The sequence below is a fragment of the Uloborus diversus genome, chromosome 4 (genome assembly GCF_026930045.1).
Source record: "Uloborus diversus isolate 005 chromosome 4, Udiv.v.3.1, whole genome shotgun sequence".
NCBI lineage: Eukaryota > Metazoa > Arthropoda > Arachnida > Araneae > Uloboridae > Uloborus > Uloborus diversus.
The window spans coordinates 109,630,235-109,751,035 of NC_072734.1; the positions used below are offsets into that span (position 1 = coordinate 109,630,235).

The window sequence follows — 120,801 nt, forward strand, 5'->3', positions numbered from 1 at the left end:
TTTTTTTATTGCTAAAATTGATGTCGCCAATGTTTGTTCTTTTGATACTTTGATGGAATTTTTATTGTTCTTTAATTAATTAATACATTTATCTGGCGAATTATTTTACACTTTAATTGATCCTTGGCTGAATACAGTAACATGGTTGCTTCCTAATACTGTTTAGTTTTGATTTGGCGGATTACGAAATAATTTAATTTAATTTTCCATTTTTTTTTCATTTTAATGTAATTTTTTATGCTACTTAATGGTTTTTTTTTAAATTTGATATTTAACAAATAATTTAAAAATTTGTGGAACTTTTCATGTTTTTTTGTGCAATAATGTATTTATGTGGCGAAGTTTCTCCCATTTAAATTTCCTCACAATGCGTAAACATTGGAATACCGTTTACCTTTTTAACAGGCTTGTTTTTATATTTTTAACTGTTATTATTATTTTTATTTATCTAATTTTTCAACAAGCAAAAGTTTTTTTCAAGAAAAAAAAAGAAGGAGTTTTTTTCTTATTTTTTTAAAGGCTGGAATGTATAGGTTTATGAAAATCTTTGAATGAAAAGCTGCCATGTTTTCCTTTTTTGAAATTTTTATTGGTATGTTTTTCCGGGTGAATTCATTATTGTTTCTATGCACTTTTAAATGATTTAAATTTCTTGTTTTTTTAACATACAACCGTACTCCTTTATGATATAAATTGAAATTTATAATAATCGATACTAACGATCAGTTTTATGGCAAAATTTTTATTTGATATGTTTTCTACTTACTTTTCTTTAGAAAAATCGTATCTCTATGCATTTTTTGTGTATTTTAATAGTTCTTATTGCAAAAAAACTGAAGATATCAAATTGAACTATTAACCATTTTCAGAATATGTTTTTGAAAAATAACTAATTTTGAATTAAACTTTAAAGTATAAGAAAAAAAAATACTGAAAGCTCTTTGAATGTTTCCATAAATATATTTATCAACTAACAAAAATATCCGGCGTTGCCTGGGTTAGTAATAATTATGAGTAATAATCGCTACTTTCATTTGTTTTATGTTTTAACTGATAAATATATTTATCGGTTGTGCTTGATGAAGTATATGTAATTAATTTTTGCATAATAAAACCAAAAAAATACTTTTTCTTGATACAAATTGTTAAGTATTGTTCATACGTTTAATAGACAGTATGGTTTCGTCCATAAGATGTAATGTTTAATTATATAATACTAGAAAAAATACCCGGCGTTGCCTGGGTCAGTAATAATTATGAGAAACAATCGTTACTTGCTCTTGTTTTCTGTTTTAAGCGAAATAATTTAAAACAAACCTTTTTGACGTGATTAAAAATCGAGCTTCTTCCTTACTCATTAAACTAAAATAGCAATAAGTATAAAGAACAAAATAGACAAAATATTAGAAACGAAAGCACGACATTTAAGCATATACAAATTAGAAGAATTTCCGAAATATGAAATTAAACTTTACATGTTTAAAAAGATTTATCTGTTAGTACTTTTTTTTTAAATCTAAAACCTTCTCTGTACGGCTATTGATGCACGAACTGTTTTAAAAAATGTAGCCGCCCGTGTTCCCCTTACACTTGCTTTAGTTATTTTGGGAAATTTCAATTTTTGTGGGCATTTGGTGCGGTTTAAAATCTTACCAAATTTGCGAGAATCATTTTGGAACACTTTCGATAATACTCCCTCTCCTTACTAATTTTTATTATAGAATATTGTTGCCAGATGCTGAGATATTTTTGGTCAAAATAAAATGGCGCTAAACGGTTTCATCCGAAATGTTTTCAAAAAAGTAGTAAAATTTGGCGATTGTTTGAAATCGTGCAAAAAGAAAAATTAATGAAAGTTTTTGTGCGGTTTATGGATTTGCCTAATTTAGTTGTTGAATTATTTTACACAGTATTTTTTTTTTTTTTTTAAGTATCTTTGATTGGCGATATTTTGTTTATATGGTGAAAGCTGAGAAACATTATTACGTAGTCTTTGGGCTCAAAAACAGCGACAGTGGAAAAAACTGCCAAATGCATCAGCTACTGAAATCTTTCTGAAAAAATTCTGGCGATATTTCTGCTGGTTGGTTGGATATAGTGAGCAAGTGTCCAATCAGCATAAATAATAATAATAAACCATTAATTGCATAAGTTCCGTTTAAAAGTAAAATGATCAGCCAAATTCATTTATTTTTAGCCAATCTTATGGAAAAACGTTACTTTAAGATTTGACTTGAGAAAAGCCTCAAAAAGTCAGACGAAACGCAAAAATATTCATCAATACAACAATTCTTGGGAGTTGAGATGACACACTAAATAATGACTTGGGTTGATGAAAGCCTTCGAACAGGGAACAAAAAAGCTCATAACTCGTTTTTTATACAATTTAGAAACTTCGAACAGATGCTATCTTCAGCAGAAAAATTGGCGCTTTCGATGGACATATAATGTTAATATGTGCACGTTTTTTTCCACCCCTATATTGGGGCATTTATGCGAAAATTGGGACTAAAATTGGAATAAAAAGGGAACTGTCGATCGGATTTTTTCGAACTGGTCTATAAACCTTCCCAGTACCAAACTGAACAAACGGTGAAAATTTCAGCCAAATCTGCCGGGTAGTTTCTGAGATCTTAGGGAACAAATTTACCAAACTCCATTTTTATATAATACTAGCAAAAATACCCGGCGTTGCCCGGGTCAGTAATAGTAATGAGAAACAATCGTGACTTACCCTTGTTTTCTGTTTAAAGCGAAAGAATTCGAAACAAACCTTTTTGACGTGATTAAAAATCGAGCTTCTTCCTTACTCATAAAACTAAAATAGCAATAAGTATAAAGAACAAAATAGTATTCATTTAGAAACGAAAGCACGACATCTAAGCGTATACAAATTTGAAGAATTTCCGAAATATGAAATTAAACTTTACATGTTTAAAAAGTCATCTGTTAGTACTTTTTTTTTAACATCTAAAACCTTCTCTGTATGGCTATTGATGTACGAACTGTTTTAAAAAATGTAGCCGCCCGTGTTCCCTTTACACTTTCTTTAGTGGGAAATTTCAATTATTGTGGGCACTTAGTGCGGTTTATAATGTTACCGAATTTGCGAGAATCATTTTGGGACACCTTCTATAATACTCCCCCCTCTTACTAATTTTTATTATAGAAATATTGTCGCCAGATGCTGAGTTGCTCAAAATAAAATGGCACTAAATGGTTTCATCCGAAATGTTTCCAAAATAAGTAGTAAAATTTGGCGATTGTTTGAAATTGTGCAAAAAATAAAAATTTATGGAAGTGTTTTTGCTCTTTATGGATTTGCCTTATTTAGTTGCTGGATTATTTTACACAGTAAAAAAAGTTTTTTTTAAAGATTCTTTGATTGGCGATATTTTGTTTACATGGTGTAAGCTGAGAAACATCATTACGTAGTCTTTGGCTTTAAAAACAGCGACAGTTGAAAAAACTACCAAATGCATCAGCTACTGAATTTTTCTGCAAAAATTTTGGCGATATTTCTGCTGATTGATTGGATAGTGAGTAAGTGTCCAATCCGCATAAATAATAATAATAAAAAAAAAATTGTTAATTACATTTAAGTTCCGTTTAAATGGAAAATGATCAGCCAAATCCATTTATTTTTAGCCAATCTTGGGGGAAAAAACGTTACTTTAAGATTTGCCTTGAGAAAAGCCTCCAACAGTCAGACGAAACACAAAAACATTCAACAATTCTAACTATGAACTGGGAGTTGAGTTGATACACTAAATAATGAATTGGGTTGAGGAAAGCCTTCGAACATGGAACGAAAAAAGCCCATAGCTCGTTTTTCATACAACTTACTTTTTAACAGATGCCATCTTCAGCAGAAAAATAAGCGCTTTCGATGTACACATAGTTTTAATATGTACACGTATTTTTTAACCTTCATATTGGGGCATTTATGCGAAAATTTGGACAAATTAGAATAAAAAAGTAACTATCAATCGGATTTTTATCGAACTGGTCTACAAACCTCCCCATTACCAAAAAGAACAAACGGTGAAAGTTTCAGCCAAATCTGCCGGGTAGTTTCTGAGATCTTAGGGAACAAATTTACCAAAGTCCATTTTTATATATATAGATATAGACTAGCAAAAATACCCGGCGTTGCCTGGGTTAGCAATATTTATGAGAAACAATCGTTGCTTGCATTTGTTTTCTGTTTTAAGTGAAAGAACTTAAAACACACCTTTTTGACGTGATTTAAAATCTAGCTTCTTCCTTACTCATAAAACTAAAGTAGCAGAAGGAAAAAGAGCAAAATAGTATTCATTTAGAAACGAAAACACAAAATTTAAGCCTATACAAATTTGAAAAATTTCCGAAATATGAAATTAAACTTCACATGTTTAAAAAGATTTATCAGTTAATATATTTTTTTTACATATAGTCTTACCTTCTCTGTATGTCTATTGAAGAACGAACTGTTTAAAAAAATGTAGCCGCGCGCCCGTGATCCCCTTAAACTTGCTTTAGTTATTTTGGAAAATTTCAATTATTGTGGGTTCTTGGTGCGATTTAAAATGTTACCGAATTTGCGGGAATCGTTTTGGGATACCTTGAATAATGCTCCCCCTCCTTACTTTGTAAAACGGTATGTTACTAATTTTTGTTAAAGCGATATTGCTAAGATCTCTTATCCATATGCTAAGATACTTTTGGTCACCATAAAATGGCGCTAAACAATTTCATCCGAAATGTTTCCAAAATAAGTAGTAAAATTTGGAGTTGGTTTGAATTTGTTCACAAAGTCACATTAATGGAAGTTTTTGTGCTGTTTATGGATTTGCCTAATTTAGTTGCTGGATTATTTTACCTATCAAAAAAAGTTTTTAAAGATTCTTTGATTGACGATATTTTTTTACATGGTGAAAGCTGACAAACATTATTACGTAGTCTTAGACTTCAAAAACCGCGACAGTTGAAAAAACTGCCAAATGCATCCGCTACTGAAATCTTTCTGCATAAATTTTGGCGAGGTTTCTGCTGTTAGATTGGATAATGATTAAAAAGTCCAATCAGCACAAATAATAATAAAAAAAAACATTAATTACATTTAAGTTCCGTTTAAATGGAAAATAATCAACCAAATCTAGTTATTATTAGCCAATCTTGGAGAAAAAACGTTACTTTAAGATTTGACTTGAGAAAAGCCTCAAACAGTCAGACGAAACACAAAAACATTCAACAATTCTAAAGCGCTTATCACACGATGCAACTTTTCACCCTATTCCATCCAATACCGGACTAGTCCAATATACCTCAGGTGCTTCGGCCAAGATCGACGTCATCATTTCTATTGTTCCCCCGTACGCGAGTTTAGTCCAAGATTATAGCTTCCGAGCAATAAAGTTGGGTAGAGTTGGTTTTTCGACCAATAGGAAAGCATCTGAGTGCACGGGCAAATCCAACATGGCTGACTGCTTGAATCCGAAGTAGAAGACTAAGAAATTTATTAAATAATGGACTTTATTAGCGAGAAAAAATGTCTATGAGATGTTAAAAGTCCCTTGTACTGCATGAAGATTTATAGGATATGGTTAATGAGGGAGTATTTTCAAGGAATTGATTAATCAGCGATTGCCGAAAGCATGCATACTCTTTACATACGGTAAAGATATCCTTTTCGATGTTTATTTATTTGCTTGATATAGTCCGTGAAAGAAAAATCTTAAATGCTGTGATACCTTTAGTTTTATTGTTGTTCGTGCTGAAATTTCGCCTGTAAATTTGGCTAATTCTTGTATTAATTCGTAGTTTTGGTTAAAGGTACATTGGCGACAATACCGGTACATATCGACGCCAAATGATTGTTTACATTTTACTGAATCCTTGTCAAATTACTGGAAAAAATAACAATCTTAATTTGATTATTTGCCGTATTATTTCTCATAGTGCGTATGTGCGAAATGTTAAACTGTTTACATAAAACAGTATCATATAAAAAGTAGGCTGATACTTGATACATAATTTTTATATTAAATGTTTGTAAAATAGTTTTTGAGGTGTTCTAGAATAGTGAGAAATTCTTAATTTCATAAGATTCAAAAACAACTTTTCATTTTGCAGTGCTAATAAATCAGTATTAATACTGCTTGCAAATGATTATCATTTTGTCTTGCTTTTAGTGTTAAAAAAAATTAAAATTAAACTATGTTATTGCTTTATCATGATTTAAAAGTGAGTTTCTGAATCATTTTGTAAGAGAGCTGTACATAACTTTTGCTTCTCAGTTACAAGGATCCCTTTCAGCCATTCATCTGTGCAAATGAATGAAGAAGGATATGAGAAAGACCTTTTAGTGAAATCTTACCATTAAACGCTAGCTGGTTTGTCGATATTGACAGGTTAAATAAATTAAATTATCTGTCATATTGGTTAACTTGCTGGTTAATCTTTTCATCCTTTGAGTTCCTCCGGTGCCAAAGTAATTGAAGAAAACCACAAGTCACTGAGGCATTTACAATTGTAATAGTTCAGTTGGTGATGGCTATGTTTTAATTCAAGAAAAAAAAAACCAAGTTTTTCCCATTTGAAGAGAATTCATTGCATTTAACCAAGAAGAAATGAAGATTTGAACCCAAGCATCATTACTTTGAAAAACCTAGAAATGTATTCCCTCTACCAATTTTTATTACAATTTCATAGTATTTTTTTATTGTTCTTTTATTATAGTTTATGCTATTTTTTTAACGAATAGTTCTTTACCTGAGTAAAGCATGATTGGAACATTTGCTATAGTTTTTATATTTAAAATAAACATTGTTATTCAATTTGGTGTACTTGCTGTTCATGTCATTACTTTGCGAATATGTTAACAATGTTGCACCAATTATTTGGGAACTATTCGATTTCCGGCTATTTTTTTTTAACAATCCGGTATCTGATCCAGCCAGCCCACACCGTACGGGATATCTGACAGATTTTTGCAGGATATCCAGTAGTTAATCTGATATTGATATGGGGGTTATCCGGTATATATGTGGGGATTATCCGGTATGAAGTGGGGTTTGATGGAAAATTTTCAATTAAATGGGATGATGTAATAACTTTTCATGTTTCCTTCATCAAGTTTTGCCTTTAGTAGTTAAGATAATAATTTGCATTTTTTAAGACTCTACCTGAATTTTTTGAACACAGTAAGATTTCTTAAAGTTGATTTTTTAATTATGAGTTTATTAATTTCTTTTTTAAAAAATAAACATTTTTAGCACAACTCTTAATGATGTATTTTAGATGTTAATTTGCATTTTTTATGACTATGTAGGGGAAAAAAGGGCACATTTGAACATGGGTCACATGTGTACATGGCATGTTTTACTAAGATAACCTCAAGCAAAAAATATTTTAAATTCTCAAAATATGACAGTACCAGTCCTACCTCTTGGTGATATAATCTTTGTTTTAGCGGGTGTTGTATATAATTTTACCAATATGTCCTTTCCTTGTAAAAACATATTTTAAACTAATTATGGAGCTAAACTTAGCTGTTGCAAACCATTATATGAACATGCAAGTGAATTTATGACATAACTTTTTAAATTGAATCAACTTCTTTTGAAAGTCAGCTGTAAGGTAGATAAGATGGGGTTACTTGTGAATATAACATCTTCCTGCATATGTGAACACTTTCCATACCTCTTCCATAATACCTGTACCTCAGAGCCAGACTGATGTAAGTCCAAAAATTGTGATTTTCAATTCGTTCATTATTATATTGTACGTAGAATCCTATTCATTCCGCATCGAGCCATGTGAATGCAATTCTAAAAAAAAAATTATATTAATTTGAATTTTTGACATCTTGAATTCAAATTATGTTTTTCGCAATCACGAGCGTGTGTGTGTATGAATGCGCGTGTGTGTTTGTGTAGGCGCATGTATGTGGGTGCGTGTATATGTATGTATGCATGTGTGTGCATGTTGTGGATGCAGTGCTGTGTGTGTAGGAGTTCATGTGTGTGTATGTAGGCATTTGTGTCTGTGTTGAGCGCATGTTCAATCTTTTGCATGCGACAGACAAAAGTTTTTCCTCTCGCCTCTAAAGTTACAATTATATGACTTACGTTGTTCTGACCTGAGGTACAGATATTAATATTAGGGTAGTATTAGGGTTGAAAACACTACGTACTGGTGTCGGAGTACAACTAGTTTTGGGATACAGGAGTCGGAGGACCAAAAATGTTTTCAAAAAATTCTGTGTACAAGCATGGAGAAAGAAAATCATTGAATTAGTAATTTAAACTTTTTCATTTTGTAAAATTTTTGACCTGAATAGGGAAAAAATAATCTTTTACTAATAATAAAGATGAAAGTCTGTGTCTGTCTCTGGATCTCTGTACGTCTGTTACGCGCATAGCGCCTAGACCGCTCGACTGATTTTTATGAAATTTGGTGCTGAATTAGTTTGTAGCATAGGGGTGAGCACCTCGGAAGAAATTTTTCGAAAATTCCATTTTGTTCTTTTACTATTCCAATGTTAAGAATATTTTACCAAGGAAATTATCATAACCTGGACAAATAAATTTCCAATTTATCATAACATGGAACCGTAACATTTGAGAGCAAATGAACACAGCAAATTGGCAAGAAATTCATCATCCATTATTTGTAAATATACAGGCAAACCAAACCACCTTTTATTTTTCTACTACTGGCAATGCTGTGCCAGTACCGGTACTCAATAAAGTAAGACAAAAGGGATGAAAATAAGGAATTTCTGCCGAAGCTGCAGAGTGGGAGTACGACTAATTTTGGGGGTGCAGGAGTCGGAGTTGGAGGCCCTAAAATTTTCTCTAGCATTTCTTTGTACATGCATAGAGAAAGAAAATCATAGAACTAAATTATTCAAACAATTTTTCATAATGTACATTTTTAATCTGAATAGGGAAAATATAATAAATTAACTTATGAAGTAAAACAAAGAAAAAAAAAAGATGGAAGTAATGAATTTTTGCCACAGCTGGGGAGTCGGATTACGACTAATTGTATGGTACAGGAGTCAGAATTGGTAGCTAGGCATTTCCCTTCAATTCCGCAGCATTAGTAAAACCATTTGCATTTCATATGCCTTTTATTTTGGTTCAGTCATGTTTATCTCTTGTGTCAATATTCAGGTCTACGAGATATGGCATTTCAATTTTAGTGATAGCTTTTTTATCTATTCCTTGATACCAAAAATTGAGAATGTATTCAAACTCTGCACAAATCCCCCCCCCCCCTTAATTTTTTTTAGGTGATAAAAAATAATGTTTTCTGTCATTCTGAATGTTAAAAAATTTTCAGTTGTTCAAAAAATACTTTTAAAATAGTTAAATTGACAAATACCTTTTCTATATACATGTTCATCACCAAGAACTTTTTCCAACTGTTTGTTTGAAGCAAATTCACCTTTAAGTTAGGGATTTATCTTTGCCTTAAATTTTCCCTTAGAGGCTAATGTTAACATTCCTTTGATGCGTAAAAAATGGAACAAAATATATTTCAAATCAAAAAGTAAAATCTGGAAATGAGGTGTGCTCGCTGAAATTTTTCAAACAGAAAGTTTGTTCAAATCTGACTATTCACTCAAAAGTTATGTGTGTGTGGGGGGGAGGGGGGCAGCAGATTTCTAAATGTATTCTGTGGGAAAAAAAGCCTTTTTGTTATTATAAAATTGATATAAAATTAATTTACTTCAGCTGTTAGTCTTTAGTTAATTAAACCTACATTAATAGCACTTTTTTAGGAAAATTTTAAATTCAATAAATTTCTTCTGCATTTCTGCGCACAAACGAGATGAAAAAAAAAATCATGGAACTAAATTATAAAAGCCATTTTTCATAAGGCATTATTTTGAATCTGCATAGGGAAAAATTAATAACCAAACAAATGAAGACAAAAAAGACAATTTTTATGCAGTTAAAATTTAGCACCTTTTTTTACTTGAAAGTGAACAATGACAAGATTTTTATTGAAAAAAGGAAGGAAGTAAAAAAATAGCATACGGAACAAAAAAAATGTATCAAAATAAAGTCCTTTTTTCAAACATTATTTACTAAAACTATCGGCGATGAAACAAGTAAAAAAAAGCCCGCATGAAGAGATAAAAACTTATTTTAGCAAACCAAGTATTTGTTTTGAGAGCAGACGATCCGAACTTTTACGGCAACCCACAATAGTAACGATGACGTCATGGTTTAGAAACAAGTCTGAGCTCTGCCAGTGTTGGCTGGTATAGAGGATAGCTCGAACTTCAGCGTTGCTTGGACTTGTCTCATGTTGGATCGTGTGATAAGCGCTTAACTATGAACTGGGAGTTGAGATGATACACTAAATAATGAATTGGATTGAGGAAAGCCTTCGAACATGGAACAAAAAAAGCTCATAACTCGTTTTTCATACAACTTAGAACTTTCTAACAGATGCCATCTTCAGCAGAAAAATAAGCGCTTTCGATGGACACATAATTTTAATATGTGCACGTATTTTGTCACCGTCATATTGGGGCATTTATGCGAAAATTTGGACAAATTAGAATAAAAAAGGAACTATCAATCGGATTTTTACCGAACTGGTCTACAAACCTCCCCAGTACCAAAAAGAACAAACGGTGAAAGTTTCAGCCAAATCTGCCGGATAGTTTCTGAGATCTTAGGGAACAAATTTACCAAAGTCCATTTTTATATATATAGATTACGCATTATTTCATTCAGAGCCAAATTTCCAATGTTTTTTATTAATTGGAAGCAGAAATCACCCCCCGCCCCCCCCCTCCCCCAAAAAAGAAAAGGGGACATTTCGATAATTGGGAATCTGGCGATTTTTCTTCATTGGCGTCACTTTTTGGCTCAAGCGCCTGCGCGAGAGGTATTTTTCTTTGCAAATCAAAACAAAGAGATCGGAAACATCTATTCACATAGGGTTACTATAAATCAGCAGGGTTACCAAAATAAAATTATTTACGCGAAAAATGAGACGACCGCGCCAGATTCCCAATTATCGAAATATCCCCAAAGAAAAAATAACAGTTTTTCCAAAACATTTATTCACATACGTTTTCGAACAGAAAACTTCTTTTTAAGCTCGTTTCAAATTGTTATTCAATGTATAAATTGCAATAAATGCTCACTCCTATTTATATTTATTGAAGGTTTGCAGTTGCATTACTCAAATAATTTTGAAAATGCTTATTGTGAAAAGTTGGAATAATTAATCACAACATTTTTTCATACACGGAATTTACGTTGATTCGTCTTCCTCAGCTTATATTCATCTGATTTTGTTTCCAAACTTAATTTTTCTTGAAAACAAAGTTTCATATTTTTTCACTTTTTGCCTAAAATATCTTTTCAAACACTTTTCTTCAGGAAGAAAAAAACCTCTTTTAAATTAACTCAAATACTTTTGAACTCAATTTTGAATAACTATTTTCTTTAAGAATAATCTTATCTGTTGTTTATATAGTTAAATGTTGCCACAAAAAACACCAGATGTCACTGGAGTCTGACCAGGTTTTTTGTTTGATTGATTGGTTTCATACTACAACTTTTATTGAAATGACTGAGCCTGATAAGGCGCGTATCAAGTGAAGCCTTGGTTTAACATCCAATGAAAGGTTTTTATTGAGACAGGGCTGAACTCGATCCGGTATGTATGTATGTATCTTGTAACGGAATCTTGCAGCTCAAATTTCGCCTACTTCCTACGATCGAAGTCTTTTAAAATTTGGCACGTGACCTCAGACCCGATGACAATGCAGTGTTCTATAATCAACTAAATTATTTAACAGTTAATTGTTTTTTTATTTTAATTTTAATCAATATTTTGGTCTAATTTCCAACAATAAAAAAGAAAAATTTAAAAAAAAAAAACATTAAAAAATGCTCGCAAAAAAAAGTTAAAAATATCTATAAAAACCTTTGATTTTTCTGCATCAGACAAAATTTGTTCTATTGTTCCAAGGTAATTAGAACATGAGTTATTATTGTTTTTTATTTATTTCATGCCAAAATTTTGGTGAGACTTCAATTGGCAATTCATTGCTGATCAGGCCATTGTTGAACAATACTTTTATTAAAATGTATCTCAAATTTTCAAAGTAATGTAAATATGATTTCCGCACACATACATCGATGACTGAGATGGATTAGACAATTACTCGACAGGCAATTTATCAGCGCAGTTGAATGTTTTTAGAGCTCGGTTATCACACTTTAAGGGGTATAGTTATTCGTTTTGGAGTTCGAAAGACCGCGTTTCGAATGCAGCCCGAGACCTTTAGTCGCTTTTTTTGGGCAATTTTTATGAATATAAAAGATTTTGACTTATGTTGAAATGAATGTTTTTTCGCAAAACAAGTTAAACTAAAAACAAGAAAATAAAATAATAGTTTAAAAAACTTAAAAAAAACACGCTTTTGTAGCAAAAGGAACTAAAAAATAATCTTTGAATGTAATACAAAAAAGCATGGGGGGCTTCTTATCAGTTGTCTTGAATTTCTTCTTGTTGTCCATACCTAAAAGGTAAATAGACAACACCCCACGGTTTTTTTATTGCATTAAAATTAAGTGTTTGATCAATTACTATCATCCAGAGATTATTTTTTACCTTTTACTTCATTTTTCTACAAAAGCGTGTTTTTTTAGTTTTTAAACTATTATTTTATTAGTATTTAACTCGATTGAAATGTTTTACGCCCTGATTTAAAGTACACAGTGCGTCCAATAGAAAAGGTGACTGATTTAATATTTGCGGCACTAGTGCTTTCCATGAAAGAATGATTGCATTAAATGTACGCACATTTCAATTCTTTTCTGGATTAATTTCAAAGCGTTGGCAACATCGTATGAAACGTGAACGCTAATTCTAGAAGAAGTTGCTTGGCCCCGGTCGAAAAAGAAAAAGAAAAAATAATTAATTTGAACTTTGACATCTTGAATCAAATTATGTTTTTTACAATCACGAGTTGCAACAGGGCCCCACTCGTTGGGGGCTATTGTTTCTAGAAACAGCTCCTGTCCCCCCAAACTTACCCCTCCTCCTGGGCGGTTACGTGTGTATAGTTGTGTGTGTGTGTGCAGGCGTGTGTGTATGTGTAAGCACGCGTGCGTGCATGTGTAGGCTTGTATGTGTGCGTAGACCTGTGTGTATTCACGTAAGAGTGTGTGTATGTGTGTAAAGGCTTGTGTCTACGAGCGTGTGTGTGTGTGTGTGGTGTGAGAGAGAGAGAGAGAGAGAGAGAGAGAGAGAGAGAGAGCGTTTGTGTGTAGGACATGGACGCCATCGACCAGGAGAAACGGATTCCAATAGGCAGCGCTCGGAGACGTTCCTGCAGAGGCCGGTGGCCCTGGTCCAAGCTGAAAAAGGAACCACAACATCAAGGACGGTGAAATGAAAGCAATAAGCAATCGTGATTGCTCAAAAAAATGGAGCAGCGCGCTAACATTAAATTTTGTTTTAAATTGGATAAAAGTGCCAAAGAAACATCAAAGAAACATTTGAATTGATGAAAACTGTTTATGGTAGTGAAGTACTGAGTCGGAAGAAGGTTTTTAAGTGGTATGCAAGATTTCGTAATGGTAGAGACAGCTTAGAAGATGATCCACGACCAGGTCATTCAGTAGCAGTTCAAAATGATGAGAACATTGAAAAAGTGGCTGAAATCCTACGAAATAATCGTAGTAAGCAAAATATCTTGCCTCAGTATTGCATAAAGGTTGACATGCAAGAAAAATCATCTTGCATTAATGCTGCCTCAATGTTGTTATGTTACTCCATTTATGCTGTCAGCAGGCTGCCACAATATTGACTGACAAGGTGTATGCAGCATAATATCAGGAAAATATCAAGGTAGGCTGCTTTTGTAATATTGCATACGTATTGATATGACAGGATAATATCAAGATGTTGTCATGACAGCATGAAATCAAGGTCTAGGCAAGATGATCTTGCTTTTGTAATCTTGCATACGTATTGATATGACAGGATAATATCAAGATGTTGTCATGACAGCATGAAATCAAGGTCTAGGCAAGATGATCTTGCTTTTGTAATATTGCATACGTATTGATATGACAGGAAAATGTCAGGATACATTGACATGACAGTATGAAACCAGCACGTTTGCAAGGTGTTTTATCCATTTATTTATTTGTATAATTTTCACTTCAAACTCGAGAATTAAGTTTCATTCTTTAATTATTTCTGTTATTCTTCAAGATAGTTTTTTAACCTGAGAATATTTTCTTAAAGCTGACATCTGATCGGAAATTCATATAAAGATATTAATAGTATTCGCAATTTAATTTAAAAAAATGAAAGTTTCTTCGTTTTGCGTAATACTTGACTTATTTTTTAAATTCATGCCTCTAATTGTATTATAAAGACATAAAATGCCTAGTTAGGAATAATTGCGGAAGTTTTTATAGCACATTTAAGAGTAAAGGTAGCAAAATAGTAAATAAATAAATAAATACAATAAAGTACATTTTCAAATGGATGTCAGCATTGAAAATATCCCATGGACAAAACATATGAATTTATCTTAAAGAATAACATAAATACCATTGAATAAAATTAATCTTACTCATGAGATTGAAGTGATAATACGAAATTCTGGGCTTCATGTCCTTTGTTTCAAAGTCTAGGGACGAAAAAAGGTATTTTCGGCCATTTCTAACATTGATCGCACATCGTCTACGACTTGTTTAGTACTATATTAATAAACAAATGCAGCTATCAGTCATTCATAAGTGTTTCCTAAAACAATACTATTCCACACTAATAACTAAGCAACCAACTTAACGAAACCTAAAAGAATATGCAACGCCACGTGTCCGGTCTAGGAAGATTGAGAGCCGCATATTGGGCGCCGGGAACATTGGGCGCCGGGAACTTTGGGCACCGGGAACTTAGGGCGCCGAGCATTTTGGGCGCCGAGAACTTTGGGTGCCGAGCATTTTCTGCGCCGGGAACTTTGGGCGCCGAGCATTTTGGGCGCCGGGAACTTTGGGCGCCGAGCATTTTGGGCGCCGAGCATATTGTTCCCAGTATTCCCGGGGCCTAAACTGCTCGGCGCCCAATGTTTCCGGCGTCCAAAATGCTTGGCGCCCAATGTTCCTGGCGGCGAATTTCGAAACGCTTTCAATGCTTACGTTACGGTAGCTACCGGTTAGTTAATCACGTGACAGCTAATGATCACGTGCTCTAATCAACTGCTTAGAATGTTTACCGATTGATCATAGAACGCTGCGGTTAGTAACCGGTAGACCGGTGAGGTTTGTCGAACGCAAAGAATGCTTGCGTTCGACTAGAGTCCCTATATGAAAACGTAGTTTTCAGAGTTGCGACAACAGCTACGCTCGGAAAGCGCAACCGGTTACAGGAGAAAGATAGGGTTGCCGCCGAGGTGCAAGATTGGTTCCTTGTTCGCTTTCGGGTTTTATTACAAAAAAATAGTCACAAGCGGGAGCGGGAAGAGTGGCTGAAACGGGTTCTGAAGTATGTAAGCACGCGGATTCGAAAATGCATGCTGTCAATAAATGAAACGCTCGATTTTGATTCAAACATTAGAAAAAGACAAAATGGCCCTGTGTTAGCAGAATTAAAAGCAGATTTTTTTTCTTAAACCTTATTCTCTTCAATACGATAATTTTAAATTAATCAAAAGATTCCGAGACAACGAAAATTATAATTTTAATTGATTCAAAATGAATGAAAGAATAAAACTGATTAAGAAAATGAAAATAAATAAATAAGCAACAAATAACGAACATAAAAAATTGCTTGTTTTTGCTACATTAAATTAAGCTTTATAAAGATTTTTGAACATAGAAATATTTCTTGTATTGATATCAAAAGCATTACTTATTTATTTTTTTTCTATAAAAGGAAAAATATACAATTTTCTGATTTAAATGGAACAAAGTTTAGCATTAGCTTAAAAATTCCGAAAGGAAATATATGCCTGGGATGCCCACATACGGGGGGGGGGAGTACTGTTAGGGGTGTGGCACCCATGTATATGCAAAGGAAAGTTTGAAAGAGTAATACTAGAAATATGTAGAAGCTTAAAACAAGGTATCCTATCCAGGCCCAGATCTATACTTTTTGGGCCTCCCTGCAACAAAATCTATATAGCCCCTTCCCAGAGGCCATCAGTGTATATTTGTAACGTTAAATAAGTCTTAATGTTAGGTTTTTTTCAATTTTTTTCTTCAATTTCATAGGCCATTGGACCCCTTAAGACATGGGGCACCCCATACTGCGGGGATCCTATCTCACTCCCCCCTCCAAAACAAAAAGAGATTAAGAACCTCTGAATATTTTAATGGTTTAGTGGGTACACCTAGTTAATAGATTAATTTGTATGAAGTTGAAAACTGAAATTATATTAATCAGAGGTCATTTAAGGGGGGGGGGCGTGTATTTTGACACATTATATTTTTTCAACAATCGTATATGCATAAGAAACAGAAGTCTCCATTGCTTTATATTTATTTCTTGAAAGTACACTTTCTATTCTTTAAAATTTTCAACATTTTTATACCAAAACAATACTAGAATGAAAAGTAGTAAGGTAGTAGACATTTTTTTAATGAAACAAAATTAAAACAATTCAGAGCACCAAAAAAGGACTTGTACTTATTTTGAATTTTTATGAGAAAGCAAAATAAAAATTAAAAACAATTTAGCATGAGGAAAACTCATTTATTTCATGCTAAGTTTTCAGATCAATAGCAAGATCTTATTGTTGTTGTAAACAACACAGATCTCTATTGTTCAATTTATTTTTTGGTGTTATTGTATCTATAAACTTTATTTAAAACACAAAATTTCCAGCATTTTCACCCGAAAAAGAAAACATTAGTTTAATTAAAAACTTCACTCACTAATGGGCTAATCTTCAGAAAATGCAACTTTGCTGTTACATGCCTTTTACAGTTAAAACTAAGGAATAATTTATTATTTTTTAATTTCAGCAAAAATATATCCATTTAAATTTGCTGACAGTTTTTTTTTTTTTTTTTTTGCAATAGTTTTTATTTTATTTATTTATTTATTTTTGGTTAATAGCATGTAAATTCTCACCTCCATGTATTGAACTTAATTGATTCAAAATAAATGAAGAGATAAAAAAAGGTAAGAAAATGAAAATAAATAACGACAGATAAATGCACATTAGAAATTGCTTGTTTTTGCTTTGGAAAGGCAAGCGTTATCAAGAGTTTTAAATCTAAAAATATTCCCTGTAACCATCTGAAAAGCAATATTACTAATTAAAATGGTTTGCTATTAAAAATAATTGCATGTTTAAGTTTACCCTGTACAATTTTCTGATTTAAATGTGATTAAGTTAAACATTAAATTAAAAATTTGAAAGATAAATATGCAAAGGAAAATTTGAAAGCTTAATACTAGAAATAGGTAGATGGTTAAAACGAGGTAACCCCCTCACCCCCCCCCCAAAAAAAAAGAAAGAAAAGATACCAAGAATATTTTAGTGGTTCAGTAGGCACTCTGGTTAAAATATTAATTTGAATAAAGTTGAAAATTATTACTTTAATTTGATGTAGATAGAAATATTCAGAAATAAATTGAAGAGTTGGGGGGGGGGGTGTAATTTGAAACATTACTTATTTTCAACTCATATGAATAAGAAACAAATGTATCTATTGTTATTTATTTATTTCTCTGCATCATACATCTATTACTTAAATTTTGAACAATATTTTCACATCAAAACAATATTATAAAGAAAAGAAAGTAAACACTTTCTTAATGAAACAAAGAAAAATCATTCACAGCACCAGTAAAGAATTTGTACTTATTTTCAATGTTCGTGGGAAAACAATGTTTACATTTAGTTTTGACAGAGATTTTAAATACATTAGCAGGAAGAAAACTCATTCATTCCATACTTACAGTCTTCAGGTCATTACCTCATAAAGATTACAACAAAAGTCTCTAATGTTCAATTTATTGTTTGGTGTTGTTACATCTGTAAACTTTATTTCAAACATAGAACTTCCAACATTTTTACACGAAAAAAAAGAGGAAATGAAGACATTTTTCTCAATGAGGCAATTAAAATCAAATTCAGGGTACCGGAACAGGATCTTTAGTTTTTATAAAGTTTGGGGCAAACTATTATTGTCAAACGCTGCTTAAGTAACAAAATAAGCAAAGATTACTTTGTGTTTTCTGAAATGCAACGTAACTTCAAAATATTCATATGTTCAAAATGTGGTTATTATTACCAAATTTTTAAAAATTCTTTACTCCAAAATATCATTTCCTAAAACTAATAACTATGGACAAAACATAAGTTTAATGAAAAATTTCAGTCCCTTATAAGCATAAAGAAAATTAATTTTGTTATAGGCTTTACTCCCATCTACTCAATCAGGGAGTTTCAATTAGACAGGGCAAAATATACTGATGCTTGTAATTTATTTTCTTTTATACTATTTGTGAAGTGAATTTTTGTGCAAAAAAACCCTTGATTGAAATAAATTGAATTTTTTGTTCAGATTTTTTCATATAGATTGTAATTCCATTCATTACCCTGTATCATGGATGGATGAACACGACCTATGTTCCAACATCCTGAAAAATACTTCCAGAACTCAGTCAGAAACAGAACAGGTGCATTGACAGTCGGAAGTGAACTAAGATAACAGTTGCTACCTATCCCTTCCAAAATTGGAGTTATTTGCAGTTATTCAAATTCAAATCCTGTCCTGTAGTTTAAGTGGGGAGAAAAATCTCTTCTTGAGAGGGAGGGGGGGGATTTCTGGATAACTACAGGAAGAGAATAAGCATCAATGAACTGTTCATTTAATCATGAAATAAACAAACCTAAATACATCTTTCATAATTTTATGTATACCTAAATTTTTTAGCCTTGCATTGAATACCAAAAAAAATTTATTTAAAATCTAAATTGAAAACAATATTTTTACATGACAAACAAGCATAAACCTTAAGAAAGCATTTGTTTTACAAAACAAATTCAAAACTCTAAATTTAGAGAAGCAAAACAGAATTCCAGCTATTTCTCAATTTCTGCTGCAAGATTATTGTTTGTTTTACCTCTTTACATTTCAATATTATTATACAAATGAATGATAATAAATTTGATAATAAGCGTGAGCATTGTTTGTATGAAGATCAAAATTTCATTTAATTACACTATTTAGCATTTAAACACAAAATTTTTGTTGGTTTGTATATCGTGGTTGAAAGTCCAAAGACCATTTTGGCAACAAATTTCCCGAAGTCATCAGAATAAAATAAACCATAACAAACATAAATGGCATATTATGTATGGAAGTATATTATTTTTTTTAACAACTTCATTAAAATTAGTTTTGATAAAGCTGTCAAGCTAAGTAAACTTGGAACATGATTTCTGGACATCCTTGTAAACTTAATATTGGAGATCATTCTATTATACATTTTTTTAAGCGAACAGTACAAGATTATCATGAGTTTTCTAGAAGATTTCCATCAGGGTTATAATCTAACTAGCAGTTGAGCTTTCTTCAAGTTGCCGAATATCTGGAAGAAATTTAAAAAACATTAAGGGCAAATAAATTTAAAAGCAGAAGAAAAACTCTTCAAACGTGCTAAATCATCAATACAGCTGAACACAATTGGCAGGAATGTTTTTAAAAGTAGTTCATAAAATTATAAATGGAAAATAAATAAACACACTTCAATTGAAATAGAGCTGTATTTTTCAACTACTTTGCATTAAGTGTGTTGTCAAGTTTAACTTCAAATAACAGGGTGTGTTCTAAAAACACATGAAAAAGTAAAACACATATTACAGGGGAATATTTTAATTCATCAATCTCTTTTGACTAGCATAGACTGTGTTTTTCATTCATTTATCTACATAAAATTATGTACATATTTGTTACTGTGCATCATCTTTGCTCTTAAGAAGAGAAATCATCAGTTTATGATGACTAAAATAAGTAATGAACGTTCGTGATTCTAAATATTTTAGGAACCGTGAGAAAACTTGCTTTTTTTTCTGCACCTCACTTAGGAATATCCACAACAAAATTGTAGGGGGAGGTGGGATACGTTGGACAGTTAGGCACGTCGTACCGGTTCCAATGATTTTAATAATATTAATATTTTTTATTTTATTTCTGACCAATGGTCCTACAAATCCTATAATGAAATCACATGGCACAGTTATATTGAAAATTTTATTCCAGAAAGTGTTATTTCAGTAGTCTTGAGTAATTTTTAGAAAACTATAAATTAATTTTCTCAATGGTTTTAGTCAAGATTGCGGAAAAAGAATTGAACTCCTGTCTTAAACTTTTACGTGAATGCTATTACCTCATCAAAGCGTTTACTTGTGTTTGCGATTGAAAAAATGTGAGTGCATACTCTAGAAACTATAATTATAAACTATTTTTGTTTGTTTTTACCTATAAATTTAAGTGAAGTAAAAATATAGAGAATGCAATATACAGACGCTTAAACTTAAATTCTTTAAAATAAAGCCACATTTTTCAGTAAATTTATTTATCTATACCAGATATTTCAGCTGGCCACATGAATCAGTTTTGAGAGCCGTATGTTGGGTACCACTGTTTTAGAGCATTTAAATTCCCCTTTATTTCAATGTTCTATTTCCTGACAAAAGTATTGATTTTCTAAAGCCTTCAACAAATTAAGATAAGCTCTGGATAAATTGAATATTTATTTATTTATATATTTATCTTTATGAGTGGTTGAAATGAACTCAGATGCAATTGAATTACTTTTTGAGTGGGCGAGGCAAAATCACAAACATGTAATAAATGAATATAAATAATGAAATAAACATGACTTTTAAAGTTGATGCATTATAATAATAATATAAGAAAATAAATAACTTTGATTTAAGGAAGCAGTTACTAAAGACTTTATTTTGCATTGGTTGAAAACATCGGATAAATATCAAAATATCCAATATATATCAAAATATCGGATATTTTTGAACCATGAACTTTACAGATAATCTCAAAAACCCACGATGACAGCCTTTATTTTAAAATGCAATTCCACACTAGTTAAAATTTAACTCCACTTTAATCAAGATAGGATTATTTCAAAATCATTTTCCCACAAAATATCAAAATTTTTACGAACTTGATGTGGGGTGAGAGCTTCATGTACTTTTTTTTTCTGCTGATCCAGAAGAGTAGAATTCTTCTAAAGTTTGATTCCAAGAAACGGGTTGTGTCATAATGACACACGATAGAGGTGAAACATTTTAATTATTCATCAAACACTTTTGAATAGATTGTGTTTCTTATTCATATTTTTACATAAAATTGTATACATGTGTCCACTGATAATGATCGTCTTCTTCCTTCTTAAGAAGAGAAATGATCTGTTTACGATAACTTAAGTAAGTAATTACAAATGTACATACTGATCTCCGTGCTGCCTGAACGCAGTATACGCAACCATACAAAATGAGAAAGGAAGCGAGAAGAGTGTAATGTCTCACTTTTCTCCAATACCTGAAGGCAAGCAAGCTACTGCTTTCCTTTTAACCGACATTGCTTATCCCCACCACTTTTCGTCACACAAAAAGGTTGGATCATAACTTCAAAGCCCTTGCATAAAAAGTTTCACTTAAAAAATCTTTCATTCAGCATTTTATGATGAAAGTATTGATATTTCAACCCGCAAAACTTTAAATGTACCTAATTTCTGACAAACAAGAGCTTTATAGCTGGCAGGACTTTTACAATTTAAAAAACCCATGATAACGGTCCTGATCTCAAAGGTAATTCAACACTTGTTAAAACTTAATTATGTATCAATCATGGCATAATTATTTAAAAATCATTTTCTCAATAAAAATAAAACATTTTACGAACCTGAAGCAGGGTGATAGCATGCATTTTATTCTTCAGGTGATAAAGAAAGAGTAGCATGTAAAGGAAATAACTAGGCAACCTAAAAATTAATAAACCATAATTAGAGCATAATAAAAAGTACCAACACACTACTTGAACCGAACTTAGAACACTTCAATTTTCTATTTATGATGGAACACACAGCGTCTGACATGCTTGTTGAATAAAAAAAACCAAAATTACCAAAATAACCAACAATTCATTAAATTTTTAATAAAATAGTACATTTTAAATTGGCTCGATCAACAAAAAAAATTGATAAAAACTGTGCCGTGTGTCAAGCAAGTGTTGCACTTCATATCCACCTCAAACGCTTTGGCAAATTCATGTGGTTACATTAATTTCATAATCAAATTGACATTTTTTACAAATTTCAACTAATAAATATTTGGCAGAAAATCTTAACAAATCGTCTTTCTTTAATTCTAAATGTTATTAAAATATACTGCCAGCAAGCATTGAAAGTTCTATAATTTATAAGCATTTTATTTCCTCTGCATCTCCTTTCAAAAAACAAAAATTTGACACTGTAAATACTTACGTTGCATAAAGAGAAGATGTAACTTGGAGTTTTATAGCTTGAAGGAATATTAAAAACGATACATCAGTCAATTTTTGTCAATGATCAGGAAAAATAAAAACCCTAACATTAAAACATAAGTTAAAATGGGTTTTAATATCAAGTCACATTTATTTTTAAAAAAAATTTCTGCAACATACAGCATTTATAATACAAATCACAAGTTAATACATCCTCACGTACATCACAAGTGTATGTTTTGTTTACTTCCACTCGTCGCCAAGCACGAAATTGATCGCGCCAAACCGAATACAGAGATCTATCGTTAAAAAAATTTAATTTACACAATTTAAACTTTTGCCTTGTCTTAAAGTGTTGTTTTTCAATAACGTTGTGATTGGAATAATCGATTTAACAGGAAAACTAACTATAAAAGACCCAAATAAAGTGTCAGAAGGGAATTTTAGCACACCGGAACACATGTTCTTGATATAATTACGCGATAGTTAAAGAAATAGGAATGGACTCACTCAAGTAAAGCTACACACGTATAATTTGAACATTGTAGAACAGTAATATGAGCATTAAAATCTTGGACTCACCTTTAATTTTCCAGATTCTGGGTTTTTCCACAGCACTGTCATACGCTCCATGTTAATCCTACGGGAGAAGAAGAAACACTGCCTCAGGCGGTCTTCGACCAATAGGAAAATGATACCGCGTTGTCGCAACTCTGAAAACTACGTTTTCAGACTCTATTTCCAACCATTGCGCTGAATCCGGCAAGGCAACACAAGAAAGATTTTTAGCACAAAGAAAGGCAAAGGGAATCAACTCCTATTATGCACGACCCAAAAAGGCCTCCTAAAAGGCCTCCGTAAACTCTCTTCTCATTTACATCGGAGAGGAGATACCTAGAGTCCATTTCTCTCATTTTCTTTTCATGTTTCACGCATTTCATGGCGAAAGCGACGGCAGCGAATTTAAAATAAGTACAGGTTCCGGCTATTGTAATTGCGATTGAAAGCAGAAATGATATTGTTCGTTAACTCTAATTTTTTCGTATAAAATGCAACCAACTAATTCGGCTTCAGATGAAAAACCAAGCTTGTTTGCTAGTTTTATTAGTCGAATACATGAAGACTGGTTAACTGAAAAAAGATGCAAACTGGAAATCAAGGTGAGTTTTCTTACTTTTTAAAAATGAAAAAAAATTAATAATTGAATTCGTAATTTTCAAATGCTCAGTTATTGGTGAGTGCACATTTACAAAATTAATTCTTCAGTTGAAGTTACGAAGAACTAAGATGAAATCTTTTGGGAAATAAATAATAAACTAAGTAACTGTTATTGATGTTCTTGTGCCTCAGTAGCGCAGTTGGCAGCGCGGCAGTCGCATAATCCATTATTAGAGAGAGCAATCTGATGTTCTTGAGAAATAGGATTATTATCGAATCTGATTCAAATATGAATAAATTGGACAACGTGGAAGGGACAAAGAGTTAATGTTTGCAATCACCTTTAATTCCAAAACATATTTGTTGAGAATTCAGGAAAATCAGTTTCTTATGGGTAAACAAGAAAATTAAAGGTTATTTTTTACAGCTTTTGTTTGAAACATCATTAAGTATTTCCATCTCTAAGTATAAGATGATCATTTGTTTAATAATTTCAATCCTGCATTAAGCTTAAATTTTGCATTTTTGTTCTCAATGTTTGTAAAAGCTGTTGTCTCAAATTTTTAAAATTCATTCAATTAAACTTTATATTTTCTTATTTGTTACTGGGATCTTCTGGAACCAGGTATTAAAAGACGACAATACATAAACTATGCAAATATTATGATTTAACCAAGAACACAAAGAAATCACCCTTGTTGGATAAAAAGTAGGGTGCTTTAAAGTGCTTCATTTTGATTTCCATTTTGGAGTGGAAACTCTGCTTTTTGGTTTCCCCTCATTTTCAACTTAAAGAATGCAATAAACTAATAAGGCCCTAGTGACATTATAAAACGTGTGCATCAATATCCCATCACTATTTTCCCTTTTCCGCTGCTAGATTCATTCAAATGGACAGGGTTCACAAGGTTTTTACAGTAAAAACAAAGGTTTTTCCGTGGTTTTTACTGTCCTGTCTAAAGTTGAAAACTGTCCAAAAGTTTCCAAAACTATATTTTTAGAGAACCTATTTTGTGAGAAGCTATCAAAAACAGAACAGAATGTGTCAAAGTTATGTTTTAAATTTATTCAATGGTGAACACTCAAGTACTAATGTAACTTACAGCCGATTCTAATCCAATTACATGGTGAAAGTTGAATTATTCATTAAAAATTTCCATTTGTATGCATGAGATTTTTCAACATTTAGACGTGTGATCAAATGAAAGTGTTCAAAATATAGTGCAGTAATTTACTTAAATGCAATAAATGACAATTTTTTTAAATGAAGGAAAAAAATGTATATGTTTGATAGTATTTTAATACTTTATAAAGACTTTCTTCTCTTGACTAGGGTGCCATTTCATGATCTTAAACTAAATTACCACGAAAATACCTTAGGAAAATGCCAATTTGTTTCTATGAATTGTCAAGTTACTATAGTTTTTGTTTATTGTAGTTACAGAAATGTATTATATTAAAAATAAGAATTAAAAAAATAAATGGCACAAGTTTTAAAATATTCATGTATATATTTAGTCTTCAATTTATTCTTCTTTAATCTGTGTTTTAAAAAATAATTTCCGTCAAAATATCATGTAAAACTTATATGCAAAAACAAATAAAAAATAAGGCTTTGTTTTGCACTCAAATATTACACATTCAATAACATTCCTTTGAGTTATAAATGGAACTGAAATTAGTTGTCTTGGTAGTGTTGTGAATTTCCTTTCATAACTCTACTTTTTAATAGAGTTAAACTATACTAAGGAAGTTTTTATGTAACAGTTATTGAAAATTTTGCTTAAATAGGTATAATGTAATGCTTAAATGAACATTTTGGAGAAAACTATTATCAAGTACTCATTAATTAAAACTTATTAATGTTTCACAAATATTGCAGTAAATACGAACTGATTAGGTTACACTCAAGGTTGGGTTTTGGACTGTCCAAAACTGGTTTAGGACAGGACAGGTGATTTTTACCATTCAAAAGTGTCAGAAACTGTCTGAAACTATGCTGAAGCCCAAGAGATGTAATCTAATCAATTTGTATTTAACTCTAATAGTTGTAAAGCATAAATATAGATATTAATGAGTATTTGGTAATATTTTTGTAAAAAATGGTCATTTGAAAAACATTTTTCTTTAAAAAATTGCCAATAACTATTACATAAAAACTTCCTTATGTAACAATTGGTAGAGTTATGAAAGGAAATTCACAACACTACCGAGACAACTGATTTCAGTTCCACTTATAACTCAAAGGAATGTTATTAAATGTACAGTATTTAAGTGAAAAAAAAAAAAAAAAGGCTTAATCTTTTAAATGATTTTTGCAAATAAGTTTTACACAATGTTTTAACAAAAATTATTTTTTTAATTATAGATTAAAGAACAAGAAATTGATGATTAAACACTTATATTTTAAAACTTATGTTTTTCTTTTTTTAGTTTATTTTTAATATAATACATTCTGTAACTAAACTAAAAAAAATTGTAATTTATTGCATTTAAGTCAATTATTGCACTGTGTTTTGAACACTTTCTTTTGCACACATGCATAAATGTCAAAAAATTTGGTCAATAATAATAATAATAATAAAAAAAAACTCTTGCATACAAATTGAAATTTTTAATGAAGGATTTAATTTCTATGTAACTAATTAAAATCAGTTGCATAAATTATTTACATATATATTTATAATTGAATGTTCACGTTGAATAAATATATTAAATCGTAAAAAAAAGGACACAATTTGTTCTGTTTTTGATATTTTCTCACAAAATATAGTTTCTCAAAAAATAGTTTTAGACCCTTTCAGGCTCAGGAGTTTTGAACAGGGTGGTAAAAACCTTGCCAACCCTGCTCTCATTTGCAAACATGCATAAACATAGAAAAATTTGGTTAAAATTATCAAAAAATAAAAAATAAAATAAACTCATGCAAATTGAAACTTTAATCAAGAATTCAACTTCTATGTAACTAAATTAAAATCAGCTGCATAAATGAGTTGAATTTTCTCATTGAATAAATGTTCAATATAAAACATTACTTTGACACATTTTATTCTGTTTTTAATGTTTTCTCACAAAATACAATTTTTTCTGGATGGTAAAAACTAGGATTTTTACCGTAGTGTCCCAAACTTTGCCAACCTTGGTTACACTCCTTTGACTTTAGCATACTTTTGGACAGTTTAAGATACTTTTGGAGAGTTTTCATAGTAAAAACCACCTGCCTTGTCCTAAACCAGTTTCGGACAGTCCAAAACCCAACCTTGCAATTGGAATCATCTTAATTTGGCAGATTGCCCATTCGATATATTTGGTGTTCAGACTGTATCAAATTAAAGGGAGAAAAAAAACTTTTGAAAGTCTGGTTTGATTCTAAAAGCCTATTTTGTAATCTGAATTGTTGCTTTAAGTGTTTTTTTTTAATGATTCAAAAAAGAAAACCACTTTTTTATTTGATCTCATTAACCAACCTTTAGGAACTTTATTAATTTACTAAAAAAATCTTAATTCCATAAAGTTATGGTTTATTTTCTGCTTTTTTAGTCAAAGGACATTTTCTCAGATGACTTTGATACTACATTTTCAAATGAGATTCGGGCTCTAATGTAAGTTATTCTTTTGTCACTGTTTATTTTTGTTCATTATGTAACTATTATTTCTTATTATGATGTCAATCCATAAATAGTCATTTTCTACATCAGGGTTCCCACTACAGTCGCATTTCTCTCAAAATGATAAAAAAGTAACTAAAATACGAAAATAAAGCAAGTCATTTTCGAATTTTTCTCAAGTAAAAAACTAAGTGAATGCCTAATGATGCACGATCTGAAGCTAGCATGGGGATGCTTAATCTTATTAAAAGTCTTAGCTAGCATGTTAAAATTACTGTTAGGTTCAACAACACATAGTCTTGATGAGCATTATGTCCCCCCCCCCACTGCATGTATTTGGGGAGGGGGGAGTATACTTTTAAAAGTAAAACTTGTGTTTTCTTAATAATAAATGCATTCCTAATTTTGTTATTTCACATTAAAAATAAATATAGGTACTGCACATTCATTTCTTTAAAGATGTCACGGTTGAACTTTGAATTTAGCTTTTAACTGCTGAAAAGATGAAACAAATCGAGGCATTTAGAATTATATGTGAACCTTCCACGTTTTAGCGTTTTACTAAAGCTCTAATTTCAAATTTAGCTTTTCTGCTAAAGGTCTTTTGAACTCAGCCCCAACCCTTTTCTACTTATCTACCACCTGGTAGGACAAAGACATACCAGAGCTAAAAAAACATTCACATTTAAAAGGTCATAAACCTCCATCGACGAGAAGTAGATGTCATCTCTGCATAGTCTGACACGGTCTAGGAGGTGCTCTGGAAAGACTTGATATTTAAGGCATTTTGGGCAAATAGGGAAGGTCTTGGTGCCATCTGAAAACTAAAGGCACTTAATGTGACCTCTAGCCAGTCGTGAAAGGCAAGCATGAAGTACAAACATGTGTGAAATTCAGGTATGCATAACTACAGTTACCGCCACTTATAAAATCACTGGGTTGTAAAATTAGCCACTTTCTAAAAGCAAATCTGGGAGAGCAGAATCACTACAATATCAAAACATGTTAAAGTCATCCTTTAATACAATCATTATCGCCGCCGTTTTATAAAACAATTTTGTAACGGCTTGCCTTTAGTAGAAAATGGGTACGCCTGGTTCACTGTATATTTACAAATAATGATGATGATCTTCTACTTAATTGTTAAGAAAAGTGGCTATTTGTTTCCCATGTTATGAACTCCACATTATGATAAACTCAGTAATTTACTCATCCATGTTGTGATAATTTGCTCGTAAATGTCCAGTAGTTCGAGTTATAAGAGCCTTGATTGAAAAACTTTGTATTCAGTATCGCATTGTTTTACTAGCAAAAATGTTTATAAAATCACGATGTTAACTCATTACCCATGGACAAATTTTTTAGTTCCTTTCACAGAAGTTAGAAACATCCAAGGTTTCTTCTAAATGTAATTGACAAAAGGAGACAAAGTAATAAGGATCAACTGTTTATCTACACCATGGATTGATTTCCAGCCAAAGCATTAAAAACAGATGCTATGTCGATGCTCACAGTATATGGAGGCACGTCTTTTTTTCTTTAAAAAAAATGATTTAAACCAAACACAATTTAAGCATGCACTAAAGATTAAAATGATAAAGACAAATAAGTGCAAAAATTACTAAAACAATCACAATTTAAACATATACTAAAATACTAAAATATTCAAGAAAAATAAATGTCAAAAGTTTTTTTTTTTTTTTTTAAACATAGTCCTGGAACCTGAGGGGTCTTCTTATTATGCGTTTTTCTCGTTTGGGGGTTGAGACATTATCAGGTAGAGTCTCAGTTGGATTTTCAGATGAATCCTCCCTTACTATTTGGGTGGATGGTGATTTTAATTTTTCCTTATCTACATCCAACTCCATGTTTTCTTTACTCTCATCTGGTCTAAGGTGAATTCTATTTCTTTTAAGTTCACTTCCTGCCGCTGTTTTCACTAAGTAAGATCTGGGTGTATTTATCTTTTCTATAACTGTCCCTGGGGCCCAATCTCGGTGCCCTAGCTGTACGAAAACTGGTTGATTTTTCTTTAGAGTTGACAGTTTTACAGCTGATCTGTCATAATATTCTTTCTGTTTATTTTGCTGCTTTTTTAAAATCTTTATTGTTTCATCTGTTGGGAACTTTGGTGTGAGAAGAGATGTTTTCTGTGGCATTACAGTTCTAAGTCTTCGTCCCATAAGCATTTCTGACGGTGATAACAAACTGGATTTTGGAGTGCTGTTGTATTCCAGTACTGCTAGGTTGGGATCTCCTTTGCTTCTAATAACTTTTAGTAAAATTGATTTCATCGTTCCAATAGCTTTCTCTACCATTCCATTTGATTTTGGATACTTAGGTGTCGATGTTACAGGCTCTATGTCATACGACTTAGTAAAATTTTGGAAAAGTTTACTATCGAACGGTGGACCATTATCAGAATGCAACCTGCGTGGTATACCATGTGTCCTAAAAATTTGTTTCAGTGCATTGATAACTGGCTCTGCTGTTTTCTTTGTCAATTTCTTAATTTCTATGAATTTGGAATGGTAATCAACACATAAAAGATAGTCTGTTTTTGTAGATACATGAAATCAATAGCTACCTCCTCCCATGGCAGTGTTGGTATACTGTATGGTAGTCAAGTTTCTTTTACATTAGCACGTTGATGTTGTTGACAAATTGTGCATGCATTAATGAATTTTTTTATATCTTCACAAAAATTTGGCCAATATACGTTTTTTGAAGCTTTGTTTATGCAAGATGTTATCCCTTGATGGGCTGAATGTAGGTTCTGCAAAATTTCAGCTTTCATCTTTGTGGGAATTACTAATCTATTTCCCAGAAATATTAAATCGTTGTAACAGTGAAGTTCTGCTTTCTTGTCCCAATAGCTTCTAGTTTTCTCAGGTATCTGTTTAAAACTTTGCGGCCAACCTTCTTCAATGTATTTTTTTATTAAAATTAGCTCCGGATCATCTCTAGTAGCAATCTTTAGAACTTCGGTCTTCTCATCAGTAGCTGATAGGACTGTATGAACAACTGCTGCTCCTGCCTCTAAAAAACTAGTATCTTCACTACCTTTCAACGGTGTCCTAGACAATGCATCTGCGATATATAATTTTTTACCTGGTACATGTTTTAGTTCGAAATCATATTTAAATAATTCTAAAACCATACGCTGTAGTCTTGGGGACAACTTATCTATAGGCTTTTTCAATAGGTCTATTAGAGGCTTATGATCAGTTTCAACCAAAAATTTAGTTCCAAAGATAAAATAATGAAACTTTTTACAACCAATTAAAATTGCCAACAGTTCTTTCTCTATTTGACTGTAACGTTGTTGTGTCTCTGTCAATGAGGATGACGCGTATGCAATTGGGTGACCCTCTTGTATCAAAACAGCACCCAGTCCAAATTGACTTGCATCTACAGACACTGTGGAGAGTTTATCTTTGTTGTAGAAAGACAAAACAGGAGAGTTTGTAACACATTTTTTTAAGTCTTCAAAGGCCCTTTGTTCATTTGAACTCCATACAAATTCTACATTCTTTCCAAGTAACTTCCTTAATATACCTGTTCTGTCGGATAAATTTGGTATAAATTTTCCTAGAAATGTAATGATACCTAAAAATCTTTGAAGTTCTGCTTTATTCTTTGGCGTGCCGTATTCTACTATAGCTTTAATTTTGTTTTCATTTATAGACTGTCCATTCTTCGATAAATCAAAACCCAAATATTTAACAGAATCCATTCCAATTTTACTCTTCTCTTTAGATAATTTCAAACCATGCTCTCGAGCTCTATCTAGAACAGCTTTTAACTTGGCATCATGTTCTTTTTGAGTTTTCCCAAACACAAGTATATCATCAATGTATATTAAAATACCATTTATATCAATAAATATATTTTCTATAGTTTTCTGGTACACCTCAGGTGAACCGCTTAATCCATACGGTAATCTACAAAACTTATAGCGTCCAAAAGGTGTGGCAATGGTACACAATTTAGAACTTTTTTCTGTTAGAGGAATTTGTAAAAATGCACTTGAGGCATCCAAGACACTGAAAAATTTAGCTCCCTCCAATTCCGAAAAAAGACTTTGCTGGGTTGGTATTGGGTAATGCTCTCTTTTAATATACTTATTTAAGCCTCTGGGATCCATACAAATTCTTATTTCTTTGTTTGGTTTCTGTACTACAACAATAGGGTTAACCCAGTCTGTTGGTTCAGTAACTTTTTCAAGTACCCCTTTTGACACCATGTTATCAATCTCTGCCTTAACTTTTCCCTTTAAAGACGCTGGTATAACTCTAGGTGCAGAAATTTTTGGAACTGCATTTTTGTCTAATTTTATGTCATACGTATACAAAAGTTTACCCAAACTGCCAGTGAAAACATCATTGTACATTTTGAACAAATCAACATTTTCAACAACGGAAATTATTTGATTTCTTTTAATAAATCCTAACTTTTCAGAAGAACTCAAGCCAATTAAAATACTCGAATTTTGCTTAACAACATAAAATTCCAAGACTTCAGCTTTATCGCCATATTTACACAAAAATTCACAAGTTCCTATGACATTTAAAGAATGTCCTGTATACGATCTCAAAATTTTACTAGTCTTCTTAATATTTTCAGTTCTTTTAATTACTTTAAAGTATGATAGTGGAAGAATATTGACCTCCGCACCCGTGTCAATTTTACAAGATACCTTAGTGGTGTTAATATGTATTTTTTCTTTCCACTCGGAATTGATTCCGTCAACAACCGATGCTACACTAATTTCATTACTATCGGTTTCATATTCATCAGAGTCATCTGTATTATCCACTAAATTTATCTTTTTATTCTTGCAAACAGTAGCGAAATGGTTTTCTTTACCGCATTTGTAGCACCGCTTTCCGAAAGCGAAGCATTTCCCGTAGCGATGATAAGAATCACATTTTGAACATTTCTTTTTTACTTCCGCCTTTCTTTCACTCTCGGAATGATCCACGATGTTTTTCTTTTTCGATGACGCACGCTTGTTAATAGCTAAAGAAGCGCTTGAATTCTTTTTCTCTTTTACTGCAAGGACCGAAGACGCATGACTCATTAGTTGAATTTGCTTGGTGCTCGATTCTTTAGCACGGCAATATTTCACGGCCTGCTCTAAATTTAGATCCGATTCTATCAAAAGTTTTTCTTTGACCGCCACATCATTTATGCCAATAATTAAAAGATCTCGAATTAAATTTTCTTCCTGCGTTTCGAAATCGCAATCTTTAGCCAAAACCTTTAAATTCGTCACGAAAGAATCAACACTTTCGTTTTCCCCCTGAACGCAATTGAAAAATTTGTATCTGGCTATAACTGTATTTTTCTTCGGTGCGAAATAATTATCAAAACTGTTTAGTACAGTGTCGTATTTCTCAGAGTCCGCGGAGCTTAATCCAAAGCTATTAAAAATATCTAAACAGTCTTCGCCCATACATGTTAGCAACAATGCTACTTTTAATTTATCCGCCTTATTTGTTTTTTCTGTTGCCTCTAGATCAGAGGTCTCAATTGAAGTTCATAATCAGGGGTTCATGAGTAGTAGCTGGGCCCCAAGGAAAATTTCGGCGCAATACATTTTTCCTGCCTAAAAATTGCAAACATTCCACCTAAATAGTTGCCAAATTTTTTTTTTTAATTTGAAAACGCGCCATACTCTTGTATTAAGCTCAAAAAAAAAAAAAAAAAAAATCTTTCAGCGGTTTTATAATCTTGGTTAAAAAGAAATTTTCTCATTTTTTTTTTTTTTTGATAGACAAAAAAAAGAGATATCCTTCCTTCTTTATTGCGAGGCGCCATGCAGAAACGTTGTATTAAGCTGTGGCGGGGATCACGATGACCTTAAAAAGGCGCCATCGCGTGGAGTCAATCAAACAATATACATAATATACATATGTCGAAAAAAATAAAGAATTCTAAAACAATGCATCACACGGGTTATTATTTCTAATCTGGTTGAAATATAACTCGGGAATTTCCGTCGAATTCAGTCATCGAATAGCAGACATGACAGCAAAAGGCTCCAAACTTAAAATTCATTACTGGATTTTACCCATCTGTTCGTTTTCAAAAATATATAACATCAGCATGCTCATAGTTCTGGGGAAATAGTTGTTAACAGATGTATTTAGAGATACTTTAGAGATGCTTGAAAACAAGTGATTTTGTTTGCAATTGGTTTTGCTACGTGAACTTGCTACTCTGTTTGTGAAGTTATAATCGTGTTGGTAATTTTTATGATTTAATAACTTTCTACTGTTATGGATCGATGGTTGAAAACTGGTAGTTTGGTTGAGCGACAAATGGACAAGCAGTCAATCGATCAACCCTCAACATCAGCAGTAACTTTCGAATCAACACAGGATATTGAAATAGATAGCTGCAATGAACTGCCGCCTCCCCCGACTAAACAGAAAAGTGAACTAGGGGAGAAAAAAGCGAAAATATGACAGTGACTATTTACAAATGGGCTTTTATTTTATTGGAGAAGAGTCTGAACCTAGACCGCTTTGTCTTCTCTGCAACGAAGTTCTAGCGAACAGCAGTTTGAAACCGTCACTTCTGAGAAGATACCTCGAAACAAAGCATCCGACACACAAGGACAAACCTATCGAATATTTTAAAAGAAAATTGGAATATAATAAAAAGTGTAGCGTCTCTACGTTCCTGTTAGAATCCAACGAAGATAGTAAAATGGCCCTTGAAGCTTCATATCGAGTCAGTTATAGAAGTGCAAGATCTGGACAGCCACATACAATTGCAGAAAATTTAATTGGACCGTGTGCTAAAGATATTGCTAAGTGTATGCTGGGAGAAAAGTCAGCAAAAAAAATTGACCTGGTTCCGCTATCAAACAACACAGTATCACGCAGAATTACTGATTTGGCAAGTATGGAGAAAGAACAGAGAACAATTTGCATTTATGAATGATGTGGCAAATGTATTATAATTATGTTAGGTATATTTTTTAATGATAAATGAAGAAGATAATATTCAAACTTTGAAAACCAATAATTATATAATTAACTATTTATTGTTACTAATAAAATGGATTGGTCTTTTAGTAGGGTAAAATACGTAAAAATCATCAGAAAATTGTATATTGTAGGAAAGTAGGAAGAGATCAACGAGAAATGAATGACCCATTAATAAAATTATAGACAAGTAATAGCAAGTTATTCTCAGAATTTATCCACATTGAATAGATGTAAAATTAAATTATAAAATTACGTACAAAACGTCTTATTTACTAGAGTGGAAATTTGTGCCTTCTGTTACTTCTTCACACAGAAGTTAGATGGCTTTCCCGTGGCAAAATTTTGACACGCTTATTTGAATTGAAGTCAGAAGTCCAAGCATTTTTTGTTGATCATCCATTTCACTTGTCCACTTGCATATTCGATCCTCTTTGGATGCAAAGGCTTGCATATTTAGCTGACACCTTTTCAAAATTAAATAAATTAAATCTATCCTTGCAAGGTGCAGTTGTTAATATTTTCGTTGTATATGATAAAATTGAAGCTATGGTAAAAAAAATTGAATTTCTGGATCCAATGCCTGGAAATGGGTGAGTTTTCTTGTTTCACTTCTCTTAGTAGTTTTTTATCAGAAAACTCAATGAAACTTGATGAAAGCGTTAAAAGAAATGTATGTGAACATCTGCAACATCTTGAACTAACTTTTGACGAGTATTTTCCTAATAGGCGTAACGTCCCTCTCTCAAACAACTGGATACGCAATCCTTTTGAAGGAAATCCATGCTTAGAGAACACCCTGACATTACCTGAAAAGGAAATGCTCATCGAGTTATCCTGTGATAATTCATTGAAAACTACCTTTAAAGAGCTCTCGTTAATTGACTTCTGGCTCAGTGTAAGAAATGACTATACCGTTTTGTCCAAAAAATTATTACCAAAATTATTACCCGAATTTTATTACCATTTTGTACAACATATCTGTGCGAGAAAGGATTTTCCTCCTATACTTATTTCAAAGATAAATACCGAAGCAGATTGAATGCAGAGCCTGATTTAAGACTCAAACTGTCAGACATTGAACCAAACTTTCAGTTTCTTTGTTCCGTCAAACAGCCACAAATATCGCATTAAGGATTTTTTCCCCAATTTAAAGTATGCTTAAAAAAATAGTTGGTTTATAAAACTTCTTGTTTATAATTTTTCTTGTAGATGTAGTTTTAACTTTTTATTAATGTTTGCACTTAATGATATTTTACAATTATATTTTTGTTTATTGCAATCAAATGCTGCAAAAAATGGAAAGCAAACATGCTGTTTTTTTATTGTTTCTTACATGTTACTAATTTCAACATCAGGGGGTTCGCGAACTTTTTTGCCTGTTCCAAGGGGTTCGCAAAGAGAAAAAGGTTGGGAACCGCTGCTCTAGATAAAAATTAAATCTCTGTTTGAACTTTTTCCAATTTTCTGGAACGTTACCTTCCAAGCATAATGCTGTAGGCGATTTGGCTTCCATCTCGAAATAAGAAAATTCTACTTACAGTTTTGCAAGGTCCAAATCAAGATTTGTTGAGCGCACTTAACAGGTTGTTATCAATTTCCACTTTGTTGTTCCGTGAGCTGCCACCATGTTATATAGTTAGAAAACATCCAGGGTTGGGTTCTTCAACGTGTGTGGAATGATAATACCAAAATAAGGAGGACAAAGTAATATGAACGTCTAACTGTTTTATTCACACTCCATGGACTGACTTTCCCAGCCAAAGCATTGGCAACCGCGCATGCGCTACAAGTCGATGCTCATTAGTATACAATATGTTACATTTTCCATTCTAAAAATTAACCAGGGCCCCCGTTAAAATGTTGGGAGGATCCTAAGTCAAACACTTTTTGTATCCCCCCCCCTCTTGTAGTCAAACCAAACAATTTTAGCCACCTGGGGCGCCTAAAAAGCAGGAGGACCTTCCTAGGCCATGCCTTATTCACTAATTAGGCCGTGCAATTACTGTTAGATGAACCTACAAGCGTTGACATATATAATTCTCAAGTTAATCAACCGACCATGTGTTTTACTTACCTTGGGAAGAGGAAATGAGCATAACCAGTTTTCATAATCAAATCACTCGATTTTTGCAGATCATTCGAGCACTCGATTATGAATTCCTAAGCAATGAACTTCTCAAGTACCACATCTCATGTTCTCGTTTATCACTTATCCGAGTTTTTGGCAATCGACTTCGCAATTCTCTATACGTCAACCGATCAAGGATGTTGTTTCTTGATCAATTTCAGAACTGAATGGACCTCTCAAATGGTTGACTTTTTAAGAAATTCAGTTGCAGGGGTGCCCATAGGGGGTCATGATGCAGACTGCGCTGTTGAAATTTATTAGTGGTGTTAGTCCTTATAACAAGAATCTTATTGGGGACACAGATCAATAGTTTTTTAAGGGGTGCTCAGTCATTCTTAAAATAATGGACACCATGTGATCTGAATGGTCTTATAATCAAATGATTGCTTCTTCAATTTTTAGTTGTATAGTTTTGTAGTAGAATATATGCTGTTAAGTGCTTGGTTATCAAGCAATTCTTTTGGATGATTTGGTAGTCAAATGATATCAGTGATGTTCTCGTCAATTTTTCGTAATCCACTAAGTACAATATGTGTATGTGATCATATACATAGTATGTTATAATATGAAAATTTATTACGCTTGAGGGTATACGCTGTATGTCTAAAAAATATTTGAGAGCATATGGCTTATATGGAGAACACCACTGAACGGTATATTTTTTCGTGAAAGGTGTTCAAGAATTATCATATCACATACCTAGTACAACACTGCCACATCTTCAAAATCTACTTTTTGAGAAAAATCAATTTAAATGTAATACGCCTTAGCTTAAATTCTTATAGTAACACACTGACATAATCTCAAAAATAGGGTTTTTTTTTTTCATTTGTAGTTGGTCTTGCATTTTAATGGAACTAATAAAAATCCGGGACGTCTGTATTACTCAAAATCAACAATTTTTGACTTGCCGCGGTGTTGTATTATAGGTGTGCAAATGGGTGGATTTACAAGAGACAATTGTTAAGGGTCCTAGTGCTATAATTCTTAGTAGCAAAGTTACAAGTTGGGGGGGGGGGGCTCGTTGTCTATCACAAAACTATGTAAAGCATTTATCATGTACATTGTTCCGTGGGGACTCCTAACAATTGCGACATGGCTAATCTGCCATTAGTAGTTCTTGAAGTAAAAATAGGAGGATGCTAACAGGTGACCACAATATCAGTCTTGTGCAAAAAATTTTCCCTATTTTCTCCTATGCATTTTTGGTTAATCTTGCTTGATCAGTTTCAGTTACATCTGTACTATTTGCTCGGTAACTCATTCGCAATAATGAGCGACATACATTTTTTACATACTCTGTTATCGTTTCAGCCATAGTATAAATTATACAAGCGCTATTAATATTCTTAAGCTACTGCATGCATTAGCATCGTTTTAACCCTTTTTTGCAGATTTTCCACGAATTCGCATATCCGCAGTTACCTTGCCACCCTATTCCGCGGATAATCAAGAGGGGGATCTTGACTCTTTTTAATACAATTGATCTCTGGGAAAGTGTCGCAGAGGGGTGCTCTATTGCTCACGAGGAGACTAAGCACCAGTCACCAAATATGATATATAATCGAATAATTGTTTTCAAGTGTTTTATTTGAATAGGGTTATAAGTAGTGTCTATCTCCCCCCCCCCCCCAAAGGCAATGAAACACATCCCTCATATGTTACAAAAGACCCCTAAAATCAGACCAAAAGCCTTCTCGAAATCAATTATTTGTTTTCAAATCTTTGGTTATTGAGTGATTGTCTTGGTGAATTTGAAAATTGAATAATCAGCTTTCAAGAAAAACTTATTAATGAATAATCATATTAGCAGGTTTATGGGGGCATAGTTTCTGTCCCAGCAAGGGTCCCCATATGCAAAATTGTAAGGGGGGGGGCTCAAATATTTTCCCCATGAGTTAGGAGGGTATTTTCTGCATGCAACCCGATTTTAGGACAGATTGGAGTCATTAAAATATTTCATTTTTAATAACTTATTCATTAATGGCTGGAGAATAAATGTTTTTTCATTTTTGCAAAGAAAAAAGTACCAAAAGCAAGGAAGTTCTAATTTCAAAGGGGGGGGGGCTCGAGCCCCACCCTTGCCCCCCTATATGGGCGCCCTTGTGTCCTAGTGACATCACTTTGGAAGGAAAGAAGTCTCGTATTTGGGTTAAGATCAGAAAATAAATCAATTAAAAATGTTTGGGGAATCTTCATTTAAAATAATAAAAGTAAGAGTTTCGATGCATGATCCTCATGGGGTGTCCCTACATTCATTATTAGATGACTTGAAATGAAAAAGAAATACAGTACAGTCTCAAAAATCCAAGTTAATTAGGGCTCATGTCACCTCCGATTACTGATAACTCGGATTATCCAGAAAATTCTTCAAGATTGAAAATTGACACTATTCGAAGGGACACATTTTACTTCCTTGTATAAAGAAAAAGTATATTTTCACGAACAATTTATTGCTCAAATTTCAACATAATTTTTCGCTTTAATTGCGTCTAAACAAATTATGACTTTATTTTTTCACGATATCACTGCATATTTATGTGCGCAGTTTTAAACAACCAAAACACGTATTTTGACTGCACTCGATACCATTTCAACAAGTTTCCTCTATCTATCAGAGTGTATACCTACGAGATGTATCTTGCATAACACAAAAACGGTTAGTTGTGAAAGGTTTAAATTTCGTTTTGGTGTCGAAGGTGGTGTGTGTTTTTTTTCGTCATGTGGCGTCGAGTTGTGCACCTACTTTTTACTGCAATCAGATTCTCCAAAAGGGATGTTAACATGTTCTTTGTCGAAAATTTCAATGTCAATTTTGAGTATCAAGGTATTATCTCCATACATATCTTGGAGTCGTAATACATATCTTTTAGTTAATAAATATTTCGTGCCTCTTTGGCAGTTGTTGAAACAACCTTCTCAATGTCTTTTCCTTATTTCCTGTTGGAAGTTAATTAGTTTTACAGAAGCAAAATTTCTACTTTCAGATTTTAATGAAAATATGTTTTAAGTAGAGACGTGCCGAGCACTCGGTAACTATTCGGTACTCGGCCAATTTACCGAGTACTCGGTACTCGGCAAAATTTTGATCAGATACTCGGCCAATACCGAGTAGTTGAAAAAATAGAATTTTGTCCAAGACAGATATTAAAATTTATAAAAAGTGCAAGCATATATAACATTCTGCAATCATTTACAAGTTGAATTTAAATTTTGAGAATAATGAAGTTTATGTCCCCAAAGTTAATAAAACTTATTTATTAAAAATTGTGTAAAAAAGGTAAGTATAGAAAATATGGAGTTTTTATATTAGAAATGGATTTTTGCAACAAACAAAAATTAGTTATAAGAAATAGAAAAATAGCTTTGCTTAAAGAGTAAAAGGAAATAAAACAACGTGTTTTGGCATTACAAGGAGTTTCTTTTTCAATGCACAAAATGTGAGCTCGTGGATTTAAAGGCATCCGACAAAAGTCTGATTTTTTTGTCGAATGTCTTTACATTCTTTAGCTCACATTTTATGCACTGAAAAGACATTCCTTGTAACGCAGAAACAGGTGTCTACAGTGTTCCTGCACATTTGTTTTATTTGCTTTAAAAAATTATTTATGTTTGGCGGTCTAGAACTATAATAAGATTGGTATAATTTGTTTTAATTCCAACTTGATTAATCATACCTTTTATTTATTTATTTTTAATTTTAAAAATATTTTTTTTTGTAAAATATTTGACATAAAACAAAATTTTTTAAATAATGCATAATTAAATTTTAGCAAGAATTTAGTTTTAAAAACTATTATGTGGACAAGGAGGCCAACACTACTAGTCTAATAGGTTCAAAATTCATCACATGTTTGTCGGTGGTTCTTCTTAAAACATAATTGGTACTTGGTAACTCAGCCGAATAGTGAAAGGCCGAGTACTCGGTACTCGGCCAAGTGCTACTCGGTATGTCTCTAGTTTTGAGCGACTAAAAAACTAAATTTAAAATGTAAATGTTGTACCTCGGATTAAACAGAACCTCGAACTTTCAAGTCAACTGTAATCTTATTTATTACTGATCTCTAAATTTTAAAAACTTCCTCCCCTGTCAGGGCTTCAGTTCAAACAAGGTGCCTGCTTGGTAAGGCATTTGACTCATTGACTGTAGAGCTGCAAAGGCAGTTAAAGAACGGTTAACCTTATTTCATTTTAAAATTCAAATAAAACCATTGCAGCAATGAAATTGACGGAAATTTGGAATCATCAATATTCTCAGACTACATTACCATAATTTTCATGATATTAAAATCAAATTGAGAACTTTAAATGGCTGTATTTCAATAAAACTAATGACTTCTATATACCTGAAGTTATAAGAAGCTAATCAGTTTGCATACAAGCATTCAAATTATAGATAAAACATTAGACAGTCAAAACAAGAGATAGAAGTTGTTAGCATATACGTATTTACATTTTGAATGGATTACTTTCGAATTAAGTAGAATTTTAAAAACCAGAGTTATCGAGTGTTATACACATTTACTCAAGTAAAGTACGAGGGAAAAAAATGTATGGTTGCTTTTTGTAAACAATTAAATCTATCGGCTTGAATGAGCAAAAAATATATCTTCAAACAAAGTAATTTAACTTCTTAATGAAGTTTTTTGCCAAAATAACAAATACCAAGATATTCTTATTATTACAATATGCTAGCTAAAAGTACGACTCATGTTTAGAATAGCAGAGCATTAAAATAACATAAATACCTTGGACAAGGGCAACTCTTACGAACTTATTTTCCGTGGCATTTGAAATTATGCTGAATTGAACAAAAAAGGTCAGCAATAGAGTATGTAGACTTTAAAAGTATACTAGCATACTCTTTTGCAGCTCATTTTGTTTGGACATACCAGACATTTAGAATTAGCAACTTGTCGAGAACTGTTTCCTGCTCTTGCTGTTTCCTTTAGAAATTGTCAACTGATAGCAGCATTTCTCATTTGAATTGAATCGTTTTTATCGTTCAATTTCAAACTCCGACACCTTAAAATTACAACGAGCAACTACACAACATCCGCTAACCGCCATTATTGACGCTCGCAAGTTTATTTGTGGCGGGATTCTCCCTCTCACAAAGTTTAGTTGTAATTTGCCGCGTCGCTCGCAGATTTGTTACAACTTGCATTGCACAAATCGCAGATGACGTAAAATACGAGCGAGCGACCTGTGATCGTTTCACTTGCATCCGGCCCTAAGTCTGTTATCATAATCTAAATCTGAAAGTCCTCTTACTAGTCTACCAACCCTTCATTGAACCCTTTCCAATACAGAAATATCTTTCCTGAGATAAAAAGACCAAAACTGAACAGCATACTCCAAATGAGGTCTTACTAAACTCCTATATAACGGCAGAAGAACCTTCTTCCATTTGTTTAAGACAGATCTATTGATAAACCCAAGCATCCTGTTGGCTTTGTTACCTGCAATGCTGCACTGTTGACTAAACTTGAAATCCTGATTTATTAAGATATCCAGATCAATAATGTTTTCTGCCTGACTAATGACCGAACCCTGTAAATAATAACTTGCACGCTTATTTCCATGACCTAAGTGTAGCGTTTGACATTTCCCTACATTAACTGCCATACCCCACTTAGTAATATGATCTAAATACTCTTGAAGCTGTTTTACTTGTTCCTCTTTCCCTACAATCCTCATAACTTTTACATCATCAGCAAAACAATTAATGTTTCCAGAAATTTTTTCATCAATGTCAATAAAAGTAATAAACTGAAGAGGCCCTAAAACTGATCCTTGAGGAACCCCGCTTAAAACATCACTCCATTTAGAATGATTTCCTCTCACAACTACTCTTTGTTTCCTTCCAGTCAGCCAATTCCCAACCCAAAGTAAGGTTTTTCCTCCTATTCCTATATTAACTAGTTTGCTGAGAAGAGCAACATGCGGTACCTTATCAAAAGCTTTTTGAAAATCAATATAAACAACATCCACACACTTTTTGTTATCTAAAGCCAAGGTAACCTTGTCATAGAAATGCAATAAATTAGTAACACACGATTTACCTTTCCTGAAACCATACTGCAAACTAGTCAACAGACTATTAGTCCTCTAAGAAATTCCTATCTTAATTTTGATCAAAGTTTCAAAAATCTTACAAACCACTGAAGTCAGACTTAGCGGTCTGTAATTCCCCGCTTTAACTTTAGACCCTTTCTTGAAGAGCGCCGTAATATTAGCCAGCTTTCAATCTTCTGGCATTGTCCCGGAGTTATAAGAAGCATTGAAAATGTTTAAAATAACATCCACTAATTCCTCTGCCCATTCAACTAAAATTTTTGGATAAATATTATCTGGTCCCGGAGCTTTAGTTGCTTTAATTTTTTCAAATGAAATAGAACCTCCTCCCTGGAAAATAAAAAATCCGCTAGCTATATAATAGCTTGTGTCTTGTTAGTGTCTACTGTTGAGATACAGTTATCGTTAAACACACTGGAAAAAAAGTTATTAAAGAACATTTGTAATATATCTATTGTTTTGAATTAAATTTCCATGCTCACCAACTGATGGCCCAATTTGACTATTTTGAGCTTTCCCAGAACTAGCGTAAGCGAAAAACCTTTTAGGATTTCTGTGAATGTTATCCGCTAGTCTTTGCTCCAATTCCTTTTTCTGAATCTGTACCAAATACTTAAAATTTTGTCTTTCCTTACAATACTGGAGCTTATCTGCACTCTGACCAGTTTCCTTAAATTGACGAACAGCCGCTTGCTTATAATTTAGAGCTTCTTTAATCTTCCTGGAGAACGACATGGGCCAATATTTAATACTAACTCTTTTTTCCTAAATGGACCATAATCCCCAGTCGCTTTTGAAACAGTTAAAATGTGAATAAAGTAATTCATTTCTTTTTTTTTTCTTTTTTCTTTCTCTCTCTTTTTTTTTGAGCATTGAGACATTGGCACCACTTACTTTTTAAAGTGTAGGTATGTCGGTTTACAAAATCAGGCACTTTATAAAATCAAGTGTCTTCAGAATGAATGATTTCTTCCAATTTTAAAGTAAATATTTGATCATAATGAAAAAATATATCTGAAAGAAGCTTAAATATATTTTGATCCTTAAACTAAACTATTTTTTAAATTTCTGTGATAAGAGTTTGTTTAAATAATGAAAAAAAAAAAAAAAAGATATAGTATGACAGTTGCTTGGTTGCATCAAACTAAAAAAAAAGAAAAGAAAATAGAGTGTTGTATGGAGTTTTTTTTTCAATAAATTTTATTTTATAAAAAGCAATTAACTTCAAAATTGCAACTGAAAATTGTTGCTGGAAAAAAAATAATTGAATTTGGCACAAAAACAATAAATGAAATCACATATTTCATTTATATTTTTCAACAAAACCACTCAAAATTAAGGACGACATATTTGTGCCATTACAAAATACTTTGTAAACTGTAGAAGAAAGTAAAAGTTCTTTTTCTTTAAATTGAAGACATGAATGAAACATAATTTTTTTTAGCCCCTCCCCCCCTTCTCTAAAACTACACATGTGGGTGCCTATATTCCACCTGTCAAAGAAATTCAAGAAACTCTGCTATAGAGAATATGAGTTACATGTTTTAAAAGTTAAAACCCAATAAAATCACAGCCAGTAATATCTACATGTCATCATATATGTTTGAAAAATACCTATAATTTTCTTACTTTTTAAAAGTTGTGGAAAAAAAGGTAAAAATTAATGCAAAGGAAATTTTTAATGCTTTGTTACAAATATTTTAATTTTGAAATAGGTATGAAGATAGATTTCAAGTTTTATGTTTGTTGAATCATGTTTTTTTTCTCTCTTAGGTATGCCTATGGTGATGTGAGAGATCCAAACTGGATTTCGGTTCTGACAATGACAAAACATTTGCGGAATTATATCAATACTCTTGTGAGTTATAGTCCCTCTCATTTTATGTTACTCTCAAACCGAGTGACATTCCCTCTCATTTTAAGTTGCTCTCCAACTGAATGATATTCCCTCCCATTACATTACTCTTGAACTTAATAAGTAAAAATTATTGATAATGGTTGTGATACGGATTTAAAGAGCAAAATTAAAGAAATTCATTTATCGCAGTAGCCTGTAGTAACAATTTCATTTATAGGCTTTTTTTTTTGAAATAGTGGCCACTTCTTTAGAGGCAAGGGGGTATCAGCACTAAAAGTAGCAGTAAAAATGCTGCTCCAAACATTGTCTTTAATTTACACAAGGTAATAAACATAAATACATTAATTAATGTAAGTAATATATCATTAATGAAATAGTTCGAAAAGCAGGGTTGGGTTTTGGATTGTCCGAAACTGGTTTAGGACAGGACAGGTGGTTTTTACCATCCAAAACTGTCCAAAAGTGTCCGAAACTGTCTTAAACTGTCCAAAACTATGCTAAAGTTAAAGGGGTGTAATCTAATCAAGTCATATTGACTGCTATATTTGTAATGCATAAATATAGACATAACCAAGGTTTAATTAATGAGTTTTTTATAATATTTTTTTCTAAAATGTTATTTTAAAAAGTATTATACTAAAAGAAATTGGCAATAACTACTACATAAAAACTTCCTTATGTAACAGTTGGCAGAGTTACGAGAGGAAATTCACAACACTACCAAGACAACTAATTTCAGTTCCATTTATAATTGAAAGGAATGTTATTAAATGTGCAAAATTTAGGTGAAAAAAAAAGCTTAATTTTTTAAATGATTTTTGAAAATAAATTTTACATGATGTTTTAACGAAAATAATTTTTTAAATCATAGATTAAAGAACAAGAAATTGATGATTATAAAACTAGTGTTGTTCTTTTTTTAGTTCATATTTTTTAATTCATTCTGAAATGACAAAAAATTGTAACTTATTGCATTTAAGTCAATTATTGAACTGTATTTTGAACACTTTCTTTTGCACACATGCATAAATGTCGAAAAATTTGGTTTATGGAAAAGAAAAAAAAAAACCTCCTGCATACAAATTGAAATTTTTAATGAAGAATTAAATTTCTACATAATTAGATTAAAATCAGCTGCATAAATAAACTACATATATATTTATACTTGAATGTTCACACTGAATAAATATATTCAATAGTCAAAAAAATAATTTTGACACATTTTGTTCTGTTTTTGATACTTTCTCACAAAATATAGTTTCTCAAGAAATATTTTTCGACACTTTTGGACACAAGGGCTTTGAGCAGGATGATAAAAAACTTTCTAACCCTGCTTTCATTTGCACACATGCACAAACATAGGGAAATTTGGTTGCTATTATCAAAAAAAAAAAAAAAAACTAATGCAAAGAAATTGAAATTTTGATCAAGAATTCAACTTCTATGTAACTAAATTAAGATCAGCTGCATAAATAAGTTGAATGTTCTCCATTGAATAAATTTTCAATATAAAAAAATACTTCCATACATTTTATTCTGTTTTTGATGCTTTCTCACAGAATGCAATTTTTCTAAAAATATAGTTTTGGACACTTTCAGACGGTTTTGGGCACAAGGGTTTTGGACAGGACGGTAAAAACCAGGGTTTTTACCCTGGTTTTTACCGTAGTGTCTAAAACCTTGCCAACCCTGTCGAAAAGGCTACTTCTTGATTTTGATTTTTATCAACTACTTAATGCCATTTGTACACTTTGAAGGTCATTATTATTTTTTTTTCAGGCTATGATTGGGTGGTGACTAACCAATAACTATTTTTAATCGCCATTTTTTCCATTTAATCGCCTTGCGACCCATAGCAACCGCTAATTTTGCCCTTTATAATATCCTATGCCTCTAATTTTCCCTCTTACTATAAATAAACATCTTCTGATATTAGAAGCAATGTCGGCAAGGTTTTGGACACTATGGTAAAAACCACAGTAAAAATCTGGTTTTTACTGTCCCGTCCAAAACTATATTTTTAGAGAAATTATATTTTGTGAGAAAACATCAAAAATATAATAAAATGTATCAAAGTAAGGTTTTGTATTAAACATTTATTCAATGTGAATATTCAACTTATTTATGCACCTGATTTTAATCTAGTTACATAGAAGTTGAATTCTTGATTAAAATTTCACCTTGCATGAGTTTATTTTATTTTTTGATAATAGTAACCTAATTTCCCTATGTTTATGCATGTGTGCAAGGTTGGCAAGGTTATTACTGTCTTGTTCAAAACCCTTGTGTCCAAAACTGTAGGAAAGTGGCCAAAACTATTTTTTGAGAAACTATATTTGGTGAGAAAATATCAAAAATAGAACAAAATATGTCAAAATTTTTTTTTCTTATTATTTAATGCTATTATTCAATGTGAACATTCAAGTATGAATTTTTGTAACTTATTTATGCAGCTGATTTTAATCTAGTTACATAAAAATTAAATTCTTCATTAAAAATTTCAATTTGCGTGGTTTTTTTTTCCACAAACCAAAATTTTCAACATTTATGCATGTGATGTGTGAAAAGAAAGTGCTCAAAATATAGTGCAATAATTGATTTAAATGCAATAAATTACAATTTTTCGTAGTTACAAAATGTATATTATATTAAAAATATAAACTAAAAAAAGAATAGCATAAAGTGTTTAATCATCAATTTCTGGTTCTTTAATCTATGATTTAAAAAATAATTTTTGTGCACATTTAATAACATTCCTTTGAAATAGAAATGGAACTGAAATTAGTTGTCTTAGTAGTGTTGTGAATTTCCTTTCATAACTCTATCAACTGTTACACAAGGAAGTTTTCATATAAGAGATTTATTGGCAATTTTAAAAAAAAAATATTTTTTAAATTAACATTTTGGAGAAACATGTTATCAAATATTCATTAATTAAACGTCATTAATAACTATATTTAAGAATTACGAACAAGGAAGTTTTTATATAAGAGATTTATTGGCAATTTTTAAAAAAAATATTTTTTAAATTAACATTTTGGAGAAACATGTTATCAAATATTCATTAATTAAACGTCATTAATAACTATATTTAAGAATTACAAACATTGCAGTAAATACAAATTGATTAGATTACACCACCTTAGCTTTATCATACTTTTGGACAGTTTCGGACCTTTTTGGACAGTTTTAGATGGTAAAAACCACTTGTCCTGTCCTAAACCAGTTTCGGACAGTCCTAAACCCAACCCTGATTAGAAGGATTGTTCTTATCATATTTCTAAATTAATTTTTGAAGCTTTAACAAGCAATGAAACTACGTTATTACTCATGTTCGTTGCATACAGGCTCTTGTACACTCCTTTTTGTTTTTGAGAGTTTGTGAGAAGTTTTGGATCTGTTAATGTTCGAAAATGAGTGTGCTGTGTGTTAGGGGCGCCAACTTGCAAAAATTATTTAGGGGTCCCGGTAGGGGGAGGGAGTCTAGGGAGCATTAAATTTTCTCTGGTGAAAGGGGGCCGGAGGAACCCCCCAGAAAATATTCCTGTTTCATGTCCCTTCTCTTAAGGGACTTTTTTACTGTTATATAGTAGACCCTTGTTTTACACGGGGGTTATGTTCGACGGAAATACCGGGTAAATTAAGACTTAATAGTAGTGTTAAAATAGGGTTAGATTTTATAGCTTAAAAAAGTCCTTCATTCTAGTGATAACAAATTACATAATAAGTTTAATATGAACTTATTTTGCACAATATTCTTATGCCCAGTATGCATAAAGAACACATAAATTAATTTAGTGTTTATAAAGAAGCTGGCTTAATAGTTTTTCGGCAGTCATTAAGAAATTTTCTCTTTAGTTCTTTGTCGAACATTAGAGTAAAATGCTTTTGAAGCATGCTTACTAGGGCGTGATAAGATGTTCAAAACCATCAATGAGTTAATAACCACTGACATATTCCCGAAAATTTGGAGTAAGAAAAAAAAGGAAGGTGGGGAGATGTAGCATAATGGACAATACCAGATTCTCAGTATTAGAACAGGACAAAAAACAGGAATTCCAGTTTGTAACCGGCATACAAGCACCCTTGTTAGCATCAAAAGTTCAAAATGAATATAATTTTCTTCTCAAGATAAAGTTAAAACATCACACCATAAAGGTGCAAAAATTTCCAAGCTGGTAAAATGTTAGGAATATTTTCCAATTAAGTCCCTGTAAAAGGTTTAAGGCTAAATATTATTTAGCGTTAATGTTAATTTTATAGCTGATAACCCTATCTGAAGCGATCACATTTCTTCCCCACCCTATCAGAGCCTGATTACCGCTGGAGCACACAGGGCATAGGCCCCTCCTCTAAGATTTCAGGGGGGGCCCAAAATTCCCTTAATTTATCATGCTAATTAAAAATAAATAATGATTTCACTTAGAATTTAGAGCACGATATCATTGATATTTTTGCAAATGCCAGTGGGACAAGGAGTAAATCTCTTATTTGTTGATAAAAATTTCCCTTAAAAATTTAATCTCTTTGCAAATCCCAAAACCACTCCAAGTTTAGTCTGTATTTACTATTAAAAATTACATCATAGATAATTTTGATATTTACGGTTTATTTCAAAGGGCAAAGTTTAACCACATCTTATATAATTATCGTGTACTAAATCTCTTCTACTTTTTAAACATATATACTATATTGAGATGTGAGGTACCATCAAATTTAGCATGGCTGCGTTAAGGGTGCTCTTCACTGAGAGTCTGAAAGATTCGGATCTAATGTTAACCTATGGGGAAAGTTGGAGCTTGTTTTACAAATTCCTGTAAAGTTTTCGGATCCGGTTTTTTTTCTGAGTATTTTTCAAGACCATGTCTGTTTCTTTTAGTTTTTACTTTTTTGATGTGTCCATTCTCCGATTTTTTAAAATTCGAGAAAAAATGAATTTCTTCGAAAACGAGGTACTGTTGGACATTTCGCTCTGTAAAACATCTGCAACTCGTGCTATCGAAATTTTAAGAACGCCCTGACACGCAAAATATTTCCAGCTCTCTTTTGAGATCTTGTTTGAAATAATGCGACCATTTTTTAAACAAATATCATGTTCTAACTATTGAAAAAAATTTCAAAATACGTTCACTTTTTGCATTTGCCCCGCCCTAGAATAGTAACCTCCCCTTTTTGAGGGGTAAACGCTAATGGGGTGTAAGATTTATTACCCTCTCATTAGTTCCCCTCAATGACCTTCGCTGGACGTCCTTTCTTCTTTCCTCTTTTCCTAAGGCTTTCGTGAAGAATCAAGTGCTTTTGAAAGTGAATCCATGTAGATGCCTGCTATTAGCTGTTAAATTAGCAACATTTGCTTTTTTTCAAATTTGTGGTTTGAAAAGAAATAGATTTGAAAGGAATATTTCTGAGTCAAATTGTTTATTTACAATATAATGAACATTGTTACAATGCTGTCGAATGCGAAAAGTTGACATTTTTCCCTTCCAGTAGAAAAATATTTTTATATATAGATTAAATCGTATTCCAGATACTAGGTATTTTGCATCGTTTTTACATGTGTTTTATGTTACTACAAATGGTACACACATAAAGTGCTTTCCACAGCTCAAAAAACGTTTTTGAAAATTATTTGTGTCTTTAAAAGCCAGACTCGTCAAATTTCTTTAGAAGGTAGATACACATTGAACATGTAATTCATAATATACAGTAAAATCCATCGAATTTCGGAATCGGGATTGGAAATTTATTTGGTTGAAACAAGTATTTCGTTGCATTAGTATGCGTTGTAATAGGATTTTACTGTATTTCTCTTTAGAAAATTCCTAAGGAGGAAAACGATGCATAATTTGACCCCAAATAGAATCGTGAAACGTTTCTTATGGGGTCGCAATATTACTCCTTCTTTTAAGACATGTACGATATTATACCGTTTTTAAAACATTACGTGAGAAACAAAATAGGATAATTTTTATTTTCCAGCGCAGCAATGCGAACCGTGGTTAATTTTATTTTTATTAAAGACTATTTCCTAGCTTACATTTTGTGTCATAATTCCTGCGTTTTACCCCAAGTTTTTATTTATTGCCAGAAACAATGAAAAAAAAAAGTTAAAACACTTATTTTTAATTAGCTGTTTTGGAAATAGCTTAAATATATGGATATTGTGATTAACTGCAGGTTTTGAATGTTTTAATCAAGCAATCATGTACTTGTGTTATTCCATACTTTTCAGAGCGAATCAAGCTTGTACAAATAGTATTTACAATTTAAAAACATGTTATATATTTTTTGAAGTACGTTGCTTAAATATTATTTCTCCAACAGTGCTATCATTTTTGGAAAACTACTAAAATTCAGGACAATATTTATTCTTCCAGAAAAAAATAAGTTTTTTTTTCTTTCTTTCTTTTTTTTTTGAGCAATTGCGAATGCTTATTATCCTTACTTGAACAAAGCTGATGTTGCTCTGATTTTTCAGATTGTCATGATGACAAGAATAACTCTAGCTCGTTGTTTTAATATTTACTAAGAAGTCAAATTTTCGTCGCCATGGTTACTAATCGTTTGTGTTCATTCAATGTTTAACTTAAGTAGATTTTACTTTTAAAAGGGGGGGGGGTGTAAAATTACATTTCAGGAAAAAAACATCAATGTGGATGAAATTAAAAAGCAAAATTTCATCCAAATACAAAATTTCCAGATTACTAATACCGACATTTAAGACTGACAAGAAAACAAAAATACAGAAGGCTTTCTGATGTCTTCAGAAAGTTTTCACAATAGAAATAGTTTTTTTTTTTTTTAAATCTTTATAAGAATTTGGAAGCTGTATTTTTGGAGAATAAAAATACTTTTCAAAAACATTTATTCAGTTGCGGAAAACATTCCGTACACCAACATACTCATTAAATACATAGAAAATCATGAAAAACATATTAGCAATTTAATATGATTCGGTTAATATAAAAAACACACCGTGGTAGAATTACTAAGCATTGTATGTATTAGTTTTAATGACGTTTTCAGCCTTATGTTGCTGACAAAGCTAACTAAGATGTGAACAATATAGAATGAAGGTTACAAGTTTTCACTGTTTTCTATTTTCATTCTCAGAAGCTAGATCAGCATTTTAATACAATGTAGAAAAAATTAATTACAGGCATAAAGGTTTTCAGGTCACATAAGCACCCCCCCCCTCCCTTCAAAAAACATCATTAAAGATCGTCTTAAATTTCGTTTTTATGGCTTTAATTTCAAAAAATTTCGGGAAGGGAGTTTCTGAAAAGTCCTTCTTTGACCATAAAAAAAAAAGTCGTCTAAAATTGCATTTTTGGAACTTTGATTTCAAAAACCTGAATGTCCCCAACGTTACTAAAAATGGCCTACAATCATGTTTATAACACTTTGAAAATTTTGCCTCCCCCCAACATCACACTAAGACTGCGTTTTTAGACTATTTCGAAAAATTCCGGGGAAAGCTTCCGAACTCCCCGTTTCCTAACATAATTGAAGAACCTGAAATTGTGTTTTTGGCGTTTCAAGTTCAAAAATTTGCTGGTGGAAGATCACAGGACCTCTTACTTACTTCCAAATACTACCAGAGTTCGTCTAAAAGTGCATCTTGAAAATTTTATTTTCGTGAAAATTAAAAGGCATAGCCCCCAAACAGAGTGCTTGGGAAAATAGGGAGTATTTCTGAGTAAATAGTATGCTTACGATGAAGATCATGTTAATTAAATATAGAAATCGTTCCCTCTCCTAAACAAGAAGCTAAATCCTTTCTCTCGCTGTATTTACATATTATTAGGAATTAGGAGTCAATAGAATAGAAAATGTGGGATCTCAAAAAAGATTTTTGTTCCACACGAATGAAAATTACTTGATAATCATTTGATTAGAACATTCATTTTATTCTGTGACTGAAGACACGATACGATAATTTTTCGGCACAGAAGTGCGTAACACAGAACTTAAAAAGAAAAAGTTTGTCTTGATTTTTTTTTCTTTTTAAATTGTGAACCCTTACTTGTACTTATAATTGCTTTCCTAAATGTAAGCTGTTCATTTTCATTTTTGTTTTAACTTTATGTATTTCCTGCAAATCTGTTTCTTGCCCTTTTTTTATTTTTTATTATTGATTCATTAAATGCAAGATGCATGAAAACGAGGCAGAGCGATAAAAACTTTAAAATCTGGCAGAGCGAGGCGTTGAGATTTTTTTTCACCTAAGTATTTCGAGGTTTTTTTTTTTTTCAGGCAGATATACATGTAGGTAATATTTTCGTGCCTCCTGAGAAAAAGGACAACCCTTAATATTTATTATGACAACTAACGAGGATCAGACACTCACAAGACTTATTAGGAAATTTTAATAAAAACTCAATGTGTTGAAGTAGAAGCACTATATACACTATATGACCAAAAGCATTGGGACACTTTCAAAAATTCACATTTTTAGGGATTTCTCGAGAAATAATAGACCAATTGCTCTATAATTTGTTTCGCATAAAATGTATACTCTAGTTGTCATTTTCCAATAAAAATTAAGTCTGCTATTCATTTAGGGGACCGACAACAAATTGAGGAAAAAAGTTTTTTGATCATTTTTCATTGCAAATTGCTGGGAATAAGCTATAATTTTCAGAAATGAGTTAAAAATCTATCAAAAACTTATTTTTATATTTTTGTGAAAATATCTCTTATACCCATGGAAATATAAGCATTTCTTCCGAAAATGCAAAAAATTTTGACGGTTTTCGCCTCATATTACGCAGAGTATTTCGTCAAACGTTACTAAACTTTTAGAATATTTGACAGCATTTTAGAGAAACATAATAATAAAATTTGAAGTTAAAATATTGAAAATTTGATGAAATATGAACAATTAAAGCTATTAATTTTTCACTGCGCATGCACGAAAGATAGCAATTTATAACGTTCATAATTCAAAGCTCAGATACATCCTACAATCCATGAAAAAAATTCCACCGCAATTTCTTTAAATTTTAAAAAGTTATCAGCGATCTAATGAGCCGAATTTCTATAATTCTAGGATAGGCGACGAATGGTAAGGGATTGTTAGCAAACTGGCAACACTTTCCTGCCATCGTTACAGAGTGATTCATGATAAGAACGGATTATTTGTTGCTGGTCCCCTAAATGAATAGCAGACTTAATTGTTATTGGATTTGACGTCTGGAGTATACTTTTCATGAGAAAAAAAATTACAGAGCAGAGAGCAATTGGTCTTTTATTTCTCGAGAAATCCGTAAAATTGTGAATTTTTGAAAGTGTCCCAATACTTTTGGTCATATAGTGTATGTAATACCTCATGTATTTTGCCGAATTTAGTAACTGGGAATCTGAAACTCTAAAAGTGCTAGGTTTAGTTTTATTCCAAAATTTCAACGCAAGATAGTTTACAAACATTGAGAGTGGGAGAAGGAGTGATTTTTGCCTTTGAGCTTGGAGCAGGGTGAGCACCCCTGCATACAAACAAAGATCACAGAAAAATCTTTAATTTTTCAAATTCAGGAAATCCTTATCCGTAGCCGTCCGCGACTTTGCCGTTGTTATGCTCAATTTGAAAGAACTTTCACCATAACAACCCCTTGAGAAATGCTATCGTAGCCTTCTCATCTACATATAAAATTAGATAAATAAATAAATATTTTTTCAAAAAGAAAAGGATTCAAAGATAAAGATTAGGGGAATTTTCTGGTCACCAGTGGTGAGAAAAGGCAATTATAGTAGCCACATTTTTTTCTATTCGCCACTGCATTTGTAAAACAGGTAACTAACCAACAAAGTAGTATTTAATTTAGCACTAAAATATAAATATTATCAGTTCAAATAAAGGTTAGTGTAACTAATTAGTGGCATTAATGTTTATTGTACAATCAAGTATTAACTATGCAAAGAGGATCTAGTTTCATTTTTAAGAAGAATGTTTTCTGGCAACTCGGATGGGGTTGGGGAGAGTGGCAAACAGGCAGAGGAAGCGAAAAAATTTCGCCAACCGATAACTAGTTAGTCCCCAGTTTTATTCGGCACTCGATTTTTCAAATATATTAAGTAGGATCATCCATTTTTAAAGAATATTTTTTGGTTAGAATTTGGAGTTCATTTCGTTAAAATTCAGTGTGGTCATGCAGGCTATCTTTTTTTTCCTTCCTTTTTTGAAATCATCAATTTTCAATAACGAACATTTTTCTAAAAATAAAACGAATTTATGAATTTATTTATTGCAAATATTCATTCATTCGTTAATTTTTCCTAGATGAGATCTGAAACTGTATTAATGGGGGAAAAAATCTTTGTTTCAAAATTAATTTTAGCGCGAATACAAATAAATTAATATCACAAGTAGGATTGCAAAATGCGCGGCAATGTAAAATTTCGCGCCTTTTACATTGAGTTATTTTTCTTTTACTTATGTAGTCAAGACTCAAGAGGGAAAGAACTAGAATTTCCTTGGAAGGGTCTGTAAAAAGCTGCGGTTTCATTTCGCCGACAGCTATACCTCCCTTGACTTGCACAGCAGGGGGAGCGTCCGGTCTGTCCCCCTGCAAAATGTGACAGGTCACATGATCCACACTTTCATCGGTCACCGTTCGTTCTATTGGCTGTTGAAGTATCAATCATTTCACTGATGTACACTGCTTTCGTTTAAAGAAAAGGCCCATTTTCTAGCGAGATCGTTTTTCTTCCCCACTGAAGAGCAGCCTTAATACGCAAGTATCGAAATATTTTATTGCTTCATTATATAGAATAAGCGGGTACAGGGGGGGGGGGGGCAAAATGAATTTTGTGCCCAGTGTCTTTAAAAATCTTAGTTGAGCTGTAGGGGAACCCTGAAATAGAAATGTGCTGCATGTCTAATATCTGATTGGGCTCTGCACCCTATAGCTATTCATTAGCAGTACAAAGTTCAATTCTCTGTTTATGTTATTATTGTTTAGATTGTGAGCAGGGAGAAAGGGATTGAGGCAGCAATATCAAGCTGCGGGTCATACCATTTTCAGAGAAATCTATAACAAGAGCATCGTTGCTGGCTATTTTGATTCTGCTGTGAAAAAGAAAAAAGTCAAGTTATAAAAATAACTACCTTAAGTTCATTAATTCTTTTAAGGAAACAACAATAAGTGCCATATTTGGTAGCATTAGTGATTTATTGTTTGCTTGCACAATGCCTAAGCATCACATCACATAAATAAATATGCCCAGGACGTTTCTTTTGAAAAATTGGCATTATTTTGATTTCAGATTTGCTTTTACATTAAATAATTTGTGAAAGATCCCGTTTGGTTGATTCGAGTTTTGTGAAGGGTCGGTCTGCTTTGGTTGATCAGAATTTTGTGATGTGTCCGTTTTGATCGATTATATTTTTATGAAGGGTCCGTTAATGGACCCAAAATTTCTCTGGCCAGACACCTGATTGCTGTATCCGCGTAAAACCAAAACTAATCCATGTCCTCTTTATGTATAATTTCATCAATTGAGTCCCGATCTGATTAAAATTTTCATGTACTGCACAAAAAAAAAAAAAAATCACACAAAAGAGACCACACAAAAACAGATTTAAGTGTACAGTCAACCCACTACAACGCGATCCGACTTACACGGAAAGGCTATAACGCGAGTTTTTCACGAGTAATGAATTTTAGAGCTAACGCAAATTCTTTGTCGCCAACACGATTTCTTTTTTTTTGGAAGGTAGTATCGGCTTCATTTTTGGCTACTAAATATTGATTTCGTGAATGTTATTACATCCGTTTAGCATCACTGACAACAGGGAAAGTTCTCAATACCAAACTAGTCTACACGCATCGCATTCTTAGTGCATCAAATAACCATTCAGCATCTTTCTTTTTTTTTTCATTCTGATTATTAAAGTTGATGAAATAGAATGATGCCTTCGTAAGCTGTTTCATCCAAAGTTTGAAGATGGTAAGAAAAAGAAAGTTTTCCTGCCAAAAAAAAAAAAAAAAAAAAAAAGAAGAAGAAAAGGTTAAGATTCTTGATATGCTTGAACAAGTACAAAACGTCGAAGGTAGCATGAAAATAAGTATGAGTGAATCTTTCATACATACATTTAAAAGTCAAAATAACAGAACTTAGAACTTAGACTACAGAACTTAGTTTCAATATGGAATAACAAAGTAGTGTCTAAGCAAAGTAAATTTGTATTATGAAAATGGAAGCTACTCTTGTACTGTGGATTTAAAGAGTTCAGGAAGAGAGGCTGTTGCCATAAATGGAAACGTTATAAAAGACAAGGTAAAGAAATCGTATTTAAAAATGTATTAAAATAGAAAGGATCATAAATCATCACCATCTTGAATTTTCAACACATGAATATTATTACTGTATCTACTGTGCAGTACCATCCTAGTGCAACATTTTATTATTACTACATACTGTGCATGCCATGGTGTTTTATTTTATGTCTTTCCCTCCCATGAATCATTCATTTTGTGCAACAAAGTATTTTATGTTGAAAAAAACAAACTTTTTTTGTTTTTTAAAAACAGTAAAAGTTCAGTTCTTTATGTAAGAAACTGTAATGTATAGTTGAGGAATACTTTAAAGCAGTTTAATGGGTGTTTAACAGTGTCTAAAAGAATTTGGTATTTTTTTAAAAAATTGTATACGTACATTTCTCACAACGCAAAATTTCGATTTACGTGTGGAGTCTTGGAACGCATCCCTCGCATAAGTCGGGACTCGACTGTGTACTTACTTTTCGAAAAAATTTTTCAGCTCTTAATATTAACTAATTATTCTTTTTCTCTGCAGCTTATTGATGCGAATAAGATAGCAAATATGCGGGGTGACAAGCTTCTAGAGCACCAAAGCATACTTTTTCTGTTCCGAAAAAATAAGGTAAGTGTGAAAATTGCATTTTGCTTTTATTCCATTGTAAAACTTTTTAGACGTGATCATGTGTAGTCATTAGGCTGCTAGATTTTTTTCTTCATAGAGTAACATTAAAAAAAAAAAAAAAGTAAAATTCTTTGTTTAAATTTAGGCTGTAGACAATTAGTTCACTTGTGATATTTCAAAAACAAATTTGAAAGGCTGACTTCACAATATTTTGTATGGAATGAAGGTGAAATTTCGTGAAATTATACACATTTATCCGGCACTGATTTAGATGGTGTTGAAAAGTGAAAACTTGGAATAGGAATTACTTGTTATGACATATTTTCATTTGTATTTTAGAACTTTTTAAAATATTACAGTAGAGTCTCGAAAGTTCGTGATTCCGCTTAATCCGAGGTACTTCATTTATATTTTAATTTAAATTCTTTAGCAGTTAAAAAATGATTTCTATTAAAATCTGAAAATAGAATTCTTTTGCTACTGTAAAAATTATTAACTTTGCACAGTAAATAATAAAAATACATTGAGAGGTTGGTTTCAACAACACTCCCTTAGTGGTACAAAATATTCATTGACTACAAGTTATGAATTAAGTGATGACTTAAAGATAATAACTTAAAACATAAAATTGGCAAAAAATCAAGAAAAGAGGTGCCCAACTTGGCGCCACATGGGTTGCATATATACAATCTAAACCTTCCAACAACTAACCATTTTTGTGTAATCCAAGATACATATTACATATGCACGCACACACAATGATACGGACATCATGACAAAACACCCCGAAATGGGTTGGAAAAACCAATATGCATGTTTTGCTTGCCTTGCGCTTTTAATATTGTACGAATATCAAGAAAAACTAAAGTCAAAATTTATTTAGGTGCAATTAAATGGGAAATTTATGTTGAAATATGCGTGATACTTTTTTGTGAAAACAATAGATCCTTTTCTTTATACAAGGATGTAATAGGTACTACTTCTTATGGTGTCTGAATAGTGTAAATTTTTGTTCTGGAAGAATTTTCTGGATACGAGTTTTCAGTAATCCGAGGTGAGGTGAGCTGCAATTAACTCAGATTTTTGACTGTACTGTATTGCAATAAAATTAATTGGCCATAAAGAGGAATATTGCTCCCTTCCCTTTTTTGCAACTGACAGTTAAGATTTTTTCTTACATAGCACATGATTTGCAAGCAGTTGACAAGTTGCAATTTGTTTTTAATAAATATTTCTACAAGGGCGGTTAAAAAGTCCATGACTTTTAAATGAAAAAAATCAAAATAAATTCCAAAATGCAGTTTAATTATGTATTATAGTTACATTTGGCAATACCCATGAAATTTCAGACGCTATTTAAATTATGTTGTGTTTTATTGGCATCAGAAGAAAACAGCAGACAATTTGGTTTTCGTTATGGAGAAAAAAGAATTTCGCGTGGTCGATAAAGCATTACTTTTTGCTTTTAAAAGACAATTTCAGAAACGGAAGAAAAGGTGAAAAAAAATTATTGTGAGTCTGCTCCATTACATGGTATGATTCACAAAAGTGGTTTACAGAATTTCACTGTGACCATACGAGCCCTACAGACGCAGAACATTCTGGACGTCCAATTGAAGTCACGAACAAAGAAATGATTAACAAAATCCATGATATTTTGCTAGAAGATCACTGTGTGAAAGTGCATGAGATAGTTAATATGGTAAACATATCATCTGAACGTGTATGCAACATTTTGCATGAACATTTATGTATGAAAAAGTTATCAGCAAGAGGAGTGCCGCGTTTGCTGACAGTGGATCAAGAACAATGGATGTAACAATGTCAAAGCGGTGTTTAGACAAATTCCAGTGTAATCCAAGTGAATTTTGCGACGTTATGTGACAGTGGATTGAGCTTGGATACATTTCTACACACCTGAAATGGTAGAACAATCAAAACTGTGGACTTCTTCTACGGAAACTGCTCCGGAAAAGGCAAAAACAGTTCCATCAGTTGGAAAGTTTATGACCTCAGTTTTCTGGAATTCAAAGGGCATAATCCACATTGACTATCTTAAAAATAGAAACCAATGCCACAAATGAGTATTTTGATGACCTTCAAATATCTGATTTTTTGGAAGGGTTAGAAAAGTTGGAACATAGTTGGAAAAAGTGTATAGTTGTGAAAGGAGATTATGTTGAAAAATAAACTGCATTTTGGTATTCATTTTGATTTTTTTATCTGAAAGTCACAGACTTATCAAACTGCCCTCATATGTCCAAAAAAATTCTCTTTATAATAAGTGATAGCATTAAAGATTTTAGCATTTAAAAATAAGATATGCAAGTAAACAGATAATTAATGTGCTTTGTTTCTAACTTTCAAACTTATAACTAATTTTCAAATGCACAGAAGTTACAAAAGTAACTACAAAGTGGTTAAAAGTAGTAAAATGAATTTTTGATGTGATTTATGATCACAATCCTGTGAAATCATGCAATTCAAATTTCATGTTTTCTATAGGGTCACCCAGGGTAAAATGGGTATAAAAAACAGCTTTTTTTAATTTCAACCATCCATAGCAGAAACATCATGAAATGTAATCATGTTTTTGTTCAATATTCTATACATTGAACATCTTAGGTCTAATTTGAACATAGTCTGCTTTTACTCTTTGCTTTAATTTTTGTGTAAAGAGCTATACCTTTTTTACCCTGGTGTATACCCATTTTACCCCATGCTTGGGGGAAAATAGGTATATGTTGTTTAAAGTTGAACTACATTGTAACTAATGGGAGGGGGGGGGGAATTGAGTTCCATTGCATTGGAGAATCAAAACTTTGACCCAAAATAATCACATTATAATATTTAGTGAACCAAACTTATGAACAAAAGGTGTATTGGCAAAAACTGTTACGGCTTTGTTCAAGTGTTATTTTTACTACCTGCACATCAGCAATGTCATCTTTCTCGGGGAACACATAGGATAATTCAGCAGATGATTTTGTAGCATCTTCTCAGCATATTACCTTCAGCTGAGATTTCAAATAATAATTAAACATATGAATTGTGATTCGACTTCGTCCACAATTTTAACAACGGCCCAGTCACCAACGACTGGATTTAACAATTACCGTGTTACCCTGCATTAGCCGGCATGCCGCAAAATTCGGGGGTCACCAGCTTTTCAATATCACTTGGCTAGTCTTTTCCGGCATGCTGGAAAAATAGAGGTTAGGGGAAAAAAATTAATACTATAAAAAATATATGATCAGCTTAAAAAATATAAGTTCTATACATATCTTTTTAGTATTAATAAACAGTTTCATTTTGTAAAAATATTAACTTACAATGTCATTTGTTATTTTAACAAGAAAAAATTATTAAATAATAAATAATTTTACAAAAATTAAATTAAAACTAAGCAAACATTTAAGCAGTAAGTTATCATCCCTAAGCCAGTGCTATTCAATAAATAAAAAATAAATTCGCCTTGCTAAAAGGAACCTAAAATAATTTATTTAAAAAAGATTATGAACAAATCGCAGTAACAATGATTGCTTCTGAATTGATTACTTTATTGGCATATAATTAAATCCGTTAATTATGACCTACCATAAATAACAAGCATATATTATATGCAATACACCATTGGAACTGAATGGGGAGATTTGCTTTTGTTTTGTTGCTAAATAAACCTCAAATTATCCAGCTTGCCGAAAAATTTGAATTTCCTAGCATACTGGTCAACCTTGCTTTTTCCTACCTGCCGGGTAGTACGGTTGGAGCATCGCTAGTTTTCACTCCTCATCCATTGGTTATTTTATCAGTTTGTTTAATGTCTGTCTTTTTTTTTCTTTCCCATTTTCGTGTTTTTTGCCTGTTTCTCTCTGTATATTCTTGCAGCCACCTGCTCTAGTTAAAGCTTCTCCCACTTTTACTTGCACTCTCTTATGCTTTTGCAAGTTTTTCATAGTCTCACCAGTGCTAGAAAATGGCTGTTGGGGAACTGTATTTATGATTGCTTGTCTTAGCCTTGTCTTCAAAGAGTGACTAGTGCTTGTCTTCAGCAGGAAAATTAATTGTTTCAGTGCAACTTTGCGATGAGGCATTAGGATTCTGTTGTGATTGTAAGTGAGGCTGTACTTATCTTCTGGGTATAATTGGTTTTAAAATGAAATAGAAAAGACAGCATATTATCTCTCAATACCTAATATTTCATATGATACTAGCTGACACAACAAACGTTGTTCTGCCATATAAATATTTTCTAGTGAATATTTTGGTTGTTAATTAAAAATTGACGAATGTGTTGCAACTTTGTGGGGGTGAGATTTGACAGAACGATGAATGGAGCGCTGTAAACTATGATCACCGATAAAAGCCGAAAAACACCCACCATTGAAAAAGAAATTGGTATTCTGAAAAAGAAATTGGTTGCTAAGCCTGGTAAGTGAGTTGCTAGATTTTTTTAACCAAGTTAAAATGTTGACTGATATGTAAATATTATCAGCATAATTTTTCCTTTTCAAATAGTGTTGCCAAGTAGGGGGGAAAACAAGAAAAAAGCAACGATTTTTCCCCAGGCACCCCTATGCTTTTTACTTAGAAACTGAAAACATAAATAAAAGTCGAAAACAATAAATACCCTTAATGCCCCATTTCACACTTGATAAAAAGGTTTTTTTTTTCAGTTTTAAATATAAAAGCTTGCTTTAAATGTAATCTCTTTTAATTAACAAAAATTACTGTCTTGTAAAGTGTTTTATGTTTTTAACCTGTTTGGTACACAGAAATTATCTAATGGTTAAGGTTATACATGTGCTCTTCTCATTTCTATTTCATCTTTTCAGGAAAAGTTACAAAGACTTTTAACTTACATGAAAATTAAAGATTATAAAAGCACTTTGGTGAAAAAATCCTTTGAATATAACCCAGGTGAGTGTTTACTTATATCTTTTACTTGCAATAAGTTAGTTACTACCGTATATACTCGCGTATAAGTCGAGAAATTTATTATAAAAAATGATATCAGGGGGTCAACTTATATACAAACAGAATTTTCGAAAAATTCCCCCGATTTTTTTCTTAGAAAAAAACACTGGAAAACGTTAACATTTTCCTGATTTTAGTCCATCCTTTTTAAGCAGATGCTAAAGAAGTAAATACTGAAACTTCTGCTATGGTTTTATATGGTCTGACTGTGAAGTAAAGAATAAATAATTAACAGTAAACGGCTGACTAGGAGAAAAGTGTAGGAAGCGCCGTATTTGCGAATTTTCCCGATTGTCACATATTATTGCTCATTTTTTAAAAATAAATATGATATGGCTGCAGCATAAAATTTTGTTGATATAAAATCAAAATAAAAGCAACCACTAAAAAAATTCATAACAGCGAAGTTGAATTCTTTACAAAAATTGCAATCGCAAAAGTGAGCCCTTTTGGTGTGAAAGAATGAAAATCAGACGTTTTTCACATAATAATGTTCATTATATTTCATTTTCCTCTTTTTTATAGCGTTTAAATTCAACATTAGCGGCAAAACGTTCCCGTATTTTCAAAAAGTAGGGACTCGATTTATACGGGGGTTTTTGATTTTTTCTCGATTTTTCTCCTAAAAGTAGGACTTACACCCGAATATATATGGTATTTCTCTGACAAATGCTAATGCTGGCCATATGCTAAAGCTCTAGATTAGCAGTCACCAACTGGTGACCATTTCATTGAAAATGGCTTAGTCACCAAAGTGACAACCATATGTTTCTTTATTTGTTATAAATCATATCGTACATCGTGCTACAACAATATGCTTCCAATCCTGAGATGTTCAGTGCATCAGTCAACTCCACTTTAGCAGCGTAATTCAGAGTAAACTTCCTTAAGATTATTTATTTTTTATACTCAAGATGTTTTTAAAAAAAATGGCTGTCAAAAGTGTCTACCATTTTTTGTGATTCTGGTAGCCAGTGTGCACTATTCAGTCAGGGCTGATCCTAGTAGGTGTGCACCGCACGCGGCGGCCGCAGGCCACATTAGTTCTTTTAATCACGCAAAATGTTTCATAATCTAAGTCGAATAAATAAGCTGAAGTTTGAATGTTTATCAAAAAATCAAAGTATGTCCCGATTTCCCTATAGAAAAATAGAATGTGTTAGTGCACAGTGTGCTAGTCCATTGTCCTTTACACTTATGTTTCATTTGATTGCAAAATTTATGGCAGAGCCAGCAGTCAGGTATGAATACAGACAAGACATAATGGCCGCCTTCTGACGCATTAAAAAGTGCTTTCTAAAAGGAGCCCAAGGGGGGCCATTATTTTTCCCCCCAAGCTTTTATAGACTCATAATATTGATGACTATTTTTAGGGGGAAAAACTATACTAACATTCACAAGCACTTGAAACAACAAATTCTGTGGTTCAAATCGCGCAGATACAGGGGGAGACAATATATAATTGCTACTCCCTAAATAGAGTATACATATGAACAACAAACTGAAATTTTCGCTGTTTCCCTGCATGCTCATTGTCCTATCGTTATTAAACAATGCTAAATTTTGATTTTGGGGCTCCAATTTCTAAACATTTCTGGAGGAAAACCGCCTGGCATATGTAACTTTTTGCGATGTTAGGACAGCCTCCTAACATCACCAAAGATAGTCTATAATTGGATTTTCCAGATATTAATGTCAAAAATGTCCAGAAAGATTAACCAATGCTTCCCAGTGTCCTTAACGTCACAAAAGAAAGTACTGAAAATTGTGCTTTTAGAAATATCCGCCAGGGAGCCTTCAAAACCTTCCTTCCCAAAGATAGCCTAAAATTGATTTCAGTTCGAAAAAATATTTCGGTTAAGAATTTCCTCATGTTTCCTCTATCATTACCAAGTATAGCCAAAAATGTGCTTCTAAAATTAGTGGCGAGGAATTTCTTGGGAAAAGTGTTGGATGGGAAGGTATGATTAAAACTAACTCTTGCCCAAACAACGTAATACATTTAGCAGAGTGAAATTCGAGTTCGTGAATCAGTATAATTGATGACAAATAGCTCATTAAACATCAATTAATTTATTAAAAGATAAAAACAGTATATGGCTTTAACAAAAAAGTAAATAAGAATAAGTATACCATTATTGCAAATACCCCTTTGACCTAGACTAATAAGTAATTATCAGTTGACCTGACTATCGTTCATGAGGAACGAAGTCTTCAATGGACAAACGTCATACTACTTCAATTAAACAAAAAAGGCTATCAGCCCAAGCCTGCTGAACAAACAGCAAGTTGGCTTGCCTGACATGAGCCAACGCGTATAGGCTGTGCAAGAAGTGAGAGAGACATCAACTGATAACAGCTTTGCTTATATTCAGAATCTCATTAGCATATCTTCACTTCAATGCTACCTGATCATGATCTTCAGTGGCCAAGCCCGAAACGTGTGCACGTGACGTCACTTGTTCTAGAAGGATCGACGTCAAAGTAGTCACGTCATGGGCAACGCCCACTACACATGCCGTTCTCTATTCCAAGACTAGTTACGTCACGGATTCTAGCGTTCGTTAAAGAACAATGATATGAAACATGCAAATATCTAAATGTTATCTAACATGATGAATAATGATAATAAACCTTCACTTAGATTGACATACTATGTCTATCAAGGCCTCCCCATTATCATTTTGCTAATCTAAAAAAATTTGAAAACTGTATAATATTAAACAATGTAAAAATTTAGCCATATCCTTTTACAAAAAACACAATAACAATGTTAATAGAACAACAACAATTAGTTGAACACTTAATTCAACATTGACAAAAGGAATTCCGGAGATCCGTAACGTCTGAAACACAACATCAGAAAACAGTTCATCTTCGAGGAAAGTTCATCTTCAAGGAAAGTTCATCTTGTCAAATCAATTTAAATTACTTCTCGATTGAAAGTTCCTTATACACATTTGCCTGAAAAACATGAAAAAAATACAGAAGTAACTGTTCAAATCAGCATACATAAATACATTGTAAAAAGAAAAACTCTAGGATTTCTAATATTGATCAATGATAAAATTCAATTTTTGAAAAAAAAAATTGATATACTATGTTTGAGTTCTATTTTAAACTTCTCATAAAGCATTCTGCATCGCTAAGAGAAACTCAAACAAGTTTTTTTTTTTTTTTCAATTTATCATAAACTTTTGGTCCTTTAAAAATTTGGCCCTTAAAGTTGTGACCATTTAAAATTCCAGTTTTAATGTTTTATACTTCTTGTTAGGTAAAAAAAAATTAAAAGTTCATAAATATTTCGAAAAAGTAATTTTTAACAATTTTACAATTTTTCCGTTCAAAAATTAATTAACCCTAATCCTATTCACTTCATCAATTACCACACTGAAAAACGATCTAGTGGCTTTTACTTGACTTTTAACGAAGACAACAATCAAATTGTTCACCTTGTAAGAGATTTAACATGAAAAATACCATATGATGTAAATGCAAATACAAATACTCAAGAGAGTTACAAAAAACATTTTCAAAATTTGGAAAAAAAATTCTTGAAAACAATGTTATTTTTGTTCACAATAAATATTTTCAATAAATGTTTGCAATTCAAAACGGGTTTGAGATTTCGTGAAAATATCTGCCAAATTTTCCTTACTTTGAATATATTTAATGTCAAAAACATTTTTACAAACCAGATCTCTTATAAAAAATAGTTTCACATCTATGTGTTTGCTTCTATGATTTTCAATAGGTGAATTTACAAAATCAATTGATGCTTGATTGTCAACAAAAAGAATAGATTTAAATTTAGATCTTTTGATTACTTTATTTTCGATGCATTCATCTAATACCCTATCAAACCACATCAGTTCCTTAGCGGATTCTGTCATTGCAACAAATTCAGCCTCCATAGTGGATAAGCTTACTTTTTCTGTTTAAATGTACGCCATTCAATCGGCGATTTGTCTAGAAAAACAATTTGTCTGCCTAAGGATGTGCGATCGTCTCGATTTGATGCGAAGTCAGAATCCGAGAAAGTAATCAATTGAATTTTTCTGCATTGTAACTTTAGTTTTAAATCTCTCGTTTTCCAAACATATCCGAGTAATTTGACAAGGCCATTCCAATGAATTATACCAGGATTTGATTGGAATTGACTAAAAATATTTACTGCATATGCGATGTCTGAACGAGTTTTATTTGCTACAAATGCTAAGCAACCTACTAAATTTCTATACGGATATTTTGTCATTTCTTTTACTTCATCATCAATTTTAGGAGAATCAACATTTGAATAAATGACTCCTTTGCTAATGGGTAAAGATGCTACAGGAATGTTATTTTCGAAACATTCATAAATTTCCTGAATATATTCCGATTGGCTTAAACACAAATCATTTTCTTCGTTTAAGAAATCTACCCCTAGCAATTTGCATGTTTTTCCTAATACTTTTAGATCGAAGTATTCATTCAACATGTTGATTGCGCTATTTATATAACATTCATTTTTACCAAATAAAACAATGTCGTCGACATAAAGAAGTAAAATTACATATTCATTGAAATAAACATAATTACAACTTGAAAATTTTGGGAAACCAATTTTATACAAAACTTTTTCCATTTCATAATACCATAAACGGCCACTTTGATGTAAGCCGTATATAGCTCTTTTGAGTTTACAGTATAAATGTTCTTTACCTTTAATTTCAAAACCTGGAGGTTGTGTCATAAATATGGTTTCCTCTAAAGGTGCATACAAATACGCGCATTTAATATCAACATTGAATATGCATCAGACTTAAATCAGATAAATTTGCGCTTCAGACTTTAATTTTTAAAACTTTCGATAGGAGAGGACCGAATCTGCCTCCCTCCAATTTTGCAACAAAGATAACCCAAAATTGCGTGTTTAAATCTTCAGTTTCGGAACATTTTCAGGAAGAGCAGTGATCCTTTATAGCTAAGGTCCAGAAAATATCTTCAAATCCACTTCAATTTTGAAAGAATTCCAGGAAGAACCCCAACAATACTTTCCCCTTAAGTTTCGTTCCTAAAGCGGTGATTTTTGACATCAAGTTTGAAAATTTCTCCATGGATCTTGAATATCCCCTACTCTGTTCACCTTGCACCATAACGCAACCAAAGATTAATAAAAATTATTTTTCATACGTCAATTTCTAATGTTTTCTGGGGGACTCCCTCCACCCGCCGTTCCCTACACCTCCATCCTTCCTCTGATGTCACCGAAGATAAAACTTGTTTTTATACTACTAGCGATGTTTGGTATCTATTATTTTCTTCAAGGATGTACCTTCAGAGTTTCTTAGTATAAAACTTTTTTCACTTTTTATAAATTCATCCTTCCTCTGTTTTTTTTTAGAACTTCATACAGAAATTTGAAGGTACATGAATAAGGAAGTTAGGTTTTAGTCAAAATATGCAAATTATTTATGAGGGTCGGCACAGTAGGTTTTTGCACGCGGGGATCAACCCTGTATTCAGTATTCCGCCTAGACCATTACCATATGCCATCAGTTCCCAACCGGTGGTTGGCGAAAACCTGGTGGTTTGTCAGATGTATAAAGAGGGTTCCTAAAAATAATATTGTAGTTATACGGAATTTTAACATGCTTGCTGAACATTTTTTGTTCATCATTTACTCATTTGTTTCTTATTCCATCCAGCCCTCTACAAAAGGCTTTAATTCATCAAAGATCACCAGAAGAGGACAAATTGTAATAATCCATCATAGATATTTTTGCTTTCAACATACACTTGCATGTACGAATAGACTTGTCAGAAAAAGACTTTTTAAATTTTATTACCATTTTGTACATTGTTTCCATGTGAAAAGAATAAATGCAAAACCAAATTAAATGCTGAACTTAATGTAAAAATAACAGATATTTAAGCCAAACTTTGAGCTTCTTTATTACACAACTATCCCATTAAGGGGGGAACCAGTTTAGATGGGTCAAAATACCCACTTTTTTTATATCATAAAATGTTAATACAAGTAACTAAAATTAAAAATTTAAAAAAACCTCGACTGAGTCGCAAATGTGGAATCAAGAGGGAAAATTGGAAATCATTTTAAAAGCCTTATACTATCAAAAATATATTACAAGTATTTTCTTTGTTAACAAATAGAAACTTTTAACAGATAAAAATTTGAAATCATTGCTTTTAATTTCCTCGTTGGCCAACAATGAATTCGGTTACCAATCGATTGAATAAAGGCTTAACCATATTTAAAATCTGCTTTAAAAAAGCTTTATTCAAATTCTATATAACATGGAAGTTCCAAACACATTCAATCAGACGCTGAAAAAAAAAAAAACTCTTTATTTTGGTACTAAACAGGGCTGTATACAAAAGGGGGATTCTTATTGTTCAAATCCCCCCGCCCACCAGAAAGGTTCAGTTTGACATTTAAATGTTTGTTTATGTTTAAAAGTTTTGAAAAAATATTGTTCCAAAACTCAAATGTCTTTTATATGTATATTAATTACATAAAGCACTTTCATAATAGATAACCCAACGGCTTGAACATTAGCACAAATACACAAAGCTTCGCATGAAAGTTTGAAAACCCTCCCCAAAATTATTTTCTAGTTACGACCCTGGTATTAAATTTTAAATTTTAAAAATATGTTTTCACTGCAAAAATGTCAAAAAACCTTTTAGAGGATTTTAGTTAATATCTTCGTTAATTAATGTCATTCAAAGATGCAACCTAGCTAAGAACACACTTGAGCAACTCTCCTTTCAAACAAGATTTTTTTTTTTCAAAATTGGTTCATTCGTTTAGGCTCTTGAGGGCCACAGACTGATACACAGACACATCAAACTTATAACCCCCTTTCTTTGTGTGTCGGGGGTTAAAAACTATTCAAGAATATTTTGCCGAAATTTCAGTGAAAAATTCTGATTAGCTCCGATGCTATGAGCACTTAAGTGACTGTGGAGATTCAAAAACGTTCGCAGCAGTTTTTTTTCAACTGGTGGGCGTTCTAGCTTAAAGATTTATTGTCTGATTCTGAAAATTTGTGTGAATATCCTTGATTCAATTATACTCTATATAAACCTAAATCTGGGTGATATTATTAATGAAAATATTTCTTTTAATTCAAGAATTGTGAAAAATGGTAGAAAAACAGGACATTGTAATCAAACACATCTATAACATGCAGTTTTCAACTTTTTTGATCACAATTAGGTTCACATTCTAAAGAAATTTGTTGTTTATCAGAAAGAGAAATTGTAATGATCACAGACAAAAATTGTGGCTTTGGTAATGCCCACCAGCAACAAGCTCTGGTGGCATCTGCCCATGCACAGCAGCTTCTAACTCCACTAACTCTTGTGGAAATGACTTCAAAAACTTTGAAGTTGTGCTTCAAAAGATGAACAAAATATCCTCCAAGTTTAAACAAATTCTGATTATTTCTTTCCTGTTAAAAAAAAACTCCAAAAAAACTAAAATTTCGGCCTCATAAACTTAGTAAACCCCTCTTAAGATTTTTTTTCAAAGTTGACTGAATCTCAACAAAGAATAATTACTAGGTTTGCTGTTTATTGAACTTGTATTGAATTCATTTTCTAGCTATTATTTTTGTTTGTAGAAGCATTTGTCCTTTTGTATCTTGTAATAATGTTTTTGTTCTTGTTATAAACAATTGAGCAATACAGTCAAACCTTGATATCTGGAACCTCTTTATCTTAAAACCCTTGATGTCTCGAAAAAAAAAAAAAAAATCCCCTGCATTTTCCATAAAAACTCCTATGTATTTTCCATAGTTATCTCAAAATTTATTTTTCGAAACTCTTGATATGTCGAAATTTATGCACAGAAATTTCAAATGCAGTTTTTCTTTGGCATTTTTTGTAGTAAAAACCAGTTCCATAGACAATTGCTTGAATTTTTTCATCCCTTCTCTTGGAAATTTTGAGAATATGGAGTGCTATACTTCTCTTTATCTCAGTGTTTTCCCCAAAGTTTAGAATTTTTGTGCATTTCTTTCGAATGTGCTGTCCACTTATATCACAGGTTTCAATTTTTCGTTTGTTTTCAAGCGAAAAAAAATGTGTTCCTCATTTTCATTATTCTGCTTTTTTTAGGTAGTACAAAATGGCTGCCGAAAAAGTTTTTGAATGTGGGTGGGTGACTACTGGTTTAAAATAAAATTTGAATTTTTAAATTTTTAGATAAATAAAACAAAGTTGAAATTGTTGTTTGTTTCAAAATCTCATTCTGTACACTTTTCACAATTATAAAATTACTAACTTATTAATTGTAATTCAAAGTGGTCGCATAGTTCATATATAAATGTATGTAGCATATGTGTGTGTAATCCTGAGAGTTACTAGTGTAATATTTTCAAAACCTTGATAACTCGATGTCTCGATTTCCCCCCCCCCCATCCTGTGAGATTCCAGATAACGAGGTTGTATGTAATACTGAAAAAAATGTCTAAAATTTTGTTGTGTGTGCGATTCTTTTTTTTTTGCTTGTTACCTATTACTTAATTCGCAAGGGGTCGGCTAACTTCTTTTGGATTTTGCAAGGGACAAAGGTTGGGAACTGCTGCTATATACTTTTAGGAAACTCCGACAGTCTGATACAAAACGTTAAAAATAAACAAAATTATAATTTTATACTTTACTTATAAAAAAAATAGTTGCAAAATTGTTTTTTTTTTTCTTTTTTTTTTGTGACACATCATTTCTTTCCTTCTGTTTTTGAGTATAGCCTTCTGAAGTTCTTGGTGGTTTTAAAAAATTTCATCCCAAAATACTTGGAATGCTATTAAAAACCATATCTATGAAATATGGTGTTTATTGCCATTTGATGTAGATTTTGCACAACATATTGCTAATGCCAAATATCCCAAAACTAACCTTGAATTTAGTTTGTGCTCTTTTTGCGGTTACCAAACTTAACATTCATTTTCATATCCGCTTTTTCAGGTTAAGTATGATTTTATTTGAAATCTTTTTTTTTCTCTCCTATTGGACATAAAATTAAGATTCTGTTACAAGTTGGAAATCCTGAACATACACAGGATGCTTTTGTAATATGCGTAAAATGCATGTGTGGTGTCAAAAACTTTAAAAACTCCTCAGTTTTAATAAAAGCACCTTCATTTTATTTTTCCGTAGAGCTCTAATTTTGGTAGTTGCTCCTTTAAAATGTTTTGACAAAACCAACTAGTGCCGATAAGTGCTGAAATTTGAGTTTCAAGAATCAAATATTGAAATACCACTCTTCTACTTTTTCAAAAAGTAAGATCTTGTTTTGATTAATTTTTTGTCATCCAGAAATCTCAGAAGAAGGTCCCCGGGTTAAAGATTGTGCACAGTTTTTGGGGGAGATTTTACCTCCCGAAGAAGTAAATGAAATCCGGGATCAGAAAGTGATTAATCTAGGCAGCCAGAGAAGACTCCAGGTTAGTTTGTTATGAGTTTCATGAAAATTTAAAGTAAATGACAATCCTCAAATGTAGACAACTTAAGCACCATTCACACATTGTCAGTACGTTTTGTCAGCAGTGATTTTTTCTCCCAATACCAGTTTTGGGTTGGCGTTGCCATGACAGCAGGCCGTATTGTATGGAACCCGTCAACGTGGCGAGAAGCTAGATGTTTGAGGTCTGTCCAGTCGGGAGTCACATTTCATTGGTCTCCACAAGAAGAGTGCACTCTCTATTGCGTGAGAGTACTGTCATGTGCTTTGCATGTATCCGCAATATATGAATGCTTCTCTGTTTTCGGAAGACGTACGTCTGTCCGCTTAACGTAGAGAATGAGAGATGTGTGGACAATGTATGAATTGCGCTTAAATTGTAGAAACTGTAACTTTAAAAGATTGGTGCAGTCACTTAATTTAAACGCCATTAAAACAGAAAATTATTTCTGTTAGGTTATAAAGAAATACATTTTTCAATGAAGTAAAATAGTTTCTCACAGAAGTTTTTCACTCTTCATGAGCTGTTAAGGATTAAAAGACTTATTGTTTATTAACCTTTTTCATGCTGTCTCATTTATGTATGTATTTTCATCTAGATATTTACATGTAAAATGATTCTTCAATAACTGTACTCTTTTAAAGTAATAACTTCTATTTACAGGGTTGGCCGGATTGGACCCAATTGGGTCGGACCCAATGGGTTTTTTTGAAAAAACCCATTTAAAAAAACCCATTATTTAGCCCACTTTTGGGTTTTTTAAATTTTTTGGGAAGTTTTTAAAAAAATTAATTTAAATACTTTCACAATTTAAACTTCTTTTTCATTTCTTCTTCACCACAGACATTGGACATAAAAAATAAATTTTTTGAAATAGTATTTCTCAACTCTTAACAGCATTAAAAAAATGTTTCAAAGATTTTAAATAAATATATTTAACTTTTTTCTTTAACTGATAAATAAATGGACTCAAATTATTTTGACTAAGTCCTGTCACGTCTGATTTTCCCAATATTTGCAGATTGTACAGAGGAAACTACTCTAGCTAAAAGGCTTTCATGTGAATTATTTCCTGCAAACAAACACTTCGCAAATCTCGAATAAACACAAGGTATATTTTTTAGAAATTAACAGGTTTTTCAAACGGTCGGGCAGAAAACAGAACAGGATGTACAGTATTTTCATTATCTTACGAAAAAGTTTAATATTTCTTAGTTTGTACACAGAAATAGAAAAACTGGCAACATAAAATTGAAAGAAATATTTTGATTAAGCTGGAATTCAGTAAAAAGGGAGTAAAAACTACTTGAGGTTCTACAGTAGTTTTGCATAACAAAATAAAATACAGGAAAGTAAAATGCAAAAAAAAAAAAAAAAAGTAGTAGCAATTAAAAACGAACAACAGATTTTCTCACTCGAGAAGTAACTTTGCATTAACTGTTGGTAATCATGAAAACTAAAAAATCTGAAACTTCACCATTCTTGGGTTTTGTCGTCTTTTATACTTTTCTTCAGAAAACGCTGAATTTGAACTAGTTTTCCAGTTTTTTTTACCCCAAGACAATTTTTGTGCTTTGTCCATATACTTACGCTACAATGTGCTACAAGTACCCCACATTTTCCTTAAAAAAAGAAAAAAAAAAGAAAAAACCCACATTTCTTTTAAAAAACCCAGCTTTAGTTGGGTTTTTTTGGGTTTTATTTAAAAAAACCCAAAAAACCCTGGGTCCATGGGCTTTTTAAAAAAAACCCGGGTTTTTGCCAACCCTGTCTATTTAGCCTGCTTTTGCATAAAATTTTCCATTTTCTTGGGATTCAGGAGCAAATATGCCAAAGTGAATCAAAGCTGTAAAAATTTTAAATATTTTTAAGGCAAGGTTACAAGTAGTTTATTTTCAATACAAGTGATTATTAAACTGCAAATACAGTTGAACTCTCTTAATATGATCATTCTTAAAACAAAATTACAGCTAAAACAACCATGTTGTTCCTTAAGTTTGGTTTGCTATCTAACTACATTAAAAATTTCATGTATAATACAGTGAAACCTGTCTATAACAATACTGTCTATTACAATATTTTCCTTGGTCCTAGCAAAAAGGGCAGCATAAATAATCAAACTGTCTATATTGATAACTGGTCTATAAAAATATTTTTTTAGGTTCCAACAGTATTGTTGTGGACAGGTTTTACTGTACATACATTAAATTGAAAATCTCGACTAAGACAAACAAAAATTTATGCCCTCTTTACTTAAAATTTTCGTGGTTGAATACTGTAATTTTCTTTTTTAGAAATTATTCATCATTTTGTTAGGTAGTAGAAGTTTCATTGTGTATAGAGAAGAAAATATTAAATATTTGACATAGAAAATAAAGCCCATTCATTTTTTTACCTATGGACATGTCAATTTACTTGACGATAAAACTATTCATCTTCCAATGTGGATTACAACCTATTCCGCCATTGTCAACTATCATTTTCCTCTTTCAATATTTTCCAAAATATTTATTTGTATGAAATAAGTGATATTTTTTTTTTTTTTTTTGAATATACTAATAGTGAGATTCTAAAGTGTATTAGTAGTAAAGTTTTTTAAATATTGGTAAGCATTTCTTTGTTTTTTTCAAAGTATCGATCATTCACGCTACGAATAGTGGTTAATATGAACAAATTTGTGGATTAAAGTAAGAAAAACGGCGTTAAAAATAGCACAAATTTGCCAATTACAACAGACACATGTTTCGGCGTTACAGGGAACGCCTTTTTCAATGCAAAAAGTAATGAGCTTATGGATGAAAAGACATCCGACAAAAGCCATGCTGTAATTGGCAAATTTGTGCTATTTTTAATGTTGTTTTTCTTACTTTACTGTTCAGCACAAAGGTATTATTTATCAAATTTGTGGATTTTTGACTTTTCGTATTAATTGAGTTCAACTGTATTGAAACTTTAGTTTTAGGCTTTTAATGTAATTTATTTATTATCTTACTACAGCATAAAAATTATAGTGACATATATGGGTGAGGAAAGATGAAACCTTATTATAATAACAGCTTGTTTGTTATATCCGCATAGGAACATTAATAAAATGCACGCAGAACATGCACGTGAGTTTCAACCTTGCAAACTAAACACTGAATCAATTCACTTCTCTTCTGAAGTGCAATCTGATGTTGCCAGATTCCACAGAAAGTGTCACAGGAACCAATAAAATTATTGAAACTTGATGACGTAGAAAAGTCAAGCTGAATTTCATTCAAAGGCTAAAATTAGATCAAATGCTATAGTTTCCAGTAGATTGGGAAAATATTGGAGTAGTACTGTAACTCAAATTTCTTGAATAATAGCTTTTCATATATGAAACAAAATTATTTTAAGTTGACATTAAGGCGGTCAATGGTGGGGAATATTTTGATACTTGAGGTTTTGGCACAATCGTCATATTTTGAGCAGTTACCATTTGATTCTGGGAAGATTGTCAAGGCTGTAAAAATGAAGTAGGAAAAATAATATGTTTCTATTATGAGCATACTATTGAACCAGCACCTGTTTAACTGTAATGTTGTAGTTAGGGATGTGTTGAACGAGAGCGGGGAGTTTGGTTTGGGAAGCTACCCGAATGGCTTGGAGTTCCAGGGGGCTAGTGAGTGACAACAAGCTGGGGGCGGTAGCGTTTCAATTTTAAATAATTATTCAAAGGAATCAAAACACATGTTCAAAGAAAACAATTTTAAGTTTCAACAAGTTCTATTTTGTTTTTACCGCTTTTAATATTGGCAGTGAGAATCAACAGAGTGATACTCTTATAGAATTTTTTTAAATTGTCCCTCTCAAATTTGTGTATGATACATCAAATATTTAACAGTTTAAAACCTGAAAGATGCAAAATAGGTTTTTGTCATTCTGTACTGTTTTCAATGGCTCATTTTTTTCACACTTGTTGTACTGGATCTCTTTTCAAAGATTCAATCTGTTTTTCTTATTATTTTTCAAATTTCAGATAACATGTTAGGAGTATTAATGCTCTTTAAAAGGCTGTCTGTTAGATCATATTCACTTTTTCCAATCTCTTCCCTACTGTTGAAATTTTTCTAGACAGCTAGCCATTTTTTCATTCCCACTCTTTTTATCATACCATTTTTACAAAAAAAAAAAGTTGCTTTTCGATACTGTATGGTACATGTACAAGCCAGATATAAAGGAACTGCTTTGTATTTCAAAATCAATGGCCATTGCAGACTTGTAATGTAGGTCAAACTTTTGTAATGAGCTCTCTACATTCACCCAATAGGAAAATTAAGAACTGGAAATATTGCTCCGTATACTTACAATATCCACCATATATTTAACTTTGATGCTCTGGAATACTAATACTCTTTTAATCCTACTTTTTGCCTCTCATATTTCCAAGAATCTGCTCAATTTAGTAAATGATTCCAAGGACAAGAAGCATCCATGCCACCCCTGTCGGGAACTTGGGACTGTCCTCGGGATCCGAGGGGAAGCAGGAGTGGGCCCAGAGGGTAATCATGCCCCCGTTAAGCGACCAAATAAGCTGAAAACTGCATTTTGGGGATTTATATTTCAAAAAATCCATCCCAGACTCATATTTGCACCCCAGTATTGTACTTTGACCCCTTTTTCTTATAATGACCCCCTCCAAAACCAGAAGCTGGGTCTACCTTTAGGATGAAGAGGATCCAACAAGAAAACTGACTAGGAGCCACCTAAGCTGTCGGTGTACCTGGATGTCTTGTGTGTAAAATTCAGCTTCTATTCCATTTCTCAAGTTTGGCCTTCATTTTTGCCATTATTATTTTTTTTTTAAATATTTTTGCTAATTTTTAATCTTGGTAACATTTTTTTTTTTATTTTTTGAAACTTTTCATCTTTTTTTTTGAATGTGTTGTATTAGCACTCGATTTCCATGTATCTTTGTCCAGCAATTTTGCAACATTTGTCTTATAGCTCTCTTCAGAATGAAACTTCAGTCTGATATCAGATCCATCATTTCGAATTTTTCTTTGAGAGGGGGGGGGGGGATATTTTGCAAATTTTATCTGAAAACAGCAAAAAACACATCTATTTATCTGTATTAACATTGATTTTGCAAAGCTAGAGGGGTCAGTAGAGACTCCTGTCCTTCTTAAACAGTAGGCCTGACTGACACCACCAGGCATGTCAGATAATGCCCTCACGTCTTATTTTCTGATAGGTTGTTGAAATGTAGGGATTAGTTAAGGACTTAATATTATGTTTTCGTACCATTGATCACATCAGATATGAGGTAATGAGATGTAAAAGGATGTAAGAGTTGACTTTTTGTAAAAAAAATTTTGAGTAAAAGATTTGTGCAAATGTTTAAACCTAGGTAGGCTTTCATTTGAACATTTTTTAAAAACATGCTATCTATAACAGCATTTATTATAGTTACTAATATCTTCTCTTGCCACAAAATGCACAAGAGTTTTTTACCATTTGTACTAGTCACTGTCAGCCCCACTTTTTCATGTTAGGGATAACCAAATACCCCACTTGTAAGAATAAAACCTCCCTGGTCCAAATATTTCCCCTTTGACACAATATTAAAGATCCAAATTTAATCAAATAATTTTCCTGGATAATCTAATAAGACTTGTCCGCATTCGTAAATGTTGTTCCTAAGAAAATTTTTGAGGAAATTTAAAAAACAAAATTAAACATCATGAAAAGACAAAAGAGAAACCCTTTTTAAAAATGTACTTATTTATTTACTTTTTATTTTTATCGACATTGTTTGAAGCTCAAAAGAGAGGCGGATTTCCATAAGCTTTCAGATGGTAAGGTGGTACTTTGCCCAGCAAGCAGAAAAGTCAAAGTGCAACCCATTGATCAGTGAATAAGAGGCACCTTGAATATTTAATTGGGAATTATTATAAGATTTTTTATAGTTCGAAAAATATACACAAGAGGGTTTGTTCCCAAAGAATTTAAGCAAGTAATTCCCTATTATGGACTGAAACAGTAATGCAGGGAAAGTAGTGCCAGAGCAAAGATTTTGTAATTAAAGTTCTAAGTTACTTTCATTTTTAAATTTTTCGTTTGTATGTGTAACATAAACATTCAATCATATTATTTTGTTGTTAATTGAGCTTATTTCAAAAACTTTTTACTAGAGACGTACCGAGTACTCGGTAACTACTCGGTACTCGGCCTACTCGGCCAATTTGCCGAGTACTCGGTACTCGGCCAAATTCTGATCAGATACTCGGCCAATACCGAGTAGTTGCAAAAAGTTGAATGATGTCCAAGACAGATACTAAAATTTATAAAAAAAAGAGCAAGCATTATATTCTGCAATCATTTACAATTAAAATTTATAAGTCAAATTTAAATTTTGAGATAAATGAAGTTTGTAATGCTTCAATGGAATAAATCTTTATTTTAATGTCCCCAAAGTTAATAAAACTTATTTATTAAAAATTATGCAAAAAAGGTAAGTATAGAAAATATGGAATTTTTATATTAAGAATGAATTTTTGCTACAAACAAAAATTATTTATAAAAAATATAAAAATACCTTTGCTTAAAAAATAAAAGGAAATAAAACAACGTTAAAAGCACACTGCAGGAACACTGCAGACACGTATTTGGTGTTACAAGGAATTTCTTTTTCAATGCACAAAATTGGAGCTCGTGGATTTAAAGACAAAACTCGGATTTTTTTGTCGTATGTCTTTACATTCTTTAGCTCACATGTTATGCACTGAAAAAGACGTTCCTTGTAATGGGGGGTCAGAAACACGTGTCTGCAGTGTTCCTGCATATTTGTTTTATCTGTTTTTAAAAATTATTTATGTTGACTAGAACTGTAATTGATTGGTATACAGTGAAACCCCTCCTAACGGACATCCCTCTTATGCGGACAATTTTTAATTCCCCAGTTCCAATGCGAATAACATTATTAACCCCTCTCCTGCGGACACCTCTCTATTGCGGACAAAAAAAAAATTGTCCTGTTAGTGTCTGCATTAGAGGGATTTCACTGTAATTTGTTTTAACTCCAACTTGATAAATCATACTTTTTATTTATTTTTAATTTTAAAAATATTTTTTTTTTGTAAAATTTTTGACACAAACAAAATTGTTTATATAATGCGTAATTAAATTTCAGCAGGAATTTAGTTTTAAAAACTATTATATGGACAAGGAGGTCTATACTACTATTCCAATAAGTTCAAAATTCATCACATGTGTGTCGGTGGTTCTTCTTAAAACATAATTGGTACTTGGTAACTCGGCCAAGTAGTGAAAAGCCGAGTACTCGGTAACTCGGTACTCGGCCGAGTAGTGAAAGGCCGAGTACTCGGTACTCGGCTACTCGGCCAAAGTGCTACTCGGTACGTCTTTACTTTTTACCACTACATTCCTTATTTCTTTTATAAAGCTTCTGAATCATTATTACTAGCTTTTGCTAGTGCTATCAGTTTGATAAGAGAAATAATCTTTTCCCATATTATCAAATGCCTATTGTAATATTATCTACTGCATACATTTAAATTGTGCATACTACCTTTTTTTGGGCGGGGGTGGAGATCTGTACTCTTAAGATTTTTTAAAGATATCAATCATATTGAAATCAAAAACTTTTTCATATCTTAGTAGTATAAGGTCTAACTTCCTTTGAGTATGTGTCTTATTTCAGACTAATTTTTTTTTTTTCATCTCTATCAAAACCATCATAAGATTTTATTGGAGTTGCTTTTAGTATTGATGATATGCACTTTTTCTTCCAGAGAAATGATTATAGGACACAGAATATGTCAAATGAAGAGTACATGGAATTTGTAGAAAGACAGCAATGCTCTTTTTGTAAGTTTGTAAATTATATTTCAATATCAAGAAAAAGAAAAAAAAAAGACTTAAATCTCTCATTTAAATTCTAATTAAACATGCTTTCACTTCATGAAAATTGGCCTATACGAACTGTTACATTTGCTATTAATGAGTTTGATAAAACTGCAAAGATTTTTATGGCTAATTATTCCTTTTTCATTTATCCTTGGGTTAATGCATGTACTATTTTCATGGAATATGTGTGCTGTTCGGTCATTTTTTGATAGCTTATATTCTACTGGAATAGTGTAGTTACTTCGATGAATAAGGTCCAACATTAAAATAAGAAAAACAACGTTAAAAAAAGCACAAATTTGCCCAGCTCAAAGGTATTTATTTATCTTAAGGTCCAACATTTTCAATAAGATTTTTTTAACATATTAGTAAAATTATTGTGTGATTATTGTGCATATTAATGAAGTGATATCTTAAAACGTTCTCTAAGTTTCCGAAAAAACAAAATCTATTAGGGATGGATGGATGTAATAGTTTGAAACTTACATTAAACAGTGATATATACGAAATGTGCATAAAATGTAGCCAACCCTGAGCACAGCCAACCAATAAAAATATCACAAAAGTAGCTAAACTAACCTATAAAAAAGCACCTGGAAAATTTTTGTTTGGTATGGAAAACCTGGAAAAGTCAGGGAAGTTGAAAAAAAATTTTGAGTGGACACCCTGATAAAAAGCTCAAAAGCTTGAAGGATGATGGGTGGAGGCGGCAGTTTCTAGATTTTCTCCAGCTCGAGAAAATCGTAGATCCGGCAGTGGGTGTACATAAGGTTGGTAGAGTATTTTGAGGCATTATATGGATGCCTCACTTGCCAAATCGATTAACTACATAAAACAAAGAGTCGAGAAAAGTGATGAAAAAGATAGTGTTCTTCATAGGAGAGAATAGGACCTTGTGTTACATTTTCTGCCATCACATGGTCAGAAATGTACTGAACAAAAACTTTAATATAAATTCACAAGCTAAACATTGATGAAGTACTATCAAAGCATGAGGTTTTTTTAACAAGTGAAGTTAATCGATTCGGCAACTGTAGCATCTGTATATCTTTTTAAAAGGCCTTCTTCAGAACGATGTAAAAAGGAAGGGCTTTCTAGTGGTCCCTATATTGATTTAGTTGTTTAAGGGCTTTTAAAAAGTTTTTATTAAGTGCTGGAATTTAAGAGTTTTCACAGATTTAAAATTTACTGAAATGCTACAGAATTACCTTTTTTCAAGTATAATAAAACAATAAAGTAATGTATTCTTTATGTTGCATATTTTAAATGTGTTATGTCTAAATTGACATTTTATATTTATCTCTATTTTGTTTTAACAAGTAGATTAATAAATATAAATTATTACAATTTAAAACAATATCTGTGTATTTTTGAGAAAGTTGGCTTTTTTCATTGCTTTGCCACATGCTGAATTAATTTAATTTGTAATGTAAGCATTTTTAATTATGAAGCAGCAAAAACATCTTCAAGTTGCCTGTGAGCTGAATAGCATCTGAATTCATGTCAAGTATTATAAAAGTTTTTAAAGCTTATAAGTCATTAATTCAGTTACTGCTAAAAGTACATACATGTTCATTTTGATTGATATAAAAATACTTTTATTCAGTTTTTTCAATATTTTTTGAATAAAAAACGTATTTTTAGGTCATTTTTATTTTTTAAAGTTTTTCTTTTGTAGTGAAAAATGGACTTGCCTCTTTTGGAAATTGGCTCATGCAAGACTATGTGACATCGTTGGAACCAACAACACTAAGCCTTGAAATCATGAATTTTTTAGTGAGGGACTATATTGCAGAGGTTAAGATTTCCTTAAAGAGTTGCTTAATTTGTTGGGGGAAACAAAACTTTAAAAACTATTTAAGAAAGTTGTATCATTCTTATTTGATTTAAATTATGGTAAAACCTCATTTATTGGGCCCTCATTGACCAAGAACAAGCTTGTAGATTTAAAAAAAAAATTATATTCACATAATAATGTAAAATTATGGCAGTGAGAGTGTCACTATTAGAAATTAAAACATACACTTTTTATTTTGATTAAATGTTAAGTTTTTGCTTAGATTGTGCAATAAATTATACTAACATACTGTACTTGGAGTGTCAAAGTGACCCCAATGTATATTCATTTTACAGATTTTTTTGAATCAAATCTTATTGGTTGTTTACTATATATTCTTCTCTGTTCCTAAATTGTCAGATTCATCACATCTCCCATATAAGAAGCAAAATTAACACAGTTAATGCTTTATATTGTCAAACCATTCAGTGGTTCTTCAGGTGCTGTCCAAAGTATTGTTGCAGTTAATAAAGATACGGCAATACTTCAAAGAAATTTTATCAAAAAGAAAAACTGAACACATTCATTAGGACTAAAGTTAACCGTTTACCCGCCAATGTTCCAAAAATGGAACATCATATTTAACTGAAAATTTTCCCAAGAAATAAGGTTAAAATAAACAAGTTTTTTTTTAACACAGTTTAGTCTTATTTCAAAGTATTTTTTGATTTTAAGCTTGATTGTTTATATATTTTCAATTATTTATTGCGATTTTTCAAAGATGCGTGTTTTTTAGCTTTTTGTAACTTTTTCTTATAAAATTTACCAAAAATTGGCTTTTTCAGAAAACTTGATGATATTTATTATAGTTGTGAAAAATACTTCAATGTATGATTTTAAAATGCTTGTAGAAATGTACAATGATATTTCCAAAAGGTGTACCCCTTCAAAATAGCATGTTCCAATTTTGGAACATTGGCGCTTTTAGGGAGTCAAATTTCCAAGAAGTTAATCGTTCGACTTCAAAGGGGAAATTTCATTTTTCGTTATATATGTTTCTTTTTTCTTCTCATTTTGAATGTACTCTGATGTAGATGTTGGCAAAACCAAGTAAGTTTATATTTTGAAAGGATATGACGTTTCGTTAGCAAAGAAAATAATAACAGTCTACTGTTTGACGGACAATATGGCTCCGAATCCACACCTGCTCGGACAGCTGCATTGTGACGTGATAATAAAAAATAATATTGGTGAGCGTTTTATTCTTCATTTTAAATGCAGTTCAATAATTCGCTAGCTTTGTTTTCGAGCGAAACGAAATTCTGTTTGACGTATACCAACTGTTCATAAATGTTAAAAAATGTCTACAAGATTTCTTACTGTAGAACAAGCTGTGGCTTATTTAGAGACATTGTCAGATTCGGATTTGTCAGATGTAGATATATGCCAATTACCCCCTGATGAACCAGGCAATATCACTGAGGAAGAAGACATTCTAGAAGACGAGTTACAACCTATTACACCAATTGATGTATGTAGACAGGTGGACATTTTTTCCGCCAACTCTCGTGAAAATTTAACAAAAAAATCGAAGGAAGAACAAAGTCTGAAATCATTAGATAATAAAAGTAAAAAGCGAATGAAAATGGAAAAAAAGAAAAAGTTGGAATTATCAGGAAATAAAAGTAGAAAAAAAATGAAAATGGATTTAACATGGGAGAAGAAAGCTAATTTTCAGAAACTGATTTCGTCAGAAAGTATTGAACCGCTTCGACACACATTTCCGAATATAGTGGATTTATCTCCAATTGATTTATTTTTTAAAATTTTACCTTTGCAGTATGTTGAACACTTAGCAAATATGACAAACTTGTATGCATTGCAAAAAGGAGAATCAATAGATGTTGACAGAGATGAAATCCTACAATTTTTTGGTTTGCTGCTATTGAGTGGGTACCATTCCGTTCCTTCTGAAGATATGTATTGGAGCAGTGCAGAAGATACATAGTGCCAATTGTACCAACAGTTATGCCTCGAAATCGTTTTCGAAAAATAAAAAACAACTTTCATTTGATGGACAACCATGAATTAAAACAAAATGACAAACTTGCAAAAGTATACCCTATTTACAAAGAATTGTGTAAAACCTTCAATAATTTGGTGTATTTCATGAAAAATTGAGCATAGATGAATCTATGGTTCCCTACTATACGGTCAGCATTCATGTAAAATGTTTATTAGAGGAAAACCAATAAGATTCGGCTTCAAAATTTGGATGCTGTGCTCTTCAAGTGGATACCCATATTCCATGGAGATTTATTCAGGCAAAAACGAAGGATCCCCTGATGTGCAATTAGGATCCAGGTTGTAAGTGATCTATTATCAGTTTTGACTGACACGTCTAAGCATGAAGTATAGTTAAATAACTTTTTTATATCATATGACTTAATTTCTCAGCTATCAAAAAAAGGTGTACGAGCAACAGGAACAATTCGTGAGAACAGAACTGGCCATTGTCCACTGAAATCCAAAAACGCCCTTTCTAAAGAAGATCGAGGAAATTTTGACTATCGATCTGATGGATCAGTGTACATGTGCAGCTGGAATGATAATGCAGTGGTTACAGTAGCATCTAATTGTTATACACATGAGCCACTTGCATCTGTAAAACGTTACTCAAATGAGCAGAAATGCAAGATAGATGTGCCACAACCTCATCTTATCAAGAGATACAATGAAAGAATGGAGGGTGTGGACGTCTTGGATAAACTTTTAGAAACTACAGACCTCATTTGAGGAGTAAAAATTGGTGGTGGAATCTTTTTAGTAATGCTCTGAATATTTCAGTTGTAGCTAGTTGGTTACTTCATTGTGAGTTACACGAAGTCAAGATGAAGCATTTAGAGTTCCGAAGAAAAATATCAACTCACCTCCTAAGAAGAAAAGTACGAGTGGAAAGTCATCCAGGGCCTCGTTGTCATTTACATAAACAATCAAGAATGTCTGACTGACATTATATTGTATCTGCATCTCAAGGACGTTGTGCGGTGTGCAAAAAAAATACGACTAAGAAATGTTTCCATTGCGACAAACGACTTCACCAGCAATGCTTCCTTTCATATCATGGGCATTAGATATTTCTGTATTGGATTTTCTGAATTCTGGTATGTACATAAATGCAATTTAAAATATTATTTTTTCCGTAATATAGTATGCTAAGATAAAAACCGAATTCAAAAACCTCTTAGTTTAAAAAAATTCTCTGAAAAAAAAAAAAAAAAACTTCATGCAAAACGCCAATGTTCCAAAAATGGAACACACTGAAAAACATAGTAAAAATTTTTTTTCTGGAAATTTTATTTTATTTCTATATTTACTAGACATAAATAGACATAATTTCAAAAAATTACTCAAATTTGATCTTCCGTCAATAGTTTGGCGGTTAAGCGGTTAATGGAAGTAAACTTCATTTCATCACTCATCTTTATATTAGTTTCTTTTTGTCAATGAGAGGGGTTTTAACACCCGAGACCCTCCCCTTGAGCCCGACCCTGGTTTGTAGTTCAAAATATGGTGGTCTAGATATACTAGATATATATGAATCAAGGGCGGATCCAGGCTCCGGTTAAGGGGGGGGGGTCACCAAACGTGTACCCACAAACAACGGTATCTTGGTGGGGGAGGGGGGGGGTTACGACATGCTCGTCAAAAAAAGGGGGTTTCTTCGGTCTAAATCGTAGTTTTACCATATTTCGTTATGTATGAAGAATCTGAAAACGTTGATATTGAAATCTTGTGCTTGTTTCTTGAAAGCTTGTGCTTGTTACTTTCTAGTTGTTGTACAAATCGTTGTTGCATTTTTAGCATATATAAAACAAAAAATACAGTATGCTTCTAAGAAAACTAAGTATATTCTAAGTGTTACAATTTTTAAACTTTGTGGAGGCCTGATTTTTCTAATTTGAACTAGGAGCTGCAGCAGTCATTTATGTTGGTCAACGCACTAGATTATACTAAGATGAAAATTAAAAATTTATAAAACGGACAAGAATTTCTAATTGTACCAATACCATACTGAATAGTCAGTAGCAGATTTTAAGGGAAGTCTAGGGGAGTCTAAGGGAAGTCTTTGGCTCCTCCCAAAGGAATAAAGTAATGCAACTATTTCATTTAATTTTTAATTGACTTCTCTTTTACATAAATAAAAAACTTTCAGTCATGAAAAAGAACACAAAACACACAAAGCATATTTAATTAAAAGTATTTTGTTTGCTAAGGAAGTACAATATACTCTTTCTATTCTGAACACTCATTGGACAGAACGAAAGTCTTCAGTTTAAGAGGGTGTTCAGTATAGGGGGAGACGGAAGTAATGCATACGTGATTCCTGGGACCATCAAAATCTGTTCAGAATATCTGGGTGTTCAGGTAAAAGAGTCAACTGTACTTCAGGAGTCAGAGGACAGAGTGGCAGAATACATTTAATTCATTGAAGAACCTAATACCGCATTTCGTCTGTTAATTCCTCTTTGAGGGAATCAACTATTAACATTTTAAAATAATGTGTAGCCTAGAAGAGTCATTTCTATCCAAGAAGCTATTTTGGAAACAATAGATTTATTTTTTAGCTTATAAAAAATGTAGAATGAGAAAAATCGCATGGTAGTTTCTTGGCTAAGCCATATAATATTAATAGAAACAGCATTTAGTATCAAGATGGTATGTCATCTGTATCAGGGCATTAAGAACAAATCGACAACTACTTTCAAAGAAATAATTTCTTACATGAAATAAAATATAATACAATACTACTAATGTAAATATACTATAAACTAAATACAATAAAACTTACACGTTATGAAGGTATGATTTTCTTAGTTACATAATATTTTATAGTTAACATAAATTAATTTATAAAAACTCAAACGAAGTATGGGTATAATTAAAAACCTTAGCCTCGTGTTATAATCATTATGACAACTAGGGGGCTATCGCCCCCTGCTCGCTATCGCTCGCCAACCCCCGAAACTGCTTACGCAGTTCCCTGTGGATCGCTTCGCGATCCATGCTCGCTTCGCTCGCTCGCTGTATGCCAATACATTAGCCTAGCTAAAATTTTCCGTAAAAATTAAAGTTGGTAATTGCATTTAGGTCACCATCCATTTAACCAATATGAAAATTACGTTCATAATGTTAATTTGTCTGCTTTAGCCAGATTTTCGACAGTTTAACTTTGCTGTATGTAAGATGACTGCCTTGGCAATGTGCACAACTTTACCATTATAGATACAAAAGTGTCTGTCATTGCTTTGGAGAGATTGCACTTCTACCTGTTGGTCCGCGGAAGGTATTTTATTTCCCTTCTACCACCCATTGGAAAACCAATGAAGGCATTCCCCTATCCGCCACCTGGGGACGCGCCCTCTAGGGGTTACAGGCTCCCCCGAGGGATGTATTTACATTATTTACACTCTTATATATATTTACATATTTACACTCTTATATATTCTAATCTGAGAAAACTTCCTCATATACACAATTAAAAATGTCCCGTTTGGGAGCCACAACTGACACTGCTTCAAAAGATCTTGTTCTTGATAATGCCACATAGAGCTGGCCATGACTAAAAACAGGCTCAGAGAGCACCAAACATATTTTCTCAAACGTTTGTCCTTCTTGTTGTTATTCTGAATCCTTGCCACGTCACGAACAAAAAATGGTTTAACTAAAAACGCGAAAACTCGCCAAGGCTACTTTGCTTGCACAATACTAAAACTACTATAACCCTAAACAAATTTGGCGAAACCTTTCAGCTGAGAATAAAAGGAATAAAGTAAATTCTTTCTCGGTTATTCATTTTGAACTGAACTGTCGTACTGAAGCAGAGAATAGACGACGCTCAAAGCGCCTACGCGTTCAAAACAACATTGCCGATGAACATGATTGTGGAGCAATGTGTGAAGAATGCGAATTTTGTGGTGCTCTTTATTGGCAGAAAGAGCGTAATACTGCAAATAAATATACTAAATGTTGCCATGACGGAAAGGTGCGGTTACCGGCATTGTGTGACGCACCTGATCTGTTGAAGGAACTGCTGACTGAAAATTCCCCAGCCGCTAAAAATTATCGGCAGCGAATCAGAGAATACAACTCTGGAAATGGCTCGTCTTAAATTGGATTCAAGAACGGTTTCCTGCCTTCTTTGAGCTTTTCTTTGCTGATTAAGGTTGAAATGGGCCACAGCCCGACTCAAACTCATCTCAAAAAAAAAAAAAGTTCGTTGAGTATTCTGTGATTCAAGATTTCAAAACAACGTAGAAGTTTGTTTATATGATTTATCGGCGAAGTGTTGCCAACAGAGGTTTAGAAATTCACCCCTTCATTTGCCGGCACGTAAGAGAATTATATATATAGATGTTTCTAATTGAAAACGCTTATTTTATAACACCTCGGTGAAATTATACAGGGTTTTTAGTAGGGGAATGTGGGGCAAAGTGAAATAGTTAACATGACAGAGCTTTTTCAAAATGAACAAATTGGAAATCTGTTTTGAAAATTATAGTACATATAGAAAAAACATTGTATTTTATAACAAAACTTGCATTGAAACCTTATTTTTGAGTTTTGGCAGTAAAATTGTTTCTTCAAATAAAAAGGTGGAAAATGTTCACTTTTTTTCCCATGGGGCAAAGAGAAAATTGAAATATTTTTCGAATGAAATAGGTTCTATTCCATTGTGAAAAATATTTTTGATCAAATTACTAAGTAAATAAAACGCGGGTGATTTATTAGATGATTGAATGAGTGGCTTTGACTAATTGTGAGAAATATTAAAAACACAAGTAAACTAAATATTAACTAAATAAATACTGCACCGAATATTAGAAGGTCCCAATTCATCATTCGATAATATCAAAATAATTATTGAGTTACAACAAAATATTACAATTTGAGTATCATTTTTTAAAAAATTGCTTGTATTATCATACGATTAGATTTTCGGAGGTAATTTTTTCTTGACTGGAATAGACTACACTTGACACATCTTACTACATAATTAAAATATTACTAGTTAAGTAGTGCTAAAAATGGAGTAGATATTTCACCATTTCTCTTTGCCCTACTATTTCACTTCGCCCCACATTCCCCTACTAAATTGGCTTGAAATGTTAAACATATATAACTCCACATCAAAAGTGTGTTAGTCTGTAATATTTATGCATTAAAAAGTAGTTCAATTAACCTTAAGGGATCCTAAAAAACATTTGAAAATAGATTCATGAAAACTTTGTTATGAAAAATAACATTGGTGAAGGTGAGCGCTTTTCAATTTCCGGGGTCCCCTCTAAACATTATTTTAGTATTTCTGAACGGTTTTCTTCCATACATTTTCTCACAAGACAAAGTTTAACTTCCTTTTCGACTTCTTTGCGAATCTAGTGATTATGTGGTCAATGTTTACATCAATGTCTCTGTGGATATTCAAGAGAGAAAGTCCCACAAGGCGTTTCTCACACATTGAGGCTCTTAATTAGGTTTTTAAACGCCGCAACGTCGAGAAGGTTTGCTCACTTGTGGCAATACTAACTGGCAATGTAGCTACGAGTCGAAGAAGGCAATTTATTCCAGGATATATGTCCTTGTCACATTCTTCAATAAGTTTTATCGCATGGGCGGATTTATGGGGGGTCAGAGGGGGGCAATGCCCCCCCCAGTTTTGGGAGGACTTTATGTAGTAACAACACATCTTCCAAAAATTAAAAAAAAAAAAAAAAAAATCATTATTTTTTCGTTTTTGAACAGTACAGAAGAGCATGGGTGGATTTATAGGGGGGAGGGGGCAAAGGGGACAACGCTCCCCAGTTTTGGGAGGAGTTTATATAGTAACAACTTATCTTCCAAAATCTTATAACAAAAAAAAAAAGACATGATTTTTCCTTTTTTGAATAAGAAATTAAAGTTTATTTTTTTCTTTTAAACTTAAAATAGCCGTTTCTTACAAAGTTTGAACAATACTGTACAAGTGTATAATCTACTACTCAATTTCAGAGGCTGGAAAGTGCAAATTATTGATAGGTTCTAAAATCCCTGAAAAGAATTGGCGCAGTATAGCCTACAAGGGCTCTTGAACCAAAAACCCAATCTAACCAACCAAACCTTGAAAATAATTAGACAAGTCTTTGAAACTCCTAAGCAAAGTGTGCTTCAATTTTATTTCTTATCAAGTGTATAAATTAAGAATTGTTCATATGGGTAGTATGTTACTCTCTTGATACCTATTCTCTAAATCTGTGCACCATTTCTTTTAAAGTATTAACTTGTATCACAAAGCACTTGTAAAGCGTAAAACTTAAAAAAAAAAAATTATTTGCCTATTATTTCCAATTAACCCTTATAAGACTTCAAAATGCAGAATTTTATATCTATTTTAGATAATTGCCTCCGGGGGGAGTAACCCCCGGGTCCCCTAAAACTGGAGATATTCTATATCCCACTTAAAAGGGAGCACTGCGTTACTCTTTTAATACCAGCCCCCTCTCTTTTAAGGTCAATTTAAAAATGACAGCATGATTACACACAGTAATGAAAACGACACATAAAAAAGTAAAGAATGGCCTTACGCATCACAGAAAACAGACAAAAACATGGGAGGGGGAAGGCAATTAAAAATGTTTCTTCAAAAAAAAAATCCTGCCCCCCCCCCAGGAACTCAGTCCTAAATCCGCCTATGGTTTTATGATACATGGAGGGAAATCATTAACTGGATTTTGATTCTTTTCCCAGGTCCATTTCGCGACCCACAGTTGGTATTCAACTTGCAGCGATGATGTATTAACTGGCAAAAGTCCTTTATAAAAATCCCCCACTTTGTGTAAAACTTCGTTATTAGTACCTGCTAGCAGAGTTTGCGGCAAAAATGCTTTAAGATTGAAAACTAACCACATTTCGCCAAAATTGTCGCCGAGTGTCCGTTTTAATGAGAGTAAAAATCCTTTTTACAAGAAAAGTTTTATCCGTGACCAAGTTTGAGAGTCTCCACTTTAATAAAGGGAAATTTAATGTTTTAATTCTAGAAAATGAAGGAAATAAAAAAAAAACTGTCCGAAATGAGGGGTGTACGTTAAGCGAGGTTTCACTGTTTTACGCACACTTAAAGAAATTTATTTTCCGCAAAACAACTCTTTTGTGAATATTAATTGTTTATGTGCAAATATAGATGTAACCGCAATAGAGGTTTAGCAATGATCTGTTCAAACAATATATTCCTCTTTAAAAAAAAATAATTAAAAAAAAATCCAATAAGTAATTCCAGGTTTTTAAAGAAAAACCTATTTGCCAGAATTTGTTTATAAATATCCAACAAAAATTACTTTAACCCCTGCCCCACCCCCCTCTTTACTTTTTTTTTAAAGCAAAGCCTCTACATTGTCTCGTTTTTTAGAGGTACCAGGTATTTCGGGTTGAGATATGCATTGCAGTCTATATATAACTGCAATATGCTGCTTCAAACTGCTTAAAGCCAGAGCTCTCAGTATGAAAATCATTCTAATTTAAATACAAAAACGCTTCCCCCACCCCCTATTTTTGCGCTTGGATATAATTTAAATTTGTACACAAATTGGGTGATCCTCAATTTCTCCTTCGAAAAAAATCTGTAACTGGAAGATTAAAAAGGATCTGGTAGGTAATGTTTGGTTTGGTTAAGGGGGGTGGGGTCATGAACCTCATGATACCCCCCCCCCTGGACCCAGGCTTTTCCCCTCCGTAAATTTTGCGCTTGGATATAATTAAATTTTTTATACAAACTGGGTGATCCTCAATTTCTCCTTCGAAAAAATCTGTAACTGGAAGAATAAAAAGTATCTAATGGGTAATGTTTGGTCTGGTTAAGGGGAGTAGGCTCATGATCTCCATGACCCCCCCTTGGATCCACACTTGCCCCTCCCCCCCCCCCCCCTTAATTTTGCACTTGGATATAATTTAAATTTGTTCATAAAGTGGGTGATCTTCAATTTCTCTTTCGAAAAAATCTGTAACTGGAAGATTAAAAAGGCTCTGTTAGGTTATGTTTGGTGTAGCTATGGGGGGGGGGGTCATGACCCCATGCCCTCCCCCTTGACCCACACTTACTCCTCTCCATAATTTTGTGCTTGGATATAATTTAAATGTGTTCACAAACTGGGTGGTCCTCAATTTCTCCTTCGAAAAATTCAGTAACAGGAAGATTATAAAGGCCCTGTTGTGTAATGTTTGGTCTGGTTAAGGGGGGGTCATGACCCCCATGCCCCCCCCCCCCCATTGGATCCGCGCTTGATATGAATCCTGATCATGACCAAGATCTCGTCCGCACCATGCTAAACTAACGAATGTGAAAAATCACAAATCACGTTTTTCAAATTTGATGGTTTACCATAGTACTCAAAAGGGCTATAAATACTAGTTATAAATAGTTCAAACGATAGTTTCACACTTAAAGTTACCTATAAATTTAAAGCATCGAAAATAACTTAATGCGTCAGGTGCAAAAGGAATATCGTTTTGGCTCTCATGAGAAGTGCTAATTTTCACATTTGTTAGTTTAGCATGTTGCCGACAATATATAAATCCTGAGGAAAAATTAGTGAATTAATTATTAGCTGACATATTTCCTGAAGTTCTTCAATAACAGTGAAAATGATATTTCTGATGGTGAATGTTTAGGCCCTTCTACTAGCCCTTCAACCAGTGTGTAAAAAAATGCACATTCTTTCAAGTTCAAGTAGTGAGGACATTACTGAAATGAACAACAATTATAGTTACATAGATATAACGAGTTAGACACGTCAGGTCAGTTAATGTGCTGTTTGACTATGTGTTAGATTAAAGTATGAAGTCGAAGGATTCCTGTTGCAAACCGTTCAAGATTTTTCTAACTGTTCTTTTTCAGGTCATAGATGAAGTGTTGCTACAAAGAGATGGAAAACGAGGTCCATTGTATTTTTCCTCCTCATCACCGAGACATTTCCAGTCGAAGTCTCCATCACCAAGTCAAGCATCACCTAGCAGCAGGTTTGTTAGAATTTTCTTTTTAAAAGAACGAATTCTGAACTTCATACATCGAGGAAAATTAATTTTTTTTTTTTTTTTGAGAAATAAAATAATGATACAGTGAAACTTTGGAATAACAGCCACTATTGGGCTCAGCGGTTAGTAGCCATCATTTGGGGACTAAAATATTTGACAATAGTTTGTTATTAATCTTTGTAATTTATTTATTTTTCTTATTTGTAAAAAACCTTTTAAAAGTTACACTTTTCCCCCACATACATTACATTTTGAGAAATTGCATGAAGTAAATCAAAATGCTCTTTGCCAAAATAATATACTTTATTAATTATTTAATTTATTTATTCATTTTTTTGATGATGCAATTTTTAACAGTCTCTACAGCAATAGTTTGAAGCAGTGGGCCAGAAATTGGAAAGGTTTTGCGCACAATTTGCAGATTGCCAACCTTTAATGACAAATCAAGATTTTTCTTTCTGTTTCTTTTTCTCATAATTTCCCCTGACAGGTTTATACTGCCATAATTAAATATTTCTGCCATGTTTATTAATTTTTTTTTTTAAATTTATTAAAAATATTGCACACAACAGAAAAAATCCAGTTACAGTGACAACAACAATATAAAAATAGCAATTGAAACCAATTATACATTTAAAATATTAAAACATTAAGACTTAAAATTGTAAAATGAAAAGTTAAAAATGTCTAAATCACAACAATAAATGTTAAAAAGTTTGTAAAATTTAAAAAGACAAAAATTATCAACATATTTCTGTTTGGGAAAAAAAATTAAAAAAAAGAATGACTTCTAAGAGTCCTACTTGGGACAGCAATTGAATTAACGATATCAGAGCAGTCAATTAAATTATGTGTTTCTGTTTGTTTTCAAACTTTCTTTTCCATTTTCATTTATTAATTGGTTTTTTAAAAATATTTTTTCTTCTGATTTCCCCTTATTTTAAATGACCATTATCCTTTCACGGAAAGAAACTAAATGTTACAAATCAGTAAACTGTTGAAGGGCTATTCAAAAGAACAAATAAGTTACTAAACCTCTTTTCAGTGCGGGAAAGCTAAGTTTTGGAGATGAAGGAATGGTAAAAGCTCTCAAAAAGAAGAAAAAACCACATCACTTTCTTAATTTTTACCTTTTTCTCTCTTCTGCTTCACTTCAATTATAAAAGAAGTCACATACACTTAACCTAGTCCTTAGGATGTTCATGACAATCGAAAGCATAAGCCATTTTCCTCTTGTGTAGCGTTTGTAGGTAACCTTTACAGATAAAGTGAAAACATTTACCTTTGCGCAAAAATTTAAAAACGTTCGAACTGTTAAAAATGCACTGCCTGAATAGCTAACTGCACATGTTTTAGACAATAAACAGCAAGTTTCCGCTTGTTAAATCAGAACTACATGCAAAATATTGTCCACCCTGTTATATCATCCAGAGACTCAACAACAATGAACATAACAACTGTGGAGTCCATGATAAGGACAAAACTGCAGTCTTTGGATGTCATAACCAGGCTGTTAGTATTTTGCATGTTTTTGGTTTACAAGAAATCTCTTTTGCAAGGCAAAGAAGTGAGCTTGTGGATGACCAAGAAAAGACGTTGCATGGCTCCAATCCAACTCTTTTCTTAGCTATCTTTTCATCCACAAGTTCTTTTTTAATTTTTTTAATTTACATTGAAAAAGGGGTCTTTAAAAACTCTGACATACATGTCCGATTTTTGTTGTTACTAGAAAATCGCCCATCAAGGTATGATGGGTGAAAATTGCTTCTACATTTGAACAAAGCCATTGCCTGTTTGGTGATATTTTCATACTTGCAATTGTAACCCTAACTCCAGTGGATGAACCCTAAACTCCAGTAGGTAGCGTTCATTGTTGACCATTTTTTTGTTTCTTCATTCCCTTGAAATGACTGTGTTACCAGTAAAACAGTTAAGTAACCGGATTGAGTTCAGCCTTTTCACAATAAAGCCTTTCTCTGCATGTCAAACATAACATATTATAAAATTATCATGCCGCGACGCAAGTTTCATTGTTGAAACTCGCAGGTTACTCGATTATTGGCTATTATATATATGAGGATGTGTGTATTTTTGATGTTTCATCAATTGAATTAGTTATTTTTCAATGATCATTATTTAGAAGTAACATTGTAAGGAGACTTTTAGGAAAGAAAAGACCATGATATGAACATCCCTTGAAGTAAAAATCTTTCTGCTTTCTTTTTTTTTGAGTTAATCCTGTAAATAGAAAAGTGTCTAACTGTTAGTCTTTCCTTCCCTTTAACAGTTCTGTTTTTTTTTTTTTTTTTTTTGCTTCAAATATGACCACAATTTTCTTATTTAGTTGACAGGACTATTTTTAGTGACTGTTTGAAGGTCGCATAGTTTATAGGGTTTGGTTAATGCTAATTGTATTTTAATGTACCAGAACCAAAAGACTGATCATTGTTCAGAGGTGGTCATTGAAGGAGATTTAATTGCAATAATAATAATTAAATTGCATGAATAGGAGTGAATACTCAGGATAAAATATTAGTGTGCTAAGGCTTTGAAAAATCTTTATTTATTCCCTTTTAAAATTACTTTGATCTAAGCTTGATAATGATGCAAGTTCAAACATCTTTCAAATTTGAAGATGCAGTTAGCATAGAAAATCATTTTTTTTAAAAACGGAAATTGTCTTATTATTACAGAACTGTGAGCTATGATGTTATAAACCTCAACTAACTGTGTTTGTATTACATTCCCTACAGGACCCTAACTAGACTTTTGTTTCAGGGAGGATTTTACTAACGCATTTCCTATGAAATCTATAGTATGATAGATAAAACTCAATTTTAAATTTGTTTATTGTATTTTTTTTTTTTTTTTTTTTTTGCAGTAAGGGATTTAAATGAACAGAGACTACTTTAAGGGAATTAATATCAGTAAATGTAAAAAGTGCTGTGTCTATTACATGAAGAAGAAAAAAATGTGTACGTTAGGTAACTTCACCCGTTAAATATTCAATTTCTTACAAATAGTGACTAAAAAAAAAAAAAGATGCATGCACTCATGTACACACATTTGAGCAGTACTTTGTAAATTTTTTGAAGAGAAAATATATAAAATACAGAGTTTGGCACTTTCAAGAATATTGATGTTTTTGTTATCATCAGGTAATCAAAGTCTGCAGGAAAACACAGTATTTTTTAAAAGTTTTTTGTAAAAAATAAAGTTTACAATTATTACAACAAAAATAAATACACCAGATGAAACACTAAGTTCTTAAAATTCGTCACTAATAATAATTTTTAAATGAAATTAAAAAAAAAACAATGAAACAGTAATAATAATTTACTGGGGGAAGAAAAAAAAGTGAAAAGCTGATTTTAGAATAGTTCTGAAAATTTTCAGATCATGGGTTTGAACCCTAAAAACCCACCCTTTCAATATGGCCATAATTCCTTATCTCTTTGCTCTAGACTTTCAAACTATAGTAATTTTATTAGTAATTAGCACATTTTAGCTCATATAATTATATATTTATAGTATTAGTCTGTTTAGTCAATTGCATACTTTTTAATGTATTTCTATCTGTATAATTTCTGTGTGTTTAATCTGTACTGCCTAATTTTGATAATTCAGATTGTCAAGTTTGACAGAGAGGCCTATCAGCAAACCATCAGATAGTCGTCGAAGTCGTATTTCTGCTATTGTTAATATATATAATGACAGTCCTCAGGTTAGTAATGCTTTATCTAATCTATTAATTTGACCTTTATAACAACATTCATTTTAATAATGCTTGTTTATTATCAGTTTCTAACTTGCAGTAAATAAACCTTTAACCTGGGGTGCCCCCCCCAAGGGCAAAGGGTACCCCCCTTAATATTGTGAAGACGCCCATAAAAATGAAAAAAAAAAAAAAAAAAAACCCTCAAAACACCCCCTCCCCTAAAAATTTCAATGGCACAGTCTGCACCATGACTCCCACCCCCCTAGGTAGGCACCCCTGCTTTAACAGATTTTTTTAAGTTGTAATTGATTATTGTTGCCTTTATGCAGACTTCTAACTTTTACGTTTAAACCAAATTGTTTAAATTTTGTGTTGGATTCATATAATATTTCTAAATTATAATTTAAGTTCAAAAATTTGGCTTCAGTAAAACATGATTATTGTTGTTCTAACTAACTCGTTTTCCCTGTAAACATTTTTTAAAACAAGATGACTGTTTAAAAAAAAATTGAAGAAAACTAAATGTATTGTAAAAATATATCAAAAGACGATCAAAAATAACAATTTGAAACTAGTGGTTATAATATGAGGAAAATATGTGTCTGATGGTATGCCCTCCCGCTAATACAGGGGTTCTCAAATGGTGACCGCTAAGGGGGTTGCTAAATGTTGAAGAAAAATTTAAAGATAATTTAATTTATTTCTGCGCTTTTATTTAAAAAAAAGGAGTACACATAAAGCTTTTAATAACATACAAGTTGTTTTTTGTGTTCTATTAGTTTGTGGGATACATGAGCTTGTTTGGAATTAGCATTGGATTGATCACTTGAAATCTTTACCAGTTGATCAGGATGTCGGGCACTTAACTCAGCTTTTGTTACGGTTTGATCACTAACGGATTGACTATCCATACAACCCCACTTATATCCTTAACTGGAATGTAATCTGTAAATTGTTCAATCAATAATATAATTAAATTAAAAAATCAGTAAGGTCTCTTGTAAAATAATTCAAAAGACAAAAATTCATGTTTATTTTACTAATTACTTGTGTTTCTAAGGACAAAACTTAACTATTTGTGTAGATTTTAGTTATTGTTTTAGGGTTTAGACAGAGTTAAAATTTTAGGGGGTCGCCAAAATACTTAGTCTAAAAAGGGGGTCGCAGTATCTAAAAGTTTGAGAACCCTTGCCCTAATAAATTTTAGGAACTTACGATTCCAACAAAAAGTTCAAAAGATTTTTGCCAGGACATCTACCTAAGTGTCATTCCATGTCAAATCAAACAAAAACGGAGTGTTTAACACACACCATCTTGTATTTTGATGAAACTTGGTATACAAAGAAGTATACCAAGTTTCCTTAATTTTTCTTTCTTTCAATCTCAATGCGTTTTGATTTTATAATAAGCCTTTTGAAATTTTGCATTTTTTGTCACTTTTCAAAAGCTCAAACTTGTTTATGTTGTTTCTCGGTAACGAATGCTATAATCTTTTAGAAAATTTTAACAGAAAGCCCCCTTGCTTATTTTCAGCCATAAATAAGTTGTAAGATTTTTGTCGAAAAACAAGAAGATAAATTTTGTTTTAAAAACCAAGTGAGATTATTGGGAATTCTCATTTCAGTGAACGTGAATTTCAGAAATGTAAATTAATGTTAAAAAAGAAGTGTTCGTGTTTCCATATGCTTAACATGTGCAGATTGTAGCAACAAAGAAAAAATTTCTTACAGTGAAAAATGTATCCATTAGGCCTATATTAATGGAAAATTCCTCATCTCTGTGACAGACCTTATCAGTGTCATTATTTCTGAGGTGAGAATAAATGATGGAGGGGAAATGCATCAATTTAAGACAGCCTACCAAAATTATAAATTACTAGTATATTCTCAAATTCACTAACTTGGAATTAAATTAAAATGAAAGCCATACTTAAATTAAGAGAGCTTAGTATTAGATTCACACAAATCATTAAAATAACTCATTGTTTGCCCAATTAGCAAAATTACTTCTTTGATATCAAATGGGCCTCTATTCTCAAACACTAAGAGTTTTTTTTTTCTGTGAACTATTTATTTTTTATTTATGAGTAAAATAATTGGAATTGAGCTGGGCCATTGTTTACGGTTACTTCTAGTAGGTAAATTTTTCATGTAAGAATTAAAGAAAAAGAGAACAAAAGGTTTTAAAATTAAAAAATATTTTTGTTTAAAAGTTACACATTCTGAAGAATGGTCCTTATATAAAACTATGCAGGGATCAAAGTCGTCCTATATTTCCTGTAAATCCTATATTTTTCAAAAAAGGTCAAAAACCGTCCTATATTTCCTATAAATCCTATATTTCAAAGAAAAATCCTATATTTTTGGTACCCCGGCCGAATTTTTTCTTGATTTCTCTGCTTTACGTGCAGATCGGCAAGCGTCCACCGCCATTGGAATGCGGTGGTGGTTTCCGTCTAGGAAAGAAGATTTACAAAAACAAATTGAGTGTTTTGATTGTGAATACTCCAAGGTATTGAGGTTTGTAAGTAACCGTTGGCTCTCTAATTCCAGTATGCGAGCGGATGATGCAGCTGTTGCCAGCTTTGAAGGAATACTTCCTTGAAGATCTTCCAAAACAAAAAAGTTCATTATTAAAACTTGATAGGTATGCAAGCATCAAGAAAATTTTGACATCCTTTATTGGAATGCTATTTGCATTTCCTAATTAGTGTCGGGTCATTATTTGACGATATACTAAAGTTTCTTCAGCAAAAGAACACACTTATTCACCTTTTGCATGATGAGTTGTGTGAACTTTTATTAAAAGTTATGCGCCGCTTCATCAAAGAAGAAGCACTTAAAGGGAAAACTGAAGAAAATTTGCTGGATGTAGATCCAAAAAAAGATTGTCTACCCTTAAAAGCAATAGATGTGGGAAACATGCTCGAAAAGTATGGCATGCAGTCGGGAATAAAACAAAAGATGAGTTTCTCCTCGATGCCAAAAACATTTATGTCGCTGTTTTTGACCATCTTGTCAAAAATCTGCCAATAAAAAATAAATTGTTGCACTACTTGCAAGTGTTGCATCCTATCATTAGGAAAGAAGCAATTACGCAAACATTGCCAGTTATTAGGAGGCTTTGTAATATGTTACCCCTAGTGATATTTGAAGATAGTGTTGACAAAGTTACTGATGAATGGCGCATATACATTAATGACGATGATATTCCTGAGAATGTCGCAGACAACCTCATTGATAAATATTGGGACGTCATTTTTAACCTGAAAAATGAAAATAAAAAGCTATGCTACCCTAATTTGACTAAACTCGTAAAAGCTGTCCTCACTTTCTCTCATGGTCAAGCTTCTGTAGAGAGAGGCTTTTCGGTCAACAAAAGAATTGTTACTGCTGACAAACCAAACATGAGCTTAGACACAGTTGTTGGTCTCAGAGTGATAAAAGACTCAGTAAAACATCCTTTGGAAAACGTTGATGTTAATAAAAAAATGATTCAATTTTACAAAGCGGCACACTAAAAATATAAGGACCAAAAAGAAAAAGAAAATCTAGAAGAAGTAAGAAGAAACAAAAATGTACAACGTGTATTGAATGATGTAAGAAAAAAATCTTCTGGAGATGAACTGAAAGGATTTAAAGAAATCATTAGTTCAGCTCAGTCAGTGATAGATGAAGGAAATACTAAATTAAAATTAGGACTCAAACGTAAATGAATGACAGACATTGAGGCAGGGCAAGCATTAATAGATGCTGGAATAAAAAAAATAAAGGCTGCTCAGAAAGAGTCAAGCAGTTCTGTGTAATTTGCTAGATCATTTTCAATTTAAATTGAAATAAATTGTCTTTTTCCATAATATTACTTCTTTTTGTGTGCATAAGAAATTTAAATTTTTGTGTTGTGATAGTAGGAAAAATCAATGGGGTATGCAAATTTATGTACATATAATTTTTCCATCAATGGCACTAAAATGATGTGTTTTTATGATGTGTATGCAAACTTTAATCATTATATATATATATTTTTTAGCGTCCTATAACTCCTATATTTTTTCAAAATGTGTCCTATATTTTTTCTGCAAATATCCTATTTTTTCTCATTTGGTCGCTTTGATCCCTGAATATGCAGCAATATTTTTCAATCAAGAACTTTAAAGCAGCAATAAAGGAAGCATGGAATGAACTCTCCCCATAGGTAATACAAAATTTGATACTTTCGAATTAAAACTACATGTTTGAAATAATTTAATTGGAAAACTAAGCCAACTTTTAGTTAGTACCCCTTCCTTTGGCCACCCTGAATAAGTATACCAAGTTTCATTAAAATCGAAGATGGTGGGTGTTGGCGTGTGGTTGAAGTAACATGGAATAATAAATGACACCTAATTTGCACCATTTGTTTCTAACTTATTGTCTAATTTTAAAAACAAAATTGATTTTATTATTGCTTGTTACTGGTATGCATTAAGTGCTGATGCATACCAATTATGATTAGCGTTAGAGAAGTTTAAACGTGTGCTTCTAAGTCTTATTTAGTATAATATCTGCATCTGCACTCCAAGCTCTTTGTAATTCAAAATATGAGTTTTACAAGTCTTCCTGTCTGATTTTCAATTGATATTCAGGTAACAATTACTGTGCTTTTGTTGTATTTTCATTTCACTGCAGTTCGTTAAAATATGTCACAAAATAGAATATATAAAACAGTTTTGTAAGCTGAAATATACTAGGACTTAAGGTGTCATAGCAATAGGATGTTATACAAAACAAGAAATGATATTGAATGGAAGAAAAGGATCTCTCTCCTGATGGTCTTATAAGGTTTTGTTTTTTAATTGCAGGCATTGCTTCGCTCAAATGAAGATGATGCTACTATTCTTCCAGAGGAAATTGACTCTGCTGTAGATGAACTTAAGGCCATTTATAGCCCATTTACCCTCAAAGAGGTGAGCATCATAAAATAAAATTAAAAAACATGTCTGAAGAGGACCACCCTTAAGCCTTACAAAAAAGCGAAAGAATTGATAAAATTATTTAATTCCACTTTCTGTGAGAATGTAAGGTTTTTATTAATATTTTAAAGCACAAAAAAGTTTCCTAGGCAAACTGCTAATACACTCAAACCTGTTTTTGTGATTTTTTTTCGTGTGTGGAATATGAAAATTCTGGGACTTGATTGACGAAATTATTTATAAAACGAGTGGGGCAAGGTAGTATCTTCAATGATGACAGGGGCACCCTGCGGGGAAGTCACTGTGACCTTACAAAAATTTTCTCATTTGTAAAATTTTGTCCGACTATTCTGCAAAATTATCATCACTTGGTTTATTTTGATTTCGTTTAAAGAAGCAATTCCTTGTTATTTTGTAAGTTTTTGGGGTTTTCTCTATATGAAACTTTTTTCATGAGGTCCCTATCCACCGCATATATTTTTTTAAAAACTGTATTGCGAAAACAACTTTTTATAGCTACTCCTGAAGTAGCAAACAATTTTTTTATGCGGTCTCTATCCACCGCATAAAAACAGGTTTGTTTACATAAGCACATGAAATGCAGACTAAGGATGAAAATTGTTTTATTACTTTATGTTTACATTTATTAACACAATTGCAAATTATAGGTTTAAAATCTATAACCAGGTCTATTAATAATAGAAATGTACTGTGAAAAAATGTACTGGAAAATATAAACACAAATGGAATGTTTACTTTTGGTTTGAACTAAGGAGCAAAAGAAACCATAGTCTATTCTTTAATAACTCAGACTGTGATTTGCACTTAATTTTCAGCTAACAAAATGTGACTGTAATGTGACTGTCTGACCTCTTTAATTCAAACAAATTTCGGCCAGGGGCTGTTTGAACAGTTAAATCATTTGGATTACAGAACATATGCTTTTTACCTGTCCTGCACATTTTACCTGTACTGTGCTAATTAGTCAAAGTTTTAAAAAATAGACATTCATAATTAGTTCAGAAGAAAATGAGTGACTTTTTTAAAGTGCTCCCAAATTTGTTTTAAGACCATCACTTGCAGTAATCAGCATTAGAATTGCTTTTCAGACTAGTTCATAGCTGACTCAAATGCAATCAGCATATCAGCATTTGATGGTCAAAAGTCTGTTCTTCATCACAGTTCTCTTCAAATTTATTTTTCCTTGGTGACAATGGAAAGAATATAATCTTCACTATAAATTTGTATCCTGGATCATTCTTGACACTGTGCATCCACCCTGTTGCAGCAGTTATGTCATGCTGCTTAAACCTAGGAATAGCCTGACAAAAATCAACCATTTCTTTAACATTATTGCAAAATCTTCATGTTCTTCACTACAGGCATATTTATTTTCCATTTCACTGTTGTCAGGTTTAGGCCAAAGCTTATTCCAAGCTTAGTTAGATTCTCCTGCATTACATTTGTCCAAGCATCTACCAAAATGTAGCAACTGCCCTAAAATTCGATTTTTTAGTGAACGCAACCACACTTTCTCTTATCTCTCTCTGCTAGAAGCAACCGCCAAAGCAATTCTTTCCTGTATATTCTCTTGGTTTTTGCAATAACCTCCTGATCCGCTGGAGGAGAGAAGAAAGAAGCATAGAAAAGAATTATATTTTTTACTTGGCCCCATGAAAAAAAAAAGTAAACTTTTTTTTTGGAAGGTACAATTTTACTGCCAAAAATGAAATATAATTTTTTAATGCATGTTTTACTACAAAATATGCAGTTCTTTCTCTTCGTACTGTAATTTTCAAAATAAATTTCCAGGTTGTTTATTTTACAAAAGAAAAGTTTTTAGAAACTATTTCACTTCCCCCCAGTTTCCCCTATATGTATTTTTTCATCCGGTGGCGTTCGGAGTAATGAATGTTCCGACTATGGGGTTTAGACAGGGCTATTTCCAAGGGGTGTATGTGTTTGGGGGGGGGAGGGGGCTACAACTCCCCAGTTTTTCAGAAAAACAGCTGTCAATTTTATTTCAAGGATGGGAAAAAAATTTGCACTCTTAAAAATTTAAATTATTTATGACAACTAGAATAAAAGTGACAGGCCTATCAAATGGTTCGCTTTTCCCTCCAAAGTATGCTTTTAAGGGTAAAGTCCGCTTTTGACCGCTTTTTAACATTTTTGTTCGTTTAGTTCGCTTTTATATTGTTTTTACTTAAAAATCAGATTTTAAAAGTTTTCATTGCTTTAGTGTATGCTGATGTCTATTACGCCCAAACTCGTGGCCGTGGTGCCTCGTTTCTATTCAACCCGTCTTTCCCATATTATTTCTGTTTCACTTCAGATTGACGTCATTACTCCTCCTTTAACCGCTGCAGCATGGAGATCTAGCAAATGGAGAGGTTTGGGGGAGGAGCTATGATGTCAAGTTTTTTTAAGTGTTTGAAATCGGTAGAAAATCATTGAATTGTGCTTAAATATTTTTCAAGAACATTTTTCCAGTGCAATTTTCTGAACTTGAGTTCCATATGCAGCATCGCGAAAACTAGCTTCCTGGGTGTGCAGGGAGTTCTATCTTTCTGCATCTTGTTAATATTTTGATGTTTTTGACAATCAGAAGTTATTTTAAGATTTCCTTATTTTATGATTAATTTCAATAAATAAAAAAGTACTTTTGTTTTTGGAACCATGGCAACTCAAACTTACTCGGACTTCGCCAAAAATTGCTTGTTGAGTTTGTGATTTCAATCTCTTTGTATCTTGTAAATAATTTGATATTTTTGGCAGTCGGAAGTTATTTCGACATACGCCACGATAGATTAGCTTATTTTTTGTTTAATATTATTAGATAATAAACTTTCATATTTTTGGAACATGGCAGCATTGCACTTACTCGAACTTCGGGAAAAATTGCTTCTTGTGTTCGAGATTTCAATTTTTTTGCATCTTGTAAATATTTTAGTATTTTGGGTTATCGAATGTTATTTTCACATCCACTATCTTAGGCTAGTATATTTTATGTTTAAAATTAGTAAATAATAAATAAATACATTTTTGGAAAACATGCCAACAGTGATCATACTTCGAGAAAATTTGATTCTCGTGTTTAAGATTTCAATCCTTTTGCATCTTGGAATTATTTTAATATTTTTGGAAACTTGAAGCTATTTTGACATGTGCTACCTCAGATTATATAATTTTATTTTTAAAAAAGTTAAAAATAAATTACTTTTGTATTTCTTTGTATCCTTATTTGTTATTGAAAATACTCATAATGAGTATTTTCAATTTGAAAATATAACTCTATGAATCTGAACTTGCACATTAATTGATTACATTAAGTTTTTCAGTAAATCATGCTTAAATTTATGTTTAGTGTTTTTATCACTTAAGCAGCATTTGCATATTTTTGGATGTGGTGACTTCAATAAAATATTTTCTTTCTTAGTAATTTTTATATATACTTGAAGACAGTTACAATACCTTGGTGGCAGAACAACTAATACATACATATGAAAAAATGATTTGGATACTTGTCATACTAATAAATGATTTGCAAACCTCTAGTATTTTTGAGCTTAGGCAGTAGTGTAGCCCAGGGTTGGCCGAATTCGACCCAATAGGTAAACCCATTTTAAAAAAACCTATTATTTAGCTCACTTTTGGGTTTTTAAAAACTTTCTGAGAAGTTTTTAAAAAAAATAATTAATTTAAATACTTTCACAATTTAAACTTCTTTTTTATTTGTTCTTCACCACAGACAATGAACATAAAAAATGAATTTAGAACTTCAATAGTATTTCTTAACTCTTAACGGCATTTAAAAAATACTTCAAAGATTTTAAATAAATGTATTTAACTTTTTTCTTAAACTGGTCAATAAATAACTGAAAATTATCTTGACCAAGTCCTGTCACGTCTGATTTTCTCAATATTTGTAGATTGTACAGAGGAAACTAATCTAGTTAAAATACTTTCACGTGAATTATTTTCTGCTAACCTACACATCACAAATCTTGAAATAAACATAAGGTATATTTTTTAGAAATAAACAGATTTTTCAAACGGTCGACAGAAAACAAGAGGTACATTATTTTCATTATCTTACGAAAAAGTTGAGTATTTCTTACTCTGTACACAGAAATAGAAAAACAGGCAACATAAAATTCAAAGAAATGTCTTGATTAAGCTGGAATTCAGTAAAAAAGAGATTTAAACTACTTGAGGTTCTACAGTAGTTTTGCATAACAAAATGAAATACAATAAAGTAAAATGCAAAAAAAAAAAAATGTAATAATTAAAAACGAACAATAGTTTTATCACTCGAGAAGTAACTTTGCCTTAACTGTTGGTTAATAATGAAAATTAAAAAATCTCAAACTTCACCATTCTTGGGTTTTTTTCGTCTTTTATAATTTTCTTCAGAAAACGCTGAATTTTAACTAGTTTTCCAGCTTTTTTTACAGGAAGACAATTTTTGCACTTCGTCATATACTTACACTACAATATGCTACATGTACCCCACATTTTCCCTAAAAAAAGACAAAAAAAAAAAAAAACACATTTCTTTTGAAAAACCCAACTTTAGTTGTTTTTTTTTGGGGGAGGTTTTATTTAAAAAACCCAAAAAAACCCTGGGTCCATGGGCTTTTTTAAAGAACCCCGGGTTTTTGCCAACCCTGGTGTAGCCAGAAATTACCTCCTGGGTTGGGTGTTTGGTCATAAACTCTCATATGTATATAAACTACCATATTAGGGTTGGAAATATATGTTAAAAACAAGGACTCCGGAGGGGGTGGGGTCCTCCCTCATGGCCTCTAAACTAATATATTCTTGTCTTGCAGTACCTTATATCAAAATGAATACTGTTTAAACTGGTGACATGAAAATTTTTGTAAATGACTATGTGCTAAGATGTTTTAAAAACTGTATCTAAATGGTCATAACTAGGTATGCACTGATTCATCGGTCCCCTAACTGATTATATATAATCAGCCAGTTTTCAATTGTTAATTAATAGGAAATTTACTTTTCAGTTAAAATTACTCTGTAAGATCGTTAGTTGCATGCTTGTTTGTCACTCCCCCTCCCCCCACATCCAAACGTTTGTAAATAATATAATTCAATGGATAAAAAGTTCAGTTGTACATAAGGTGATAAGGAATTGTATCATTAAAAATCATTATTATGGTTAATTAACGAATTATCTTCACGGATTTAGCAGCAGGCAGCTAATTTGCCTTTTGGTGCTTCCCTGGGTTTAACAATGAATGGTTCTCTTTTTAATCCTAACTGGTCCTCTTTAGTCCTCTTGTTGATTGAAAGTGGTCCTCTTTTACCCTTTTCTATGGTAAAAATGTGTTGGGAGCTCTGAAATGACAAAAAGTTTTTTTCTGAAAAATGAAGATGAACATTGTGAATGTCATTTAAGAACATCTAAGATTCTGCAGTATATTTATCAAACTGAAGGTCCCCAAAATATATGTTTTAAACCTTTTTTAAAGTATTTAGTGCACAGTACGAACCCATGAGGAGCTTCAGTTTCTCTAAAAAATGATAAAAAGATGATCATGATACCTTCATTGGGCGCCACTGACACATATGTGCATCTCTATTTTTTCTTTATTGTAAAAATCGTCGTCAGTCAATTTGGAAGAATCGTCTCATTCATTTAACTATCCAAAAGATATGTTGCATTGAAAAGCACCTGGGCAACGTTGGGTAGTAAGCTAGTTTTATAATAAGAGACTGCGGAAGATCTTACTGATTTTATAATCTTGCAGAATTTTTATGACCTTCAGCTCCTTCAAGTTCTATCATTGCATGCAGTACCAAAAAGAAACAAACAAAATGACTCATGACGTCGACACAAATAAAATTAAGAAATTGTTTGAATCTGGAAAATGACATTGTTTTGTGCATTACAAAGCTCATTCCAGACATTAAAAAATTGGTTAATTCCAAACAAGCTCATGTATCGCACTAACTAATAGAAAACAGGGTTTATACCCTTCAGGGAGAAAAAATTTCAGCACTTTTCAAGTACTTTTCAAGGCAAAAAATTTTTTTTTCAAGGCAATATCTTAAATTTGTACTAAAATATTGCATGTAGATTTCATTTACTGCAAACATAGAAGTAAGGCAATAATACAAAAAAGTATAGGAAAACAAAATTGCTTTCTCTTCAACAAGAGACACTTTGATCAAAGATCTACTGTGTCGAAAGTTTTTCTGAAAATGTTTGAAAACTTCGGTCATAAAGAGAAGCAGATTCCAAGAGGTTTAATTTTGCAATTTCCACATTCAAAGATAACTTCTAAAATATTAGAGGTTCGCAAATCATTTATAAGTATGCAAATCAGAGGCATAGGAACTTCGTGGAAGAAGGGGGAGCTGAGACACATTATGCCATAACCAGAAAATAATTTAAGGGGAGGGGCACTTAAATTTTTTCCCCGTAAGAAATTAGCTTCTCAAAGTTTCTTTCTCCATCTCTCTTTCCCAGCAAAATTTTCAATCATATTTAATAAATACATTGTATATGGAGATAATGAGGTGATAAAACTGGTTTTGAAAGGGGATCGGTCAGTACTTGAAGATGAGCGCGTATAAGGGAAAATTTCAAAATTCTTGTTCTAAAAACGAGTTTTTAGGCGATTTTTGGAATGTTAAGGGGAGAAAAGGTTCGAATCAACTTCCCTGAAAATTTTTTTAAATTAATGTCTTAAAAACGGATTATATACCATATTTGTTGACGTTAGTGAAACTAGTAATATGACTTGAGGGATTGTCCTCGATCGAATTTTCAAATCGATTTACATTTCCCTCTCAATATTTCGAATTTGAAGATTCAAAATCGCTATTGTAGACAATCTTCAATGATGTGAGGGGAAAAGGCTGTACTAGGGCTCTACTCTGGTAATTTTTCGAAGATGTCCTGGGGAGCATTCTTCAATGATGTTATCAGAAAAGGTTCAGAGATTCCTTCTCCTTATTTTTTCGAAATTATAATCTCTAAAAAACGCGACTGCGGATGATATTTGTCAGCGTTAGGGGCAGGTCCTGAATAACAAAATGTGAGGCCCTAGGCCTGCAATAATTTCAGGGCTCCCCAAAGACTCTATTAGCCCTGTCGGAATGCATTTTCGGGGTCCAAAACTATGTAAATTATTTATCATGTGCATTCACAAATCCCCTTCGGGGCACTCGAAATTGTGGCATGGTAAATTCCCTAGTGGCAGAATTAATAAAAATTCTCCTTTAAGGAAGTTCTTTTCTAAATAAAATGTAATTATTTTTTAATTATTACTTTTAAAAATACATGGAATTTTTTCGTATAGTTGTATTGTTATGCATAATTCTTTCAGTAATTTGGAGCCCCTTAGGCCAGGCCAATTAGGCCGATGTCTAATTGGCCTGTGAGGTAATCAGGCCCTGGTTAGGCGTCGAGCAATTTTTTGAAATTGAATTCCCAAAAAGGGAATATTATTTAATTTCCCATGTTGTTGGAGAACAAGGTATTCAGGGACTCTCTTTCGGAAATTTTCAGGGAACCCAGTCCTGAAAACAAAAATTTAGGCGCTCTGTAATAATTTTGAAGGAAAGGGAGGACTTTGGCAGCGTAGCATTTAGAAGACTCTCTTATTTTCTGAGAACCAGAACGTTGGAAATGTGTTAAAATGAAGTTTTCGTTATATATTTTATTGTTGATAAATTTTAGTAAAAGTCTTTGAGAGAAACTAAAAAATATTGTAGGAGTTTTTTTAATAAATGAAAAATAATAAATGAAAAGTTACAATTTTGGCACGAAAATATCTCCAATATGCCATGAAAATATCTCCCGTATGTGACAAAAATATCTTAAATTAGGAAAGCAAAAAAACTGAATAACTCTAACTTCGTACAGTATTATGTTCAAAAATTTTCATTTCAATGAACTCGCATTTTTTAAAACCGATTTTTACGTAGTAACTGTTGTTATAATCATCGAAAGATTTTAGGAATATTATAATAGTGAAGATTTCACCGATTTTGATTTATGTGAATTTTTTTTCCTGTACCTTTAGTATTCTTTGAATGATATTTATCTTTGCAGTTTTATAACTTCATGAAAAAATCTATCCCTGACGGTTTAAAATGAAACAAAGTAATGGGCACATTTTTTTTTTTTTAATTTTTTACAGTGGGAGAGTTCTAAAAATTACGTTTTTTATCACAGCAATGATTTGCGCCTACAAAAGTAATTTCTGAGTACGCCACCGATTTATGTTGTTTCTTTTGATATTGTTTCCCATCAAAAATAAATAAAAAAATTTGTTTGAATTATATCTATTTCGGGCGCTATAGGGTCTCTACCTGACAACAGATTACTTTCGGTTTCGATAGATCATCGAACAATGACATTTTTGCGATCTGATGGTATCTTTTGATCGAAACATAGAATTTAAACGGGAAATATATGTACCTTCATGATCCCTCGAGAATTAGTTTAGGTTTGTTTCTTGTTTTGTAACTACATAGACTTTTGGGGAGTCTTTAAAGATTTTTCTTTGTTCGGGGCTTAACTTTTTATGAAGGAGTGAAAAATTATAAAAGAGAGAGAGACGGAGTAAAAAAAATAAATTTGTTTGTAAATGGGGATGCCCCCCTTCCCCTCCCCAAGTTTTTTTTAATGTAGGTAATTGCAATGAATAAAGAACACGACCACTTGGTCTTTTAGTTTAACTTTCACGTTATATTTTGCAAGTTTATTTTAATCAACCAGTTTCAAAGGACTCCGCTGGAAATTCTTAAACATTGTGTCTTAAGTCAGATATCTTAAAATAAGACAAGTTTCTGGAAAGTTGAAATCATTTGATTTGAACAAGTTGCTTACCGTAGTAACCTTTTTTTATAGTTAAGTCTGTAGTACCTTCCATATTATTCATATTTAAATGCCAAACTGTAATTTTTAAAACTATGACCCCTATTACTTGAATATACCTATGTACAACAAAACTTTTGATATGCATACAATTCATTTCTTAAATTAAAATAGTTTATTAAGTCAAAATTAATGCATATAAATACCAGGCCCAGTACCTGCTGATAACCAGCAACAGGCACTGGGTCTAGCTAGGCTGGTCCTAGTCAATTTATTAGAACCATATGAAGATCAATGACCCTCCTAAGGCTATCTACCCCTTTGCTGATTACAGCCTCTTTCGGTAAGCTATTCCAAGTACCCACAACCTTACTAAAGTAGTAATTTTGCACATTTGAGGTAAAGGGGAAAATTATAAATTTAGGGAGGTAAAGGCATAACGAATACTACTAGATTTCTAGTAAATAATCATAACACAACCACCTCCTGTTACACACCTTAATTATTTTAGCAGACGTAAAGAAAACATGTACTTATAAATTCAACTTTATAAAATTATTATTCAATATTATATTTAAAATACAAGCTTTATAAGTCAATTTGTCAGGTGCTCAATTGCTTAAATTTAAATTTTCTTTCAAAAAATCTGTTATAACCAAAAATTGGCTAAAGATAATTAAATTCAAAATTGCAAAAATAAATAAGCATATAATTAAACAAGACCAAAGTAATTAATTCTTTAGTTATTAAAATAAAAAATAAAATAAGCTAATCTGATGCAGCATGTGTCAAAATAACTTCTAGTTGCCAAAAATATAAAAATATTTACATGATGCAAAAGGATTGAAATCTCAAACAAGGGAAGCAAATTTTCGCGAATTAAGTTCAATGTTGTCATGTTTCCCATAAAATAAATTTATATTGAACTAAAATTAAACATAAAGTATGCCAATCTAAGGTAGCATATACAGTGGCTCCCAAAAGTGTTCGTACACCTTGAAATTTTGTAGTAAAACCAAAATAACGCAAAACTGAATTCGAATATGAAGTCCAATTTTTTTCACACCATTCCTATGCCATTCTGAATAAAACTCAGTAGTTTTTTTTTTTTCAAAATATTGCCAGATTTTATTTTTGAAATTTGTCAAAAAACGAAGTGACACAGAAAAGATACGCCACAAAAGTCATCATACACTGAAATATTTTCGAATAAATTCTTAATTAAAATTATCATATGTGTGTTTTTTTTATTATTTTGTCATTGTAATGATACTATAAAGTCATTTGCCTTTAATTTTTTGTGTATTTATTCCCTAATATTCTGCTTATTATCTTAAAATGGCAGGTATGCATAGAAAACAACAAACACGATTCGAAATATGATTTTTTCCCTCACAGTAGCCGTAAATTGGTTTGAAATGTCTCTAAATTGGCTGATTTATACTATTCTATAGGAGTGCTTGATAAAATGCTTTAAAGACAAGAATCGGATCGAAAACAAGGTAAGAAAAGGTCAACTGGCAAAGTTAACAAAGCATGATCAGAGGTTTACAATTAAAAAAAAACATGAAAAATACACATTTCAGAACTGAAAAAGTTTCTGCAGAATTGAATAAAACATTTTACGTTTAATTTTTACCTAAAATTGTTCGCCTAGGTTTCTGATTAGCTGGATTAAATGGGATCACTTCCGCAGAAATTTTCTTGTTCGTGCGAAAAACAGTAAACTTATGCTTTCCATCGTAAATTTAATGATAAATAAGCTCAAAACATTTTGGAACAACGTCTTACTTATAGATAAAAATAAATTCAACATTTTGGATTAAATTGTTGTATAATTGTAAATGGAAGAAAAAAATGAGGAATTTAATCTTAAGAATTAGTTAGATGAAGGTGTTCTTGTGTGAGGGTGCATCTCAGCATCAGGACTTGGAAATTTGGAATTTTTTGGTGAAATAATGAATTATGCTGTTCATTTAAATATTTCAAAAAACAATTTTAAACTATTAGCCCAAAATTCGGCAATCGGAAACAACTTAGTTTTTTATCAAGATAACGATAAGAAGCACACGTTCGCATTTAGTGCCTCAAAATTTGTCCTTAAGCTTAGAAATATCTCCTCAATCGCTAGATTTAAACTTAATGGAACATATTTGGAGATATCTGGTGGCTAGATTATGAAAATACACCACTGAAACGAAAAGCGAACTAGAAACAGTAAGACTCGTAGTGCGGCTGAACACTTACTCAGAAATTGCACAAAAAAAGAAAGAAAAAACAATGAAATCTATTCCCAGACGTTTAAAAGCTGTTGTTGTTACTGTATGATATTCTACTAAATAATAACTTAGTAAAAAGTTAGATTATTTACTAATTTGACATTTTTGCAAAGTGTACGAAGACTTTTGTGAGATAAAATTTCCGGCACTTTTTGGTTTTTGATTTTTAAAAAATTAAGTTTTAATGTTTTATTAAAAATTTTCATGCAGTTTTATTAAAAATAGATCATAGATCTTATAATAAAACACCTATTCCGAAATATTAATTCTAACCAATGGATAAGGGCCTATTTCATTGAAAGTCGTAGGTGTACGACCACTTTTGGGAGCCACTGTATGAAAATAACATCCGATTAGTCAATATACTTCAAGGTGTTTCAAGGGCGTACGAACCCTGGAACACAAAAACCAACTTGTATGTGTATAAAAAGCTTTATGTGTACTCTTTTTTTAAAAATAAAAACAGAGCAATAAATTAATTTTCTTTATATTTTTCTTCATCCCGCGACTTTCCTGGACACATCTCACGACCCCCCCTGGGGGTCACAACCCACCGTTTGAGAACTTAACCTATGCCTTTAAAACTTGAGTCACATTAGTGTTCCTTTGATAAATAATTTTAATTTCTGCTTGTTTATAAATAAAAAGTGAAACTAATTTAAATGGATTTTTTAATGCCAAATTTCTGTTTACTGTTCTGTTATGCAGAGGTTTAGAACCGCCCGGAAAGAGACAGCAGAAACAAATCTGGAGCCTTCAGATGAAACAACAGACAGGACACTAACTACATCAAATATTACTCTTCAAGGGCATGAATATCAGGCACTAACAGGAGGGAGTTGTAAGCCAGAGTTTCTCTCTACTAGCAAAACAAAATCAAAAAAAGTAAGATTTAGTACTAATTCACCCAAGTCATCTACATCTTCTGACAGAATAGTGGATTCTGATTCTTCTACATCAAAAACTATTTCCAAAACAATTTTAAAAAGAAAGGAATATAATACTACTGCACGTAAGTCATTTACATCTTCTCCCAGAACAGGGGATTTTGATTCTTCTACATATGGTCGCCCACGACGAAAAACTGCTCGACCAGAGAGATACGTTAATTTTGATTTAACATAAACAGGTGAGAATTTTTTTTTCTTTTTTTTGAACAGGTTTTAAGTTAAACAGTGCTGAAAGTGTACATGCATCAAATATTTTTAATATTCATTAAATTATTTTCACAAAAAAATGCTAGCCAGTAATACTTGCCTTAGTTAAAACTTTTGATGTACGGAACTGTGCCTCATCAGATAGATAAAAATGAAGTTTCCCTTCTTTTCTTTTGGTTACTACAAAGGTACAATAATTTTCTGTTTAAATTGATCATAGCTTTGAAATTCTACATTTAAAAACAAATTTTCATTTTATAGAATTGGGCGGGGTTCTCTCTATTTTTACAAGTTTTAAGTGGAATTATTCTTTATCCATTACTCATTACTGCTACATATTGAAATGAAAAAGGATGACACTCAAACCTGTTTTTATGCAGCGGCTAGGGACCGCATGAAAAAATCATATGAAAAAATATTGTTTAAAACTTAACAAATAGCTATAAAAAGTTGTTTTCGCAACACAATTAAAAAAAAAAAAATTATGCTGTGAAAGGGACCATATAAAAAAAGTCTCACGTAGAAAATTACCCAAAAAACTTATAAAGTAACTAGGAATTGCTTTTTCAAATGAAATCAAATTGAACCAAGTGATATTAATTTTGCCGAATAGTCGGACAAAATTTCCTGAATAAGGAAGTTTTTGGGAGGTCACAGTGACTTCCCATCGGGGTGCTTCTGTCGTCACTTGAAGATATACCTCACACTTGTTTTTTAAAGAATTTGGTCAATTGAGTCAATCTGATGGAAATTTTCATGTACCACACAAAAAAGATTCGCACAAAAACAAGTTTGAGTGTACTTTAAAAAAATATTTTCCGAATTTTTACCATGTAATGACAACAGTTTAAACAGGTGTTAAGATATTTTCCTGTGGCCTTTTTGAGCACCACTGAATGAGCAAATTAAGCAGTGTGTTTAAAATATACAGCCTTTAAAAATAATTTAATCATTAATAAATTCAATAAAATTTGTTACTTTATTTTTAAATTGTATTTAAATTTATTTTTTACAGGTTGATGCTGGAGGAGATGTGACTTCTTAATATTTCCAAGAAAATTTTAAAACTACTCTGAGCAGCTGTACATAAAAATCAAACCATTTTAGAGAAGTGTAAATAAAAGTTGAGTTTTTACCATTAAATGAAGTTTTATGCTCTTTAAACCTACATATGCAATTAATTCTTGCCAATGAAGACACGGCACATGTTTAATTTATTGTTTAAGTATGAATAAGATCAATAATCAATGTAAATAAAGTAGACATTATAAAGAAATTACTGCATACTTTTATGTAGTAATTTACTTGTTCACCATTTGCACTTATATCGATTAATGGTTTTGTAAGCAGTATTTATTTTTTTAAAGAATTGGTGCTACCTTTATGTTGATTATTGGCTCTATTTATATTTTAGCTATAAGTATTTTTTAAAATCTTTTTTTTGTATTTGCTTTAGTGCCTAAATGCACAAACATCATCAAAAGTCATTGTCTACTGTTTAAATATTAACCAGATTTTAAAAGTAAGAAATGGAACTCTATTAAGAATCTTACCTAATAAAGATATCAACTGAATATATAATATAAAATACAAAATTTGTCAAAATAGTTTAATAATCTAAATAAGTACAAAATTTAACTTCAATATCAGTATGGTATAAAGGGGGGAAAACAAGCTAGCAACATCTTCATATTCAAAGCAAGAATTTCCATTTCAAAAAGTCAATTGTACAAATAACTACATTTTTAAAATATACATTTATATTTATTTAGTATGTCTACACTTCTTCGAAATTGTATTTCATTTAAAATTGATATCACACACAGAAATAATAAACCTAGTCATTAGTAGTATACAATTTATATTCAGAACTTTCTGCATTAGACAATGATTCTTTTCATATTTTATATAAAGTAAAAGAAAGGCAGATTAAATAACGTTCAGTAATTAAGGTAGTAAACAAATAAATTAAAAACAAACTGACTAGTAGTATATTGATTCGACCAAATTCTAAACAAAAATTGTAATTTCAAATTATAAGCACAGTGAATTTGTGAGATTTTCAAGCATTGAAGAATGCAAAATAAAATTTGAGTGGTTAACAAATCATGAGTTTAATAATAATAATACAGATTGGGACCAATTGATTTTAGAATCAATGAAGGATATTAAACACAATTTACAATAGTTATAAAACTAATTTCAATAAATATGGTTATACTTGTTCAACAGTACTATTCTTACAGCATATAAAGCGCTCACGTATAGAATAAGTCTGTGTGCAAGAGTTAAAACTTTTGTATGCAACATGCAGTCATCCTAAATTTTGAATAACACTGCTCAGGGGCATTCATAGAGAGTGAGAAGAGACACTAGTTTGCCCCAATCCTGAAGGGCCCACGATTTTTGACATGAGGGGTGAAATATATGTAGGGGTAAGCAATATGGAGGGAGGCCCATGAAAGTCATTTGTGACAGGGCCCATCTGTGCATGCCTCTGACACCACTGCTGCTCATACAGCTTGATTCATTTAAGATCATTAGCCTGAATTTTTCATATGCATTTCTTGCTTCAACGGCTTACAAATATAATGCTTGTATTTGTATAGAGCAACCGGTCGATTGTGGCTAGTTGATCACATGACCGCTAATGATGTCAGTGGTTACTAACCGGTTGTGTACCAGCCGATGCTCCATTGAACGATCTGATTAATACGCGGTTACTGGAGAAAAAAAAATAATTGGTCAAAAATGTCACAACATTTCTATCAAAGAGCTTAAATTGCGGTCAGCTAGTGGATCAACCAATAAAGCTATTAGAACAACTTGGGAAATAACCAGTTAATTGGTAGCTCTATTAGAATGCTCCTGGTTAGTCACCAGTTAAATGTGGTTGACCGGTTGCTCTAGCAACCTATATTGCAATAAATAATAATTGCACTTAACACTATTCAAGGAAGTTTCATCAATTCCTTTTAGAAATCAAGAGACATTGCTTTTTAAAAACAAAAATTGCATTTCACAAACAAGCTATTTTATCTTTAAATATGACCCATAAAAAAGCATTGAAAATGTAGAAAATAAATTTATCACCAATGGATGATTGGCTATAGTTGCATTCCAGGCCTTACATATCGTTTTGCATTAATCCATTTTTTAAACCAATAGAGGCAAACCTACTTAATATGAACACTAGGATGGTCCTTAAAACACAACTTTCGAAACTTTTATGTGGAATCCTCCTACTTTAGTTTATGCTCTAAAATAAAACTGCCACGAAAATTTCAGGCTTATAAAATGATTTTTAGAGGTTGCTACTACGCTCTGAAGTTTTGAAAATTCAACATGTTTTCAATAATTTAAACAAATTTTACATCCAACTGATAAATGCCTTTAAAAGTTAGTACCAACTAATTGAATAAAAGGTTACATTTCTCTTTTTACAATGTCAACCCATTTTCAGCTTTAATATTTAGATGGGAATTTTTATAATCATAAGTCCAGAACATGAGCCTTCAACAACTATTGTATTGAAAACATGTAAGAGCATAGGGCGTGATACATCCGAGCACACATACAATGTAAACAAATCCTCTCTTCAGTGTCTCAAAATGAAAAGCAGTGAAAATACTGCTTTATAAAGCATATCAGTTGCCATTAAAGATTAGAAATAAATATAAAAACATGAATAAATGGACGGAGGAAAAAGATGCCCAATGCCAATAAATGCAGCTTTTGTTTTGCTGAAAGCAAACTCAAAATATAAATATAAATTTTACTTTATATTAATGACATTTCTGGAGAAAGTCAAAAATTTGTTTAGAAAATTCTTCGTAAAGGAAAAAAATATTGTTCTTAAAAAGTAAGTTTTCAAATGAAACCAAAAAAAAGAAGTATATTTCGTTTGCAGACTGATTTTACTGAGCATATTTAAATTTTTGTAAATCAATCTGTGTTGCCAAGTGGCTTAAAAAATGCATTACAGCAACCGTTTTTAGCTATGACTCAGAAAAAAGTCATTCTTTGATTAAGCATACAATAATTTCTTCTTGTCATCTTTTAAGGTTGTTTCAACAAACTTAAAAGCTAGCTTCCAGGCTGCAACCACAGGTATCACATTAAATGTGTTGGTAGTTTGGTAGCACACATACGACTGTTCTGTTAAGTTCTGAGATATTAATAAACTTTAATATAGACCTTACAGGTTAATTTTACATGAAAGCAAAAATACAATTTTCATCCCTATTACCAAAAGCCGTCAGCATGAAATGAATATGGGCCAGCCTATGTTACATTTAACGAAATTGGCCCCACATGAAAATTGTATTTTTTCTTTCAGGTTGCCAACATGTGATTCATATTTTCTTTACATACAAATATAACAGAAGAAAATATTTTCTTATTGCTATACTGATGCTACGAACATTAGACAATGCAACAAAAAATAGTTTAACGCTACAGAAAATCAATTGAAAAATAATTGCAGAAGTACAGGTGAAGGAATATATACATTACGTGTTAATGATTTTCCCTTACCTGTTAAAAGATGCGAGCCTCCATTATTGAGCTATATAACTACCTGGAGCGTGACCTTCGTGATCTGGTTTTGTCTGCTCCAACAGTCGAATAATCCAAGAAAAACTACTTTCAGAAAGACAAGTTTTCCCCAACATTGATGATTCAATTTAAATACTGAAGCATTCTTGCAAGCATACACTAAAGCAAAAGCACTTACATGAAAGCAAAAATACAATTTTCATCCCTATTACCAAAAGCCGTCAGCATGAAATGAATATGGGCCAGCCTATGTTACATTTAACGAAATTGGCCCCACATGAAAATTGTATTTTTTCTTTCAGGTTGCCAACATGTGATTCATATTTTCTTTACATACAAATATAACAGAAGAAAATATTTTCTTATTGCTATACTGATGCTACGAACATTAGACAATGCAACAAAAAATAGTTTAACGCTACAGAAAATCAATTGAAAAATAATTGCAGAAGTACAGGTGAAGGAATATATACATTACGTGTTAATGATTTTCCCTTACCTGTTAAAAGATGCGAGCCTCCATTATTGAGCTATATAACTACCTGGAGCGTGACCTTCGTGATTTGGTTTTGTCTGCTCCAACAGTCGAATAATCCAAGAAAAACTACTTTCAGAAAGACAAGTTTTCCCCAACATTGATGATTCAATTTAAATACTGAAGCATTCTTGCAAGCATACACTAAAACACTCTGATATGCATGAATTAAATCATTATGAAGAATAAAACCTTTTCAGACAAATTAACATCACCGTTATTCACAACTCATAGCAAGTTTAGAACTAACTCAAAAGAACATCAACTACCTTCAGTTTAATCATGTAAAATGTCTTAGTTGAGAAATTGTAACTCAACATATAGTATTCAACAACCTAAGCAGCCACATACAGCATGAGATTTTAGCATAATTTGCATTTTGCCTAAGGATCCAGCACTAGTAAAAATTATCTTTTTGCAAACATGCTCAGGCTCAAGTACAAGCAGGATGAAGACTATTTTTTCTTTAGCTAGGATAACCATATAAGTATAGATTTTGTTCTGAAACAAAATAATAAGACTAAAATTGATACAATAACTACTACATAAAGGAATGAATATATGCAAACTGTTTTGTTCCTCAAGTGCCCTCTGAAACGAAAAGGTTAAGTAATGTATAAATAAAATTTAAATTTACTAATACCATTGTGGTTTAGGTCTATGGACAATGTGTGTTGCATTTGGAATAAAGTTTCAAATCTTCATTTCCTTCTTTTCAACAACTCCAAGATAAATTCTATAGCAGATCAAGCTCCAGTTAGGAATATAGCACATATCAAAATTTTTCAGTCAAAACACTTTTATGATTGACAAAGCTAGGAGTTCTTTCCTTTCGTATATGCTAACCCTTTGATATATTCTACTGCATCATTTTTATTCATGTATATTGTATATCACATATCACTTCCATAACAACAGACTACTTTCAGCAAAAACAATTGGGAACAAAATTCTTTTAAAATCTTAGTAAGTATTAGACAAATTTATTTCAAATTTCGGACTTGGTTTTCGAATCCTTGAAATTCTGCCTCATACATTCTGCACTCTAAAATTTGTCCACGTACAGTTTTAAAAATATAGCATCTAGAATTATTTCAATTTTTAAACAAGTGTTGAAAATTTTCACATATATTTGCAATGCTGTTTATTTTATTAGAAAATTCTTTAAAATTAATATTGTGGTTTTTAACTGGCAAAAGAATAATCCACCTTCAATTCACTTTTTGAATTTTTGTTAAGATTTTTCGTTTTTAACTTCACCTCCTCATACAAGGGGGCTACTGTCTCTCAGGAGGTTTATTATGCTTTAAATAAAATAGCTAAATAAACATAGTATACTATTAGCAAATAGATAACTAGTATATAATTTTGGTTAATACATTAAGCTACCATATTAACTTTTGTGTTTGTTTTAATTGGTTAAATTTCAAATAATTGAAACATTTTATCCTGCAGGAAACGAAGGATATCGTAAATCAAGTGGTACATTAAATATAATATTAATAATTAAAAATAAATAAACATACAACAATATAAGAAATATACCACAGTTTGATCATGGCGTAAGTTCACTAAACAATACTTACTTACAAATTAGCAACAACAATAATTTAAATGCATAAGTTTAACTTCAAAAATCCCAGCACTAGGGCTTGATGTATATTTAATCCAGCGAAACAAAAGTTGAGCAATTAATACTTTACACTATAATACTACACAAATAAACATTCCAAAACATAAACATGGAAAAATAAAGGTGTATGTACGTCAACAAACAAAATGATTATATACAGATGTGTAAAAAATAAGATCCAAACACTCAAATTAGTATAAACACTCGGTGCAATAACCCTTTTTTTTAGTATGAAAGGTTTCCAAAAATTAACCAACACTAAATTTTCTACTTTTTTTTTTTTTTTAACCAACGCCCCCTTAATACTAAATGCCTGTCGCATTTGACATAGAGCTAAAATGAACCCAAACAATGAAAAAGTAAATTTTGGGTCGTGGCCTACTGCCTTCTATCGATGGTATAAGAAATTAATAGCAAAGAAAATAATTGGTTAATTTCTAAATTTAAATTTTGAAATTAACCAATTAACAATTTCATTTGAATAGTTTATATCCATCGCCGTAGAAATGCATTTGTCGGATTGCCTCTAGGTAACAGTCCTCTGAACCGAAAGTCAACGTGGGCGTTAACGGAAGATCACTTTTTGAGGCAAATGCAATAGGCATTTTGTATAAAGAAGGAATTGTTTTTGACACGGTCAAGTAATATTTATAATATAATGAAAGAAATACACAATACAGTAAACACTCAGTGTAATAACCCTTTTTTTGGCAGT

The 120,801-nt window shown here is 32.0% G+C and overlaps 1 protein-coding gene across 5 annotated transcripts; it reads left to right on the forward strand.

Moving 5' to 3' along the window:
• The first annotated feature begins 23,450 nt into the window (after nt 1-23,450).
• On the forward strand, nt 23,451-114,504 carry LOC129220500 (transcription initiation protein SPT3 homolog). 5 transcript variants are annotated; one of them, XM_054854922.1, is made up of 13 exons: nt 23,451-23,662; nt 27,201-27,262; nt 44,249-44,333; nt 57,132-57,218; nt 62,054-62,138; nt 71,523-71,650; nt 79,447-79,522; nt 81,240-81,358; nt 92,266-92,387; nt 96,030-96,126; nt 100,961-101,065; nt 112,913-113,333; nt 114,377-114,504. In XM_054854922.1, the coding sequence occupies exons 1-12, from the start codon at nt 23,552-23,554 to the stop codon at nt 113,327-113,329; spliced, it is 1,494 nt and encodes a 497-aa protein (XP_054710897.1). In that variant the 5' UTR covers nt 23,451-23,551; the 3' UTR covers nt 113,330-113,333; nt 114,377-114,504. The 5 variants fall into 5 exon arrangements, with proteins under 5 accessions (XP_054710897.1, XP_054710898.1, XP_054710900.1 ...); XM_054854923.1 differs by having other exon boundaries at nt 112,913-113,089; nt 114,377-114,496; XM_054854925.1 differs by having other exon boundaries at nt 112,913-113,045; nt 114,377-114,484.
• The last annotated feature ends 6,297 nt before the right edge of the window (nt 114,505-120,801 follow it).

Excerpts from the sequence above, each read along its gene's own strand:
- LOC129220500 (XM_054854922.1), top strand. The coding sequence starts at position 23,552 with ATGCAACCAACTAATTCGGCTTCAGATGAAAAACCAAGCTTGTTTGCT. Across the intron at positions 23,663-27,200 it reads GATGCAAACTGGAAATCAAG|TCAAAGGACATTTTCTCAGA; the intron begins GTGAGTTTTCTT and ends CTGCTTTTTTAG. Across the intron at positions 96,127-100,960 it reads TATATAATGACAGTCCTCAG|GCATTGCTTCGCTCAAATGA; the intron begins GTTAGTAATGCT and ends TTTTAATTGCAG.